The sequence below is a fragment of the Rattus rattus genome, chromosome 1 (genome assembly GCF_011064425.1).
Source record: "Rattus rattus isolate New Zealand chromosome 1, Rrattus_CSIRO_v1, whole genome shotgun sequence".
NCBI classification, from domain to species: Eukaryota; Metazoa; Chordata; class Mammalia; order Rodentia; family Muridae; genus Rattus; species Rattus rattus.
In genome coordinates, this window is record NC_046154.1 from 189,057,003 (window position 1) to 189,201,181 (window position 144,179).

Consider the following 144,179-nt stretch of genomic DNA (forward strand, 5'->3'; position numbering starts at 1 on the left):
CTAGGGGATGATTCAGGGATCTGTATGTTATCCTTGCACAGGTCCCATGCTAACCATTTCTCTATCCTTCCAGTTGTGGTATAGGAAACTTGTTTTGTCCTCAGCCTCCCTCTGGTTATACTAGACCATGATGGGATCAGCCTATTTCCAGACCAGGAACCCAAGAGGCTCACATCATTACAGCTCAGGATCTGATCATGCGCTAGCTAGCGTTACAGGAGTCCAACAATTGGGAGAGACACTTTAGAGTTAGTCTCGCAAATTTGGCAGGAAACTGGATCTATAAGCAAATGCATACACCCATCAAGGCATAGAAGATGGCCTATGAGCTGTTTTAATAAGAGATAAAACTTGAAATAAGACATGATGGGTGCAATTGCTTACTGAAACGTGAAGATGCAGCCAGAATCCTGGAGAAGTGTCAAGCAAAATTACAAAAAGTAAATAAGCTCAAGTAAGAAATAACATTTCATCTAGAATTCAAAGGAGAAATTTCACCATACATTCTGATATTAACTGAAATCGAACTGACCATATCCCATGGAGACACTTGACCCTAAAATCAATCCCTCACAAGGAAAAAAAAAATGATCACAGAAATAAACTTCATTTGTCAGGATACGTGGACAGTTACGAAGGAAAAGTGGTGTCACTCAAAATGACCCTTTATGAGACCTGATCTCAAGTTGTCCCATTCGATCTTTCGAATTCTACTTTATGATTTCTTTCTCATAATTAACAAATGTTACCCAGCAACCTCTATGTGCCGCATGGTGTGATAGCTGTAGTTGTTTCCAATGTGAAGAATAGAAGTCCCGCCTTTCAGGAGCTCCCAGCTGCCTTCTGTTTTACCCGCCTGTTTTGCCAGGAGAGAACTACTAGGAACTTCTGTGGCCTAACAGGCCCCATTCCCTGCTAAAATGTCTCCCCTAGAAGGGCGGATTTGATCAGTCTTATTCACCTTTGTATTTGTGAAACACAGGTCTACTGATTAAATGTAAGTTTGAAAACAACCTAGAGGTTGACACGAAGGAGAAAATCTAAACGAGGAGTGAGCTAACACCATGAACTATTAAGCAGCGATAGAAGAATTAACAGTTAAGAAGGTCTATCAGACTGACTAGCATATCCTGGAGTTGGGCTTCTCTCCGTCTTCATACTAAGCATTCTCTCCAATTGGGATGCACCTTCCTCCCTTCACTAGCGATGTCCCTATCACATTAAAGCTCACTTGCAGCAGTTCATCATCTAAGCAGTGACAAGATGTCTATGTCCCCCTGCAATCGATCTCTTTCAGAAGCGTGCCTGGGAAATTCCCACGCCTAAGCCGCCATCTTTGCTCTCAGGGCTCCCTGAGATGGCAAACAGCAGCCATCTGTCCTAGGCTGAAGACATTTTCCCGAAGCTGGGGAGGACCAGGCAGGCAGCAGGCAGGTGTGCTAGCTTTCCCCAGAACAGAGCCAGACCCAAAGCTGGTAGGGGTTAGTGAATAAACACCAGTTTCTTTACTCCTTGGGCAAAGTAGCTCTCCCACTGCGTCCATATCACTTCCTGGCTTCCTAAGGGATTAAACTCACAGTTACGGAAATGGCTTCTCAATGGCTCTACTGGCCGCTCACTTTTGGATAATGTTACCTTCCCACACTCTGCAAACCAAACAGTTTATCTGGGCAACCTTTCCCCTGCTGTGACAAACCTCAAACTCTACACCATGGTCTTCTGTGACTGTCTTGGCTCTCCTAAATAAACTACACACTCCTAAGGAGAGAGAACACTTAACGGCTACGTTTCTCAGAGCCAAAAAACCGACTCTCTTATACAACAAGTACTTGGAAAAGACTAGATTTGGGTGGTCAAGGTGGCTGAGGGGGTAAAAGTGCTTGCTATGCAATCCCGGAGAATCAAGTTTGGTCCCAGAACCAAAGTAAAACAGACCACTGACACCACGCAGTTGACTTCTGACCACTACATGTGCTTGGTGGTGTGGACACTCCCTCACTAATAATAATAATGAGAATCAATAACGTTTCAAAAGAGAGAAAAAAACAAAACAAAACAAAACAAAACAAAAAAACCCCTAGATTCAACCAAATTGAGAATCCTTAAAAGAAAAACAACTTTTACTCCTCACACCCAAATAAACAGCTGTGTTTCCTGTGGCCCTGAGTAAATCAAATTATCGAAGCAAGGTTTTATGAATTTTAATTATATACAAGCTCAGAAAATTCATAAGCTGCTCTCCCAAGTTTAAATTGAGGCTTAAAGTTGAAACAATATGCCAAACACATTTTAGCACTTTCTGGTTAGAAAGATAATTCGACATCTACTTAGGAAACTAAAGGGACCAATGCTGGCTCATATCTCACACCCTTAGCATGGTATCAAGGACTCCCTTTGCAGCTTCATCGTTCACTGTGTTTCTCCTTTGCTGTGAACAGGGTAGTGCAAACTTCCTGTAAATCATACGCCATTCAAATTAACCACACTCGTTTAAAACAGAAACACAATGTCACAGATTTTTTTTTTATTTCATTAGATAAATTGGCATGCTTCTATATGAGCAGTAAGAGAAATATTACAAGTCAATTCTACACCTTAAACTTCCCTCCCTCTCCAATATTACTCTATTAGCTCAGAATCATCGTTAAGAAAATGTACTCAAACACGGCACACGGCATGAGTTGGAATAACGGTCTTAAATGCTCTTCAAATTTGTTTTCAACAACTAATCCTGTGCCTTATGTCTTAAAGACAGTCTACAAAGCTCAAAAGCAGGGTATTGACTTTATGCTACATAAAATCCTAGGTAGGTGAATCCCAGGCATTACTCATTTATGAAATTATGCAAGTGCTATTTTTCAATATTTTAGATGTGTCTGTGTGAATGAGCATTTTACCTGCATGCATGTATGTGCACCAGGTGCGTGCCCGGTACCCACAGAGAACAGAAGAGAAGGTTCTAGAACTTGAGTTACAGATGCTTGTGAACCAGCGTATGGGTGCTGAGGGAACTGTGTCCTCCGCAAGGCAGCCAACACTCTGAACTCCAGAGCCAATGCTCCAGCACCAAACAGTATTTATTTCTGGTAAAAAAAAAAAAAAAAAAAAAAAAAGCAGCCAATGCTGAGAAGCAGCAGGAAAACTAAAACACCCAAAGTGTTCTAATTAAGGGAAAAGCATTACTAAAATTAAAAAAAAAAATCAGACATTTTGTACTTCTTAAATTGCAGGTTTGCAAGTTGAATATGGAACCTTAATCATGAAGGCAAGTGATCTACCCTGGCATGCATATGTATGTATGTATATATATAATCATTGGTCGCATAACAATGTTTATTTCTTTCATTTAACGATGCACCACATATACAATGATGAATGATGCTCTAATAAACTTACCTGATGACATTGTAGCTGTCATACTTTGCTCTTTACCATGTGCATGCAATGAAATTCCCAACTATGTACTCCTCCAAGTATGACCTAACCATTAAATAAAACATGTCTTATCTATCTACAATGTACATGCTTCTTCTTTTTTGGCATTGCACACATGCTTTCTTAGCATCCATTCCCTCTTTAAACACAACTTCTATACTCCAAGACTAGATGGAAAGGCAAACATTTTTCAAGATTCCCTTGAAGCCTAAGTTCCGTATGTAACCTGTTCTCATCTAGGCCTACTCTGATATAAGCTTAGAGGGCAAGTGAGAGCATAAAGAGTTGATTATGATCAGAGACAGTAGGTCACCAGTAGCTAAAGTGGAAGACCCATTGTCTAGATCTGGCAGAATAGATAATGACAGTCTGGCATGCACAGCAGTATCATCCTGGGGCTGGGCACTGACGGCTTTCTTCACCTCCCAGTGTAGCCCTGACTGGTCTAGAACTTGCTATGTAGACCAGGCTGACCTAGAACTCACACAGATCTGCATGCTTCTGCTTCTCAAGTACTGGGATTAAGTGTGTGTGCCACCCTGCCCGAACCACCATTTGCTTTCTTATTTACAGTAATTCCATGATTTACAACCTTGGTAGATTCATGTAAGTATATGTCCTTATCTAAAAACACATGAACAATATATATATATATATATATATATATATATATATATTTGGTACTAGTAGTTGAACTATAGAATTTAAAAGCCAAGTAGAACTTTAGCAATAAACTATTTAAATTAATCTCAAACCAAGTCGATAAATTTCCGAAACTTCCATAAATAAAGGCAGAGGCCAAACAACATATGGTCCTCTAATTCTGGCTCTACATAAAGAATTTATAGCATCCTTATGCCCAAAGAGGAGGCGAGACAAATATGGCCAGCCAGCTATGCTCCCAATTACACTTGGGCATTTTTTGTGTTAGCCTAATGCGTTCATCTGTTGCCTTGCTGGCTTTAGTCAGAGACGGACAGAATTTGATTCTTTTATAATGAGTTTACATCCATGGTATCCTCTGCCCCCACAGTAGAGGCCCTATTTCCCTGTCTGATGCCTACCTAGCCTGCTGCCTGGTTCCTCTGCTAAGAAGCCTTCATTGCTAAATAGCACAACATACAGAGGTCTCTGAAGGATGTAGGTCTAATGCTCCAGTTTCTAGAAGACAGGTTTGCAAGAAGGCAGAGCTCTAGTTCTCTGAGCTAAGAGGAACCTAGCTTTTTTCTTTTTTTAAAGTTCTTCCCGTTTGACATTAAAGAACCATTGTTGAAAGGATTTAATAGTGGAAAGAATGTGGTACTGGATCCAAACTGGGCTTAAATCCCTGCCCTGCCCTTTATTTACTATGTGAGCTCAGAGAACTTATTCAATATCTCACCTTTTTACATAAAATTATAAACTTGCAAGACCATGCAAAGGACCATGAAAAATATCCCTACAATGCTGGACATGCAAAACAACATTTAAAGAATCATTATGGCAATTTTGTTGAAATATTGTTGGCTTGAGGCACAGCCAATGGTGAGTTTCTCATTATGATTTTACAGCTGATGGAGTAGGTCATAAAAAGGTTCCAAGATAGCCCAACACTCTCTCACAGAAGACCCAACTGGCTTGGGATGTGTTGGATGTTGTAAGGAGGGTTCCAGGGACCCAGGGAGTTATAAAAGAGATAATTACTGAAGGTTTGTTTTTGTCATTCATGTTACTCTCTTGGGAGTGTGTTAGTTATTAGAAGATTAGGTTCCTGATTTAAAAAAAAAAAAATGAGCCCAGGTTTGGACACCCTCCTCCCAACTTCTCTCTCACCTTCTCTTGCCCTCAGCCCTCTGCAGAAGGGCCCTTTACCTTGGAATCCCAGCCTCCAGACCTATGTCTTGTTTGTTGTTGTTTATAAATTGCTATGCCTTGGACATCCTGCTACAAAATCAGAGAATGGACAAAGCCAATTCCACCCTTGGGATCCAGTGTGTTGGTCTCCCTAAAGGGCTTCAAACTATGTAAATGAAGTGAAAGTATGAACAGGAAATAAAAAAAATAAATAAAAAAAACATATAACATTAAGAATTGGCAATAGTGCCCCGGTGGTGGCGGCATCACCAATCCCAGCACTCGGGAGCCAAAGGCAGGGGAATCTATGAGCTCGAGGTCAGCCTGGTCTACAGAGTGAGTTCTAGGACAGCCAGGGGTACACAGAGAATTCCTATTTCAAAAAAACAAAAAACAACAGCAACAGAACTAACCAACAAAAAAAAAAAAAAAAAAAAAAAAAAAAAAAAAAAAAAAAAAAAAAAGAAAAGAAAAATCCCCATAAAAAGAATTGGGAATGGGACTGACATCATCCTACACCAGCAGTTCTCAGTCTGAAGGTAGCAACCCCAGGGAGGGGAGTGTCACACATCAGATATTATTTACATTACAATTCATAACAGTAGCAGAATTACAGTTATAAATGAGCAATGGAATAATTTTATGGTTAGGGGTCAGTCAGCAAAACAGGAAGAATCGTATTAAAAGGTTCCAGCATTAGGAAAGTTGAGAACTACTGCCCCACTCTTCGTCTAGTAACATTTGAAGTAAACTCTAAGTCTGTAGTTTTTTTGATCACATAATTACACAATTTATAGGAGGCCGGTTTTTTTAAGCATTAAATTTTCCTTATGATGTGAGGGCTGCGGAGATATGACAGATTTTATGTTATTTTAACAGGAAAGGTTCGTTTTACAAATGACTTTTAATCCCATGCGTGAAAATTGTACAAAAATCCCTGAGGGCATATGCCCTAGACAATACAGTATCTATTAGTTACATAATTCATTATTGTTTCTAAAATTGAGTCAGCTTTCCCTATCTCTTTTCCCACAGAAACCACACACACACACACCACACACACACACACACACACACACACACACACACACACACACACTTTTCAGTGACCCCAGATATATGGAAAAATCTCATTACTTACATTTAAAATGAAACATATACCTATAAGTTAATTTTAAAATCCGGAGTTACAATGATTCTTCTAGCATTTTCCTGAGTGGGGAAAAATACTTTTTGTGATAAGACCTACTGCATAGCCTAAAAGATTTTTTTCTTAAAAATTAGTATAAATGAATGCTTTTATTTAATCTTAGCATAAACAAAAAATGTAGTATAAAAGAAAATAAAGAGATTTTCTTTTCCTCTGGCTATTTGGGGCTGGACAGATGACTCAGAGAAAATTACTGGCTACTGTTCTAGAGAACCTGCCTCTGATTTCTAGAAGCCACATGGTGACTCTCAAACATCTGTAACTCCAGTTCCAGAGTACCCAACACTCTCCTCTTGGCCTCTGGAGGTATCAGGTATGCATGTGATACAAAGATATTCATGCAGCCCAAACACCCATAAAATAAGTAAAATAAAATAGTTAAAATACTCCTGGCGTTTCTAGTAATAAGTAAGATAATAATTATTTGCTATGGTTTCTAATGTCCTCGATCCCTCACAGCACAAATCTTTTAGGGGAAGGCATACATTTCCCAGTGGTTGGAATTTATTCCCATGTCTCATTAGAACAATATTTAAAGACAGATGTTAACACGTGTGTGAAACTTCAGAAGAGTGTGTACATTCAATCATATTTACTCATTGTTGTTAAAGAGCAAGAGAGTCGAGTAGAGGAAAGATTGAAAAACCACAATTAGTTTGGTAGCTAGGAACTCTGATGGCCACAACAAGGGGCCCAAGGTCTCCCCCAAGGTCACTGAAGCATTAACCAGGGATTAAATCATTTTGTTTATCAGGACTGTCGGATCTTCCAAGCTCAGTCTTCTTTGGTGACTAAGGACTTTCACTTCTCAGCCCCCATTAGTCAGGGGTCTCTGTTCCTCACTATGTGAACCTTCCTTAAGATACCTGAGTGTCTTCCTAACATGGACAGTCATCTCCTCTATAGTACATGTAAGAAGCATGGTCAATCACTAAGCAAGGCAAGGCATGATGAACCACCAAGTTCTGTGTTCACCCATTAGTACCCTTCCTTCTTTTTAATTAAAACATTTCTGGGGGGACAACTGGCCATGCCCAAAGGTATTTCTGTCTACCATGATGGTATGAAAATCGAGTGTGTTCAGATGTGTTTCTGTCAGCCATCTTTATGATGCAGGCTGACCATGCCCAAGAGTCTTCTTGTCTGACATTTAACCTTCTGAATATGTGTTCCATGCCAGTCGGCTAAGCATACCCCAAAATGTGTCTTTCCTGTTTAAACTTCCTTAAACTGAGCAAGCTCAGGAGTGTGCCTACCCTATGGCATGTTTCCATGTGAGTGTATATAGGTTATCTGAATAAAATCCCCACCCTTCCTCTATTGAGAAGTGGTGTTTGGAATGAGATGATTCCCTCATAGGTTCATATATTTGCATGTCTAGACCTTAGTTGATGAGCTTTTAAGGGAAGGATTAAGATGTTTGGCCTTGTTGGAGAGGGTGTGGCCTTTTGGGGGGAGGTGTGTGATAATGAGTTTGAGGTTTGACTCCAGGCCCCTCCCCTCTCTCCCTGCTGCCTGCAGACTGTGATGCAAAGCTCTGAGCTACTACTCCAGCACCATGCCTTCATGCCTGTGAGCATGCTCTGCACCATGATGACAATGGACTAAGCCTCTGGAACTATAAGCAAGCCCCAAGGAAATGCTTTTTTTTACAAGAGCTGCCATTACCCTGGTGTCTCTTCACAGCACTAGAACACTATGACAAAGAGACAGGGAGACTGTTCTGCAACTAATTTGCATGCTCTGCTCTATTGGCTTATTATAGGCGTTAAATCTTTTTCTCCCCTTTTATTTCACGGACGGCCTTTTGTTCACCAAGATACAAACCCAATGGATTCAGTTACACAATAGGGAGGAGAACTCTTTTGCTTCTTGTTTATCTTGAGGTCGCATCTCGCACATCCAAGCTGCCTTGAAATGCATGTATCTGAAGATGACTTTGAACTGATCCTCCTGCCTCTACTCCCCAGGCTTGTCCACCGTGTCTAGCTATGAAGCACATTATTTATTTATTTATTTATCTCAGAACTACATACCTTATTTTCTAGAAGCAAGTTATAAGAGTATGGGAATATTAAGTCTTACTTTTTAAAGGCAATGGTGTTGATGATGGATGTGGTTTCCAGCCACCACCATAAGTTAGTAAGGAACCATTGCTTGAAGTCTCAGAAAACCCATGACGAAAGGGACTAACTGACAAGAACTCATTGGCTGCCCTGATGAAGAGATACTGAAGGTAGGTAAACTTTTCGAGGAGTTGTTCTGAGCTCCATTCCTCTGTCTTCTGTGTAGACTCATTCTTGGGCTGGGTTTCTAGAGTTACGGCTCCCTAGCAAGCCATAACAGCTCTAGATTCCTTTACGCAACCAATACTTTCCAGGGAGCTTGGAGATCCCCTTTGCTCTCCATCCTCATCTAAACCAATGGCCAGGTTGCACTGGTTGGTGGCACTGCTCCACCCTAAATGAGGTCTGTGGAATCATTTCCCTGAAACCATTCAGACCCTCAGTGGGTTGAGGGGAGTGGATATAGAGAAGAGACCCCAAATACCTAACATTTAGACTATAAGATAGACAGCATTTTTGCTGCCCTGAAAAGAAACCCCAGACACAGAAGTTGACAAGAAAGGAGACAGGGTTAAAGAATGCAAAATAAGCCAGGCATGATGGGAGATACCTGTTGTCCCGGCATTTGGTGAAATTGAGGCAGGAGGACCACTTAAGCCCAGAAATTTGCTACCACTCTGTATACTACAACAAGACATGTCTCAAAACCAAACCAAATCAGACAATAGCAGACGACAAACCCTCAAACAATCCAAGGAGCATTTATGAAGTGGCAAAGCCACCCATCCTCCCAAGCCCAAGGATGGTAAACATCAATTCTCAAGAGAACATAGGCAGACATTTTGAGATGAAGTGGATGAAGACTGAGGTAATGTTGTCAGGTGACTAGGAATGTCAATGAAGAAGCCAATGCTGCCAATCGAAAAGACGAGAAAGTGACTCAAAATTCGAGGGGCTGAAACACAGGTGAAATGAGTTGCCTTCTCACATGTGTGGAGTTAGAAGAACTTAATTACAACAGCAACAATAACAAACTATGCAAAGAGATGGGAAAGCCAGGGAACTCTTGTCTAATAGAAGGCATTAAAAAACCTGGTAAGAGACGATAATGACAAGAAAGGAGATTTGTGGTTGGGGATTTGGCTCAGTGGCAGAGCGCTCGATCCCCAGCTCCAAAAAAAAAAAAAAAAAAAAAAGGAGATTTGTACCACTGAGGAAGGCAAGTTAGAAAAGAAATCATGGATGAGGAAACAGGAGTCTGTGACAGATTTAAAAACACAGGACCACGACGAGTAACAAGAATGAGATTCTCTGCTCTCAGAATTTAAACATGGGGAGCATGTTTTCTGTCAGAAAAACACCTCAGCGAGCATCATGGCTTGCGAGAACCTGTTCAAACCTCCACCATTGCTACTTGCCTTAAGCCAAAGAGGGGCTGTGCTTGTTTGTTTGTTTGTTTGCTTGTTTGTTTTCTGTGCTGTCCATTAGCAAAATGAGAACTTCCCGCTTTGTTTAGTATGGATAAAAAACAAACAAACAACAACAACAAAAACCCTCCTTTCCATCTACTCTAACTGGAAAGAAGGCTTAGCCTTAAAATAAAGACGCTTTGAGTTTCTGTTCACAGCCGTTTGATTGACAGCTTTTGAGGAAAGGTGCTAAGAAATGGAAACAATGCGACTATTTGAAAACTCTAAGCTTCAAGCACAAGGTTATAAAGAAACTCAGCCTTGGTTCAAGTTGCCTCAGGACACTGACCTTGACAGAGAATTTTGACTGAAAATTGGTTCCAGATATTGAAGGATCTGTTACAAAGGCACTGTGTGTTTTGAGTGGGAAACTCCTGAATGAAAACTCCTTCTAGACATTTTTTAACTTTCCGTTTTGCCTTCAAGGTTGAAGGGGTCAAACAGACAAGGACTATGTGGCAGAAAGGAGGACTCATTCTTGGTCCACAAAGGCAAATTTTTCCAACTAGCCCTTCTCCAGGCACATAAATCTCTTTCTATTAAATTCTCCTAGTTGTTTTAGAGAACACTGAATACATTTCTACTTCAAAACCTTTAAGAAGGCATCATGACTGGTTAGCAGAAAACAACTTCTGTTTCTTCCTTAAACATCAAAAAAAAAAAAAAAAGGATTTTATGATAACCCTTCCTAATATAGCAATTATTTAGCGAGTATTTACCTTGGGCCAGGAGCTGTGCTTGGTATTTTACATTTTACATACAGCAAATCATTTGTTCTCCTGCAAGCTGCATAGTATTGTCTTACAGATGTGATGATTTGAATAAGACTGGCCTCCATAAACTCATATGTTCCAGTGTTTGGTGGTGAGGAAGAGGCACTGTTTGAGAAGGATTAGGAGATGTGGCCTTGGTGGAAAAAGTATGTCACTGGGGCTGATTTCATGGTTAGGAATCATCATAATATGAGGAACTGTATTAAAGGGTTGCAGCATTAGGAATGTTGAGAACCACTGCCTGTGAGGCTGTAAAGCTGGCACACTTCAGAGCTGAAGGTTGAAACCACATGTTCTACTAAAAAACCACGCCTTTCCTTACCACCATTTCTATTTTAAATCTAAAAGTATGTATCATGTTCACAACTGAAACTCAAGTTTAAACATTTAAGTAAGTAAACGACATTTTAAAATACTGATAGTTAAATACAAATACATTTTATTAAAAAAAAAAATCAATGTACACCAGTCCCAGATTTACTGAAATATATACAGAGACAACGGCAGTACTTTTGTCTTAGGGTTTCTATTTCGGTGAAAAGACATCCTAACTCTTATAAAGAAAATTATTTCATCGGAGCTGGCTTACAGTTTAGAGGTTTAGTCCATCATCATCATGGCAGAAAGCATGGCAGCATGCAGGCAGATGTAAGGCTGGAGAGGCAGCTGAGAGTTTTACATCTAAGCGGGCAGGCAACCAGAAGAAAGAGACACCACTGGACTTGTAGCTTCTGAAACCTCAAAGTCCACCCAGAAAGACACACTTCCTCTAACGAGGCCACGCCCACTCCAACAAGGCCACACCTGTTGGTATTCTAAGCTCCACCCCCACAGCTACCCCGCAACAGGCAGGTATGCTCCGCCCCACAGTTGCCTGGCAACAGCCAGCTGTGCCTGACTATTTAAGGAGCTGTTTGCCTCCTCCTTTCTCTTGCTCTTTGCTCTCCTCTCTTTCCTGCTCTCCCCCTCTTCCCCTTTGCCCCTTCTCCCCCCATTCTCCTCCCCTTCCCTCCGCGTGCTCATGGTCGGCCTCTACTTCTCCCCTCTTCTACTCTTCTTCTCTCATTAAACCTCTCCACGTGGCACCTTGTTGGTTTGATGTGTTCTGTCTGTACGGGAGCCGAGTTTTAAACCCCAACAAAGCCTACTAATAGTGCCACTCCCTGAGCCTATGGGGGCCATTTTCCTTCCAACCCACCACAACATTCCTAAATAGCTTTGCTTCACTTGAAAGGTTTTGATCTTACAATATAGGGACAGAGAGTTTAGCAGAAAGGCAACAGGTCGGATCCTGAGGCCCCTTCCACAAAGAGACTCTAGTTGACCTCAGGAGTTGCAGAAAAAGGACAATCGTTTGCTGGAAAACGTACCGGGAACTACCCTACTTCCTTCTGTGAAAACAAACCAGAAACTCCTCTGGAAAGCACAGCAAGTTGCGGAGGTAAAGCCAACAGATTGGAATGGTGAATGTAAGAATTGCTGGTATTTAGAAAAGCTCACAGCAATCTGGGGAGATGTCAATCACTACTTGCCGTGTTTTCACACAGTACTTGGTGGACAGAGAATCTGGCTGCAATTACGAGCTTATTCTGGATTAAGCCCAGCATACAACATAAAACAGTATCATAAGCTAGGCCTGTACTTTGTCACCAAACATACACCCCAGAAGAGCGTTCCTTAATTCTGCCTACCCGCACCCACCCCAACAGGGCCTTTGACAACATAAGCGGGACATTTTCTTTTATTGTAGCAACGTGAGGGTACTGGCATCTAGTAGGTAAAGTCCTCCTAACCCCCACCAAAGAATCAACTAGCCTGTTAATAGCATGATGTTGCACCAGGATAAAAGGGGTGATTGATTTGTGACAGAGGGGAGTAGTTTTAGTCGCTGCCTATTGGTGGTGGTGGTGGTGGGGAAGCATTCTTCAATACTAAATCTTAGGCCAACCCACTACTGATGACAGAGAAGTGGATCACCAGATGTCCTAGAATACAAACCAGATAGAGATGACATTATTTTTCTTTTTGTCCAGAACAATATGTCACCTCGAGCCCCGATTTTAGGTCCTTTCTGCTGTCATCGCAGGCGAGACCTCCCTGGGCTTTTCTGACAACTGAAAACAATTGCAAACTGAAACCCGAAGCCTTTTGGCGCCAGGGTTTCTGAGTGGGCTGTGGGTTTCTTCCCCCTCAGCAATGAGTGGTGGGGAAAGCAAAACACTTGGGGAATGAGGTGTTTTCATAACGTCATTTGTTTAGTCTAGATGTGGAATGTGGCTCTTTCACGACAGGAAAGCTGTGGATTCCAGAAGCTGGGATTCTAACCAGAGACTATCCTGCATCGGGGAATCCTGCACCCCTGGAGGCTAATAGATGACGTTTGCGCCGTAGAGGGTGGCGGGAACCCCGTGGGGCGACACCGGGCCGGCCCTGATTGCTCGGGAAGCCCCGGGGCCGGAGAGTGGGAGCAGCCGGGGATGGTAGGAGACTCCGACGCGCGGGAAGCCGCAGGAAGAGGCGGGATTCCGGTCTTTTGTCTCGGGGCCAGAGCTCAGAACCCGCAGCGGGAGCCTAGCTCAGCGCGCCGGGCGGAGACCTTCGGAGACCCGAGGGGCGTGCCAAGCGATAGGCGTGGCTAATAAGGCCACGCCCAACACAGGTCTTTAAAACCAGGCGCGCGCGGTCCCGCCAGTCTCCGGATCCGCCCGCGGCTTTCCTCTGTCTAGACCTCGCTAGCTCCGCCCGCCGCGTGCTCCCGCCTCCCACTCGGGTGAGTCCTAGGAAGCCTGCCGCCCCGGGGTCCCTGTCATCTCCATCCCTGCTCCTGACTGTGCTCCCACCCATCCTCCCACTTCTGCCCCATTGCGGGGTCCACTAGCACACCAGCTGACGCCCCCAGGCCATCCCTGCCCTGGGACCTGGTGTCCTTGGGGCAGGTAAATCATCCCCCGTGACCTTTATTTTCCGATCATGTTCTCTGGGGGAGAGGCGAGCTGGGAGTTTCTCGTGGCCACCAGTCCCTCTTTTTGTAGCCCCAGGCTCCCTCCCAGGGCTGATTCTCGCCTTCGGGTAGGAGGGGGTTAGAGGCTTCGGGGCTCCTCTACCCCAAGGGTGTGCATGCTCAGCCCTGCGGACCTTCTCGGGAATTGGGTGGGTGCTCTGTGGTGGGCGTCTCCGTAACCCGCCGAGCTCCAATTCTTCTCCTGGCGAAACGGAGCTCCTGGCCATCGCCTTTGTTCGGTGGTCTCTACCCACCCGGCACAGACTCTTAAATACAGAAGAAACCGTAGTGAAATTCCAGTTGAATATTCCCAGCTTTTCCTGCTACTTTCTATGTTTAAGGTACAAATAAGGATGAAACATTGCTTGGTTCTGAAATTCTGCAACAGGTCAAAAAGTCACAGTCTGGGTTCAGAGCTGAATTCTGGTATAGGCATGGGGGGTTGTAGGGGGAAGTGCTCTCGAAACTTCTGCCCCCTTGGAAGCCAGGACTTTGAACTTTATTTGTTTACATGATTACTCAAAAGTTTGACCTGTTTTGTTTGGGCTGCATACATTTTTACTTTATAAGTGCGTTTCGGTACAGAGGCGGGGGAGGGGCATACTGGATGTAGTAATTTTTTAACTTGAGCAGCAAAAATAGTTAAATTATTGACTTTCCCAATGTGTGTTAATCTCTACTTAGATTAAAAAGGGGGAAAAAAAGGAATTAAGAAAGGACAAGAGTCTTGTACCTAGATTCTTCAAGAACGAGTTAAATGGTAGATTTCAAAAGAAAGACTCATACAGTCTCAACACTTCATTTGCACACACGTGATATTTGGGACCCTGTTCTCTGACGTTCCCTTGTAATTATTGCTGATAATTCTTTCACTACTTCTCAAGGCTTTTTGATCCAGGTATTCTTTGGATAGCCAGGTGGCCATAGGCGTATACATCCCATGAGTCTCTGGAACATTGTTTGCTTAGTTTTATCTTGAATATGTTTGGAGCATACCTCAGTACTTGTTAACTGAATAAAGAAGGAGGGAACAGATGAGGTGCAGTTGCTAGGAGCCGTAGATTAATTACCAATTAACAGATTTTAGCCAACACAGTTTTTTTTTTAACACCATAAATTGCTAACAGATTCCTCCCAATTTTGTTTCGAAAATTTTGGCTGATATAGAATATGTCAAGACCATGCACAAGTCAGCACTGATTGGAGGACCATCCTAGTGAAGTTACACAGTCTTGGACTTGGGAGAAACTGTTATCTTTATTAAAAGATAGCATAAATGTTCGTATCAAGTAGGGGGACAGGATACTAGGTCCAGGCATAACCCTGTCAATACATAGCTATGGAGAGCCCAAGCCCTTTCCTTTCCTTTCTGTCACAAATGAGGTGGATGAATGAAATGGAGAGAGGGAGCCCTCTAAGGGAGAGGAGGCATAGTGTGGAGAGGGCAGAAATTGAAGTGTGACTCCCAAGTCAGTACCTGTTGGTTCGGTGCCCCTAACAAGTTAATACTGTCTGGTCTCAGGTACTTCCTCTTATGAAATAGGTCTAATAGCATCTTTGCTGGGGGCTGGGGGGAGGGAAAGGGTGTGTGTGTGTGTGTGTGTGTGTGTGTGTGTGTGTGTGTGTGTGTAATGTGTAAGTACAAGGTTCAGCCTTAGGGATATGTATGTGGATACCTTGTGATTTTAGACCACCTTCTGTGCTTTCTGAAACTTGAAGGGAAATAGTTCTTGGTGGGAGTCTCCTCAGAGAGAGATGACTTCCACTTGAACACCATCTCCCAGTCCTTCCCTCCATCTTCAGACCTTCAGAGGCTTCCTCAGGACTCCCTCACTGCCCACACTGGCAATTTGCTTGCCACCTCCTGGGTTCTGTCAGGTGGGAAAAACCTGCGCTTTTTGTCGTGTGTTGTTTGTAGTACTTGGGGGCTGAACCCAGGACCGTGTAAACATGAAGCAAGGACTTGGAATGGAGTCACAATCAGCCCTTTTCATTTCGAGACAAAGTTTTGCAGTTTCCGAGGCTGGCCTTGGACTTTACTTAGATCGTCCCGTCAGAGTCTTCCCAACGAGCTGGGATTACAGATCCGTGCCTGGTCCAAAACGTTTTTCAATTTACAAGATACAGCACGTGTGACTGAGTTTATCAGTCCCCAGATTTAAAGGAGTTGAATTCCTTCCATTGAAAATCATGATCTAGGGGACTGCTCCTCATTCCTCAGTCTAGGGAAGCAAGGCACAATCTCTGGCTGTTACACTGTACTGTTGTAAGCTGTCCAGGAGGAACCATAGCGTATTGTGAGTCATTTGCAGAGACTGCTGGGTCCTTGCGCTTTTGGGAGCTCCTTGTGTCAACAGAACTAATTGCTTTTGACTAGTAATAAACATTCAGACAGATTACGATACGTCAGGGTAAAGGGCCTTGACAGTTAACTGTAGGAGAGGTTTCCTGGTGGCTTCACAAAAGATGGAGAGACTTGAACCCAGTGTAGCAAGTACTCCAAATCTTTGGCAATAACCATAGATGGTAGTGCCACTGTCTCTGTGGCTGGCGGTGAGCTATTGGTGTTCTAAGTCAGATTGGCCATCTCGTTGTCATAGTTAATATTTACCAGCTTTTCTAGCCATAAAAATGGGAATCATGGTAATGCCTACTGCAGCTGTGAGGACTGAATAAATGACTTAACGTAAATGAGTATGGCAAACATTACAGGAGTACTGGTGATTATGGCTACCTGCTATGTAACAGACACTATGGTAGGAGTGTTTTGCAAATATTGTTTAATCTCAGAACAGCTCTATGATATAAATAAGTGTTATTTTCATTTTTAAAATAAGAGAACCAGCGGGTAAAATGCTACCAATCTTTATCATTTGCCAAAGAAGCAGGAATCTTGGCATCTTAATCTAGGTTCGCACTCCATGTAAAGAGGGTGAAGATGTTGAATTGTTTGAATAGTCTGGTATCTCTGGTCATAATCACAGATTCAGGATTGCTCTGGGGTATGTTGGGTCCAGAGATTACCAAACTTACAGCATAGCTGCGTTTAATTACAGAATGTGACTGGGCAGGTACCGCCCACATCTCTGTCAAGAATTTTGCTGTCCTCCCGTGGAAGGCATTGTGGTGAGGACATGCATATTAGTTAACACAAAGAGGCCAAGGTCACTGGGTTGAAGGGAGGTTTCTTTCCGTGGTGAAATTAGACTTTGGTGAGCAGAGAGGACAAGAAGGAACTTCTTGTTGAAAAGTCACAGTTTCAAGGCATTGACTGCCCTCACTGGACGGAGGAGACCTGGATGGGCAGGAATCATTTATTCCTGTGCATGGAATATGGGAACTCAGAGACGGAGAACTCTTGGTGACTTGAATGGTCTTGACCTTTAAAGTCCTTGTTAGGGGGAACAAATCAGAGGAGTTTTAGGGATGGCTTCGGAACATCAGTCTGAATTGCTACTTTGGAGGTCAGTGACCTCAGCAGGCATGCACGGTTGAACTTGGTGCCATATCTAGGCCAAGTGGTGTTCCTGAAGAGGTGGCCTTAGTGGAGTCACTGGCCCTTTCCCAGGTACTTACACTTGCTATCTCAGCTCAGGGGGTCGCAGCTTAGAGGTTATGGACTTTGCTAGGTTCGCACGAGTGGGAACTGGCTTTCAGACCTAAGTACTTCAAGTTCTAACTTCCACACTCATTGTGTCGGACTGGGAGTGTCAGTAGTCTCGTGGTAGTGTGTATTTCAGCATTCACAGCAGACATTGTCACAGTGATCTTTCGTGTACAACTGGCACTGAGGTTAGGCTTCCTCAAGGGATGTGCTGTCGTGGATATGCAAGATAAAGACATCTCAGTAAAACTAAAACCGTGATACAATTGTTTACGTAGTTTATGTGTGTCTCTGCGTACGAGTGCATGTGTGTGCGTGCATGTGTGATGTAAACACTCTTGTATGGGTGTGGCATATTCAGGTGGAGGTCAGGTCAGTGTTGGTGTCTTCCTTGATCCCTGTCTATTTTATTTATTGTTTGCTTGCTTGTTTACCTATTCATTTTGGTTTTTCCGAGGAAGGGTTTCTCTGTAGCTCTGGCTGTCTGTCCTGGAACTCAGAGATCAATAGACCAGGCTGACCTGAACCCAGAGATCTGCCTGCCTGTGCCTCCCAAGTGCTGGTGGGCCACCACTGTCAGGTTTATTTATTTTGGATAAACTATGGCCTGACCCTGCGGCTCTGATGGCTAGTCACACGAATTAGGGAGATCTGCCTGTCTGTTTCTTCAGTGTTCGGACTGTATGCACACTGCTGCTATGGCCAAGTTTTGTGTCCGTACGGGGATCTGAAGTCAGATCCTCATGAGCTAGTGCTGCCAGGCACTGTGCAGACTGAGCTGCCTCAGTCCTGTCTGAAGTTACTTCATGTGTATGGATGAATGATATGATATGTATGATATGTACCACGGGAGTGCTTGGTTCCTGAGAAGTCCAGGAGATGGTGTAGGCTCCCTGTAAGTGGAATTACAGAAGGTCAGGAGTGGCTGTTTGGGCGCTAGGAACTGAACCCAGGTCCTTTGAAAGAGCAGCAAGTGCTTTTAGCCACGGAGTCACTTCTCCAGCCTGTTTACATATCCTTACCACCAAAGATCAAGTCCCTACGAAACTGACACTCTTCCTTATAACTCTGTGTGTCTGTGTGTCTATATGTGAGTCTGTATGTGAGTGTCTGTGAGTGTCTGTGTATGTGTCTGTATGTGAGTGTTTGTGTGTGAGTGTCTGTGTGTGTATACGTGTGGGAGGGTGTGTTTGCCCATGGCTGACAATGTCTTTAAGCTGTCCATTTCATAATTTTTGAGACAAGGTCTCACCTGGCATGGAGCTCAGTGCTCTTTGGTTGGTTGGTTTGGGTTTTGGCTGGACTGGTTGGCTAGAGAGCCCCTGGGATGCTCCTGTTTCCTACCACCCCTAGCTCTGGGACTACAATGCATGCCATCCCTCTTCTGTGGACGCTGGAGATGTGAACTCAGGGCCTTCCTCATGCTTGTGCAGAAACTCTGGCTAATTGAAGCATCTCTCTAACCCCTAACTCCTTATCTTCGGCTCCCAAGCCAGAGTTTGGTATTCAGCTTATAATGTGGTTTGGTGCTTTGGTTGGAGTCCAGATCATCAGACCCGACTGTGTGAGACATGTGCTCACCGAGGTTCGCCTTCAGCCCCTAGGATACAGTGTGGAATTATCTTTATATTGAGCTCTTCATAAACTGCAGTTATACAGTGCTTATAATCCACCTCTCCCCCGGAGGAACCTAGGAGCAGAAATGAATTTAGAAGTTAGACACTGGATGAAGGAGGGAGTGAAGTCAGATGTCATCATAGGCGAGGGCTAGGAGGATAAAGAGAGAGAGAGGAATATTTGTAATGAAGTTTATGGATTCCTCTGGGCTTCGTGGCATATGGCCTGTAATCCCAGCTACTTGAGAGGCTGTTAGGATCTCAGTTCATGGCCTCACAGAGCTAAGAGCAGGTTCATGGCTAAAAGAAGCAACAGCTTAGCATCTCAACATTTTTAAAAGTAAAAACTAGGCCCGGGGCTGTCACAATGGTTGAACACTTGCCTTGCGTGTGTAAGGCCTGGAGTTCAGTTCTCAATAGCACACACAGCAGCTGAATATTGTGAAACGTGGAGAGCCGCTGTCATGGGATTGTCTGCTATCCCAAGCCTGTCCCAGCAGATTCTGGGAGCTCTGTAAAGAAGATACTGCTGTCTCCATTTCCGGCAGACACTATGTAACACTTTGTTACAACTGTGTTACACTGTGTTCGCTACATGGTTACTCAGGGCCAGGGTGAAGGTCCGGCTTTCTTAGAAGGGCGGTGATAGAAGTGGTAACAGTTTACCAAGACAGGATGACTCCTTTCTTGGCACCACTGTGTTTACTAGCTGAGAATTAGGCTGCATAAGTAGCTGGAGCAACAGAAGGAAAATCCCCAGGCTAGCAGAGCTGCAACCTAGTTTCCAGGAGCCATTGTATTAGGGACAGTATCGCTAATGAGCATCCTTTAACAAGCCACTCTTCCCCAAGTGTGGCTCAGATGAGGCTGGTGTATACAAATTCCCCCCTTTTGAGAGAGTAGACAAGTTTCTCGGGTAACAATGAAGCCTTTGATGTGGAAGTATCGAAGCTGGAAGCGTTTAGATTTTAAATCTGGATGTGTTCACAGAGACACCCGAACTCTTAGTATGAGACCAGGTGACTTAAACTCCTAAACGGGGGCGTGTACACTTAAACACAGAGTTCATGCCTTTTAGGTGCCAAAAACAGAACCAGCAGGACAAGAATGACTTGGCCTATGGCGCTGGAGAGATGGCTCAGTGGTTAAGAGCACTTGCTAATCTTGCAGAGGGCTGCGATTTAGTTTCCAGGACCCACATGATAGCTCAAAACCAGCTGAAATACCAGTTCCACAAGTCTGTTGACCTCTCTGGCCTCTATAGGCATTGTACCCAATACGTAGATATGTGCCAAAAAAAACCCACTCAAATATAGAAAATAAAAGTAGATCTAATGTGTGCACGCATGCACACACACACACACACACACACACACACACAGAGAGAGAGAGAGAGAGAGAGAGAGAGAGAGAGAGAGAGAGAGATGGCTTGACCCTTGTGATCACTTTGCAGGTCTTAACGTCACCCCAGGTGAGTCAGATTTAGCCTCCAGTCATGTCGTCTCAGAAGGGTGGGTCTCTTGTATTTGGATTGGTGTTTTAGCCTGAGGAGAAGCAGGAAGGGAAGGAAAGGTTCCACCTATGTATTGACATGTACACCAAGCAGTTCAGTCCAGTGCAGTGGGTAAATTCTAGTTCTGGAAGTTACATTGAAAACCCAAGAACAAGATTAAAAGCAGAAAAAGTCCACGTTTGGCCTATGCCGCAAGATGTGTGGAAAGTGGGAATTTCTCTGCGCTCTTAACATTCTGTAAGTGAGGGCATGGGCTTGGGGAAAGGCACGCAGCGCAGATTGCTCCGTGCAGATCGGTCTGTTCTGATTAAGGGCAGCTGTTGTAGAGGAGCCGAGCCAAAGACTTGGAGGAAAACGAAGCCTTGCATTTCTTAAAAATATGCACGGCAATGCCAAGAGTGACAGAAGTGGAAGGTTATCGTGTGTTCTCCTGCCAAATTCAGGTCTCGTCCATAGGGGTTCAGGCTAAATGTGTGAAGTTGAACTTCATTTCTTTAGACAGCCAGTGCCGTAAGTGGGACCATTGTTGTACGTTTTAATGTTCAGGAAAGATGATTATGAGTGACTAATCAGCAAAGCCTTTTATTTTTTTTTTAAACACTGGGGCTCTGCAGCTATGCTGTTTGAAGGTTGTTCTCTGGGTTTTCTTAGGGACAGACGCAGGATTTTATCTTATCTTTACAGCACCCCTGTCGTGGTACCCTGCTAGGATTATAAGACGAGCGCAACACTGGAAAAAAAAAAAAAAGCCCAAGCCAGTCAGTCTCTCTGCCTTCCCCCCACCCCCATCATGGAATGCAAAACATATAGCAATTGACTATAACTACCCATCAGAACATAAGTCTGACTGAGGCTTTCTGAAGGATGTGGGGGGTGGGGTGTTGTTGTTTGTTTGTTTTCTTTGCCTATAGCAAAGAAGAGGTTCTTCAAAAATCCTTACAAAAGCCCTTAAGATGGATGGGACCTTAATGTCTATGTCTAGATCCAGGCAACAGGGACTGGAAGCAAGTGAGAGAAAACCGAGATGCAGTAGAAGCAGAAAAGCTAAGAACATAGTAAGCAAGATGCTATAGAAGGCCAGGGCGTTTCCTGAAAGCAGGCATGCTCGCACCTGGGCCGCAGTGATGCACACCTGCGTAAGAGCAGACTTACAAGTGAATGTCTGGTAACTGCCACCACATACAGAAAGGGGGGGACACACTAACCCCTTAAACGAGAATCAGACGGTTTTCCACTGGAAAGAGCAACCTAAATAAATGGTCTGTTAAATATGTCTGAGCGTCATTCAAGGACAAGTTGCTCTAACCTTGGTCTTGATGGAGCTCTGTTTCCTCATTGACATTGCTCCAAAGACAGGTACCAGGGTCAAAAAAAAAGCTGGCTACTAGGACGATATCAAATTGCCCATGCTTAATATGATGGGGCACAGCTCAATAAGAGTAGTGCCTCAATAGCCAACTGATTACTTACAAGTCTGGTCTTATATGACCTCTAGTCTCATGAGGGACCCTCCAGCAGATGTCACTTACCTCCATGAACACTGCAGAACACAGGTAGGTAACCTTAGAGGCCAGCACAGTCGCTAGCAATCACTAATTGTACTGCAAACTCAAGCCGGTGCAGGCTGTTGGAGCTAGGACTCTGTGTCTTGGGTTTATGGTCAGGCTTAAGTTTCAATCAGAGTTTAAACAATAAAGCACCTGTTTTCACAGAAGGGCATAAAGGACAGACACAACATCAAAAGGGGAAGCGGGAGCGGACGGCTTCATGGTAAGCCTTGTAACACTTGTAGACCCTTGGATTCCTTTTATGCCTGTCTAGGCAGAAGTGGTTTCTTTTTGCAAATTGATACCAGGACTTAGTGCTAGTTAGTGATATCAGTCAGGTCTTTGTGTGGAAAATTGTTAATACTGTTTATTTCAAGGAGCAGGCTCTGGTCTCACATAGTTGGAAGCTCAGATTCAGTGGCTCATGTAACGAAGGGGTTCGGAAGAAGCTGAGTATCACCAAATCAGGAGCTCCAAGGTTCAGCACGTCTCTCTTCCTAGCTCTGGCACCGTGGGGCCTTGGGTCTTTGTTTACAGTAGCCAGGGCTACTCTTTAATCACCCCATTCTAAAGCACTGCTCTGGGTTTACCTTTCACTGAGCTGGACTGGCCTCCTGAGGTCTGTATTCATACCTGGTTGAGGGTTGCCATGGTGTGAGTGGTCGGTTTGGTCCAGAATGACTGCTGAAACCCAACCCCGGGGAGGCAGGGCAGGGCAAAGCAAGATGAGGACTAAATGGATTGATGCCACTCTAAAAAGGCTTGTGGGAGTGGGTTTCCTTTCTTGCTCTTCTGCCTTGTGTCTCTGTGTTGAAGACAGTTCTTTGAAGCAGGGACCAGGGTTCCTCAGACAGACACCAAGCCTTGGTCTTGCATGTTACTATCTTGATAACTCCAAGAAATGCACTTCTGTCCTTTACAGACCATCCAGCCTGAATCTGTTAGAGCAGCACAAAACAGGCTAAGACCGGCAGAGTCAGTGCCCCGGAAATCAGTGCTCTCAAGCTGTACTCGGTGGAGCTCTGTGCAGGGATCCCGCTGATATGACCTGTTTTGCTCACCAAATGACCTGGCACGAGCCCAAACTCCCACAGCAGAAACAAGACACTGGTGCCCGGATTGTTTCTTAGCAGGCATTGCAGATATCCGGGCTCTTGAGAAACTCCAGATAGTCTCTGGTTGGCCAGAGCCTGTCTTTGTCTAGCTCAGCATGTAAGCCCCTTCCTCCTGCCTCGGGGGATGTGGGGTTCATCCTTTCTTGCTATATTGCCAAAACCAGGCTTCTGTCCATACGCCTACATCGAACAATGCTGGGTCTGCCTGCCTGGCCTGTCTCCTGGCCCCTTTGTTGACGACATGTTATTGTGTATCAGGATTAGGGTTTCCTGAAGCAGACGATGACCACCACACTCATTGTCATCGTGGTGTAGCATTCAATCTTTGGTGTCTTTGCTTTTGCTATAGCATACCTGAAGCTGGGTTCCATTATAAGGGAGTTTGTTTCGGCTAATAGTTCTGCTGTCCCACGTGTGGTAGTAAACTGGAAGGGTACATTGGTGCCTTTATACGATGAGGATGGAGAAGTGCCTTCGAACAGGTCTCTACTGTGAGAATTCACCCCCTCTGGTCATGGAACCCCCAGGAGACAGATGCTACCACTAGGCCCCCACGCCTAGTGCTGCCACATAGAGAAATTAAATTCCGGCAGTTGTCATGAACACTAGTGACACTCGAACTCAAGTTTCTAATCCCTTGCCTGAATTTTGACTTGATCATTTCAAACCTATGTGAACTAAGAGAGATGCTCCCTCCACACTATGCTGGATAAAAGTCTAGGGGCGGTAACCAGAAGAGGGACAAAACACCTTGTATTAACCGTATAAATATTTAATAAAGGTCTCGTCAGGAAACCTAATTAGGTCTGGACCCACTTAAATGGTTGTGTGGGAAATCGCCCTCTTTTAAAGATGGAAGCTTTCCCCTGCCTACCAGGACCTCCGTGTGTTTAATTAAGTTTGCATTTGTAAATGAAATGTCAGCTTTTATAACCAGCCATTTTTCTAAAGAGGCAAGGGCCACATCCAGAAACTTAGCAGGCAAAGACTGCAGGTAGCCCTCACAGAAATGTTGCCCTACATCACAGACGGTCTGGGATTCCACATCACACCAGACCACATTTGGAGGCTGTCCCCACATACTTGGACAGTCACTGCCGAGGAGGGTCTGGATAGCCTTTTCTGTAGACCTGACAAACCTGCCAGAGTGGGAAAACCAACTGTTGGCTGGACTAAGGGCTTTCGGGGTTAGTGAAGCGCACAGCAACTTACTTGGCAGCCATCTGGACATGTTTGTTGTGGTGACCGTAGGGCTTCCATTGCTACTGTTGTAGCCACAGAAAGCTATGTGAGCTCTAATTGGACTGAACACCATCGGGTCCACATAAGTATGTTCATTGCTTGTGTACAGCAAATGTCTTTGCAGTGAATTAAACATGTAGCAAAGGACCATACCTAAATGTAAGCCGAGTTTTTAAAAGGTTCGTTAAGAACTGGGTGTGGGAGAGGACAGACAGACAGTGTCTGCCTCTCCATGCCCGTATTAATTCCTGTGGATTCTAGGGGCTTATTCTGCATTGTACTTTGGTGACCTGTCTCTTCCACTGGATGCAAGGATTCCTTTGTCTTCTAGAAAAAAAGAAAAAAGAAAAAAAAAAAGCGGCTGTCTGAGCCAGTTTCCTAATGAGAGCTATAATTTGGGAGTGGAGATGAAGCTATTTTGGAGGAACGCAGGCCTCTGAAAGATGTGGTTTGGGTGGTTCACGGAGAAGCTCGAACTGCACCGTCTCCTGGGCTAAAACACCCCGTAGGGAACTCGTAAAACAAGCCTCCTAATGCATCCTTTGTTCCGCAGAATGCCTGTCTGGGGCGGTGGAAATAAGTGCGGGGCCTGCGGGAGAACCGTGTACCACGCTGAAGAGGTGCAGTGTGATGGGCGGAGCTTCCACCGCTGCTGCTTTCTGTGCAGTGAGTACCGCCCCTCCCCCTTCAAAACTCGTCTGCGAACAGCTCCAGTTCACCTCCCAAGGAAAAATAACACTAGCTAAGAGTAATCGTTTTAGAGTGACAAGCTTTTCTTCTTCTTTTTTTTTAACCGCTGAGTCATTTTAACCGCTGAGTCGTCTCTCCAGCCCGATAGGTGATTTTTATGTCTTTGATCTTAAGGCACTGAATACTGAGCCTGACCCCTCAGTTCTGGCCATTTGGCCTTTGCTTCTGTCACTTCTGTGTCCCCCGGACCGGACAGTCTGGCACCTACCAAAAGTTTCTGGCGCACTCTGTGCGTTTGGCTTGGTTTGGTGGGTCTCAACCTTCCAAATGCTGGGACTTTAACACAGTTCCTCACGTTGTGTTGACCCCCCCCCCAGCCATACAGTTATTTAAGTTGCTGCTTCATTACTGTAAGTTTGCTACTATTATCGATCGTAATGTGAATATCTGACATGGGAAATCTGATGGGGTTGAGACCCACAGGTTGAGAATCTCTGCTCTACAGTATTGCTTGTTAGTTGCTCATGGCAACACTTAATTTGGAAGAAGAGTATGGGATACCTAGGTCCCTATGGGCACACTGCGATTATCATTTATTAGGTGTGTGGTGTAGAAGGAAGTAGGGCATAAAACAGCATGTATATGTGTGTTCTGAGAATAAACACACCCCATGAGAGAAACAAGAAGAGAAAAAACCCTTCAGAAGACACATAAGCCATTTCAAAAGCCATGGATAGCCTCGTGGCCTGAGAAAGTCATGAGTCAAACGATAGGATTTTCTTTAATGAAGGATCCATGCATGCAGAAATCTGCCTTATTTACAGATTATACAGCACAAAGTACTGTAAACAGCTACATTTCAAACCTAAATTTGCTGGGCCTGTGCATGGTGGTGCACGCCTTTAAACCCAGCACTTGGGAGGCAGAGGCAGGCGGATCTGAACCTGAGGCCAGCCTGGTCTACAGAGGGCGTTCCAAGCCAGTTAGGCGACAGCGAGAAGATACTGAGACCCTGTCTCCAAAAGTTGCCTACACTAAGAATTAAACTTGAGGGAAGAAACTTTCAAATGTGGCTTGTCTTCTTTCCATAGGAGGCAGCATTCATGTTCTCTGGGCTCATGTACAGCGTGTGTTTCACAGACAGTAGAAACTAACAGAAAGCCGTGGTTATGAAAAGTAAAACTGGGGGCTGGAGAGATGGCTCAGTGGTTAAGAGCATTGACTGTTCTTCCAGAGGTCCTGAGTTCAAATCCCAGCAGCCACATGGTGGCTCACAATCATCTGTAGTGGGATTCAATGCCCTCTTCTGGTGTGTCTGAGGACAGCTACAGTATACTCAGATAAATGAATAAATCTTTAAAAAGAAGAAAAGTAAAATTATTACATGTGCTTTTGGGGGTGGGGTGGGGGGTAACTTCATAATGGCTACTATCCCTCAGATTTGGTTGAATTGTTTCCCAAGGTAGCGGATTTTTTTTCTCTGATGTTTTTTGTTTAAGAGAATGTGGATTTCAGCAGGCATGTAACTGAGCAAAATGTTGGAAATCTTGAAAGGCAAATACTTTAGAAATCGTTCTCAGTTTCTTCTAGGGTAAGCCCCCGATGGTTGTCCCATAACAAAACCAGTATTTATTTACTGTCAGGTTTTTACTGTCAGCTCTATTCTTTCCTAACACTTGTCCCCGACGGCCGAAGCCTTAACAAGGTAACTCGGGGTCACGCACAGATCCTGAGAACTTGCTGCAGAGGGACGGGGGATGGCTATGCAGCAGGTCGTGGTTTTAAGCCTGCCATGGTATCTCACATCAGTTCTATCAGTGAGCGATATCCTGAGCCCTGGTTTTTAAGAACAGATGTTGTGTACATTTGCTATGTTAAGACTGTTTGGCCTTAAGGACAGGCAGTTACTATTTTTTAAGCAACTGCATTTCAGTATTGAACCTCATGTTGAGTCCACGGTGGCTACCATTTGTTCTTCTAGAGAACACTTTAAGGTGGTAGAAGCCTGGCATATAAGCGCCAGCTCTTTGTCTGCCTCCCCTCCCTCTTTTCAAGGGGGCAAACCCCTTCTCTCTACTCTACTAAGGTTTGATTTCCTGCTGCCCGATTTGTCACCAGTGAGTTCCCTCACCATGTCTTTTTTTTTTTTTCTCAAGCCAGTTTGAAGTTTTAGAAAGTGAAATAATGTCTGGATATAGCATGATGACATTTGGCAGTTTTATGAAGTAGGGTCTGTAGAAATGTCTTGTGGTAAGAAATCCATCAAGAAAGAATGCAGCCTTCTAAGAGACAGGGAACACAAATGCTGGCCCAAACCACTCGATGAGTTTCAGACCCACTTATCACTGCCGGGAAAGCCGGTGGGGAGGTGGAAGGATGATTTTTCTGTTCTTCATTCTAGACTAGGGCTGAGAGCTAGAATTCTGGATTTAGATGGTTTTTCTTTTTTAAATCCAGAGGATGCTCTTAGGGGTGAGCAGCAGAGGCAACTGCCGGGCATTCACAGCTCTTTGGTTCTTACCAGGCTGTGATGTAGTTAATTTTTTAGTGTGACGGGGCAGGAAGGATGAGTGTTAAAAGCTGAGAGGAAGGGCTTGCAAGTGAGGCATTATTGATTCACTCTTTTAATGGGCACTTCTAAAACTCCCTTCCCTCCCACCAATCGGGAAAGTTTGAATCTCTGACGTTGAAATTTTGACATTCTTATGAAGCTGCTACCATACACACCACTGAATCTTCAGGTGAAGTGGGCTGTGCAGACAGGGCTGTTGGGAAACCTAGGATAAACTGGAACGAGACAGCTTTTGTCATTTGGAGGCACCACTGTTTTAAGTTAAATACACACACACACACACACACACACACACACACACACACACACATTGGAACAATGTTTAAAATCCTTCTTCCCCTGGGCTTAGTGGTTTGCAGGAAAAATTTAGACAGCACAACAGTGGCAATTCATGATGAAGAGATCTACTGCAAATCATGCTACGGAAAGAAGTATGGACCAAAAGGCTATGGTTATGGCCAGGGCGCTGGCACGCTCAACATGGACCGTGGCGAGAGGCTGGGCATCAAGCCAGAGAGGTGAGAGAATGTTTGTTACTCTTGTAAAAGTTGGTAGAGCACTTACTGTCGCTCAGGCGCCAGGAGCCTGCATATTCTGCTTAAACTAAGAAAGCAAGATGTAGCGTACCCTCTACTAAACACTAATGTAAACACTGTGACGTTCTCCAATGTCAAAATATTGACAGTTTTGTATTTAAAATCTCAGTAATTATTGCAGGGACTTCTAGCCCTGGGTTTATAGCATTTTAACTGCTATCACGAAAACGTGAGTCTCAAGGAAGGTGAGCTAAAGTAACATTCCACAGCACTTTGGAGATCAAATATCTTAAAAAATAGTGTCTGAACTATGAGATGCTTCTCGCATGCAATTAAGCCGTCCACGGAAAGTCCTTAGTCACTGTTTCCTCGGGAAATTATGATCCTTCAACTTCGAAATTAAAGCAATTTCCTGCTTCTGATGATTTGAGGGCCAGATTTGAAGCATGTCTTCAGTACCAATACCAGAGGACCCGAGCCTTAATCCCTTCTTCAGATTACCTAAAGCTTTGTTCCCATGCTCGGAATTCATTTGTAATGTCCTCTTCCTATTTCCTCCCTTCTTTCCTCTCTCCGTTTGTGAAATAGGCTCTCCCTGTATGGTCCAGACACAGCCAATAAAGCCCCAGTGAACACTGTTGAAATGTTCTGTACTTTTGTGTTCGCCCATTAAATGTGTCCCTGATTCCAAGGGTTCAATTTGACATTTTTCAAAATACACATTACCCTAAATCTTCCCAAAAATGAAAACTAAATTCACAAGACCTTCTGTTTGTAGCCAGAAGTGGAAAATCACGATGATGAGGAAGCTGCTCTTTCCGCCCCGTCTCCACCTTTTCCAATAATAAGCAAGCTCCATGTGCACGCCTACGTGCAGCGGCAGTCCTGTGTTCCTTCTGGCTGGGCCCTGCTCTGTTCTTCCTCTGGGATCAGGTCTAAGGGATTCCTTCTCCCAGAGAGAAGGAATTATGACTCAACACCATGGCCTGCCTTGGTTTAATACACAGATTAAAGAGCTTCACAGGGGCTCCTTGAGAGGTAGCTCTGAGGGGGAGAACACTGTCATTAAGGCTCACAACTCACTAATCTATCCCATCAGCAAGATATTTAACATCATGAAGACACACACCCTATGAAGTTGTTTAAAAGCCAGGGGGAGATGATCTGTTTAAAGTTCTTAATGACATACCGGGAATTTTTTTCCCTAGGACTCTAATCTTCCAAGTGTTAGATGTCATTTTTAGCAAGTTTTTAAAGATCACTTTAAAAATAATAGTATCAGTAGGTTTGGAAATGATTTGAACATATACCAGTGTTAGGCACAACTGAAGAAACACACTGTGAATCCATACTTTGAATCAGCCACACACACACACGTGACTCCAAGACAGCGTTCTAGCTAACAAACCACGGAGAAAACGCCTGCATGATTCAAACACGGAGTGGTGAGAGGTGAGGGGGCAGCGAAGTCTTCGAAAAATTATTTAACTAAAAAACCCAGCACTGCTGTATTAAGATTTTGACATGACTTCTAGGATCTGTGTACTTCAACGCTGCTGTGCAGCCAGCGAACCTCTTGACTCCAGGCTCTAGTGTGACTGCTTATTAGTGGGGGAATCAATCCTGTTAAATATGATTCACCCTCATAGCCATGAAGAGCGATAAAAATACCACCCTGACACAAGGAGCCATAAAGCAAAGAGCAGACTAACAAGCAGACTCCCAAAAGTGTCCCCACGAAGAAACAGCCGAGTCACACTTCACCTGCTAAAGATCAAATACAGCAAACAATCAGGGAAACATGCCTACCTTCCCCGGCTGTGAAAGTCTGCCAATGTGTCTGCAGGTATTTTAATGCCAGAATTGTTAATCTGAGCCTGCAGTGTCCTGTGACTCACAAAGCTAGGATCAGGTTATATTGCTATGCCTATGGGGGAGAGGTAACCGTGTAGGTAAGGCCAATGCTAGGGACACAATAAACTCTTCACACTCAGAGGGGAAGATACGTATGCAAGTTTTGGGTTCTGCCTGACTTTCTCTAGTACTAATGATTCCAGACCCAGGTAAAGTTAGTCCAGCCATGAGTACTTGGGGCCTTTATTTTCCGAAAATTCTGGCACTGTCCCTGGATGGCAGTGAAGTTCCCAAGTTCCTGTTAGCTTATATTTGGAGAAATATTGCCTCATCTGTTTTCTCCTTCCCCTTAGTGCTCAACCTCACAGGCCTACAACAAATCCAAACACTTCTAAATTTGCCCAGAAATATGGAGGTGCTGAGAAGTGCTCCAGGTGTGGGGATTCTGTGTATGCTGCTGAGAAGATCATTGGAGCTGGAAAGGTAGAGTGCTGTCGCTAACTGGTAACTGTAAGACACACACACGTATGCATACAAACACATACACATACACACACACGCATACACATACGCATGCATACACACATGCATAGACACACGCATACACACATGCATAGACACACGCATACATACACATACACATGCATACACACGCATGCATGCAGACACACACAGACACATACATACACATGCATACACACATAGACACACACGTGTATAGACACATGCATACACACACACAGACAGACACACATACGTGCATACACACACATACACACTTCCATTTCCCACTTAGGCAATGTGTTCTGGTTTAAGATTAAGCATTTCCAGCAAAATTTCCATTGGAATCATTAATTTCTGGAAGTGGGAGCCTTACTTAACCATCATATTTAAAGGAACCTGTTTTCTCTTAAAAGGCCAAACTGCGACAATCTGCTGTGTACAGGTTCTGTAGTTTAATCAGGGCCAGGACACCAGAGGATTGTTAGATACCAAAATTTACCGCTTAATTCTTTCGAGCTGCTAAATTTTAAGCCAGGAAGGTGGCAACTTTGAGGAGCAGAGTCTGCTCCCAGGCAAACAGCCCTTTGTGGGTAGCTAGGATGTGGGCAGAAAGGAGGGCCAGCTTTCCAGCTGAGCCAACCGTAGCATGAGGTTGCTTGAGCAATGGTTTTCCCAAGCCACTTGCAGCATCTAAATCATACCTCTTAGACAGGCCTCTTAAAAGTCCTAATACAGCTGTCTCTTCCAGCCCTGGCACAAAAACTGTTTCCGATGTGCCAAGTGTGGGAAGAGTCTGGAGTCTACAACTCTGACTGAGAAGGAAGGTGAAATCTACTGTAAAGGTAGGAACTCATCTCTGCTGTCCTTTAGTAGCGAACTACCTGCTTCATGAGGCACCTAGTATAAAGCCCGCTGGAAACAGAAAAGGAGTAGACTCTATTGATGTACTGATACCTTTTTGAAAATCAGACCCAGATATGTTAGGATGGTGATTACGCCCTTCCATTCCTACGTGTGCGTAACTCACACGGGGCTGGGAATCTGGCAGAACGGTATGCTTCTGTGGCATTCACAAGGCTGAGCCCCATGCTCGGCACTGCGTCCACGTCTTTTGACTTCCTGCTTTAAGCCCAGCATCTGAGCATATGAAGGTAACACACACAAGTTAGCTGGAACTCACGCAGCTCAGCAGGATCGTCACTAAACTGCAGTGGGAATTCCTGGACCTGATTCAAACAGGGATGCTCAGAGCCATGCACATTTTATATCCTAAACTGACCTCTGGCAGAGCCTCCAGTGTGCTTTTAAATTCATGGGCATTTGTTAATGAACTCTGACTAACTCTCCCTTTCCTTTGTAGGGTGCTACGCAAAGAACTTTGGGCCCAAGGGATTCGGCTATGGTCAAGGAGCAGGGGCCCTTGTTCATGCTCAGTAGTGGTGTAAACCCAGTAAGAATGGCAAAGAATCTCCATTACCAAAATGTGGATGGCCTTACCGCACTCAGGCTGTGCATCGGCCAGCACTCAGCACTGTGTAGCACACACACGCTATGTGCACAATCGGGTTGTACAGGAAGCATTGCACTCTCCTGTCCATCCGCTAACGTTTAAGAACGTTCTTTTACATTTGGAATAAAATTTTGGTTTGATTTGGATAGCGTCTCTTAATTAACCTTTCAGAGGAGCTGTTGCTATTTTAGATGGTGGAAAGTTATCTGGTCCCCTCCTCCAGTGAAAAGCAGTCTCCTGATTTAAAACAAAAAACAACAAACCATCAAGTTGTTAAAAAAGACAGTTCCTTTATGCAGTAGGTGAACATTTACACTTTGCAAGTTGGACATGGTTTTTAAAAAAAACATTTTTACTTTTTAAATTTTCATGCATATACATACAACAAAACAATCTTGTTTGAAGGCACGTTCACTAGCAGTTTCCCAGGCTTCTGCTCCCATGAACAGACAGGCAGATTTAGCTGTCGAGATGCCGTGACTCATGGTTATCGAGCTACAACCACCACTTCAGCTGCCTGGGGCCAGCATTAGCACTCGGCACCGCTTTCCCTTCTGTCCCAGTCAAGCCTGCGGTGGTGACTCTTCATTGTCAGGACAGCTCCTCAGAGTGTAGATGGAGACTACCTACGTCTGTGACACCTGGATGTGAGTGGTGGGCTGGGGAGGTGGCTTGGAGAACGTTGGGGAGGACCCTGCCTCAAAGGTGATCAAGTGAAACACCTGACGTCAGCCTCTGCTACTCGCATGGGGTAGCGAGGTCCCCAGTCCCCACAGGCAGGGGTGTAAGTAAAGCATTACTGGGGCTTGGGCTAGTGCACTTTACACGGAGGGTTTTACTACTAAACTGAGCACGATCTAGCCTTGCCTAACAGATTTTTAAATCTAAACCAAAAAGATAAAGTTTGTCTAAGAATTATGGAACTAAGTTCAAAATGTTTACAAAAATATCTAGGAGTGATGAAAACAAATGTCTAGGTATGAAAAGAAGAGGGAAACCCATTAAGAGCATTCCATCTACAATGCTGGGAACTATCAACAGCCACTAAAACTGACAAAGTATGGGGGAAAATAGGGCAGGGAGCTATGGAAACACTTACCCTGCAGGGAAAAGTAGTCAGGAAGTGCTAGAAACCGTTCGCACAGAAAGCAACAGTGGAAGTCCTACAAACAGGACTTGCTACCTTGCTGCCCACGAGTAGCCGGAACAGCCTAACTAGATTTCTTGGGAGGGGTTGGGGGCAGAAAAATATCTGAAGGATGACTGAGAAATTTCCAAATTTGGTAAATTTGGAAAATCTATAGAACCCTTTTGAGGCTATAAATGCAAATGACTAAGTTCTAAAATAGGCCACCTTTTAAAACTCCATCAAGGCAGGAGTGGGGATACACATTTATAATCACTGCTATAACCCTGGGAGGCAGAGGCAGGCAGACCCGTGGTCAATGTATGGTGACAGCTGACCAATGTCAGTGAAGCTTACTCAGCAAAGCACACGTCCAGGTCAGAGGCAAGGGCTAGAGAGTCAGGGCTAGCCTCCCTGCGTTTGTGACTTAGACCAACGCTGCATGTACTGCTTGCAAATACAGATTTTTCTCCTTTAGAAGCCACATGTATGAAACAAACGTATAAGCACTTTGTGAAGCTGAAGGCCGATTTCCTAACAAGCCCTGTCCCCAGATGCACCACTTTTCCCGATATTCCTATAAACCAGAACCCGACATCTGATGGGAAAGACCTACCGATCTGGCAGGGACAGACTCGTGAATAATGGAGAGAGTGCATCGCACAGGCATGGAGTTCAAACCATTGTCACAAGTTCTAGGCAGTTCTGGAGCCTTTCTATCCCATACCACAGTTAATTATGAACTGAATGTTAGTGCAGCCTGACACCCTATTGACAGCCCCAGCCTCACAGACCTCGGGAAATGAGACTGAGGACAGGAGAGTCTCATTGTAATTCTGCCTTAGGACAGGAGAGTCTCCTCGGAATTCTGCCTTTCAAATTTGCAAAAGAAAATGCGTTTGTTTGCCACGCCTGGCATTTGAAGGACCCAGGATCAAAGTTCGGTAGGAGTCATTTTGTAAAAATAATTCTTTAGACATACTTACATTCAAAATTCAGATTTCTATTCTTCCTGAGGTCCAGATTAACTCCATGATATTCAAACTATACTACGGAAAAAGGTTGTCTTTCTATTGAAAAAGATTTAGACACACTCAGCCAGAAGTTTTAGAATGCCAACAGTCTTACTTTTGCAAATCCCTATAAATCCTGCAATTGATTTCAATCTGATCAAAACAGAAATATAGAATCTTCATATCACATTTTATCAATTTCTTCTAAGTGAATTGAGCAGACACCACATTTAAGAGTCAATATTTATTTTGATTAATATTTTACAAAATTTTGACAGGTTTAAATTATATAAGGAGGACTGGTTTATTAAACACTTTACAAGTTTTTCTTTCCACAGAGTAACACAGTAAGTAGCAGAATAATACTTGGCACAGTTATAAATAAAGAAAATATAAAACAAAAACATTCATAGCTTAAGTAGGATGCTTCTTTATGCCTAGTATTTAAATAAACTCCTACAAACAACAAAAATATGAATGAAAAAACTCCAAAGAACTTAGTCCCTCCTTCCTAAAGGAATCCAACTGACCAGTAAGAATGCCCCTGAAAGGGAACCCTTCAAACACAGCCTGAGAACTGGATTCAACTGGCCCTACACACAAGCCCTCCAGAGTCTCGTCTGAGACCATGTGACAACCTGTTTCGGATGGCGGTGAGACTGAATACTCAGTCCGGCAAGCATCCCCTCCCAAATACTGTCCATGGAGTCACACATCTACGGGGTTTGTCTGCTGTGCTGAGAAGCAGCTCCTGACTGAAAGAATACTGTACCACAAAGAAAGAACATGGTAACAACATTCTTACTCAAACTGAGGAAACCACCACAGTCTTTAACTGTTGATAAAAATGTATCTGATAAAAACTGCAACTGAGTCTTCATGTGAAGTGACTCGAAATATAAAATTAAAACAAATCCTAGCATTTTATAAACTTTGAATTTAAAAATTACCTAAAATTTCCCCCCATTAATAGCCAAAACTAGCAGACATTTGTACAGTTGACCAATTTTTTACATTCTATGACAAAATGGTACAATGCTATTACCACCCCACACCCATCTCTTCCCTTTTCAAAAATAAAGTACATATGCCAATTCTAATATTAAAACCCTCGAGTACAATAAGGGTATTTTCTGGGGGTGACTTAGGGCCACAGAAATTACTATAAAATGGTAGTACCTGGAAATGCTGAGCATCACTATGTACATGTCCGCTGCTCCTCTTAGAGAGGCAGGCGGCGCGCCACTAGACTGCTGTAATACCTGTGAGCAGCATGGTACAGGTATACTAACTTTACCTAGCACTGGACATGCAGTGAACTTGCAGGGTATAGTGCTTATTAACAGCAATATCGAACATCACTAGAAGCTCTTACTATCTCCCTTTTCTTTTGGTTGGATAAAATGAAATGAGCAGCTTTAAAAACACTAACACATATAGACACAAAGAGAAAACTATTTGATAAATTATTTATATACAGATACACAATCTTTACACTGGTCTAGGATGTCAGTCTGACCCTGCCCCTAGCCCCTCCCACAGGTTTCGAACCACAGTTTGCTACAGCATGTCTGAGGGCTAACCCGAGTCTCCCTGTAAACAATATTCATGGAAGCAGTGACAACTCAATCCTGAGGGTGTGGAAACGCTGCAACAGAACTTGATCAGTGCGTCACACTTAACAGTAAGGTCTGAGAAGGCTTCAGAGAGTGTTCCCAACTTCAAAACATATTCAAAAATTAAAACAACCCTGGGGTTTAAATTTCACCTTCTGATAGGTCATTTAAAGAAAAAGAATATCCCTAGCTTTTCATTTATTCGCATGTGCTATGTACAGAGATCATGCTCCATTTTTAGCCTAGACTCCATTATTTTGTCTACAACTTATTTTTCAGCTCAGAATTTAAAAAGCATATCCACTTATCTCTATTAATAAAAAATTTTGCATTAGCTTATTTGTTTTGCTTCTTGTTGAAAATCCACCTTAACTCTTTAAAAAATTGGGCTGTTTTGCACATGAAATTCAATCCTAATCTATGCTTCTCTGGACAGCATCTGCTAGTATACATTCTATGCGGTGTATCATGCATGCAGTAGGGCTTCAAATTTCAACAAAATATTATGACTTAGTATACTCATGCAAGTGCTTTATTATCAGACTATGGGACCTCAGAGCACAGTCACTAGAAATTATTTCGCTGAACTAGAAATAAGCCAGCATCCCAAGAGCTGGAGGCAACAGAAGAGCAAGCCTGTTTCCATGAACATTATTTTCCCGTGCCTTGGGGACACAGTACAGCAGACCTCTAATAAAACCACATGATTTTCATCACAGTATTTACATGTACATCTAAAATGCACATAATACTAGTCATCGAGTTAAGACAATTTTCTTGGATTAAATGCAATACTCTTAAGTACTGCACAGTACAATTTAGCTGTATAACATAAATTTAGTTTGAGTTATAACAACATTTATCCTCAGTATGCCATCTCTAGTAACAGAATAAGTTCAGATTTTCATGAAAAATGTTATGAGAACAAAACCAAAAAGTAGAGTATGATGTGAATTCAAACATTAAGAACTGTGAAAATTCCTCTTATGATCTTTTCTTCCTAGACGTGGCAGTGTGTTCTGTCCATGTTTGCTTTTGTTAATAAAGTACTGAACGAAGGCTGTCAAGTTCACGGTTAGCCCTACATATAGCATGCTATTTGTTCCAAGGATATGGATCCCAGGGAGAGAGACAGGGACAGACAATCTTCAGGCCCCACTCAGCAGCAATGTTTCCTGGCATACGGATGCTGCTACACCAGCTGGTACCCAGATCCTGATATTTGGTCATACTCTATTGTGTACTGCCTGGTCCAGTCCACGATAACAGGACGAAAGAGGCCACAGCATCGAAATTCAAAGAAGTCTATAATATTCCTTACACATCCATGGCTAAAATCAGACCCCAAAAGAAAGGAGAATTCAGTTAGTATGAATGCCTTAGTGATGTCTATACACTTCTTATGCTAACATTTTTTTCTAAGCTTAAAAACTCAGGCTGCTTGCAAGAAAGAAGTAATTTATTACTGCAAAATGAATATCCATATCTGTACCAGCATTTGTTTTATTCTTTTTAAGATAATACACAATAATCCTTTATAGTGACCCAACTGTCCACTTCAGTGCCGTACATATTATCTGTTTCTAAAACACACACAACAACAACAACAATAACAACAACAACAACCACCACCACCATGGTTCAAAGATTACTGGCACTTTGCCAATAAACCAAACTAGGTTCAAAATTGAGAAAAGATGAAAACAATTGATTATACAGTCTAAATTTGACAATGGCCTTTAATAAAATTAACAATCTATATAAAGAATGTCAGGTGAGCTCAGGGACTTAAAACACTTGAAAAGCAGCCCACTTTACACCTCCATATTATAGTCATGCCTCTACGACGAGTCTTCCTTTTATGTAAAAGTTTGTTTCCCTTCAGAAGTATACAATAACTAATCATACTACAGATGTTTGAGGGACAGTAGTAGTCTTACAAAAACCCTGAACTTTAAGTATTTCGTGTAATTAGTGCACAATTACTTGTAAGCATCGGGTAAGAGGTTAACTTTACAGTATATATTAAGAGTAAAACTGTATATTGAGTTAATGTGACAGATTCTACGTCATAGTTATGATGAACTGACTAATGTCACTTCTACGAAACCTTAAACTCAGTAATAATTAAATCAAGTATAAAACACAGCTAAAAGAAATGCCCCTGCCTCAGATGTTGTTGATAAAAAACACACACACCTATAGAAAATACATCCCTTTGATGAGTTACTAGACATTTTCAAGTTTGCCTTCTAAGGAAGCATGTAACAAAGGGAAATACTACATTTATAAACACATACATACTTGAATGGGCTCTCTATAGATGTTGTTGTAACTTTAAAGTGCTTGTATCTCCTGGCATTCATTCTTTCATTTGTAGTAATACCTAAACATGTTATCTAAGAAGGAAAGAAGCAGTCCGTTAGCATTTATGAACACTTAATAGAAACCAAACTCTAGCACAGAAAACTGCTTTTCCATAGGTCATCAAGCTATTTCCCTCAGTATCACTTTAACTGTGAAAGTAGCCAATTAACTATGGAAGTTCTGTACAACCAGGCTGCTGCACACAGCACCCACCAACAGACACTGTGAGCACAGTCGGCCCAGTCTCTGAAAGTAAGTGCCCAATGCCTGCAACCCTAGCATTCAGAGAGCTTAGGCAGGAAGACCAAAGAGTCAGCCTGGTCTACAAAGGGATACTGTCTCAAAAACCAACGAGAAAGAGAAGATCCACAAAAGACCTGAATAAATACTGTTATAAACAAGAACTCAGTGTCATTAAAATAAACACAAAATTAAGTCTCTCAATGTAAGCTCATGTATGTCCCACTGCAAATACCCCCAATAAAGAGTAAAAAATCTTCTGAAACCAGAGTACAAAAGAGAAAGGAGGCGGGAAGAAAAGCAAATAGAAAATAAAACATCCTTCAAGCCAGAGGGGCTGGAAAGGTTCACCGTTGACACACACCTGGTACATCTGGCACATGAGCAGCACGGCCACCCACATGAAGTGAAACACACTGTTGAGAAACATCCAAAACATCCAAGGGGAGCACGTGGCAATCTGAGTAATGTACGTCCAGAAGCCGTCCTTCGTGTACGTGGTCTCACAGTGAAGCCCCCAGTCTAAGATCGGAACAAGCGACACATTTACTCTCCCAGTCTCCTCGGTGTTCACTGACTACAGTCTAGACTTAACTCATGACACAAACAGCAATTGTTTCTATAATCTTAGTAATCCTATAATACAACAACAACATTACAAAGCAAAAACTGAGAAAAATGGCTGCTAAACTTAAAAACCATTCCTGTCTGTTAAGAACAAACAGTATGAAATTGCTATTTCATGTTCCCAGTACTGGAGGAAGGGTTTCTGTGAACAAGGTAAGTGATACGAGGCAACTCGTACGGAGGGATTTTTCTCACAAAGCTGGCAGAAGAAGGAGTAATGCCTTGCGGCAGGAAGTGCCCCTTGTTAGGTGTGCTGACCTAAAAATCAGGTAAAGTTCCTGGGCCAGACCTTTTCTCTTCTCTTTGGGGTCTGTATTTATTATTGACCTTTCATTTACTGCTATCCCTACTTTTCCATGTGCAGAATCACAGGAACCAGCATCTTCTTCTACACTCTTAGGGCATTAAGCCCATTGATAAACAGTAACTTCTGAAACCTGCTACCACTGCCCAGCAGGCAGTACATTACACCATATCTGCGAACTATTTTAAATTTATGCAAACTTAAATGTAAGTTTGTTTTCTCAACTGTCTGGTGGGAAAGAGGAGCTAGCACAGTCACTAGAGCAAGCATGTGACTGTGAGATATTAGTGTATCTGACCCAGAAACCTTTCAAAGCTTATTAAACCAGCAAAGGGGGCTCACTGACCACTGTCTGCCTGTACTAGACACCGGATACATCTGATAAACAGGTTACCTTACTGTTTCCTTTACATTTCATTAGATGCTCCAACAATAAATTTTTTGTTAAAAGATTTTTTTTTTGTAATTACATTAATTTGTCAACACAATAAATGCTAAGTATATAAACACTTATGTTTTAGGAAGGCAGAAACTAATTGTACTCACAAGAAACACAACCATAAATCATCCAGCAGATCATAAAAAGCAAGAAGAATAGGTAGCCCATAAAGTATCTATGGTTGCCTGCACCTAAAACAACACAGAAGCAAGTGTTTTCAGCTAAGAGAAAAGCAACTGATCACACCTCACCAGGAATGCACGAGGGCTGTGGTATAACTTGGACGGTAATCACACATATTATTTATTTTGTAGAACAGTTCAAGAAAATTGTTGTAATAACAGTTTTAAAATAAGAATACATTTGTGATGAGAGCTATGATGTTCATTCTGAAGGCAAGGGAGTCCCCAAAAGAACACAAAACGTAACTGTGACTTTCAAGCCTCTCTCTAGCTCTGAGGGTCCCATTAAACCTTTCCATCTTCCTTTTACGACACTTGCAATGGCCATTTCTAAGAGCTCCTCCCCTGCAGCCATGCAGTCTCTGTAGGCATCTCCTCTGTACCAGCTCGCCCGCCTGAAGCTATTTCCGGATTCGGTGTAACCTCTCCGACTGCACTAGCACTGAGGTGTGGGCCTCCGCTGCTGCTGCTCTCCCTGCCTCTGCACACGCCTTCTCAAGTCCCACTACTGCTGTCCTCTCTCCAGTGTAATCCTTAAATACTCATCCTTTGCCTCATCAGGTGAATTCCCTTCTTAGTGGACAAAGGAGGACAAAGTTAACATCAGAAGAGTGTACAGTAAACAATTACTCTTCAGAATGACTTCCACACACACCCCATATACATACATGCACTCAGTGAGTTGCTATACAGACAAGCAGAAGTGAATTTAGAAAGCTGTGGGGTGTAAGGATGAACTATGTACTTAAACACTGCACTTCCTTAGTCCCTGAGGTGATCTAAGCTAACGTAACTTACCCACACAGTTCCCCACCCATGGGCAATGGTGATCAAACTTCGCTATACAGCGGTTACACACACCACAGTGTTTGGACCTCACCGGCTTCCGAATCTAATAAGAGACAGTGAAGGATTATGGAAGACACTGTATGTAAGAAAGGAAAAGCTGAACATTTGTATTGAGAAAATACAACTGAAAGACAGTACTGTAGTTGAGAGTCATATCAACATTTCCAAACCAAGAAAACCCAACAAAATTACTGCTGATTCATTCAAAACAAAAACTATAGCAACAAAGAAGGTAAGTATTCTGTAATATGAAATCTTAAAACAATCTGTTAACAAGAAAGAAAAGAGAAGAAGAAAAAGAAGAAGAAAAGAATGGTAAGAGGAGAACTGAGCGCTGAGCACTTGTTTCTTCAGACCGAATAGTATTGTGTTCTAGAAGTGTTCTATAGCCATACAAACTCCCCCATAAAAGAATTAAAGATACATTTGTGGCAATAAATGATTACAGACTTAATTCTTAGGTTACACAGTATCCTGAGGTAGCCAGGAAAAGTAGACTGTAGCTCTTAAACCAACAAGAATGATCTGTGAACTAAAGAAAACATGAGTTCTTCTTTCTCGTAGATTTGACTATTAGGAAGGTGCAGGACTCATCAAAACCTACCCCAACTCTAGCATGTCTAGCACTATATTTTCCTTTAGGTAACAAACACCACTTAAAAATAAAATCTGAGCAACTTGTTGAAAAAAGAAAGAAAAAAAAAAAAAAGCCTAGTTTAAGAAGAACATGGAAGTTGTCTTCTGTCAGGTGGGAATGCCCTTTTCTAACAGGAAATGAAAAGGTCAGGCACAAACATATTCCAATCATAAATGGTAAGCTGAGCTGTCTAAACGTTCCCACAATCCTAAGTTACAATTATTTTATTTATTTACTATTATGTACCAATAACAAGACATTAGTTTGCCTGCAGTATATAATTTAAATGTCTTCTTCAATTTAATGTATGATTTGGGGAATTTTAACATTGTGGCAATGCTTATAGTATTTTCACAAATATCTAAAAATTAAGGTTAAAATGTCTGACATAAGGTAACTAGTCATTTTAATAAACACTACTTTCAAGTTTTAATGTATGACTTGATTGAAAAGAACCACTCTTCAGTTTAATAACGATATAGTACTCCAAGTTGCACAGACACTTCCAGACAAATATTCAAAATATATTTAAGACTATCTGTCTGAAAATAATCTATTGAATTTTTGTACTGTGACTTTTAAACTCAAGAAAAAACTTTAAACTGTTTGCTGTTCAGTAGCTGTGGGTTTTCACCAAGCCACGTTTTGAAGGATAAAGAGGGTAAGAACAGATAGGAACGGGACTCTGAAGTGCAGCCAGGGTCTGCCTCTGGGAACAGGCATATCCTAGACATAGCTTCCCTCCCCTTCATCCGCTATCACAGACTACAGGATATGTGGAGTGCTCTACCGATACTCCCTCTGTGCTATGAGACCGTCAGCAGAAGAGGAGAGAAAGGAGAGAAAATAATGAATTACCAAGCAGGTGCTGCAGAATATACTGAGGTCCAGACTGCCGGTCTCTGCAAGTTCAACTATTGTCTGTGGATTTAAAACCAAAAAACAGTTTTTACTCAAAGCTGAATAATGCTCACCAATCTTTGGTTTTTACTAGGAAACAATAAACATGCCATTCTTCTCAACCTTTGTAAGTTCAAGTAAGATCTCCTGGCTGACCCGTCTTTGCTATTTCATTCCTGTATAAGAACTGAAGACCATCAGCACAGTGTTCTCTATGCAGTCTACCCAAAAAGGGAAGCAGACCACACAACTGTTGACGTCAGTTAATTGTGGACAGAAATGATTCACTAAGATTTGCTTCCTTTTTAAAAGAGCTTTCTGGTTTTGTTTTCTGATGGTTTCTTGAGACAGGGTCTCCCATAGCCTGGGTCTACTTCCTGGTCCTTCTGCTACTGTCTCCCGAGGGCCAAGATTACATGTGGTTTTTCAGCTAAAACAGTTCTTAAAAAAATCTGAAATGCCTTATCCAGTCCCCTGCTGACAGAAAACGTCACATACATTTAGCCTCAAGCCTGTGTGACAAAGGAAAGTGCTGCCCTTCACCAGTCATATATAGTATTTTGGCTACTGGAGTGGGGCATCTGTATGTCAGCTGCCTGGGTTTCTAGTTTAAGGGGTAACTTAACAACCAAGTTCTTGGGGTGGGTGTTAAAAAGATGTCTCAGATATAACATCACCTCTGAAAGTCACCAGAGCATCTTTGGTAAAGGAAAGGGAAACTGAATGAAAAGCGTGGCATCACAAGGCACCAGGCTGAACACCACATAACATATGGATGAGCGCACAATTCTGCTTGGACTGTCAGCAATCTAAGAGTGTCTGCCCCTCCATCTGATTCTCTGCTGTAAACATTAGTAAACTGGCAGCTAAGCAGGTACATCACCACCTTCTTCTTTTGTTCTTCTGTAGCTTTAATGATCCCTGGATCTGATTTCCAAGACTTCCCAAAATTGTAGAAAAGAGCAACACTGTTGGCGAGGAAGGGCAGGTGGATGGATAAGAAGCTGAGATGTATCCAAGCTAAGGATCTAAGGCAGCAAGGGTGAATACGCTTTTAGAGAGCTTTACACTCCATACGCCCTTACCACACAAGAATACCTATCAACCAAAAGGGTAAGTTTTCTAAACCCAATTATACTTTCCCTTAATATTCATACCTAAGAACAAAAGGAAAAAGTACGACTTCCTATTAATTCACAACACCTTATATGATACTTTAAATTTTATATATTATATAAGTGTGTACAGATATCAAACTCCTCAGATATCTCCTTGATTATCTCTAACTGTCCACTTGACATTACCTAGACTCACCGGGGAGGCGTCTCAATGGGGAATATGGTTCGGCCTAGCTCAGTCTGAGAAGCACCCCCCAGCAGGGCCTCAACCGTGTGCAGAAGTGAGACTTTGAAGTTGAGTACAGGCAAGTTAGCAGGTAAACAAGTTAACTTTAGAAAACACTTTAAACTTTCCTACGATAGCAAGGTTTACAACAAATATACCAGGTATCTACGAATATAAAAGAACGAGAAACTATAAAATGCACTGCTAAACACAGCCCTGAATACAGACTATCTGGCTTATTCAGCAGCATTTTAAGATGTGGCGTAGATGACTATTATACAAGAATGCTAAAGAATGACACGAACTAACGTGCTTGTATTTTCCGTGAAGGATAGTTATAGAAAATACAACTGAATGAGAGAATCCTCCATGTGTTTGATGCTATCTGAACATGAACAAGCACATCCAACATAAGAGAAGCAAAAGGAGACTCATCATCAGACCTGCTGAGCAATGCCAGCACGGCCCCTTAGGGACACACACACACACACACACACACACACGGAAACAAAACCATAACAGATGGTGAAGTGGTATTAAGACACCAAAACCTACAGGAAAACACAACAATTACTCTAAAGCCGTCAGAGAAACATCAAAGTCTGAGTAAATTCACTTCAGCTAATCATAGAAAAGATCAAAGATGAACAGCAATGGCAGAACAATTACACTAGCACTCGCAAGAAAAATCAAAGGAGAAAAGTTTGCAGAAGCCACAAGGCACAGAATGTCATGTTGAAGACGACCAAACCTAAGGACAAAAGCAAACGCACTGAAATGTTCCAGAATTGGTTAAAATGAGAGGGCCAGTGAGATGACGGCTCAGTGGGTAAAGGTAAAAGCCTGAGTCCAACCCACATAACCTGCATGGAAGAGAACCAACTCCCAATGTGCTCCTCTGTGCCGTGGCAGGAACATCCCACATCACACACAACAGTAATAATCAAAAGTAAAATGTAAACCTTACCAAGTAAGAATTTAAGGCTCAGGCAGTAAGACAGAAAAATGGTGCTTCTAGAAATAAGAAAACAAACTGAGAAACCAGTACCTAATGATAAACTAAGGAAAATTAAACAGACAGAGCCTGAAATATCTGAGGCTGTGCTTGAACTCTTGGCCTCCCGAGTGCTGTGATGACAGCTGTGTGCCACCACTTCCACTTTAGTGCCTTCTTTCCTTGTCTGTTTGTCTGTCTTCTGAGAGCACTTCTGAGTTCAGCAGAACCAGAGAGCTCACTCACAAGTGCTGAGTCCAAGGCTGGAGGTGAACCACTCCCTAAGCTGGCGTCTCTCCCTTGAGTGTGCACTTGCACCTGCATGATCACAAGATTCCTTCCTAAAGGTCAAGCTTACCAAGGGTAGAAGAAAATGACCTTAAAAAAAAAAAAGGAAAATAAAAATAAAGTACTGATGTAAAAAAAAAGTATTATTGCTTTTGACTTACAATCATTACACTGATGCTAGGGTTCAATGGATTCAAAAGAAACCCATACCAAAGTACACACAGCAATGCCTGTAGACTGTCAAGGGATGACTGACTACATACAAGAACACACTGGGGACCTAACACAATTCTCCCCATTTGCGTTTCCATAATGACAGAATGACCTGAAGAACCAGAACACTTGGTCTTATGCACTGAAATGTGCTGAGAAGGAGTATTTATTACTTTTTAACTTGTTGCTATTACAAAGAGTAAAGGAACCAAAGAACGAATTAAGTTAAAAAAGAACACAGTAGCACTGGCCTTTAGCCCAAGGAACTTGGAAGCTGAGGCAGAACTCTCCTGATGACAGAATTCCACAACAGACTAGACTACAAGATAAAAACCTCTCAAAACCAAACGAGCCAGAGGATGTGGTGAATAGGGTTGTGTGGGTTTGTAACAAGTATTTTATGCTGGGTGTGGTGGCACACACCTTTAAGCCCAGCATTTGGCACGCACAGACAGGTAAATTTCTATGGGTTTGAGGCCAACTGGGTCCTCACAGTGCGTTCCAGGACAGCCAAGGTTATTTAGAGAGACCCTGTTTCAAAAACCCAAGAGAAAAATAGGATTTTGTGTTGATAATTTGGTAATGTATGAAGGGTAAGCTTGATACATTAATTGTACTTGTTTTTAATGAAGCAAACATATTCAGTAAAGACTAAGTAAAAAAAAATTAATAAAGTCCCTAACACTTGGGAAGCTGAGGCAGGAGGATTATTGTGAATTCAAGGTAAGTTTGTAATACACACACACACACACACACACACACACACACACACACACACACACACACACACACACACTCACTCACTCACTCACATATAAAACAAGAGCCCATTGCAAATGAGAGAGTGAGGAGCAGGGTGGAGATACAGGACTTTAGAAGAATTGGATACTAAAAACATGATCATCATTTTCTGATAATGTCAGAACACTTCAACAGCTTTCAATCCTACCTTTACCAAAGACCAGCTATATTATATAGCCTAAGGCCTAAATTTTCCAATCAATAAAATGAAATAACCACTAGCTTATAAGATATAGGTGAATTTTTAAAATTGAGTTAATATTGGCTGAATTAGTTTGTGACTGTTATGGTTTTTAAAAACTACACTAAGTATAATACAAACATCTCTATTAGCTCACATGTTCCTAGGAGCACAAGCTCACTCCTAACGTCCCATCACCAGACATCTGAGTCAGACTGCACTAAACACATTTTCACAACAAAGGATATCATTCCAAAACCAGAAGAACCATGTCACATACATCCAGAATTTGGTTGCCAAATATATCCCAAGGGGCAATGCGCTGTGCATTGAATGATCAAAAAAGGACCTGTAAAACACAGATTTTATAAAATGTAAGTGGTGTATTTCATTATAAAATGAATATTGAGGTTAGAATCACAAAAGTTGAAGGTATTTAAATACCAAAGTTCTTTTCACAGTACTGAGTTCATCAAGATTCTGTTAGCCTACCAAGAACATAACTATATCCTACATACTTTGCAACTTTAGAATTTCAGTGTATTCCAACTTGTTGAAATCAGTAATTCACTTCACACACCACACCTCATCAGCTAACACATCGTTCAAGGACATTACAGTTCTGGTAAGTGAGATCAAGGCCATGTGCATCTCTCCTAACCTGCCCAGTCCAGGTAAGGCACAGGCGGGCACATATTTTCAAGTGAAGTGAACTAGCTGACTCAGCACAGCTGAAGGCTTGTGTGTGTAACAGTCAACTGAGGAAGAAACACCAATGAATACCCTGATACAAACAGGACCCTTTATCCATGGAGACCACGTAGTCTTGATGATTTCCTGTTTAATATTTAATAACATCCAGAGCTCCTAGAAATACTACAGAGATGAATTAACCAGCAGTCACACCTTCTCAGAACTAGCATTGGTGTATGACTAGTTATTCTTGTGTGAACTATTTCCAAAGTCTTTCTAAATTTCCAGTGAAAATAAGATGCTTAAAGAAGGCAAGTTAAGTAGGAAAATTTGGGTCATAGATACCTTCCTAGGATTGCTAAACCAAGCAACATATAGGGCAAAAAAGACTCAACCAGAAGGAAATGGTCAGTTTGAAGCAATGGAAAAGACTGCTTTGTGAGTGCAGAGCACAGGCCTCTGCTGATAGCCAGAACTGTTGGCCTCTAATGTCAACCACCTAAAGCAACACCTACAGAAAGGTAAGCAGAATAACATATCACATCTACAGTTCAACACACTCAGATTCACCTCTGAAGAAATATTTAGGGGGCTGGAGAGATGGCTCAGTAGTTAAAAACACTGTTCTTCCAAAGGCCCGGAGTTCAATTCCAAGCACCCACATGGTGGCTCACAACCATCTGTAATGGGATCTGATGCCCTCTTCTGGTGTCTGAAGACAGCACCAGTGAACTCACATTCATTAAATAAGTAAGTCTTAAAAAATTGTTTGTTAACTATTTTTAAGAATGTATTTTAGCTTCAAAAATCACATGCTAGACTTTTGTCATTAAGAAACTTTTTGAATAATTTTAATGTTTAAAAAACAATAATTTCACAAATTATCAAAACATAATATTCTAAACATATAAAACATTAATTTGACACAGCAGGGTACAAATTATGTTCTTTCATAAAATTAAAGTTAAAAAGAACACACTTACTTGGAAAGAAATTGTACTGTAGCCCAAACACCACCATACATTAACCCTTTAATGAGCCAAGAATCAATGTTCAGGTCTGCTATAAACCCAACTAGCCAAATCACTAGGAATGGAGTTCCTAGCATTACTTTCTGCCGAAATTCCTGTTTAAAAAAAAAAGGAAAAACCAAAATAAAACCCAAATGTTACAAAATGTCTGCATGTTTCAAATGATCACAATCTTAACCAGTGCTGTCTTTATGAAAACATGTAACCAGAGGTAAAACCCATTCATCCAAATCTGCCTGTGGTCTTCAGTCTACACAAAAACCAACTTTAAAAGGAGTTTGTTAAAGCAACGAAAAGTGAGAAGTTGAAATTATGGAGTGAGTTCTACACAGCCAGCCATTAAAACAGCAAACAGTAGAACAGGTTACCATGGGCTAGCTAGAGTGGTTCAGAGCTCAACATCCCATACTGCTAGAGGAGCTGCTAATAAGGACGATCATGACTCTATCACACAGGGGACATGGAGAAGACATGTATACAACAGTCTGTTACAACTATACAACACAATAAAGAATAAAAACCAAGGCCAATGAAGTGACTCAATGTGCCCAGAGCTTACCACTCAAAGCTACCCTTGAGTCTGACCCCTGAAACACAGGGAAGGACTCACTCCCCAAACTTGTCCTCTAACCTCTACATGTGTACCGTATCTGTAAAGATGTATGCAAATACATGTATGTACAACACACATGCAACAGAACAGACTCTGAACACATATCAAGCCAGTGCTGGGAACTCGAGACGCTCTGTACAGGTGGTGTACTGAGCTGCTTGTCAGACGTCCACACTTGTAAGAGACAAACCCACACGCCTCTCTGTAGCACCTACCACACCTGCCTACACAGCAGCAATAAGCAGTACCCATGGTCTTGTTCACAGACCTAATATCTTCCCCGAATCAGCTTAGGTGACAAAACTACATAAACGTACTTAGCTGTGGTTTTCTTTTTGTTTCCCTCTTTCTATGTTTTGTTTTGTTTAGGCAATCTCATGGTACAGCCCAGGCTGGCCTCAACTTCACAGAGATATGTGTGCCTCTATCTCCTGGGTACGGGGATTAAATGTATGCCACCACACACGGCTTCCACTTGATCTAACTTTCATGGTACAGCTACATTGCAGTCTGTTAACCATTTACCTATTAAGGAACATCCAAGTGTTTACAGTTTGGGATTATGAACAAAGATGCAGTAAATAGTGGCATAGAGCTCTCTATGAGCTCAGGTTATCATGCCTCTGAGATAAATGCAGTTCTGCACTGTACAGACCACAAGCTGTTTCCTGTAGTAGTGTGTTATTCTATAATCCTGCCAGCAATGTTGGAGCAATGCAGTCTCTGCACCGTTAGGTGTGTCTTCAGACTTCTTCTCTGTGTGCATACTTGAGATAGCCTCTCGCCATACAGCCGATGATGGCCTCGAAGACGAGATGCTTCTGCTTTAGTCTCCCGAGTCCTAGACTGCAGCCATATACCACCTAATTCATTTATCTCACTTTAAAAATTAGGGTTTTTTTGACAAACTTTCATTGATGGGTTTTACTAAGAGTTCTTTCTACAATCTTTTGTTTTACATATGACTTGTTAGCATTATCTTCCAGTTTGTAGCTTGTCTATAATTTTTATTTTCCTAACAGGTTTTTAATACAGTTCTTATAAACAATCCCAATAAACTCATTGGGTCACCAAACTAGCCTGGAATCTTTTCTGTGGCCTCCTGGGTTATCTGGGTTGAATCCAAATGTGTTCACATTCCCCCATAAAATGTTATATAGCATTTCAAAATAAGCAGAATATATTATTCTACCTTCATAGATATGAATTTTTAAAGGACTACTAAAGATTGTCCTCCAATTGATCATCATACAATTCACTTACTGCCTGCTTGAAATCCTCTATCTTCAGGGCCTGGGAAATGGCTCAGTTGGTAAAATGCCTGCTGGACAAGCCTGAGTACCTGAGTTCAATCATTAAGAAAAGCCAAGTGTGCTCAGATGAGTCTGTGCTGCTAGCCCCAGGGGAGTGAAAACAAGAGAGTCTGTGGGGCTGGCCGTCCACTACCCAGTCCATCCAAATCAGTGAGCTCCAAGTTCAAGGACAGACACTGGCTCAAAAGAATGATGATAATGATGATGATGATGATGATGATGATGATGATGATGATGATGATTGATGATGATGATGATGCAACTGAAGAAGGCGTCTGCTATCAATCTGGCGTCTCCATGCTGCACATGCCTTGATTATGTCTCTTCATGCAGTATGTGCATGAGCACACACACGCTGACAATTTTCTAACTTTCAAAATCTCAGTAGTTTTAAGATTGTTTCCAAGATCCCTGGGAATCTGTCTACTCACACTATGCAACTGTATCCTCCCTTGAGGTGACTTTCTAAAGTACAATGCTAGTGAAGCCTGTGTTGTGTGTCAGCATTGTCTTGTTTAGTTTTTCTCTCCACCTCAAAGATAGGCTAGCAAACAAAATCATGCTCATAATTTAAAAGTTGCTAATGTGCGGTGAAAAAAGAGTTCATTCATATAATTGTGGTGATTAATGTCACAAAGTGCTCGATTCTCGTGTCTTTCCCTCCAGTAGCCTTTTTCAAAAAAACAGGTTGACATCTGCCCTTAATCCTTGTGCTTGGAAGGCAGGTGTCTGTGAGTTCAAATGCCTGACATACATAAACAGTTCCACACTACAAAGAAACAAACCCTAACACGTTTAAAGCTACTGAAGGAAACCCAGAAACTCAGTCTTAGGCTGAAGTCTCTGTAACAGCACACTACACAATGAAGCTCTTCTTCGAATGCGTGTATGTGTGCATGGATACGTGCAGCATGGGGCTGACATCGGCTGTCCTCCCCTGCCCTTTACCTCCTGTGCTGAGTCGGGGTCTCTCTGCTGCTCTGACCAGCTAGCTCCACAGCTTCCCTATCTCGGGTGCACTGGGACTGTGGGGTGGTGGAACATCACCCACTCACCCAGCTTGCATGTGGATTCCAGAGAGCCAACCTCCAGTCCTCATGTTGGTGAGACAAATACTCTCTCTACTTGGTGTGCCATCTCTGCAGCCCCCAAAGCTCTTTCTCTCAGTTTTAGGATTTACTTTTAATTTTTAATTATTTGTACTGTTGGAGAAGAAGCAAATGACTGTGGTGTCTCTGGGGCTAGAGGGGCAAAATTACAGGGTGCTGAGTTGCTCTACATGGCTACTCAGGTACTCTGCAAGGACACCGTGTGTTCTTAACCACTGAGCCATCTCTCCAGTCCCTGAAGCTCTCTCTTTACATAGAAACAATACCCAAATATATAACCTCAAATATATTAATAAAGAAATTTATATATTAATATATTATCTTAAATTAAGAAACACTTTTCATCTGACTCTATAGGAAAAAGTTTGAATATTTACATTCAGCAAAGTCAAACTGTGGAACCTTGCAGAGAAAGTCAAATGTCCTTATCATAGACTAATTAGTCACTTTTCCGTGTGTGGAGCAGGCTGTTCTAACGTGTGGCCAACAGAGTGAAATCAAAATAAGTAAGTTTCTAGATCACAGCTATGAAATGACTGAAAGTATGAACATGGCACACAAAACAACTCATTGCCCTTATCTGTGAAGTTTCAGAACTCCTGTCTAAGCCAACAAACTTCGAATACAGCTGCTCTTGCATCACTGTGATGGGCCGGGGGCTCTCTGTCTGCAAGGAAGTCTGAATCCTTACAGTAGTGAGCTGCTGCTCTCAAGTATAACGCACTATTTATCTCTATATTAATGGATTAATATTAACTTCCGTGATTTTAGTATTGCCATTAGTAAAGCTTAAGTACTCAATTTCTCTATAAAAAGTTGATAAGAAAGAACAACTTACTGTCATTCAAGTTGTGATTACTTTAGAGCTAAAATATATACTATTATTGTTTATTTAAACATATGCATTTTTAATGCCAGTTAAGTAATAGCTTCCTTTTTAGTGAAAATAATATTTTCTAAAGAACATAGCCTCTGCATTTGTGAAATAGTTTTAAAATCCTATTATAAGTAGACAGTTAGGCTAACAGCCATAAACTGTAAAACTGAAGGTTCATGGGAGAAAATAGACTTTCTACAAAAGTCAAAAATGGAAACTTTCTCTCTGAAAGTCATAATACATCACAAAGAATAAAAAGTTTGATTAATTGGAGCTATAGTACTCCGTTTAGAAAAATTCACAATAAGACTAAGATGGTTCACAATTCATTATTATATCTACAAATGCACATGCACACAGAGTGCTTTTATCTACTGAAGACCAGTTAGATGGAACTGTTGTTGTTTACCAGTGGAGAGCTAAACCCACTTCCTTAAGTATCCCAGTGCAGACCACAAATAATTCTAAGGAACTGTGTTAAATACTCTCATCTTTCTTTGGATGAAAACATACTTTAAACACTCCAATGGAAAATGTAAAACTTAAAGGCATGTGGACATCTCTGCAGAGTGAACTACAGTCTGAAGGCCGCAAGCTCCCAGCCTCGGGTTACCTTGTCAGCCTTCAGCTTTCTGAGGAAGGACGGGTTGTCATAACCCTTCGCCTGCCTTGCCTCCTGCAAATGGTTGATCATCCACACGTTTTTTCTTTGCTTTGCCAAATCAAGTGCTGATTCGCCCTGAAAATGTAAATACAAGAAATTCACATTAAAAATAAAACTAATATTTTCACAAATAACTTTTAAAGAAATTCCATAAAAATAAACTGACTACATAAACTCATCAACAATCGTTTCTGACATTGGGTAAAATCAATTTAAAAACCTAAATTATTACATACCTGTTATCATTTCCCATCCAAAACACAAAAGAAAATATATTTTCTCATTTTATACTCTATATTCTATTTTTGCTTGCATTTTTGACAAATTAGAGAGCAAATCAAAAAGTAGGTATTTTAGTCCCTGCTGGATCAGAGGCTATCAATAAGTTTATCAGTTAGCGCACACCCCTAACACGGAGTGTGGTAAGATGTGTAACACTGTACCAAGCTGTGGGAACCTGTTTTATCTCAGGGATGGTGAGTGCCTTAACCAGAGCCTAGGGAAGAAAGAAGAAGCCAGTGTCTACCTCTTCCACTACACTGGCATTCACCTTGCCATACACTCATCCACCCACAGAAAGTCCCGACGTGACAAGAGATGGCTGAGAGAAGAGAATTTCATTCAGGTTAGAAGCTATGAGGTCCTTTAACACTAAACAAGAATGCAGGAATACAGTACACATCAAGCAACAAGAAAAACACAACTCACTCCTAGACGGTCCCTTGTTTGCTTTTACTAATTTAAGTCTTCTATTACTTTTGTAAATTAGACACCTACATTTCCAATCTATTTAATGTCCTCTATTTATCTGACTCTTTAAATAAAAAAGATAAAGCTGCCAAAATGTGAAGAATGATACTCAAATTACTTTTTAAAAATAACCACTGAAATTTAACTTCAAAATGCTGGATTAAAAAAAAATAAACAGAATCCCATTTTGGGGAGAGATAATAATTTATCAAGCATGGAATATACTTTTAAAAGCAAAAAAAAAATGAGGCATAACACTACTATATAACAACAAAGAATAATAAACAAACAAATAACAATAATAAAAACTTTCAAAAGCCCAAGCACATTGTTAATAGAAAAACCAATGGTATTTAATAAGGAATGGGCTAATCTAGGTGAGCCTTTAACAAATAGGGATATTTTATTTTAGATATTCCTTGCTTATTCCAGAATTCCATCACCTAAGTTTTCAGAATCAGCTAATTAATCCAAACTATAAATATTACCTGAATAATAGCCATCCCTTGGGTAACAACTCCCAGAATATCCTGCAGTTGCCTCGGTCCAGCTGAGCACCCCTTCCACTAGAGGGCCATGTGACACCTAAGGATTGCCTAGACAGAAAGATTGAGGGAGCTTTAAAAAACCTTTCAACTTCTCTAGTCACCTGACTGTATAGTTCTTTTATTCTGATGGCAAAATAAACAAACAATTCCAGAGTTAGATTAAAACCAGGGTTTGGAATCAAGTCTATATTGCTTACTCCATGTCACAGCCAAAGTAGTAAATATTACTAACGACAGTAACATCAGCAAGATCCACATGGAGTACTTATAGACTATGTCGCTGGTAGTAAATACAAGAAATTCTTCAGGGGTTTTGGTCATAACCATGGCTGAGGTGGAAGGTCCCTTGAAGCTGTGTCTCAGTGGGACTGAATCTTACTGTTAAACCAAGTTAGAGACCATCGAGGTCGGGTGTTCAAGACTGATCGACAACTTCGTCGCCAGCAATTCTCATCTCCTTCCAAGAAACTACAGTATTCTTCTGTCTACTGACACCCTTTGACAGTTTTAGGAAGAAAATTTTGGAAAATGCTTGGGTAACACATTAAATGTTCTTCCCAAATTAAATTTCTATCTCTACCTATGTAACTGTAACTACAAAATAAGATCCTTAAAAATTAACAAAACCACCATAGTAAAAAAAAAAAATGACATAAGCCATAATTTGTTTTTTATTCTTAGTAGAGAATTATTTTTTACCCTATGGTTGCTATTTAACTATAACCTAGGACTGTAAAATTCTTCTGACATTCATCTTATGAAAGACAATGATCTTCTTCCCCAAATTAAACAAGTCCATGCCATCCCAGATCCATCAGTGACCTAATCTGGAGTATTCAGCTACTTCTTACTCTTCCAAAAATAGACTTTAAATACTTTAAAGTTATTTATTTATTAAAATAGTCTTCAAAGTTGTCTTATTTTGATAAAAAATTTTATTTTATATATTAAAGGAATCTAATTTCTTTTTCAAACAAGCAATTTGCAGCAAAAGCAATTTCTAGTTAACATAAATTAACCATATTTTTGAAGTAATTACTTTAGACTAGGACCAAATAGCTAGGTAATTACATCAGAGAACGTCGGTTTTATCTTGTCTGAAGAGTAACTTTTTATAGCTTTGAAATCATACCTAGATTTGCAGCTACACCCTACACTGACAATTTATTTTTACTTAAATTTTAAAGACATATTTATTTTATTCAATGTGTATGAGTGTTTTGCCTGCATGTATGTATGTGCACCACATGCATGCATGGTGCCTGCCAGTCGGATGTTAGATCCCTTGAAACTGGAGTTATAAATGGTTGTGAACCACCCTGTGAGTGCTGGGAAATGAACTCAGGTCCTCTGCAAGACCAACAAGTGCTCCTAATTGCTAAGATATCATCTCTCCAGCCCCTACAATTCATTTTAATAAAATGATCTTTCCTAGTACTTAAAGTGAAAAATGAAATAATAAATGTCAAAATTATGGACAAAAAATCATGTTGGAGATTTTAAAATGAAATTTCCTTTTCAAAATCTGCAGTGGCCTAATTAGCTTTAAATGGTACACAGAGAAAAGGCATCACCTTCGTGCTAAATATTAGAATAAATTCCTATCATCTTCCCCTCAAAAGAGCACTTCCCGTCAGCATTCAGTCTCAACACGTGTGGAAAGACAAGTTAACTGAACAGATAACTGAACTGACAACCCATGCCATCAGTGACGCTTTCCTTCGCTCTCAAACCTAACCCATCTGACAATATTTAGATATTATCTCTAAGTCCTCTCAGCCAGCTCCATCTCTACTCCTTGGCTAAACTAACAAGGTCCTTCAAAAGCAACAACAGACCACCAGGCTGGCCTGACTACTTCCTAGTCTTTCTACTGTCCCCTCTCAACGACTCCATCACTTCTCCAATCAAAATAGCATCTAAATGAAAAGGCACATCCAACGACAGTCTACGCAAACCTGTCTGGACACTAGACTTCATACACAACTAAGCTTCCTGTCTCAGAGCCTTGCTGAGCTGGCACCTGTCTCTCAAGTCACTCCTCACTTGCTGTCCTAAGCCAGCCTCCAACCTGCACCCAAAACTCAGACTTTCGCTCCCGAGCCTTGTCAAGAGCAGATTTCTCTATAGGAAAATCTGTCTACCACTTATGTCCTCAGAGCCTCCAAGCAATGCACCACCTCAGAGGAATCTTCACAGCACTGTCACCTTCTCAGGTTCGTCACTCAGTTCAGATTGTCCGTTTATTTACTATTTTATTTCTTCAAGAAAACGTATGTTCTGAGACCAACAGAGACCTTAATCTGTCTTGAACATTCCGATAACCTACCAATGAACCAATATTTACTGAATGAATGAAGAAATGGTTTCTACTGAAAGTGGTGACCACACTTCAAGCATACAAAGAATGCTCGATCCCAAAAGAAACAGTATTTCATTCTTACTTTCTACTTTTAACTATATGAAAAGAACATTTAGGAACAAAAATCATTCTTAGCAAAGTAGACAGATATTTTCCCCTCAAAACTGTGGATGCTGCATAAGCAAATGAGTTTTAGACTTAATTTCCTTTAGCTATAATGTTACTCCAGGAAGAGCACTATACCCTAGTCGTTGTTTCACACTAGAGGATATGTCTACTCAGTGGTAGAATGTTTGCCTAGCACACACCGAGTCCTGGATTCAGTCTCTAATATGGGAATGGGACTTTTTTCTTTTTAACAGTCAACTTTGAATCTGTGTCAGATAAAATAAAGTTATCAACAAAAACCCTGTGAGTAGTTTTAGAAGGGCGTGAATTTAAATAAAATGTCTACAGGCACATTAGTAAGCTCAGTATCCGGCCCTGCAGACTCTTCGGGGTGTTCTGATCTTGGTACCACATCATAATATGCCTGAACCCAGAACAGACAAGGGGAAACTAATGTGAATACTCTCAAGCACCCCCACTCTTGCCATTACTTTTCTGCTGAAATTCGTTTTGGACTTTTATATCTTATCAACATTAAAGGTATATGCAATGGTATATGCAAGACCACAAATTTTGATTATTTGAAAAGATGTTAAGATTTTCAAACACACAGCAAATACTTAAAGATCATGACTAAAGAAAACTGTCCTAAGGTTTTATATGAATACAGCACTGGTTTCAAACTACAGAACTGTGCCATCTTGCTTGCATGATTGTTTGGTACATTGTAGTTCAAATATATTAATATAGCAATTAAGAAAAAGCAAACTGAAACTAATTCCTTGCTGTACTTTTTCTTTCGGTGATATAAGAAATATCTTGAAACATATTTCTAGTACATGACCCTTATGACTGGCACTCTGAAAGTCAAAAGAGAGTAAGATGGGAAGGAATGTAGGTGATAAAACTGAGGTCTCTTCTGCTACCTTTTCCTATAAAAACTCTGCTCAGTTTAGTTAAGCATCATCTGTATCCTTTTGTCCTGAGCAGCAGTTTACTAAAGCCAGTGTCAAGAATTTTCAGAGCATTCCCTTTAAATACTCTGCAAAGGCAAACATTACTCTATCATTTCTCAAGTAGCAGAATGGTACCCTGCCTATCATAATGCCAGCTTGGGTAAAACTAAAGACTGCACACCTTCTTCTTTTAGCCTGTAGGTAACTGTTAAACGCTCAACACATGCCAATCACTACAGTGGACAACTTTCCTTTTTCCAAGTGGGTTAGTGGACGTTTCTGACCACCCTGCATAGGAACATGACTTAAAAGTTAAAAAACTAAAAAGAAAACACACGATTTCTTAAATCAATTTTATAGTTTAAAATATTTAAACTAAACTCAAAATTTGTAATTAGGCTAGTTTCTAAAAATTCACTAAGCTATGAAATAAAAGTTCAAAACCAAACAAAACACAGCACAACCCATTTTTAAGTCTAACCTTCTCTTCTTAAAGTAACCAAAAAAGGGAAAATTTGTCATCAGAACATAAAGAGATGCCTTGATCCAGCAAGAGATACCTACTTTTTGATTGGCTATTTCAGGTTAGTATATAGCTTAAACTCCCTTTACATGTAATTAGCATATATCCTCTAGGCATTTATAAAACATGGCTCAGAAAATACTATAAATTACAGCTAATCCTTAAAAACGTTTGTCCCAAGACTGTGACTCCTGACAGTATCTGCAGTTGTTCAGCTCACTGCTAAAGGGCCCTAAGCCTTTAAAAATGCAAAAGATTAATCAGAAACTTAAGATTACCAACAGAACCATTTTTTGGCCACTTATGGTTGTGTTTGTGTGAGTGCACCAGTACCCTGGGACCCATGCGGCAGTCAGAGGACGACTTGAAAGGGTCAGTTCTCTCCTTCCACCATGGGAGTCCTGAGGTAGAACTCAGGTTGTCAGGCTTGGCAACCAGCGCCTTCTGTCCACTGAGTCACCCTGCCAGGTCCCCAGCACAGTCTTGTGTTTGTACATTTCATGATGTGTGCAAATTCTTAAAACTCAAAGTACACATATTAAATTGTACTTGGCACTTAGATTAATTCTGTATCCTTATCCGGGGTTAATTCACTGTTATTCTATAAATATCATAAAGTGTTTTATCAAAATTTAAAAGTCTTGTTCTTTAAAGATAAGCTACTAAAATGACCAAGTCAAAGCATGACTCCAATTTACTATGAATGTGTCTTCACTACTGCTGTCACTACCCCGTGAGAAGATATAAGGGACATGCGTGCTGCGCCATGGCACACACGTGGTCAGAGGACACGTAGAGAGCTGGCTCTCTCCCTCCGTATCTTTACACGGATGGGTTCAAAAGTCATCAGCCTTTATACACAGTGGTTTTACCAGCTGTGCTATTTTACTGATCGGATAGTGTATTTTGTAACTATAAACTTATACATAATGGTATTAAGAAACCAGAAAGCTACTGTCCTTCATTTGTGTAAGTTAGAAGCATGTAATTTCTAAAGTCTAGTTCAAATTCACTAATAAAAAGGCCATCTACAAACTATAAAAACTAACTTAATATCATAAGATGACATTAAATTACCTGTTTTAAAAACAAATTATTCTGAAGAAGCAAGGGACTAAACTAAATAATAAGTTTCTTCCAATTATCAGTCTTAAAAAAAACAAACATGTTTTCCAGAAGGATTCATGTTAGTGCCTTCCTTCTCCATCCACAGCAGGACATATTTACCTTGACATTCTGGGCATCCACGTTCCCTCCAGCTTCCAGAAGAAGACTAATGACTGTGGTGTTCCCTGCTAGGACTGCCCAGTGCAGAGCAGTGTTTTTGTGATACTTGTCACCAAGGTTAACTGAAACATTGAATGTTAAAAGCAATCTAGTTGGATCCACACTGAAAAGGAAAAAAACAAACAAACAACAACAACAACCCTAATTTCAATTATCGAAATCATTACAGAGACTACACTGACTGTGGCTGCATTCCCATTCATCTCACAACATCTACTCTAGCCTTGATACTGTTACAGTCAGTAATTAAGCCACATTCCAACATGAGCTGCCATGTACGCACAACCCTGGATAAGTGAATATGGTGCTGAGAGACAGCACACTTGGACCTGACTTTCCTATTTTTAATCTGAGAATTTGTGATATTAACACCTATATATTTGAAGAATAAAAAAAATATTGTATTTCAGTTTAGACTGATCCAAAAATGATTTCAGACAACTTACAAATGAATACATAAAACTTAAACAGAATCACATGAAAAGATAATTACTTTAAAAAAATAACCTCTTCTTCCATTTTCAGATTTAAGAAGATTACTGAGCCAAAGTACAGAGAGCAAAGCAGGCCAAGAGTAACTTGTGTTGTGCACTAGCTGCTGCACCAGCTTCCACAGCACTGGTGTAGCATCTGCTAATCCCACTCTCCACACTGTATTATGCTGAATGATCTGAGTAGTCCATAACGATTACATACCTATGTGTTCTATAAGCTGCCCACATTAAAGGTGTCATTCCGTTCTGATCCATCATATCTACATCCTGATAATAAACCAGACAGCAGAATTTTAAGGTCCTAACCAAAATTAGTTGGAAACATCTAATTTATACATTACACAATCTAATACATTACTACTCAGGTGGGAACGCTTTATGCAAGTCTGTCTCATAACTTATAACTAAAGCTAAGTACTGCCATTAACTAGCTAAGTGGTTTATAAATTAAGCCTTACCCTTCCCTTGTCACAGTTTACATTTAATGATCTTTGCAATTTTAGAATTGTCAGTAGTCTTCAAACACTATTATGACATAATCTTAATCTAGAACAAACGACAACTTTTACTAGTCTGTCCCAGAATGAAACTCGATGTATGACGTTGTTTTGCAATATTCACTTTCCAAAACACAACATATTCTGATTTTATACAATCAGTAAAAAAGAAGAAGAGAATCTAGATGGTATTTCTGTTAATAAAATATTTATTATAAAAGTGTGATATGTTGAATAGGTATATAATTAGTGAATAAGTATATAATTAGTGAATAGGTATATAATTAATGTGATTTTATGCTCACTGATGCACACTCAAAAGAAAAATAATCAACATCAAGAACTTAAATTCCATGTTTCCTGACAGAAACTGCATTATTTGATGCAGCAGAAAGATAAGACATGTTTTGTTATTTTTAAAATCATTCCCCTTAAAAGGTTATTAAAATAGAAAATTATCAGTAGATAAAATCAATTGAGATGGCAAGTTTCATTATTTGCGCTGCCTAGTTTTAGGGCAACATGACACAAATTAGGATCACTTCAGAACTGGGAACCTCAACTGAGATAATGTCCCCAGACTTGCCTGTGGTACATTTTCTTGAGGGTTGGTTTGAGAGGGCTCAGGTCACTGTGGGGGGTGCCATGCTGAGCTGGTGGCCTTGGGTGCTATAAGGAAGCAGTATGATCAAGCCATGAGGAGCAAGGCAGTAAGCAATGCTCCTCCATGGCCTTTGTGTCAATCGGCTCCTGCCTCCGGGTTCCCCCCAGGTCCCTGCCCTGACTCCCTTTGACCAGAGCTTGCTGCCTGGACGTGTGTGTAAGCAAGGTAAAGGCCTCCTCCCCAAGCTGCTTGTGGTCTTGATGTTTTATCATAGCAGTAGGAGCACTAACTAAAGCAGACGTTGTACCAGGTCATGGGTACTTGTGACAGACTTGACCATGTGTGTCGGGAAGACTGTGTGGTGATACTGTACTTGCTGGAATAGTTGTTGACTGCTCGAGAGCTCAGTGGGCTGTTCTGAGGGAGCTCGGAAGTAAGAATGTTCAAAGAAAGCACATGATGGAGGCCTGGCCCATGAAGTTTCAGAGAGAAATCCTCCCAGCCCCTTAAAGAACACACAGGACTGACTGTCCGAAGCCCTGTAGGAGCGGTTAAGGCTATCTACCGTCCTGGAGGTGGCCCCGGCTTTGGCGTGGTCTGCAATGGGTGAGTCTATGAAGCAAGGTCCCAAAGAGACTGCATCTCAGGGCTGCTTCTTGCAGCTCACATGCCTTCCTGTCATTATTAAATTAACATAGTAATCTCTGGGCATTAGCCTAACCTACTGATTAGATTTCATACAGAATAACATAACTTTTATGAATTGATGCTGTTTGAGTGAATTGATGATTTTATAGAACTCCTGATTTTATTCAAATAATCTTAGGAAGAAAATTTTAACAGATTATTTTAGTTGTTTGCTAGAAAGATATAATAAAGTTAGAATCAAGAATAGAATCTGCCCACTCCTCAGAATAGTAAGAACACAATGAGCTTTCATAATTACACTAGAGAGAGAGGCCTGGAACAAACTCATGTTCAGGAAAAGGCATTCAGGTCCCAGGATGAAGCACAGGTGTGCACATGATAAGACAACTGCTGTTTGAACTTATAATGAGCAGAGACTGAAATACTACTCTGAACTGAGTATCAGCATCCTCTGTAACTCCTACTTTGTGTCACATTTTATCTGTGAGGTAATTTTCTAAGAACTTTTGTCTTTAAAAAGGCCAGAGAAAAGAAATAAAGGTGGTGTGGTGTGGTGTGCTGTGGTGACTTGGGGAGCTCTGGCCCATCTATCTATCCATCCAAATGTATATGCTTGCTTGTTTGTATAAATGATGTAGGTATATGTGTATGCACGTAAGCATGCATGAACCCATGTGGAGTTGCCTGAGACAGCGAGTCCAGCCTGGCCAGAGAGAGACATATGAATGTATGTGTGTCTGTGCATATCTGCCTGTATAAAGTATCTTAATTCTTTGCCTTGCCTTCCTCTCTGGTTCACAAAGCTGGGCAGTGAAGGGTTTCTGGCTGCCTGGCCAGAAAAGAGAGTGCTAGCAATAAATCCTTTACCTAATTCCCTGTTGTTAAGCAAAAGGAGAAGCCATCAGCTTTTGGCCCCAATATAACCAAGAATCAAAGAGAGTATTATTAATACTAAGCAACGCTTACTTTTGCAAGACCAAGTCTTGCCCACACCAACACTCTGCTCAGTCACCTCCTTCCAGAGAGGACCCAGCCCAGGGCTTTCAGAAGCTGCAGGACTGGTCAACTGGAGCTAAAGAGTTGGCTGTGGTTAACAAGAGACTAGCACCACTGAAGTAAAATATGTCCTTTTCTAGACTGATTTACATTGGTTAGCTAGTTAGAGATTAGCAGTGATTAAGAAGAGACTAGCATCTGAGAATACAAAGTGTAGGAGTATTTCCTCAGGGTCAGCACACAGAAGCTGTGGTCCATTTGATGCTGACAGCTGAACTTGAGTCTAAGAGTCATCCAGCTGGTGCTGATGTTGACGGCATGAAGAGGTCACTGTGAGGTGGGACTGGAGTCTGGAAGTGGGGCCAGAGAGGTGTAGGCGCATCCCAACTGCATCGGAGACTGTAGTGTTTAGGGACGCCAGAACCATGGAACCAAGTCAGCACCCGACTGAGGTGAAGCCAGCCTGAACCTAGGAGACGAGCTGCCATGTGTCGGGACGCTGTGAAAAGCGTCTGAGGGAGCCCACAAGTTTGTGGGGAATCCCAGATGTGTGACACTGAGCTCTTCACACTGGCTTCCAGTTTGACTTTAAAAGTAGATTATACATTTCCCCTTACTCTCCACTACTTATTTCTATCACTCTTACACCTTAAAACCAACTTAACAAAGCATTATCTTAATTTGTTCAGGCTGCGACTTTATCGTGGTTCTTCCTTCTTGGACTTACAAAGATTTTAGTTTGACTTTTTTTTAATTTTGCAGAAGCCTATAGTTATGAGACCTATTATATTTTAGATAGACTCTGGTGTAGGCATAATGTTTTTGTACTCAAAAACAATGTTTTTGAGACATAAAACTTTGTCTCTCTGTGCAGTTATTGGGGAGTCTGCTGGCTAAGGAATAAACTGCTGCTGTACTAATTTTATGAAATCTATATTAATATAATAATTATTTTACACCCTACATATCTTAAAGACACCCAACTTTTAAAGTGTGAATTTTTTAAAGACTATGGGACTTTGAAGGTTTAGAATATGTTTTATATTGTGATAAGATTAGCATACCACCTTGGGGACAAATGGGAAAGGAAAGGTTCTGGTGGAACTGTAATGACTCTATGTCAAGCTGGCATGAGGTCAATTGTACAGGTCAGTTTCATGTGAACGTGACACAGATTACAGCCAGTTTAGAAGAGGGAACCTCAACTGAAAAACATGTGCCCCCAGACTGTGGCCCATGGGCAAGCTTGTGGTACATTTTCTTGATCAATGATTGATGTAGGAGGGCCTAGCTCACTGTGGGTGGTGCCATACCAGGTCCTCTCATAAAAAGAGGCTGAACAAAACATACAGAGTGAGCCAGTCAGCAGTGCTCCCTCCCTCTGCGTCAGCTCCTGTCCTGACAGCAGGACTGTGTGTGGTGTAAGATAAGTAAACAAACCGTCTCCTCTGCAAGCTGCTTTTACTCGTGGTGCTTTATCACAGCAATAGAAATCCTAATTGAGACAATATCTAAGGGAAATATTTAAAGGAAAAAATAGATTACATATCTTTCCCTTACTTTCCACTACTTATTTCTATCACACTTAAAATTTAAAAACCAATTTAACAGAGAATTATCTTAACTTGTGACTGTATTTGTTCTTATTTTAAGTACACTAAAACTCAGTATAAAAATAACTATATTTTTTACTCTTTTCATCATCAGAAACTACCACTTAAGTATTTTAAGGTATGAAAAATGTAATGCTACAAATATCAGGCATTTAAGCCATAAATAACATATGATTAGGACACACACTATTAAGACTTCTTTACCTGTCCTTTTGCTATAAGGTAAGCAACAATTGAGGTATGTCCAAACTGAGCAGCCAAGTGGATACAGCTGCACCCTTCCCCATCGATCAATGAGGGATCTGCACCATATTTCATTAGTTGTACAACCATGGATAAATGGCCTTGTCTACAAAATGGAAAGACAAACATTTAGACATTAAGTCATTTCAAAGACAGTCATCTGGAGAAGAGGATACTTGAGAAACGGTAATGCTGACAAGTCAAATCACATGCTTTATCAAGTTGCTTTAAAACAAGACACAGGAGTCTTAATTGGAACAACAGCTTTGAAAATGAAAACATAGTAATTACTAAGCGAGTACATTCCAATATGATCCTAAAACCCCCAAGAACTATCTAACCTGTTAGATTGTAAATGCATGCATGCTTCCAAAGTATCACATTTACAACTGGATTAGCCTGTTTCCCTAGGAACAGTGTGTAACTTTGTTTCCAGTGAAGACAACACTGGGCAGCAAGCAGTAAACCAATTTTGTAAAAAGTAAAGGACCCTAAGGGGAAGAGTGACATAGAAGTAAATGTACACCTTGTGGCCCAGTGCAATGGAGTTGAATTCAGGTCTCCTCCAAGTTGATCCACAATAGCACCTTTCGAAATATAGTATCTGTAAAATAAAATTTGTAGTAATTTAGTTTTCATCATCAGTATAAGAAATTATGTGAAAAATAAAACACCTTCCACTTGAGCTATCAACCTACTTTGTGCCTTTGAAGATAAACAGCGCTTTTGAAGTTTAAAAAGCATCTTTAGTACAATTTCATATTAAACACATCACTTTTTTGTTCTAGAAGAAAAAGGAAATGATTTTTAAAGCTGGGGGGCGCTAAGTAACACAAAGAGGGCTCATGGGCATGGAGGGAACACATGGATCTCACTGAGAAGGAGAAATAGAATTTTGCAAGTGGACTTGGGAGGATGAAAATGGGAGAAGGAGGGTTGTGGGGAGAGATGGATGGGACTGGGGAGGATGTAGGGGGCAAAGCAGAATTCTCGTGCAGTGGAAACTCCATATATCTATAAGAGTCTCCTACTAATGGGGAATAAAGAGTCCCAAATGGCCATCTTCTATAACCAAAGTTCCCAACAGTGGGAGTGGGACATCAACGCAGCCACAAAATCTTCAACCTACAATCTGTTCTGCCTGCAGGATGTGCTGGGGTAATGGTGGCACAGAACCTGTGAGAGTGGCCAACCAATGACTGGTACAGCTTGAGGCCTACACCACAAGAGGGAGCCCACACCTAACACTGTGTGGATGGCTAAGAACCAGAGGCTAGTAAGCCTAGAGACCTAGAATATGACCAAATATGACTGGAAAAAAAAAAAAAAAAAGTCAAAGAAATAATTTCTACTGGTATTGTTCTCTACTCATAGATCAGTGCCTAGCTCATCTATCATCAGAGACGAGTGAGCCAGCAAGTGATAGGAACAGCTGCGGAGAATCACAGCCAAACACTGGGAATGCAGGGGAACCCCAAAAAAGAAGGAAGGAAGGATTCTAGGAGCCAGAGGGGTTGAGGACATCACAGCCTGCAGTGTCAACTAAGCAGGCTCATAGGGGCTCACAGAGACTGAAATGACAATCACAAACCCTGAATGGGTCTGAGCTAGGGCCTCTACATATAACTTACAGTTTCATAATCGTTCTCGTGGGACCCCTAACAGTGGGAGAGGGAGGGGGTACCTGTAACTCTTTTGCCTACACTTGGGACCCTTCTCCTAACGAGTTGCCTCATTCAGCCTTGATGTGAGGGTTTGTGGCTAATCTTAGTGTAATTTGTTATGACATGTTCAATTTATATCCCTGGGAGGCCTTTTTTAAAAGGGAAACAGAAGAGTAGTAGATCTAGGGGAAGAGGGGAAGTGGGGGGAAGACTGGGAGGAGAGGAGGTTCGGGAAACTGTGGTTAGGATGCAACGCATGTAAAGAATGAAGACTAAAATATAAAAGGAAGAGTAAAAAAGCCAAATCATATAAAAAGATATTTAGGCAACCACAAAGATCTGAACAACATACAAATTCTGGAGTCAATTAGTTGAGCATAGAACAGCCAAAGCACAGTTTACTTTGAGTAGAGCAATGTTTTAAGCTCTACTTTCCTCAGAGGAGAGGTAAAGATTAAATCAAGCAGCAGACGCAAAAGAATGCTACCACTTATAAATGAGAGGTAAAGATCCTTTACTACGCCCTATTTGCTGTAAAAGACATTGTTTAAAAAGAAAAAGGCAACTTTGTTACCTAACACATTATTGACACAGCATTTTTATAGATTCCAAAATGAACAAGACTAGCTGCTTTGCTTGTTGGATGCTTAATTATGGACTAGTCATCGCAATGAATTTTAAACATAAATGCCTTTAAGGCATAAGGTATATAAGTCATATATAGATACATATGATTGGGACATAAAAGCCATTCTAAGCAATTTTTTAAATAATAAATGCATTCACTCTTAAGCCACACAGTTCTAAATTCTTAATATAGCCATACTTACATGTTTAATTCAGAAAACGCTCTTCATATAAATATGCATTCAACTGGCCTTGTAAAACATTATATAATATACAGACCAAGTTCTCCATCGTGCTACACAGTTAAAGAACGTAGCCTCCTATGAGATCTGGTGGGATCCCCTCTTCTGGCCTGCAGGCATATATGCAGGCAGAACACTACATGATAAATAAATCTTAAAACACACACACACACACACACACACACACACACACACACACACACACACACACAAATGTTTAAGTAGGTCTGAATTGGTCCTTTACATGTCTGATTGAAAATATTTTGAAAAGACTAAATCTAAAGCCAAAAAACTTCAAAACCTCAATTGGGATTTCTTTTTAAATAATTTAATTCTTTCCTTTAGAGATAGTTTATATCTTGTGACTCATTTTTACTTGGTGGATTTAATATGATTCAAGTCAGTGTCGGGTAGTTATTACATGATTGTCAAGAAGAGTGACTGATTTTTTATTACTTTTTTTCACTATGAACTCCTGGAAGAGAATACTATGTTTTTATAATATGGTATTTTTACCTCAGATGTAACATTTGAACTCAAAATGACAAACACTTAAACTCTTATTTTGCACAGATTTTATTTATATTTTTAATTTTGTATATGTGCGTGGTTTTATACACGAGTAAAGTGCCCAAGAGGCTACAAGAAGATGTGAGCTCCCTTGAAACCAGAGATACAGGCAGTAGTGAGCTACCAAGCTTAGGTTCTAGGACCTCCACAAGAGGGGTATATGTTCTTAAGTACTGAACCATCTCTCTACCTTCTAACTCACTCTTATTTTTATATTTATTTTTATATTCAAGTCCCTGTTCAATACTAAAAAAAAAAAAAAAAAAAAAAGGCTGCAGGGTACTGCTATATATTCAAATGCTAAATACTGACTCCCAAGGTCTGGTTGCCCCCTGATCCTCAATAAACTAAATGATGGTAGGTTATCCTGTTCCCAAAGTTCATTGGTCAATAAAGGGCTATATCTTGGGCAGGTTATAGAGGAAGGCAGGTTTTCAGATACCTGGCTGGAGGTCACAGGTAGAGAAAGGAGAGGAAAAGAAAGAAGACCACAGAGGAGGAGGAGGTCACCATGAGAGATGGGCCATGAGCATGTAGCCATGAGAAACATCAAGTAACAAGGAACGCATAGCTGGGATACAAGTTTGAAACCGGCCCAGTCTAGGCTTACAGCTTGTAAATAAAATACCTGGATGATGTCTCTTTTATACGAACTAGCAAGAATTTAAAGTTCATTTTATAGGGCATCACCAAACAATGTTCTTGCAGGCACTAATATTCTCAGGTTTTGCAGAGGGACCACCAATGAACAAGAACATTAACAAGTATTTAAAAGACAAAAGTCAATAGCTACAAGACACATTTCTCCAGAAGAGACACCTACTAGAATCAATCCAGAACATAAATTCTAGAAAGGCTAAGAAATTGGCGGTAACTTTTGCCACCAAAGCAATTATCAAATATTAGCTTGTAACAAAAATAATGGTTGATGGGCCACATAAATGTCACTTAAAAATTTGTGTTTTCTAACACAAAGTATAGTTAGCATCAAGTAAATACAAGCAGGTATTTCAGCAATGAGGAAGCAATTTTGCTCCTGGAAGTGCTAGTAAAGAAGTGTCTTTATGCTCTGCAACGGTGAACCTTAGAACATGAGTACAAACTGTAGCTGCAGTTATAATCCAAACTCTTCTTTTAATGTGTAGGGTCTTGTGTGTCCCTGGTCATCACTGTATAGTGTGATTCCAGACTCCACCTTGTGACTTTACCATGTGTCCATTCAGAATCCGCAGAATGTTTTCAGTGCATCTTTTCCAGAGAAGTTGGTACTTGGGGAACTAACATCAAGAACAGCATGAGGAACTGTACTAGAAATATAATTATTAAAACTTCACACATTAAACAAGATCCTCAACCTCTTTTGTAACCTAAGTGAGCAGACTCAGCTCTCCCCCAAAAAGGGACCAGAAGAATCTTTCTTAAGAGAATATTAAGAGCTCCAAAGAAAAAGCACAGAAACTAAAAAGCTTCTTCAGAGCAGCTAAACAAATAATCAAATGAACAGGAAGCCCCCAAGATGAACAGAATCTTTGCCAGATATATATCTGACACATGACAAATACCCTACATATATTAACAACTCAAAATACAAAGTTTAACAAAATCCATATAACTGATTTAAGAAACTGGCTTGAGATCTAAAGTTTTCAAAAGAAGAAATAAAACTGGCTAAGGCAAAGAAAAATGTAATTAAAAAAAAAATCCTTAAGGGGTTGGGGACTTAGCTCAGTGGTAGAGCACTTGCCTAGCAAGCGCAAGGCCCTGGGTTCGGTCCCCAGCTCCTAAAAAAAAGAAAGAAAAAAAAAAAATCCTTAGCTAAAAAGATTTTTTCCAGAACTAATAAAAATGCTAACCTATTGTCTGAGCTAGGGGTTCCAATTCTGTGAACAGACACCATGACCAAGGCAACTCTTTCTTATAAGGGTCAATATTTAATTGGAGCTGGCTTACAGGTTCAGAGGTCAGTTCACTATCATCAACGCAAGAAGCATGACAGCATCCAAGCAGGCAAGGTGCTGGAGGAGCTGAGAGTTCTCTATCTTGATTTGACTGCAGTCGGGAGAAAACTGGCTCCCACGTGGCTAAGAGGAGGGCTATGCCCACAGTGACACACTTCCAACAAGACCACACCTACTCCAACGAGGCCATACCTACTAGTGCCACTCCCTAGTCTAATAATATTCAAACAACCAAACCTAAAAAAAAAATTCAAATTCAAGATAAAAAAAATCCATACTTTACAGATATATGTCAAACTGCAGAAAGAAGAAATGGAAAACCTTAAAAGGAACCAAACAAAACCAAACTTCAAATGCACAATGCTCACATCGATTCCGCAACAGCTACAAAAGCCAGAAAGATGCACTGGCCTGTGGGATGGGCAGCACAGAAAAGCAGGCGCACACTGGACGTCCCCTTCGAGAGGAAATGAAGTGGCTCCCAACCAACTGAATCACACCTGAGAGTGGACCCAGGAGTCAAGAAACTGAGGGAGGGTGAAGGAGCAGACAGCACGCTCTACAGGACGCCACCCCTCGGGGACAACTCTAGGACTTCCTCCTTCCCCTGGCCTCCGTGTCTGCTGCTCTTCCCTCTCCTCTCTGTGCTGCACTTACCTGTCCCCGTGAAGCAGGGTGTTTTAGATGCGTATCCTTGTGTTCTAGATGTGCATCCTTGCTGAATTATCTTGCGACCCCTGTCACTCGGCTCCTAGCTCTTTCTTACAATGATAAAGACTTACGCCCTGCCTGGTGGCAATGTAAGAATGTCACCTGTTACTGTTTTCCTTGCTGCCTTTCCCTCCCAGAATCCATACTAAGAATAAGTTCCAGTCTCACTCTACCTTCCTTCACCCTTCCCTTTATTAGCCATGTGACATTGGGAAGCACAGCCAAGCTTCCTACTTGAGTTCCTCCCTCAATGGCTCCATCTCAAATGGGGTTATCTCAACAATTATGGCAAAAGGAAATATGTATGGAAAAGTACTCTATAGGACTCAATTCATGTAAATCTTCAATAAGTAAAACATGAGTTTTTGGGTTTTTTTGTTTTTCTTTTAAATATAAAGAATATACACCATGAAAGCTATTGATTTTAGAAATTATTAGTTCTTATGATAAGTCACTTCAGTAATGTTAAAGCAATCGAAAACCCAAAAGCCTATTAACGAGCAGCCCAGAACACGTACTTGACTAAATCTATTCTGTTATTGATGGCAGCCCAGTGAAGAAGTGTAACGTTCTCTTTGTCCGGTTGCCGTACGTCATAACCTGCTTCCACCAATTCTCGGCAGCGTTCATATATTCCGTATCTGGAAAAGAGAACAAGAGTGGTCTCAGTACTTACAGAATATTTAAAGACAAGCACAGTACTTTCAGAAGTACTGCTCTGGCAGTGGGACAGAACAGTCCAGGGTGGCCTCAGGTCCCGAGCGACCTCTTGCTCAGTTCCCACGTTGCTAGAATTACACTTGTGTGGCATCGCACTTGGCTTAGTGCTTCACTGTCATACTTAAATAATTAAAACCATTTTCAAACATACATTACTTAAAAAATAACAGCATTTCAACAGTTTTTACTCACCCTTTTTTACAACTCTAAAATATCTCATTTGTAACAATTTAAAATTTCATGAGGTACAAGATCTCAGAAAAAAAACATAAATCATCCAGTTTCTTTATAACTTAGTTCACAAAACTATGCAGATTTAAAAATTACACAGAAGCTAAAAAAATGTTAAATTTTAAGAAGTATCAGGGAATACATACAAAACATTAGAGAATGTCATGAACAAATGCTGTTTTATTTGTAACAAACACTGTTTAATATGAACCGTGGGATTCTCCATTTATAAATTTAGCTGATATTCCTGAAGGCAAATAAAACTTTTGTGTTGGGGTAGAGAGGGTGGTGGAAAGCTCTGTGATTTGGGCCAATCCATGAGAAGCTAGGAAAGATCCCTAGAGAGCTGCAGAGGAGGGCCACAGCTAACAAAAGGGAGGCAATGCACAGAGATCCTCATCAGTGTGCACCAAAACTCACTGTTTCAAAGGTTGATTTTTATTTTACCGGTGTTTGCCTGCATGAACATATGTGTACCAAGTGATCGCTGTGACCTTGGAAGCCAAGGAGAGCTTTGGACCCCTGGAACTGGAGCTAGACTTCTAACTATGAGCTGTCACGTGGGTCCCGGAAACTGAGCCTGGTTCCTCTGAAGGAACAAGAACATTTCCCCCAAGAAGATTTTTATTCATTAGTATTTTCTAGATATAAAGTTGATTTATTTAACTATTAGAAAAAGGTTTTGCGAAAAAAGAAAACCAAAAGTCATAATAAAAAATGTAAGCCAGGGTTGGGGATTTGGCTCAGTGGTAGAGCACTCGCCTAGCAAGCGCAAGGCCCTGGGTTCAGTCCCCAGCTCCGAAAAAAAGGAAAAAAAAAAAAATTAAGCCAAGCCAATAATCCATGAAAATGGAGTTACTAATTTTAATCTAACAGGAAAGGGTAGAAAATTATATTAATTTTAATTGCATAAAGAAAATATTTAAATTTCAATAACAGTGTTTTAGTTTTCTTCCTGTTACTGGGATTACATACTGACCAAAAGCGAGCTGAGAAGAGTACTTCAGCTTGCGGCTACACCACATCCATCACTACAAAGGAAGGAACTCAGGCAAGAGCCTGCAGGCAGCGACTGAAACACCGGCCATGGAGAACTGCTGCCCACTAGCTTGCTGAAGAACAAGAGAGTTTAACCAGCGAGCCACTTCTCCAGTCCCCAAAGTTAACAACTCTTAATTCATTTTTAAAAGTATACTGCATTCATCGTGTACACGTCTAAGTGTGCCACAGTGCAAGTCAGCACACAACTCCCAGGAGTCACTTCTCTCCTTACACTCTGAGTACCAGAGACCATCTAGGCAGCCCTGTAATGTCTTCTTTCATTAAAGACCTGGTGTTACTAACTCTGACTATATATGTGTGGTGGGTACATGCACGGGTAAGCGGGTACTGCAGAGGTCAGGGCAATCTGACCCCCTGGACCTGCAGCGCAAGCTATCCTAGAGACGGGTGCTAAGAACCAAAGTCTGGGTTCTCTGAAACAGCAGCCGTCTTGACCACCAAGTCCTCTCCTGCCATCAACCAACTCCCGCTGCCACTTAATTTAATTATGAAGAATTTCAAGTATAAACAAAAAATATGAAAAAAAAAACAGAAAATAAGTCACCAAAACTCTTGTCGAGAAGCCACATACCATATTCTTAGTCAAAATCTTAGATCTCTGAAATTATATAACACAAAAACAAACTTAAATAAATTTGATAAACTCTGTACTTGGATAATTTTTGTTTCTTTGGGGTTTTTTGTTTATTTGTTTGATTGATTGATTGATTGATTGATTGACTGACCGATTTTACTTTTTTCAGACTGTCTCTGACCTCAGAAAATCTTCCAGTGTCTCCCTCTGCAAAGAGCACTAGTGTAGCAGTAAAGGTGCGTGAGCGTTAAAAGTGTGTGAGCAAAGGGCTTGAGCACTAAAGGTAAGCGCCACAACCCAGATAGTTCCTTATTCTTCGCTTCACGTCCTGCTCATGGCCCCTCCAGTCACCCCTCCCCCAATCCTTCCCCTGGCGAGTTGGAAATAGGGAAGATCTTCCATAGGGAAGGTTACAGAAGGAATGAGCAACAAGGAGTCACTGACGGCCAACAATAGAGCTTCTGCTTGTATTTATAATGTACCCAAGAGAGAAGTAAGCGGTATACACAGTCAGAGAGGCCTCGTATTGTTGCCATCCCTGGCTCCATCATGCCTGCCCACACGCACACACACCATTATGTATAATTAGTATATATTAGTATAAAAGGTATAGTCTAATAAAAACACTCAATTGGAAGAGAAGGATCAAGAGTAATCATGTTCATCTGATATTTTCTGTTTGTCTCTAACTTGAATTAGTCAATATGCAAGAAAAGCAGATTTTTTAAGTACCATGATCTTAATGTTTTATTTCCCACATAGGAAACTGCTCTGGAAGTTCGATACATTAAAATATGATTTTTCAGGTAGTGTATGGTGGTACACGCCTTTAATTTCAGTACTCAGGAGGCAAAGGCATGCAGTTCTCTGAGTTGGAGACCAGCTTGGTCTCCACAGTGACTCCAGGCCAGACAAGGATATATATATATATATATATATATATATATATATATATATATATGTATGTATATGTATGTATGTATGTATGTATGTATGTATGTATGTATGTATGTATGTATATGTCCCTGTCTCAAAAATAAAACAAAAACCTTTTTCACAATATCATCACATTCACAATATCTAGACTTTTAAAAAAGAAAATAGAAGGGAAACACACCAGGAAGAAGACCAGAGGGAGGAAGACGGATAATAAAGGGAGCCAATATAGGGTTAAAGTACATTATATGGATGCATGGATATATCATAATGGAATCTATTATCTTATAAAATTAATATATGCTACCATGCTCTCTTTTGAACATAGATATACGAATGATCAAAGTATACTATGACATTAACTGTGATATACACATCTAACTTCAACAATTCTAAAATATTGAAGGACTCAATTCACGTTTCTCTTGTCTGCAGATAAAAATGTCGTTGTATTTCAACTTCCAAATGATTTGAATTATAACATTCTTAGATTCATCCATCATTTCCTTGTCCAATCTCAAAGATCAACATAATCTGACATTTTGAAGACCATATTTTGAACATTTTTGTGATATTCCTTAGTATAGTAAATATATATGCAAATATAACATTAACTATGTTATATTTGTGTACTGGTTGAGGGATAGGGAATATGGAATATAATCCCATGTTTTAAACTCAAAGGTACTTTTAAAGTTGGAAATGTTTTCTAGTTGTTAATTCCATATTCGTAATGTAAAATAATAAATTTCCACAAAATGGCAATTCCATAAATTACCAAAAACTAAGAGCTGGTGGGAGTTACAATAATTTAATGGAGATACTGACATTTCCCCTGAGGTATTCGAGTATGTAACTCAGATTTAGAAGAAGAACGACCAAGAAAGAAAGCACGGTAAGAGAAGCTTACTGTGTAGCCTTGACGACGTCCCATGTGCTATAGTCATCGACATGGGTCTTCCGCCCAAGAGGCTCACCATACCCATGGTTATAATGGCTCTGTGGTTTGATCTCCTGTTAAAGAGAGAAGGCACATAAACAAGAAATGAAAAGGTACAGAAAATATTTTAGCACTTTAATTTTTGTGCTATTTGACAAATACTCATTATTAAAGTAATTATGCTTAGAATCCACATTCTAAAGAAAAAGCATGTTGAAATGATAAATCTACCCCTTGTATACAAGCCCCAAACTATAAAGCTCTATGATTAGAAATTAGTGAGAAATTAGAAACTGTCCCTCATACCATTCAACTCTAGGTTTTGTGAAAGTCTCACTCTTTAGTGCCAACTCTTTGCTCTTCTAAACTCTAGAACAGCCTGAGCTCCAACACTGTGTCCCAGACCAACCCTAAGACACTAATAGAGGAAAGAACCCACATGGTCTCTCAGAGGAAAACAACATGCAAGAACATCCCTCTTTAAGCGTGGTGTAACACACCTTTAATCCCAGGCGGTCGGATCTTCATGAGCTCAAGGCCAGATGGCCTACAGAGTAAGTTCTAAAACGGCCAGACCTACAGAGTGAGCTTGAGCTCTCTTCTATTCTCAGGTACTAGCTTTTCCTAACTGTTCTAGGTACACAAGCAACGCTAACAGAAGATCTAACTGCCTGAATCCAGTCATGCATCCCATAACACTTCAGTCAACAACAGACCACCACACAAAGCTGTAGCTGCACTAAACTATCCTGATAATTTCTTATCACCTGGTATTCGCACGATAGCTTCTAGGTACTCCATACACTGACGTATTGCAGCACATTGCAGCATCCCCTCCCTGATGGCTGAATTCTCAGCCTAGTCCTGCCAATCTCTTATGTCCTGTGTGAGCTCCTTTTCCACACACCCTCTAAAGTTCTCCTCAGCACTAGACTGAAACTACAATAGGGTAGATACAGGTGCCATCGCATATCTATAGCACAGCAGAGCCTTGCAGGATACTAGTGCCCTCTTTTTAAGACAAGAGTCTCACTGGGTACCCCAGACTGACCTCAAACTCATAATGCTCCTGCCTCAACCTCCCAAGTACTATCACTAAACATGCACCACAATAAATAAATAAATAAATAAATAAATAAATAAATAAATAAAAGAATGGATGTGATTTTTTTTCTCATATTGAAAAATGTTTTAATCCCAACACTAAGAAAGCAAAGGCCATGGATCTCTGTGAGTGTGAGACCAGCCTGGTTTTATATAACAAGTTCCAGGACAACCGGAGTTACACACTAGAGAGACCTTGCCTCAAAAAACAAAAAACAAAACAAAAACAAAAACAAAAAAACAAAACAACAACAACAAAACAAAAAAAAACCCTTTAACTTGGTTAACATTTCTTCATTCCTTAAAAAGGATGTTGAGTAGTATTGTCTAGCTACAAGACAATATTTGTAATATATTAACTATTTTCCCATGGCAATGGACATTATTTTAAAATTCTCCCTTTTTAAAATAACATTTCTGATGGTTGCAGTAGCACACACATTTAATCCCAGCACTCTAAGGCAGAGGCAGGTGGATCTCTGTGAGTCTGAGGGGAGTCTAGTTTACATAGTCAGTTTTAGAACAGCAAGGACTACATAATAATTAATTAATTAAAAGTAAGTATTCTCATTATTTTTGAAAATTTCCTGTTCATAAACTTTGGAACAGAAGTTTACTGGAGTCCTGAGATTCATTTAACATGGTGGAATCAGACTTGTATATGCAAGATTAGATATTACCCATTTTCTTACTTAAAGATATATGTCCCATTTCTAATATTACTGATTTATGACTTCAGTGTATTTCTGACATTCTACAACTAATAGTCACAGACAGTAATCTTTTCCTTTGGGCTGGAGAGATGGCTTAGCAGTTAAGAACACTGACTCCTCTTCCAGAGGTCCTGAGTTCAATTCCCAGCAACCATAAGGTCTCTCACAACCATCTGTAATGGGATCTGATACCCTCTTCTGGTGTATTTGAAGACAGCTACAGTGTACTCACATACAATAAATAAATCTTTAAAAAAAAATTCTTTTCCTTGGGCTTCTCTGGTTTTGGTTTTTATATTTAAATACAACTACAATCATTAGAGCTATTGACCAAAATTATTTTCCTTGGGCTTCTCTGGTTTTGGTTTTTATATTTAAATACAACTACAATCATTAGAGCTATTGGCCAAATCTTCCCACTTGGCAAGCATATAGAAAGATGCTACAACCCTGGCCGTCTGAAGTGGTATGTATGGGTGATAAGTTGTTATTTTTAACTATAAATATATGCCTCACTCTCACCTTCTCTGGGTCACAGACACTAGCAATCCTTCTAAAGAGTAAAACAGTAATTCTGGGTCCAAAAGTAGCCCCTGCTTACCCTAAACCATATATGTAGTTACACTGAAGCTGCTAACATTTCAGGGTTGAGATCTCAGCAGAACCTGTTTATCCTAAGTAATATAATCATGAGAGCTACACAAATAGATCTCTAGAAATCATCTTTATTTTAAAAATCACCTTTATTTAAAAAAGATGGTTATAACTACTATATGGTTTTGCTAATTTATGTTCACAGATTTCTCATGAGCAATTATTTCTTACATATATGAGTACACATGGATATAAGAACATCTCTTTGAATAGTCTAAAAACAATCTAATTTCCTAAAAACAGGTGGGACTATTTTCTCATTTTCATGCCCAAGCATTAGCAAAAAGTATCAAATTACCTATACTAAACATTTTACAAGACTGATTCTAATCAATGATTATGTTAAATTGCTTGCTGCAGGTCCTGAGACAGATTATTGTAGGCTTGCTTAGCTCCCTAAATGGCTCCTTTTAGCCTACCTTTCTACCTGTGCCAACACCTTGTAACTTTTTTTTTAATTACCTTTTAACTTTTCATTAGGTAAATACTTTTGGAATGTATGACTAGAGCCCTGGTTTCTCTCATCAAGCCCAAACTAAGACTGACATTAGATAGTACCTGAGGCCTATGGGAAAGATATCCCTGCTGTGCTGAATCCATTTTCTTGATGCTTCACAAGTTAATTAAAAGGTGTCTTGATTTTTGATTCTCTTCATTCTATTCCTATAAAAGCTTGGTGAGGTTTCTTATGACCTTAGAAAATGGTACCTAGGGTGATCTCAATCTCTGTTTCCGGGCCATACTCACATTAAAAATTAAATTAGGTCTTAATTTGGTGAAAACTATGTTTTTGGCTTTTGACAATAATTATCAGCTTTTTCATCCAACTCAAGATTCTAAACAAGCATCCTTTTAATATATCTACTAAATGAACTGAAATCACCTTGGAAGTCTCTTTTCCTTCCTCTTTTTTTTTCTTTTCTTTTTTTCGGAGCTGGGGACTGAACCCAGGGCCTTGCGCTTGCTAGCAAGCGCTCTACCACTGAGCTAAATCCCCAACCCCTCTTTTCCTTCCTCTTGACCAACAGCACTTACCAGCGTCCCAAACTCAAGTCCTCAACACATTTCCAATAGGTCCCAAAACACTGAGTCAGATACAAAATGGTTCTGAGAGATTCTGAAACAATATCTTTTAAACATTTTAATCCCAGCATTCCTAGGCAAAGGCAGGTAGATCTCTGAGTTCAAGGCCAGCCTGATCTACAGAGTTCTAGGACAGCCAGGGCTATACAGAGAAACTGTGTGTCAAAAAACAAAACAGACAAACGAAATGAAACAAGAAAGTAACAGCTAGACTCAAGAACGCTTTTCTCTAGAGAATCCCTACTGGCCTTGCTTTCTACCCTTACAAACACCTCTCAGTCCATCCATGCCTCTGCCTCTACTGCCCTCTTCCAATGTCTATCATCAGGTTTAGCAAGTAAATGAGCACATTCAGCACTCTGACAGAATCTTCCATGGACCTGCCCCAGTGTACTTTTTTTCTTCAGCTGTATTATCACCATTCTCCTCTACCCACCCTACACATCTTCAAGCTGTGTACTCTAAAAATCGTGCTATCTTATACCTTAGCTCGTCTTAGTCATCCTACTTAGAAGATGTACTCGGCCTTAGGCCATCTTTTAAATCCTTCAGCTCCCTCAAACACCCAGCTAGCCACCCTATTACCTGAGCTCCCATTACTATGCAAACAAATTGTTAGGCATTGTGTGAAGGAATTGTGTTTGCTATCTCTCTTGTAACAAACCTAGTGGCTTAAAGCAACACAAATTTACTATCTCAGGCTTCTGGATCAGAAATCCAAAACCACTGTTCCTGTTTGCAAGAACAACTTCCTACCACACAGCCTTAATCATCTCTGCAGACTTCCCTTCACGGTCTAAGCTGCAGAGTTGGCACTGTGTGTAGTTTTCTCTCAGTTATTAGCACCTATGGAGATATTCAAATGCTTGCTTTCTCAACCGGGGCATCTTGAGAGTTCTGAGGTCTACTCTGACCTCCTTGAGAAAACTTAGTTAAGCTCTTTTGAACACTGAGACAAGGTCTCACTATCTAGCCCAACCTGGCTTCAAACCTGTGAACCCAGAGCTGCTTCCCACATGCTGGTGGTATTACAGGCATGAGCCACCATGTTCAACTGAGCCCTTTCTTGACCTTGACTCCTGTCCTTGTTTGGTTGCACAGCCTAATTTTAGCAAGAATACTATTAGGTCAGTTGAGATAGAATTGCCTTAAGTTCTTCAAAGAATCTTCTCCCGTTAAACGATCTCTATTTGGACAGGGTGGAGGTGATGGAGTTGTGGGGCAGATAATATACTTCCGGCGACTTCAACCTCGGTCTTTCAAATGCAGGAAGCCTTGTTGATCCATTCTTTGCAGCATGCTCTAAGAGGGAAAAGGCTGAGAGGACGAGCGAAGCTGTACCAAATACCCTCCTGTACGCACGTGTGTCAGCGTTCATCTCACATGCCACAAGTAAGCACTGTTGTTCTAAGATTAATCAGCACTGATACACAGAGCGCTCCTTCTCTCAATGCTAAATGGTATTTCACTGCACCAATAAATCACACACAAATACTGCCCCTGATTATTCTGTTCGATACTGTGCTGGTTAGATCTCGTCAACTTAGGTAAGCTGCTACTCACAGATAAAATGGCTATGTTCTGGCCTTCACCGTTACACTGCCTCCAGGTGGCAGTACCACTTTATCCCTCACTAACAACATAGCCTGCTTCCTCTCACTGCTTAGATTCATCAGACTTCTCTTTTCCCAGAGACCAGAGAAACACCAAACCTTTCCACTTCAAACAAAGAAAGCTAGTCAAACTGGCCTAGGGACTTAGCAGCGTGAGGTCAGACTATTTTGACAAGGTGAGGGCATGTGCTTAACTGGAGACGGTTTAAGAAAAGATGGACAGAACTCCGACTACCTACAACTCTTTTAGGGAAGTTTTGTTACCAATAAAAGCGAAAGTCAGAACAGAAATGAGACTTAAGGAAAATAACAGTGTTTAGTTTTGTTTCGAAAATGGAGAATTTTTTCTTCACTGGTAGAAATGGTGTGGTGGAGCCAAGAGTTGGTGGTGCATAAGAGAAAAGAAATGTCAGCAAATAAGGGGCACAAGTCAGCATAGCCATCATCTGCAGCATCGTATGTCAAATACTAATGAAAGAAATCAAAATCTGGGTAAGCTGACATGTATACTATACTTATGAAAGAATATTCATCATAAAGATGCCATTCTCCTCAAACTTATATAGGTTTAATGCAATTTCTATCAAAATCTCTTAAGATTCTTTGTAGCTACAGACAAGGTTATCCTAAATTTATATAGGAAGACACCTGCTATTTTCTCAAAGTCAATTTTAAGAACTATTAAAAGCAAAAGTTACCAACATCACACAGGACTGCCTTAGTTTTAGACACAAAAAGACTTGAGAAACAGAAAAACAAAAACAAACAAAACCTAGAAATTAAAACCCATGTATTTGCTCAGCTATTTTTTAAATAATATAAAAGCATTTCAGAAAAGTTTTCAGAAATAAATAGGAATCCATAGGCAAAAGTAAGATTAAAAAAAAGATCAACCAAAATTTTAAAACTCAAATTATATAGAAATTAACTCAAAACTTACTACAAAACTAAATGTTAAAAAGTATAGCTTTAAAAAAGGCAGTGAGACCACAGACATCTAAACACTAAAGCACACGTCAACAACTTAATCTGGACCTTTGTTTTCTAGCCTCCAAAACTGGGGAGGGGGCTCTCCAAGTGTAAACCATCTGGTCTGTGTTATTCTGTAACAGCAGCCCCAGTAAACTGGTATGGACAAGAGATTCTTTATCAAAGATACAAGAAAGAAAATATACAGGAGAAAGGATATTAAATATCATCAGCCATTTGGGAAGTGGCTAACAGGCAATGGTGCTATATCACAAACATTAGGGTGGGTTAACCATTTCCAAGGGTGTGGCTGCCCTTAGGACACTGGGGGAGGAGCATTACAAGTTCCTGGCTAGCATGGGCTGGCTACTTAGGAAGATGTTATCTAAGAAAGAAAGGGGGTATGCAACAGGCTGAGAAGATGGTTCCTTAGATAAAGTGATTACTTAAAGCCATATGGGTATGGTAAATTTGTCTTTATTCCCCAACCCTTGAGAAACAAGGGGCAGGTTCTCCAGCAAGCTAGCTAGACTAAGCTAGCTGAAGAGTGAGTTCAGCAAGAGACTACCTCAGACTGTAAGGTGGAGAGCAAGCAAAAAACTAGTATACACACATACCACATACACACACACCACACACTACACACACACACACCCCCCACACACACACACACACCCACACACAACACAAACATACACAACACACACACACAACACAAACACACACACACACACACACACCCCCCCACACACACAAACGAGGGGGGTGGAGGAAGGACAGACAGACAGAGTGAGCGGGTCAGTCATAATTTAATAGAATTGTTGTCTCCACATCTATATTTAGGCTTGACATAAAATATCTGAAACCAAATGCCTTGTCATCTTTGGCCTAGTTAAAACTTCCCTACTTGTGTGACTGCAATATAGCTAGTTTGTTCCTTATTTCCTAATCCCAAATCAAACAGCTGTTAACCATGATAAAACCTAATGGTCCGTTATCAGTGCCCTTGTAAATAAGCTCTTCATGCATGTGTGTTTTGGGGACTAATTAATAGTCAGCTTGGCAGATAAATGTGCTTGCTGGGTTAGCCTGGGAACTTCAGTTCAATCCCTGGAACCTACACAAGGGTAGGGAGACTCAACTCCATTAAACTATCCTCTGAACACATGTGCTATGACACATGCAAATCATGTGACACACACATGCACTCATCGCACATGTGCATTCAATAATTTTAAAATTTTTGGCTAGCAAATCTACAACCCTTCCCTTCCCCAGCAAGAAGTCAACACTATCATACTCATGATCCTTAACAGAGGCCCATCAAAAGTTGTCTCCTTTCTTTCCCTACTTCTCCAGTTCACCTTAACCCCTCACACTTAATACAAAGTTCTTGTTTCATGCACACGTCTCACCTTTTAACACAAACACCCAATCCTAATTCCATACTCCAGTCTGTACCCCTGCCAGCGCTCTCCTACAGAGTGGCAACTTAACTGAATCACAAAAGCAATTTGAAAATCAGATTGGAGAGAAGCCAGAACAATGAAATAATAAAGCAACATCATCAAATACCAATGAGGATGCGGAAATTATATCATACATACTCAGCTGGTGGGAATGCAAAATGCATAGCCACTCTGGAAAACATTAATATACAGCCATGTGATCCAGTAAACTGCATTTCCTCTGAGAATTAAATTTTTGCTTACATAAATATCTGCACACAAATACTTATAACTAAATATAACAAGTATGTTCTGTATATTGTAACAAATATAATAACTAGAAGCTGGGAACCCAGGTAATTTACAGTGTATGTATAAAATGGTCTACTCATACTATGGAACAGTAGTCAGCAACAAGAGGGAACGAACCACTACGAGCACCTGACAAATCTCCAAGAATTACACTGAATGGGCAATCAATCCTGTATGGCTACATTCTAAATGATTCCACTCATGTACTACGAGTTTGTGTATATGTATACGTGTGTCTGTGCATGGAGATGTGTGCATGGGTTTTGGAGCCTAAAGTTGACATGGAATGTCTGCCTCAAGGCTTTCCATCTTTTTTTCTTTTTTCATAAACTTATTATCTTTATGTATGGCATTCTTAAAAGCCAAAAGAGGGTGCCAAATCCGCTGGAACTAGAGTTACATGCACTTGTGAGCTGCCCAATGCAGGTGGTGGGGAGTGAACTCTGGCCCTCTGGAAGAGTAGTAAATGACCTTAACCACACTGCTTTTTCACACAATCTCTCACTGAACCTGGAGCTCGACATTTGGATAGGCAGGCTGGCTGGCAAGCTCTGAGAACCTTTTGTTTCTGCGTCTCCAGCTCCAGGATTACACTTGCATACTGTTCAGCCCAACTTTTACATGGGTTCTAGGGTCAAACCCAGGTCTTCATCCTTGCACACACAAGCTTTTACCAACTAAGCAATTTCTCCAAAAGACGTCTGTGGAAGATGTAGAAAACCTACACAAATGGTTGCTGTCCAATAGAGCTCATGTAATATGAAGAGAGTCTTATTTTATGTATGTGAGTATACATAACACTAATACACACTCAAGATTTCAGTTTTATGACTGAAATGTGAATTTTTATTTTTATCAATTTTACTTATTTCAAACAGCCTCATATCATGGGGGGATACTGCATGGGAAAATACAGTTTAAACACCATAAAGGTAAGATTATTACGCTCTGAAATAGAATTATATACCCAAACAAGGTTCAGGAAAACATGACAATTTCTAAAACATATTATACCACTTACATGTTGACAAGAAAATCATTTTATGTAAGTGTGTGCTTGAAATATTTCTATTTGGCCAAAAACCTTCTCAGCAAATGCCCCAGTGGTAGGGGCATCACGTCCAGAGCAGAGGTCTTCTGGGGACATGGTGCTGCAGGACTCTCTCTTCCACATACCCTTCTGTAGTTGTTAAAATTTGACAATAATTATGTCACTGATTCTTTTTTTTTTTTTTTTTTTGGTTCTTTTTTTTTTTCGGAGCTGGGGACGAACCCAGGGCCTTGCGCTTCCCTAGGCAAGCGCTCTACCACTGAGCTAAATCCCCAACCCCTATGTCACTAATTCTTAAGGCTTAAAAAATTCTGTGGCTTAAATTTCTCATATTAAAACTTTTTTTAATTTTAAGAATTATTTCTTTTATGTATGTGAGTATGCCATAGCTGCCTTCAGACAAACCAGAAGAGGCCATCAGATCTCATTAAAGATGGTTGTGAGCCACCATGTGGTTGCTGGGAATTGAACTCAGGACCTCTGGAAGAGCAATCAGTGCTCTTAACTGCTGAGCCATCTCTCCTGCCCTAAATTTCTCATACCTTCAAAAAATTCTTATGCCATCCAATTAAAAAAATAAAAAAGAACACACACTAGAGTAATAGATCATTCAGAAAGTGTTAAGTTTTTATTTAGCCCGCTATGTTATAATGCTAGGTCCAAGCCTATTTCATTTTTCTCCAAACTATGTTCCTTTTCTTGTACTAGACTACATTTAATTACACACACACACACACACACACACACACACACACACACACACACACACACACACACACGCCGACTGGGCTGTAGCTCAGTTAGTAAGAGTGTTTGCCTGACATAAGCATGAAGCCTTGGGTTCAATCCCCAATAAATCATGGGTGGTTGGGCACCTATAATCTGAGCACTTTAAGACAAAAGGCTCAAAAGTTCAAGGTCACAAATTCAAAACCTAAAATAAACTAAATGGGGCTTTGTTTCACATGCACACAAACAGAGAGAAAAGCAAGATTAACAAAGCAGCCTTGTGCGGTCATCTTGAAATGCACAGGAAAAACAATCTCAGGGGACAAAAGGGGTTCAGCAGGTAAGAGCAGCATAGCTCTTTCAGAGAACATCTATCCCCAGTGTCTCACTAAGACGACTCACAAGTCCAGGAGCTCTGGCTCCAGGGGTCTGACACAGCTGCAATCATCCCAACACACAACCCCCATCCCAACACACAATATACACACATAATTTTAAAAATAAGTAAAGCTTTTAAAAATTAAAAAATAAAATTAGTAAGAATCACTAATTTTACTTCCTAGGTACTGTTCTGAACTTTCCTGGAGACTATAAACTGACAAGACTGCTCCAAGGTATGGCTGAGGGAAGGTTTCTATTATAGACAGAAGATGGAGGTTGGAGGGAGGCCAGCCGGAGGCATCGGAAGAGCCCAGAACAGAGAGACAAAGTAGTACACTAAATGTGACCAGCAGACGAGACTGGGGGTCAGGAACATGGGGAACAACAAGACCAAGAACGAGGACAGCCAATACAGCTGGGTTACAGGCAAAGTACACAGCTGGGAGAGTGAGCTCTTGAGCTGAAGGAGGGTCTGGTATAGGAGGAGGTGATGTGGACAAAGCCAGGAGGCCACGGACAGCCATCTGTCCATTCGATCAGTGAGAAGGAAACTGACTGCCTTTTAAGAGGAGGAATGGCATCAGGTTCCTGAGGAATGCTGGCTTTTGTCTAACTACCAGAACTTTGAGGAGTGGAGTTTCCTTTAGAACTGACATTGACAAAGTTTCAAACAAAGATGTGACTGGAAACCACACCATTACTATCATGTATCACAGAGAGAACTGCCAGTGGAACCACTTACAACCTTTTTATCATTTGTATTGGAGGGTTATAGTACTTACAAGATCTTCTACAGTGTTGGAGATAAGATTTTCATGGTCAGAGCTGGTCTCCCTACATGTCTAACCTACACACACACACACACACACACACACACACACACACACCACACACACCACACACACCACACACACCACAATACCACCCAGAAACCCCACAACAATGGAGTCTCCTTCCAAGCTACATGTCATGCGTTCCAGTGCTATAAGCCTGCAAGTGTACAGTTACACCTTGAGGAACAATCACAGATACTCGTTTACTACTACTACTACCACCTCCACCTCCTCCTCCACCACCTCCTCCACCACCACCTCCTCCACCACCACCTCCTCCCACCACCACCTCCACCACCATCACCTCTACCCCTCCTCCTCCACCACCACCACCTCCACCACCTCCACCACCTCCTCCACCACCTCCACCACCTCCTCCACCTCCCACCTCCATCACCACCTCCTCCACTACCTCCTCCACCTCCACCTCCATCACCACCTCCAACACCACCTCCTCCACCACCTCCTCCACCTCCCACCTCCATCACCCACCTCCCCACCACCTCCTCCTCCTCCACCACCTCCCCACCACCTCCTCCCACCTCCTCCTCCACCTCCTCCACCACACCTCCTCCACCCCCACCTCCTCCACCACCACCTCCACCCACCTCCTCAGGTAGGGCTGGGAAATGCTCAGTCAATAAAATTCATGCCATGCAGTCTTGACCACCTGAGTTCAGATCCTCAGACCCACATAACAAAGAAGCATGAGTGCACTTATAAGCCTAGCACTGGGGAGACGCGATCAGCGAATCCTGGGGTATTGCTCTGACCAGCCTAGCCTAACCACTGAGCTTCATGCCAATGAAACCCTTTCAAAACACAAGGACAGTTCCTGACACCACTTGCTGTTCCTCTGGTCTCCACATACAACACACGCATACACACATACACATCTGTATATATACACACACACACACACACACACACACACACACACACACACACACACACACACACACACACACACACACACACACATCTTTATCAATCTGACCAAACTGGTTGCTTTTTAAAGAATTTTATAAAGTTTATTGTAAAAAACTTGGCAAATGCAAAAAACATCACAAGCTAGCTGGGCATAGTAGTGAATGCCTTTAATTAATCCCAGTTCTTGGGAGGCAGAGGCAGGTAGATCTCTATGAATTCGAGGCTACCCTGGTCTACACAGTAAGTGCCAGGATAGCGGCTACATAGTAAGACCTATCTCAGGAAACAAACATGCGCAAACACACACACACACATACACACATATCACACACCAAATTAACTAAACTCAGTCTATAAATTTCAATGAACTTCTATACACGTCATTCTATGAAAACTGCACTGTTTACACTGGATTTCATGTTTTCACTATATTCTCATGCCGTTATCAACCATCAAAAACAAAAGAATCCAGACAGACTTCAAAACCAGAGGATTAGCTGTCCTCTGTCATAACGCATGTCCGTTCCTGCGCTCAGCCCTTCCTAATCCCTAATATTTAGCCCTTCTTGTTCTCATTTCTACATGTTCTACTGTACCCACATGTACCATTTGTTTACATATACACCTACACTGTTGGTTAGATCCTACATATGAGAGAGAACATACGGGTTTTTTCTGAGATAGTATAAACTCTCTTAATATTCTGTTTGAAGTCTAGCAATTTTCCTACAAATTTTATGACTGGATTTTTCTTTTGAGCTCAATAGTATTCCATTTTTTAAGAACAGAGACAGGATCTTATATAACCCAAGCTGGCTTGGAACACACTATAACTCAGGCTGGCTTCGAACTTCCAATAACCACTTGCCATACCCTCCCGAGTTCTGTGCTCATAGCACATGTGAGCGTCATCATGCCCAGCCTGAGTCCTGACCATCTGCCCTGATGGCTGCACGGATGACTGGGTTCATAGCTATAAAGAGCATCACAGACACTGGATACTGCTGCCCAAGAATAAAATGTGAAGTATGGTTTCTAGTTAATGTATGTTCCATAGTAAGCAAAAAAGAAATTTTAGGGAGTCTTCAATAATGGTAAACATACATCAGTTAAGAGCCAAAGGCTGTACAAGCCCTGGAATGAGCCTTAAATATAAAGTACAGATTGAATGGCACTGGCACACTAATAGAAGCTGAACTGTTGTCAGATGTACCTCTCTGTTGCTGTATGCTGATGACAGGGAAAAATTACAAAGTAGAGGAAAGGGGCATGGGAATTCACTGTACTTCCTATTCAATTTTATAGGATATAACTTAGCCAAACCTAAGATAACTTAAAAAAAAAAACTGTACATGATTAAAAACAGCATAGATGGGCTGGAGAGATGGCTCAGCGGCTAAAAGCACTGACTGCTCTTCCAGAGGTCCTGAGTTCAAATCCCAGCAACCACATGGTGGCTCACAACCATCTATGATGATGTCTGATGCCCTCTTCTGGTGTGTGAAGACAGCTACAGCATACTTACATATAAATAAATAAATAAATCTTTAAAAAAAAAAACAGCATAGATGAAAAAATTTGCAACCACAGGTGTCTGGTGTCAACCAAACAATGATAAACTTTGTAACTCCATCATTTCTATCACAGGGGCAACCTGGGTTTCTACGTAGTTCTTCTGCTCACCAGCAAATCTGACTTTCACATCCATCAATTATCTCATTTGTAAAATAGGCACACAAAGCAGTGAAAATTAAAGAATACGTAGGTAAAAGTGTGTGGAATGCTGAGTTAGTTAGTGTTGAGGTTTGGTCTATTGCAATGTATTATAATTATTTTGTACTAGAAGGTCTAGACCTAAGAGTGAATTCTCACATTTACAAGCTTTTGTTGTATAAACCTTGTTCCTCAATTTAAAACTATTGGTTAAATAAAACTGGCTTCAGCCAATTATTGGAAGAATTAAAGGTAGGTGGGTTTGGAGTTTCCTGGTTGGTGTGGGAAAGCAATCCGTGAGAGGAGAGAAGGCGGCTCTGAGAGGAGATGGACCATAAGCACATGGCTAGGAGAAACAAGTATTTTGGGGTATACCACTAGGGAGTAGCCAGTCCAGCAGTTAGAAAAGTAGATTAGGGGTTACCCACAGTAATTGTCAAAGACAAATAAAATAAGCATAGTCAGAGTCTCATTTATCTGTAAGCTATGTGGGAATATGCTTAAATTGGTTGTGCTAATACACTTATCTCATTGTTACAGGTCAGTGTTAACAATTATTGCTATTATGTATCACACTGAGGCAATAACATTAACTTGGCACAATGCCTCATACATTAAATGCCAAATTAGTACCCTTCCTTCTTCTGTATATAACTTTGCCCAAGTATCAAAACAAGGTTTGAAAGGTGGAGAATGAAATGAAGGGGCACTTATAAGAATCCCCTTGAAACTCTTTTAAAACAAATATAACACAAACCCATACAGTAAAGAATTCTGTAGGGAAGCATGTTTATTGAAGGAAAGTTCCCTTTCAGACTTGAGAATACACATGTATTCTTCATCTAATTCATGTCCCCCATGAACACAGTTCTGATGAAGTTGAGATATGAGAGATAAAGAGCTTTCAATGGGTTGAAATGTTCTTTAACATAAATTTCTTGGAGTTTCTATGCATCTTCTTCTGAATCAGAGGTTGGTAAGGTACAGCCCCATCATCTGAGTTTACAATTAGCTGCTACAGGAACCCAGAATGCAGACTGCTTACAGCTGCTTTATACAGCAGCACAGTCCAGCAATTGTTATGGTAACTGTACAGCCTGACATTCTGAAAAAATATTATAACTATGTGGCATTGCACAAAATGGTTTACAAATTCCCAGTCCAGGTTATTCATAACAATGCCCCCCAGTAGTTCATTAGAAACTGTATTATGTAGTTAGCCTGACTAAGTTACCCTAACACCTCTCAGAGTATGATTGTAAAAGATAAATGACAGCTGGACATAAAGAGATCACAACAGTGGTAAGTCACTTGTTTGCCCAGACATTCCTCCCCAGCTCCAGTCACCTCGTCCTGACCAGCAACTGGTGGTCTAAAGCAGGCCCAGAAACTAAATCTGAGCCTCGCCTCCCTATTGAGATGGTCTGAGCAGTTTGGCCAAAAAGTAAAAATAACTAAACCTGGCTTCCATGTCTATATCACATAGACTAAAGAAGGTTGCTCCCCAGCAGGAGAGGACACAGCTGAAAGGAAGAGTGGTGAGAGTCTCAGCCCAGGCTGTGGCTCTCCTTCAGGGCAACTGTGCCCTGACAGGACCTCATGGGGTATCTGAGACAGCAAATTAAATCCTCCCTTTACCCAACTAATTTTTAAGTTGTTGACACTTGCAATCAGAAGTTTCTAATAAGAGCAACTCCATAATCAGTGAAAAACGAGATTTTTCCCCTATGAAAACAGGGATAATCCCATTAGTTTTGTTCATCTCTCGTCAAATCCTTCATTAACTGGAAAGTGGCCACAATCAGAAAAATCATTCACTTGTTTTTTTTTCCCCTAGAATGTGACAACAATTAAAAACATAAGCCATTTGGCATTCTGAAGCCTTCAGCTCCACTCAGCCCTCCACATCAACTCCACATCAACACATGAGGGATACTCAAAGTCCGCTGGGGAGTACTCTGACTTACCAAAGAAACACTCTATTTGGCATGGGTAACTCTAAAGAAAGCAGAATTCATTTGGTAAGGTTGTTTTTTTTCTCTTAATTTTTACTTTTGGGTGGTACTAATTTTGGCAATTAGTGCACCAATTTTTCTGCACAGAAAAACATATGGTTTAACCCTTTGCAATTCAAGGCATTGCCTTCCTTGCAGTTACTTCCTTTCTCAGAAGGCTACAGGTTCACTGACCTTCCTTCCAGCTCACTCACTAATAACTCTTTTAACAGAACCCTCAAAGAAGATATTGTCCCAGAACTGGATAAATAAAGTCACTGAGTGAGATTCTTATTCGTATGTTTATAAATATCATCCTCAAAACTCAAAATTAAGATACTTGATTTATTTACCCTTAAACTTTGCACCTGCAACATTTAAATTAGTAATCCATTTACACTAGTAATACAATGGCAAGATGCCTTTAACAATAACTTATGCATCTTAACAGTAAAACACCTTTGTGACTGACAATGAGATCGTTTGGAGGTCTGTGTAATGCACATTACATTTAAAATACCTTTAAATTTTTTTGCTACATTCATTCAGTTATTTTGGAAGGGGGTGCCACAGCCCTCATGTGGGGGACAATTTCAGGGGTTAGCTCTTTCCTCCACCATGTGGGCCCCTGGGATTGAACCCAGATTGTCTGCGTGCCTTTACTCGTTCAGCCTTCTTATATTTCTAACATACCTTAGCTGTCCCCACCACAGCATCCGCAACAAACCCTAACAGCCTACAATCCATTCCTTTAACGCACGCACGCACACACACATCTCACTCAGTCTTCTGTTTCACAATGTGTTACTTCATACACTTCATCACCCTGTGGCTTCAAGTCTGTGACAAAGTCATACCCAGATGTTCTACAAACACTGTTTGAGAACATAGAGTAAAGCAAAAGGGTTTATCATAAAAGTCCTCCACCTATCTTCGAGACTATTCCTTACTGTGGTCATTCAGTCAGTTACCTCTAGGCTAGTGCCTGCATGCGCACGCGCACGTGCGCGCAAACACACACACACAATTGCTCAATTTGAGATGCTGTCTATTATTACATTAATGGCTAAGATCTACTCTGTTTATCAATGGCGAAACACAGAACTCTGCATAAATTAGAGCTCATTTAGTTATTACAATAATCTCAAAATATTATAACTTGGTGTTGGCGTAGACAGCTGGAACACAAGAGTTCAGAAGTTTGCCCAGGTCACTGGGATTTGGATACAAGCATCCTAAAATCATTCATTGCTCACACTTACAGTTTTCTATCTATGTACTCCAGAGTTCACTCATAATACTTTTAAAATAATCCCCACGAGTCATTATGATGAAAATTTGGGTATTCTAGTTTCGTTTCTGTTACTTTGATAAAATGCCCTAACAAGAAGACAACTTAGGGGAGAAAAGGGTTTACAGTAGCTTGTGATTCAAGGCTACAATCAGCTGTAAGAGGGAAGTCAAGAAATCCAAACTTGAAGCCACTAGTGGCATGCACGTCAGAGCCAAGAGAATGGATGCACACCTGCCTGCCTAGTGCTCAGCTTATTTTTAGGTCAAGGACCCAAACCCTTAGGTACACTGCCGCCCACTTTCAGGCTGGGTCTTCCTACATCAATTAATTTAGTCAAAACAATCCAGCAAAGCCAGTCTAACCTGGACAGTTCCTCAGTAAGACTCTCTTTTCGGGGAACTCTACATTGTGTCAAGTTGACAATTTCAATAAACCACACCTTGAGCCTGGGGCCCATACCTGTAACCCAGGTACTTCAGGAGAGGCAGAAGAATCTACAACTCAAGGTCATCCAACAGGACACAGTGAGAGACCAGCCTGGACGATGTGAGACCCTATCTTAACAACAAATAACATTAAGATTGAAAAAAAAAAAAAATACAGGATAGAAAAATGACATTTTCCCCCGCAAAGTAAAAAATTCAGTTCTGCTAGTTTTTAACTTTGGATTTATTACACTCCATAAAGTCAATAATCCTATTTTTCATTTTATATAGACTCAGTCATTATTATGTCTTTAAAATCTAAAAAGTACAATTATGATTTACAGCATTTTTGTTTCAATTTTAAAAAAGGAGCTTGGAAAACTAGCTCAGTTGAGAATACCTGCTGGTCTGCCAGAGGCCCCATGATCAGTTCTGAGCACTGACGTGTGACAGCTCACAACCGCCCAGCAAGAGGGAGCTCTGTTCCCTTCCTCTGACCTCCACAAGCATGTTCACACACTCACACAAACAATAAAAATAAAGCTTTTTTTGGTTTGTTTTTTGAACCAGTGTCTCTCTGTGTAGCTCTGGCTGTGCTGGAACTCTATAGAGGCTGGCCTCAAACTCAAGAGATCCATCTGCCTATACTTCCAAGTGCTGGATTTAAAGGTGTGTTCTACCACACCCAATTAAAAAAAATCCTAAAAAGAAAAAAGACACCCTAAGGCATACTATCTAATGTCTGCAAAAAAGAGTGTGATGACAGAGTTGCCAGCCAGTAACCTAACAGGAAAAAATCCTGTCTGCAGACATTAGTTTATACACATAAACAAATCTACCTCTAAATACTTAATAGGATGAAAAGTACAAATGGAAAAAAGATATCACTACTGGAGCCTGAAAAAGGAGACTAGGAAGCAAGCCTGTGAGATGGCAGGTATAGTTTCACTGTAGCATTCAACAGAGCCAAATCATGAGAAAATAAAATGGATAAAGACAATGTAAAATAAAGTGGCACCAATTAAAAGACATGTGCACATGCATACACACACACACACACACACACACACACACACACACACACACACACACACACACACACAGTGGTAGCTAGTGGTTGGTTGAGGATGGGGGAAGTGGGAAGATGCTGTACCAGGTTTTGAAAACAAAGGAGTAAGTGGAGAGAAAAGTGAGAGCCCAGGTAATTCAGGCATTCCAATCCAGTGCTGTCAGATTCCTGACACATGGGGGAAGTGGGAAGATGCTGTACCAGGTTTTGAAAACAAAGGAGGAAGTGAAGAGAAAATGAGAGCCCAGGTAATTCAGGCATTCCAATCCAGTGCTGTCAGATTCCTGACACATGGCGCCCTACCAATAGGCTGGCAGAAGGGGGTTTGTGATTTCCTTCTATTGAAGTACTGAGCTGATCTGCTGAAGTCCAGCTACTAAAAAACAAGCGGCTGCTGGACTGCAAACCAACATATGGTCTGTATCCCTCCTCCCAGTCTCCTAACTGGTTATTCTGAGTGACTAGAACCTGACACTGCTAGCAGGCTACTGCTCCGTTCAGCACTAACTTGGATTCCGTCCAGTTACTCAAACAGTCTGAAATATTTTGTGTATAGCGGTTAGATGTTCAAGTTGATTATCCTACTGCTTCCCAAAACAAAAACTAAATCACAACTTCAATCAAAACATCAGAGTTCAAAGAAATCTTGGAGATCATCTAATCTAGCCTCTTTATCTAAAAAGCAAAGAAACTAAGAATAGCTAAGCATCTGCTAACTTGGGGTTACAGAGCCAGAACCAGCATCCTGATCCCCTCCTGGCCAGTTTATCTATTTCCAAATAGCCTTAATTCTTTCTCCATGATAAAATGAATTAATACCTATTTCAACAGAGCAACAGTAATATCAACTTCCCTTTCAGTATTCACTACGATAGGCCATGGCCTATCAGTCCCAAAGTGATAGCTGATTTTCAAACAGTAGCTTGTAGCTTATCTAACACTAACATTAACAATGACTACAAGGTTAGTAAATAGCAATCCAACTTTACAATGAGGAAAATATAATTCTACCTCAACGACAGTAAACAGCAGAGCACATTTAAAAGTATCCTATAGTGCTTCTCCTTGACCCTACACACATACACACACACACACACACACACACACACTCACTTCTGAGTTCAGTACCACACATGGTCCAAATCTGATAAACACGTATTCATATAATGGCATTTCATTTAGAAAGTAAGCTTTTTCTTACCAAAAATACCTCTAAAAATGTTCCACTGTCCATGCAACGGCATATCTGTCTTAAAAGGGTTTTAGTAGTGGACACTTTGCATACAAATTGGTGATTTTGCAATAGCGGATTCTAACCTCCTGTCTAGACTCTGTCTAACCCGAGGGACGCAGTCTGGCTGTGTAGCTTTCCTCTGGCTGGGAGCTTGGAATCCTCTTGTTTCCGTTCCTCGCCTATGTGTATTATAGCTGTGTTCTGCCATGTTTGCTCACCTACTCTCTATCCCACAAATAATTTATCCATTTAACAAATACTTAGAAACTTTTGTGACAGCATTAAATCCAAAGAAAAAAGTAAAATGAAACATTTCTACAAAATGTAAATCCTATAAATTAAAAACACGTAAATTGGGTGGTGGTGGCATTTGCCTTTAATCCCAGCCCTTGGGAGGAAAAGGCAGGCAGATCTCTGTGAGTTCAAGGCCAGCCCGGTCTACAAAGTGAGTTCCCTGACAGCTAAGGCTACACAGAGAAAACCTGTCTCACCACACCCCACCCCCAAAAAAACCTCAACACAAATAAATCTCTATATCACTCAAAAAGAAACCATCATGTCTAGTAGTGAAAGTGGAAAGATGACCTTACCAGAGTGCCTAAAATGTGTTCATTCGTGAATTCTGACTTACATTCCCATATGGTTAAACACAGTCTGGAAATATTGATATTGTCTGAAGAACAAACAGAAACTTTAAGACGTTTTTTCTTCATTTAATTACTGAGGATTCCAAATTAGAATCCAGCACTAGGGATGAGGTGCTAGCAACACGGTTTGCCTAGTATGCACGAAGCTTTGGGTTCACTCCCCAGCACTGCATAGACAGGAAGTTACGGCACATAGCTGATCCACCGTATGAGAATTAGAAAGTCAAGGTCATTTTTGGATACAAAGGGAGTTGAAGGCTACAAGACACCATGCCTGGAAGAGGAAAAAGGAAAAAAGCAGGAAGAGATTGAGATCAAACAGAAGTAGCATCAGAATGGTAATCCCTGTCAGTCGGACACAAAAGCCTATGTGCTCCATTAGCTCCTTAATGGACCATTAGTTAAGTATCACCACCATCACCACCCCAATTTCACAAAACTCTAGACAAACAGCCTGTCCTGTTCTGCTCCTAACACATTGTAAGGAATGAAGCACTACCACATCTACAGCAGGTGCAAGAAACTAACCACAGAAAGTAATAACAATTTCAGTCAGTCCCCAAAGTTACAGAACTTAAAACTTACTAGACCTAGTGCTTACTTGGTAAAAGAAATCTATATCTTATCAATTTCATCTGAGAACAATGGGGAAGCTGATTTTCTAATAACATACCATCTGTTAAACAACAAACTCATGGTACCTAAACTTCGAGCTCTCTATTACACCAAGCAATCTCTAGATTATTATTAGGTTAAAAAATGTTTTGAGACACAGTGTCACTATGCAGTCCTGGCTGGCCTGGAACTTGCTAAGTGGATTAGTCTGACTTCGAACTTAGAGACATTCCTGACTCCCAAATACTGGATGTGAATTACCACACCCTGCAAAATTATGTTTAGGGTAACGACATATACTTTTACAAAGAGGAAAGGAAAGGGTTTTGTGTGTGTGTGTGTGTGTGTGTGTGTGTGTGTGTGTGTGTGTGTGTGTATAGTTTGGTCTCATTGAGCCCCAAGCTGGCCTCCAATTCATACTATCAAAGACAGCTTTGAACTCCTAATCCGACTGCCACTGAATGTCACAGTACATTAAAATACATAAAACACTTTAAGTGCTTGAAATATACCCACAGAACAGATGAACAGAAATATCCCTTAACCACAAATACAACATAACATCAGAAAAGTTCCTGGACCTATTTCTAGGGACTAGGTGTAAACCAAAAGAAATCTCTAATGCCAATTCTACGTTTGTTACCACTTTAATTTTTCAAAAAGTTTCGTCTTACTACATAGCTGTGTCAGAAACCCAAAATATCCTTTTCTAACAAGACTTGTCCTGGCATATATTTCTAAGAAACTGTCTCATTTTGTGTAAGTATAGATAATGTGTATATGTGTATATATTTATGTGTGTAGTATATTTGTATGTATGTATCTATGTGTCTATGTATGTATATATGTATGTATGTGTGTGTGTATATATATATGATCAAGTTATGAAATAACGGAGTATTAATACGAAAGTGGTCCTTGTTATTCACAATTATATAAAAAGAAAAATAAAGGAAGATGCAAAAGCCATAAAGAAATAAAACCAATCTAACGCAAAGTAACCACGTTTGTTCACCCTGTAGTGAACACCACGGGTCTGTACACAACCCTCAACCTCAAAACAAGACCAGAGTTCTGCAGGAAACTGCGCTACTCTTTCCTGCCCTCCCCGCACCTCACATAGAACCGTACGGTTAAAAAACCTGGATGCACAAAGAATTGCTTCCAGGCCTTAACTAAACACAAACTCAGCTACAAGCTGGGAGGTAAACAACTGCAGAACGTGACTGATCCCACACAGAAAACTGCTCACTTTCATGAGAAGATACAAAAGAAACGGTGGGAAACGTGTTGCGCTGTCTACCCTTCCCAATAGTCCCAAAACAGCGTTACTTTGTGACACGCTAATGTGTGCGTGGGTTTATTCCCGAAAGTTCTGACCCTCTCTCTTTTCTTATGGCTTAAGGGCAAACACTCAAACATCAAAATTCGCCGTCACCAGCGGCGAGCTGGTTGCTATGCCATATTCTGGAAGGACATCACTTTGCCCAAGAAACTACTATCCCCCAGGTACGGGTGAACTAATGGAAAGGGTAGTGTCATTCACCACCATGAAAGAGGGGAAGAGGGGAAGAAAATCAAAAGCAGATAGTCTTCTTCTTCTCCCTGGAGAGGCTTGGAGCAAGACCAGGGGCTTCAGCCGAGGTTCCAAAGTGTCAGGAGGCCTCCGTCGTCTCTGCACCCGCAGGCAACGCAGCAACAAAACAGGACCATTGCCATCCCCACCTCTGTCCTCCAGGCACCGCCAGGGACGGCGTCCCAGAGCCCGCCCCGGCCGGGCCCGCCCCGCTATCTCCTCCCCCGTTATCCGCTCGCCGCCGCGCTCGGGCCTGGACTCGCTTCTTCAGCCTCCCCGGGTCCCGCACAGGTCACCGCGCGGACGCATCAGCCACCGCCCCGGGCGAGGCTGGGGAAGCGAAGCCGCTGGGCCGCAGGGCCCGGAAGGCGCTCGGCGCGGTCCCTCACCTCCGGGTGGAGAAGGGGCACACAGCCCGTTTCGGTATCGTACTCATCCGGGCCGTCCGCCATCTTGGTGTTAAATCCCTCCTCCCGCTGCATGCTGGGAGAAAGCGTTTCAGCCTCGCGGGGCTCGGCAAGGCGGAGGGCGAGCGCTAGGGCGAGCGCGAGCCCGGATGAGGGCGACGCGGCCCGCCGCCTCCTCCTCCCCCGAACCCCGGGACGCCCCCTTAGCCCCTCCCGCCGCGGAGGGCGCGGGTCTCGATGCGCGTGCGCCGAGCGGGAGTGTGCTCTCTGCTGCACTGCGCCCGGGCAGCGGACCGCGCTGGGCGTGGGCGCCGCTGCCCGGGGGCGGGTCCCGGTCGGAAGCCGATGCTGCTCCGCTCGGGCTACCAGGGCAAGGCTGCGTTCGGGTCAGCACCGAGATCCGGAGCCGCATAGGGCAGGGTCCGGACCCCGCCGAGGGCTTAGGGTGTGACCCCGGAGACCAAGGATGCGTTCTCGCCTCGGTGCCTGTGCCTTGGGGATACCCGGAGAAGCAAGGACAAAAAGTGGCTTCCTGGAAAAGCTTTTGTTATGTGATGCCCTCTTGCAGTTGAGCTAGGACATTTTTAAATCATCGTTTTGACAAGGTCAAAGCCCCACACGGTTCCATCTGCTACATTTTAATAGAACTCTGGAATTCTAAAGTGAAACCTTTTAAAATGAAAGCTCTAGAGTGTGACCTAGATAAAAATGATTAAAGCCGTCTTTAAGAGGATTTTAGGGTTGGGAGGGGGCTGATAGAACAATTGTAGAAAGGATTTTCTGGTTTTGGCTACTAGGGATTGTAAATCTCGACAGAGCCAGTGCACATTTAGCAGAGAGCGATTGTCACACAGGACTGATTAGAGATTCTGATAGTAACCCTGTCAAAGCCAAATCAGCCAAAGATCACCGGCGTGGGGGGGTGGGGGGGACGGGGGTAACCTGCAGTCGGACGAAACCAGATTTGATAGTAAATCGGAAGACATAACAAGGGAAAAAAGAATAGGGGGATGGAAGATGAAACCCCTTTGTAAGGTTTGTGTTCCCGCCAAAAGAATCTGAGGAGGGTCTAGGGAAAGCTGAGATCCGTTCTGGATTGGACATCATCGATTCTAAAGAGGTGAGGAAAAACCGGGAGTAACAAGGCATTGGACAAGATCATGAGGCTAGGACAATTCAGTACTGGGCTCTCCCAGTAACGAATGAAAATGGCAAAGTAGACCTAGTAATCGTCGGTAAAAAGGCAGTAGTCACTCGGAAAAGGATGAATATGCTATTTTATAGCTGCTTCCTTCTGGTGGGGGGAAAAAAAGCGATCTCTGTTCTCTTTGGAGCTGGCTGTTATCTGTGTGTATCCTCTCAGCACAGCTTTTCCTTCCGGCACGGACCGATTTTCTTCTCTTTTTCTTTCTTTTTTCTTTTTTCGTCCTGGCAGAAACCAGAAACCATGCAAACCTAAACAGAATTTCTAGTTCTCCATTTACAGCACCAAAACTGTTTTCAGTCACGTGTCAGCATGAACAGAATCCTTTTTACTGAAGATATTACAGGCGCAATCGCCTAACCTTTAGTCTTTTTACTTAAATCTAGAAAAAAGGGGGAAATAAACAGTTGAGAAGTTGTGGCATTAAAACAAACAGGAAGTGAACAACAAAACTAGGCATGGGGAACAAAAACAAACAAAAATGTTATGAGTGCCCATGGATTAGAAGTATTCGTGCAGGTATATGGTGGGAATATTCATAAAATATCATAAAATATTCCAGTTCAACCTGGAAACTCTGGGTTCAGAGAGGGCTTTCTTTGGTAGAAAGGTCCAAGTCAATTGAATCAACATAATCTACCCTTTAGCTCACATGGTAGGTTGATAATTTAAAAGATGTACTTTAACTAGATAACAAAATTAGGTAAATCAAGAGATTTCAATTTTCAATATATGTTATATATTAAAATATGAGGAAAAGGGGTTGGGGATTTAGCTCAGTGGTAGTGGCAAGCGCAAGGCCCTGGGTTCGGTCCCCAGCTCCGAAAAAAAAAAAAAAAAAAGAGCAGTCAAAAATATGAGGAAAAGCTCATATTATTATATATACAGGCTCCTTCTTTCGGTCCACTATGAGTCAACCAGCATTCTCCATAATGCTCCCACTATCTGCTTGGCTTCACTAAGGCCAAGAATCGATGAAACAAAGGTGACTGACAGAAACCTCCAAAATCATAGATCAAAATTAATCCTTCCTCATCTGGAAAAAAAAAGTCTAAGTCTCTATGTGGAAAACCTGGGACACCTGAGCCTGCTTGCTCAACCACTGCCAGACATAGACTTCTTACTGATTGTCATTATCCGACTGGCTGTTGGAGACATTTGTGTTTGTAACTTCCGAGAAACCTACAGCTTCTAAAGGAAAAAAACATTACTATTAAAAGTGGCTGCAGGGAAAGCAACACAGAGAATGAAAAACCCACGCCTTCCTTCCTCATTGCAGCACAGCTGAAATAAATAATTACTGAAGGAACAACCCCGCAATCCGAGAGCAAACGCATCCATTTTCATTTTCATGAACAGAGGCGCGCGCTCAAGAGGTGGCATTTACAAGCCAGCCTGGACCTTGTCCCCTGACTGTCTCAAAACAATTAAAGAACGAAAAAGGACAGCAGGTCTTGGGAAAGTGCATCAAACTGAACTAGGTTTAGTTGGGACCAAAACGAAGCAGCTGGTTCTCTTCAGACTCTGCCTTGTGAATCACAGGGTTCTTATCTACACAGCCTGAATCTGATAATGTTTTCCAGAGTCGGTAGGTACTGCAGGTGATATACCAACTGCGGGGTTGACGAAAGAAAGGCCTTCGTAGATAAAAAAAAAAAAAGGGACAAAGTTCAAAGAAAGCCATCCATGTGTTAAGAACAGGGAAGTGGATTTAGATTGAAGAATTGAAGAATTGGAAGGCTGCGGGTGGTGTAGATGTGGCTTCATAGAGAACCTGAGAGACAACTCAAGCTAACGCAACTTTACCCACCGTCTAGTACATCTCCAGTTTTACCACCCCACAGCGGGCAAATGATGGGGAATTTGGAAACCCGCTGAAAGTCACAGAACCAGGCTATAACAGAAACACATCAGGGAGCCGCCTGAACTTCCTGGTTGGCGCCTTCACCGCCATCCCGTATGTCTTCTGTTATAATTATCTGCAATGAAATATTTGATTTGAAAAAAGTGTGTAGGTACGTGTGTCTGCGTGTGGATATGTGCATGTGAGTGTAGTTGTCCATGAAGGCCAGAGGCATTGGGACCCCTGGAGCTGGAATTACAGACAGTTCGCCAGATGTCAGTGCTAGGAACTAAACTCCAGTCCTCGGCAAGAGCAGCAAATGCTCTTAACCATCGAGCTATTTCTCTAGCCCCTATTCAGTGTTTTGTTTTGTTTTTAAGTCATGGTAAGAGCATTCAACACGAGATCTGAACTTTGACTGCATGGCACAGCACTGGTAACTGTAGCACAAAGTTGTGCAAGGGATCAGTTGATACACTTTATACACACTGAGCAGCAGCTCACCTCTGCACCCTACCCTAGCCCCTGCCAATCTCCTGCTGTGCTTCTAGCAGTTTGACTACCTTTATAAGCAGAAGCAGGTGGCATTCCTTCTATGACTGGCTTATTTTACATAACACAATGTAAATCCAAGGCTTATCTATGCCACTATATGTGTTCCTTTTTTATCTATGAACGCCCCTCAAAGAGTGCTTACATGCTCTCCATATCTTGGCTACTGTGAGGCACGTTGGTTGAAATGCAAAATGGTGCATATGGCGTTTATTAGGATGGCTTGCAGGCTGTGGCCCAGCTGGTCCAATAATGACTGCCTCCCTATGGTGGAAGGTTCAAGAGTCTACTAGTTGTTCAGTCCACACTGGATGTCTCAGCTGGACTTCAGTGAATGCCAGTGAATGAACGGACTTGCCAGCAAGAGCGAGAGCAAGCAGGCAAAGAGAGCAAGCTTCCTTCTCCCATGTCTCTTAGGCTGCCCACAGAAGGTGTGATCCTTCCCATCTCAAAAGATCCAGATGAAAAGTGGGTCTTCTCACATCAAATGATTTTATTTTTAATCCCTCACAAGTGTTCCCATCAGCTTGAACTTTTGTTAATTCCAGAGGTAATCAAATTGACAACCAAGACCTGCCACCCGCAACGGTTCTCATTTCTCCATATCCTTGCAAACACATTCCCATTTCTCCATATCCTTGCAAACACATTCCCATTTCTCCATATCCTTGCAAACACCTCTTCCTTTTTTCAGTTTCTGTGTCTGGTAGGTTGTTTGGTTTTAAGGGGTTTTAGTGTTTTATTTATTTCTTTATCAGGTTACAAAGTAGCAGGTTTTTTTCTAGCGTTTCCCACCCACGCTCTTCCTGTCCCCCTTCTCCTTGTTCTCGCCTCTCTGATGAACCCTTCCTCTCCTTCCATTTTCATACCGTATGGGCTGCATAGCTTTCTCCACCTCCCTCCCTTAAAGCCTCCTTCACCCCATCTTCTAGTCTCCTGGCCTCCATCCACATTCACTCCCACATATTCATATTTAACAATGAGAAGCTGTTACAGGATCCACATATGGTAGAGAACTTCTGTTACTTGTCTTTCTGATCCTAGATTACCTTAATAAAATACTTTCAGGTTCCTTCCTTATTCTTGCAAACTTCGCAATTTCCAGTTCCTGAGTGGCTACATTTAAATTTCACTGTGTCTAAACTCACTGTGTTCATTACTCATTCATCTATTTTGTAGATCTAAGCTGTCTCCCTTCCCTAGCTGTTGTGAATAGAGCAGCAATAAACGTGGACGTGCAGGTGCCTGTGGTAGGATATGGAGCGTTTTGAGTACAGGCTCGGATAGAGTAATGGGGTCACGTGGTAGTTTTATTTTGAGTGTTTTGAGAAGTGTCCACACTGATAGTGACTTCACCTACTTACAATCGTTTTTCTGTTTTGAGGCAGAGTCTAATGTAGCCAAGGGTGTCCTCAGTCTCCTTGTGAAACTGAGGAAGACTTAAAGCACGATCTACTTCTCAAGTACAGGGATTACAGGAGAATGCTACTGTGCCCGACCACCTTGTGGTGTTCCGTAGTGTCCACACTAACCGGTGTGTAGTTTTCATCTGAATAACCCTAATAATTAGCAACTTGGGGCACCTTTCATAAAACCATTGTCCATTTGCATATATTTAGAGAAATGTTTATTCCTTGGTCCATTTTTACTGGATTGTCTGGGATTTCTCCATGAGTTTTAGGGATTCACTGTCTGTTTTGGATACCGGCTCCATATTATTTACAATGTTTCTGCTCCATATTATTTACAATGTTTCTTCCTCTTCGGAAGGTAGGTTTTCCGCTTTGTCCATTGACAGCTTCTCTGAGTGGATGGCATTCAGCGCAGTGCGATCCTGCTGGTCTAGCTTTGCCTTTATTGCTTGCTGCTGTGTGTTAGATCTGAGGAGTCGTTGCCACGTCCAAGATTGGGAAGATTTCACATGCTTTCTTCTAGAAGTTTGTGCAATTTGAGTTATTGCATGTCCGTCTCATTCTGAATTGATTTTTGTGCAAACTACTAATCTAATTGCATTCTTTTTGAATGTGGGATACACTTTTCCCAGAATCGTCATTGTTCTCTCTCTCTCTCTCTCTCTCTCTCTCTCTCTCTCTCTCTCTCTCTCTCTCTGTATCTTTTGACTATGTAGGGATTTTGTGGTCCCATATAAATTATGAGTTTTAGGATTTTTGTGTATCTTCTTTATAAGGAAAGCCGCTTGGGCTTTTAAGGAATGCATTAAAGCTATACATCATTTTCAGTAGTATAGATATTTTTAGCAGCAGTAATTTTTTCAAAATAAACACATAAATGTCTTTCAATTCAATTGTCTTTCTTGATTTCTTTCATAAATTTTTTAGAGTTTTTTTAGTGTACCAGAATTCCTTTCCTTAGTGTTCCCATTTTCTTCCTTTTTTTTTGATGGCCGTCATAAATGGTACTGTTTTCTTAAATTTCCTTCTCAGATAGTTTACTGTCATGCACATAAACACACTGATGTTTGTTTGTTTTAAGACAGGGTCTTATTCAGCTGGCCTGGAACTCAGAGCAATTCTGCTGCCTCAGTTTCCAGAGTCTGTAGAGTTACAGGTGAGAGCCACTACACCCAGCTTGACAAGTGATTTTTCATATGCTGATTTTGTTTGTACCATATGGTTTAATTTTTTAATTCTAACATATGACAAATAAACATTTTTGCACTCATGTTGGAAATAGTAACCGTAACAGAGGTACTTTTAATCTTAAAATTCTTGAATTCTAGTCCTTAGATTATTTGGACTGGCTAAGTTCTGTCATGTAATCACAGTACTTTTAATCCTATCAAGTATATTGATGGTAAAATTTCTACATAAACCGTTATGCACATTTCTGTGTGTCATTGGAACTGCTAGCATTAGAACTAAAAAATACTGCTACTGAGAACCAGGCAGAGGCAAAGACCCACATGGGCCAACACTGTACAACCCTGCTTTAGGTGAAATGTGAACCATTTCTTCTCTTATAGTCAGAGTATGGCTGAAGATAAGCTCCTAAGAAGGCTATTTAAGAAGAAACAAAATATACATTATAACTAAACTTTTAGGAAAAAGCAGCAACATGGTCTCAAGTATTCCCCACTCCCTTCTCTATCTAGTACCCTGCTCTTGCTTTTGCCACGTAGTTAGTCACTGGCGTTCCTCACAATGACTACTGGTTTACAGAACGAATGATGGTGTGCCGTCACTGAGCCAGAAAGCTCTTACTTTTGGCCACTTTGAAGGAACTGGCCCAAGCTACCTGACATTCACTCTCTTCACTTAGTCACTGTCTTAGTCACTGTGAAGAGACAGCATAATCAAGGCAACTCTTATAGAAATGGGGCATTTAGTTGGGGACTGGCTTATAGTTCCAGTGCCTTAGTCCATGCTCATCATGGTGGGGAGCAGAGAAGTATCCGAGAGCTACATCCTGACCCATAGGCAGACAGACAGACAGACAGACAGACAGACAGACAGACAGACTCTGGGCTTGGCATGGTCTTTTGAACCCTCAAAGCCCACTCCCTCCAGCGAGACCCACACCCCCTAATCCTTCCAATCCTTTCAAATAGTGCCACTCCCCAGTAACTAAGCATTCAAATATATGAACCTATCGGGGGTACTTTTTATTCAAACTACCACACCATTCCTAAATCTAGAGCAGGAGGGGCCTGACTATAGGCGTGTGTATTTAATTAGGAGTGGAAGGAGCTGCGGTGGCTAGATTTGGCCATGCCGGACCTCTGCTGGTGTTCATGTTCAGAGCTTCATTAGGACAGCATGGATATTCCGGAAGGGTTGCAGGTTGTCGGCTGATCTCGGGCCATCGCTAGAAAGTTCTCCAGCACTGCCCCTTCTCCACACTTCTGTTATTAGAGGAGCATATTATATCAGGAACCTCGGGCTCTTCTTAGATTAACCTCTTTACCTGAGGGTAAACTGGAATCAGAAAGCAGGGATTTTTATTTTTATTTTTTAACTGTTATTTCAGTCAGTGTCTCAGTGTGCCCTCCTGACTGGCTTGGAGTTTGATTTGTAGGCCAGGCTGCCCATGGTCTCAGAGTTTGGCCTGCCTCTGCCTCCTCAGTGGTAGGATCAGAGTTTCAGGACGGCTAGAACTATTACATAGAGAAACCCTCTCAAAAAGAAAAGAGAAAAAGAAAAAAGAAAGAAGAGGGGGAAAATAGAAAGCCTGCGTTCTGAGGTTATGTGCTCTACCTAGCTGAAGTTTCTATGTCCTTTCCATAGAAAAATATCCCCAGACAGCCACTTGCTCCCCAATTTCAGTGAGTATCCCTCCAGCCTCCACTCGTATCAGAGTCAGCACTCCAGTGAGTGTTCCCAAACTCAAGCCTTTCTTGAGATCTTTTCTAATATTATAGAATAAGAGAATGAAACACACAGAAGCATTGGGTGTTTTTTTTTCCCCTCGGACACTTGAGGGTATTCACGTGAGTTCCAGCGATGAAGCTCAGGTCCTTTACCCTGCTGAGCCATCTCGGCCCCTCCCCCAAGTGACGTCTTATAATTTTAGCTCTTGACTAATGCACTTAACCTGGACTCTAGCAAGTCATCTCCCCTGTTGTCTTCAGACAAGTAATCCTCAGCAAATGGGATGAAGAAGACAGACTATCACAAGACGCTGGCTCTGGCTGACCCTCCATCATTTGACCTGCCTTCTCAGCATGTTTTGCCAGCCGTAAAATAAAGGGCTTGGGGGGCTGGAGAGATGGCTCAGCGGTTAAGAGCACTGACTGCTCTTCCAGAGGTCATGAGTTCAATTCCCAGCAACCACATGGTGGCTCACAACCATCTGTGATGAGATCTGGTGCCCTCTTCTGGCCTGCAGTCACATATGCAGGCAGAATGCTGTACATAAAATAAATAAATCTTTTTACAAAATAAATAAATAAATAAATAAAGGGCTTGAGAAAGATGCTCTCCGGAGTCCCTTCCCAGCCTGGGGGTTTAACGGTTGGAAGAAGCGACCTAGATTGTTCTCTTGCAAACATCCATAACAAAATGCCCACGGTTCCTGCAACTAACTTTTATTCTTCTGTGGGTTTTGTTCTCAGAAAAGTGTCCCCTGCCCCCCCCCTTTTAAGATTTATTTACTTTTGTGTGCGTTGGTGTTTGGCCTGCATGTGTGTCTGTGTGAAGGTGTCCAATCCCCTGGCACTGGAGTTACCGACAGTTGTGAGCTTCGAAGTGGTTACTGAGAATTGAACCCAAGTCCCCTGGAAGAACAGCCGGTGTTTTTAACCAATGAGCCATCTCTCCAGCCCTCTTCTTTCTATCTTAAATTCCTCATTCTGTGCGACTTTTTTTAAGTCAGTCCTTTTTAATATTCTTCTCAAACCTTCCCCTTCTTTTTGAGACAAGATCTTACTAAGGTGGCCAGGTTGTCATTGAACTCATTCTGAAGCCCAGACTATCCGTGAACCTGCAATCCCCTGACTCCGCCTGCCAGGCGTCTGGATTATAGGCCTTTGCCACCAAGCCCAGTTTTACCTTTTTTACCTAAGTCTTTCTAAAACAGGCTTAGTTTTTATAATAACTACCGGACTGCCATTGGTAAAAATTTGTTTTTCCTCATTTCTAAATAAGCACTCACATGTCACATGAGAAGTATCGATACTAATGCCCAAAGGCTTCCGGTTAGATATTCTGTCTCTGGGGGAGATAAGAGAACCTTAAGTATTGTGGGGTCTATCATTCAGTCTCCCCATTTTCCTAGGCTGGATTATACGCATCCATGATACATTCACAGAGTAGGTAGAGTGGCTGAAGGTACCATATTAAGAGAATAAACTGAAACCAAGTGTACTGGCTGGTTCTGTGTGTCAACTTGACCCAAGATGGCGTTATCACAGAGAAAGGAGCCTCTCTTGAGGAAATGCCTCCATGAGATCCAACTGTAAGGCATTTTCTTAATTAGTGATCAAGGGTGAGAGGGCCCTGCCCATTATGAGTGGTGCCATCCTTGGGCTTGTGGTCTTGGGTTCTATAAGAGAGCAAGCTGAGCAAGCCAGGGGAAGCAAGCCAGTGAGTAACATCCCTCCATGGCCTCTGCATCAGCTCCTGCTTCCTGACCTGCTTGTGAGTTCCAGTCCTGACTTCCTTTGGTGATGAACAGCAATGTGGAAGTGTAAGCTGACTAAACCCTTTCCTCCCCTACTTGCTTCTTGGTCATGATGTTTGTGCAGGACTAGAAACCCTGACTAAGACACCAGGTATGGTGGTGCATGCCTATAATCCCAGCCCTCAGGAATGGAGGCACAAAGATGTTGAAGGCTAGCCTAGGCTGTCTAAGTTAATCGACCAGTGAATCCATTAATCCCTAGATTCCCACAGAATCCAATTCAAACTGGTGACCCAAGTCAACGATTCTGCCTCTTAATTTTTGTAAATTGGTTCTTTTTCTATGAATCTCTTAAAATATGTTTTCTGTGTCGTATACGCCATGTGTATACAGGTGACCAGAGAAGGTAGAAGAGGGAATGCAGACTAGAGTTCCAGGTGGCTGTGAGTCACCTGCTCTGGGTGCTGAGAACCAAACGAGGGCCGCTGGAAGAACAGTAATGCTATTAGGCAATAAGTAATCTCTCCAGCCCCAGGCAACCAATATTTAAAGTCTAGAATGCTTGCATGTACATTAATTTTTTTAAATAATAAATGAGAAAAAAATAAACTTTAGTCTCTTTTGCCTCCTTGCCTATTCAACAACAGTTCCCAGAGTTCATTATGGTTAATCACAATCTTCCTAAAACCTTAAGTCTATATAACCTTGCAACACATAAAGAGGTGTTGGTCAGAGGAGATATATATATATATATATATATATATATATATATATATATATATGTGCGTGTGCATGTGTGTGTGTGTACATATATATAATTGTGGCTCCATCAGATCCCAAGGGAGCTGAACATTTTCTCTCCTCTACTGGCACTGTGGACATTGTATGGTTTCAATCCACTGCATCACCGGTGTGGGTGTACAGGGATGAACCATGCTGCCAGTTCTATGACAGTACTAACACCATGATGTCCTTAATACTGAATAATGATGAGAGGTTACTATGTTGCTGGTTTATTAATGTACCTTACCATACAAGCTTATTTTATAATGTACCCTTAAAAAACCTGCTTCTTCTTTGTTTTTTAAAGTGTGTGTGTAATTCTGTCTCTCTGTGTATCTGTGTGTCCGTGTGTCTGTGTATCTGTGTGTCTGTGTGTCTGTGTATATGAGGGCATAGGACACTGGAAACTCTGGAGCCGAGTTACAGGTGGTTGTTAACTGCCCAACATGGGTGCTGAAAGACAAACTTGCGTGTTGTGGAAGAGAGATGTGGGCTCTTAACCACTGAGCCGTGTCTCTAACTCCATAGGATGTACTCCTAGCACTTTAAGGAGAAGGATTATACTAAAATAGCAGGCCAAGTCACACCAGCAGCTGTCTTGTGCATCGCCCATATGCCACACGTGATGGTTTAATTTCTCCTGAGTAGTTTACTCTCCCTTCTTACCCATTGTGACATAGGAGCTATAAGCTATACCGTATAGCCTACTTATGTAATAAGCCGTACCATCTAGGTTTGTATAAGTCCCCTTTGATGTTCACACAATGATGAAATTGCTCCACACATTTCCAGCCTGAGACGTACATATATATCGCTGCATATGTATCCTGAAAATATGGTATCTTAGCCGTGTAAAATATGCCACAGTTTTATCCATCCTAAGATACTATTCAAATTCAGTGTTTATGATGACTCACATAGTATTGCCTTAGGTCTTTGACATCATTTATCAATAGACGAGTATATTGATTATATGCAACTGAAAATGTGATTGGGGTTGCTTATATAGTAGGAACCTTTATTATTTCCGACAAGCAGAGTCAATGTGGTTCAACAGTCGGATGACATTTGAAGATCCAAGTATTTTTCAGGTTAGTTCAACAGCTCAGTACCGTCGTGAAGATTCTACCAGATTCCTCTCTCTGCTTAGTTCTTCTCGGATGGAAGTGAGAAATTTCATGCTCTCAACACGACTCTAGCAGCTGTAGCTATTACTCCGCACACAGCAGCATAGACAGACAAGAAAAAGACTGCGCCTTCTCACATGCCTCCTTCTTGAGCCAGATCTCGTTCCTCAAGATTTAAATACACATGTATACTAAACCGCTTTGGCAAAGGAACCAAGTCCACACTGAATGAACGGGAGACAGGCTTCTGGGATGTCTATATCTGTCTCTGTTTGTTCACATAGCCCATGCACTATGGGTGTTGTATTTTTATTTTTAACACTTTTTAATTTCTTGTGTGTATGTGTACATAAGTATTTTGCCTGCCTATATATGTAAGAGCACTGAATGTATGCCTGGTACCCAGGGAGGCCTGGAGTTTTCGGTGGTTGTAAACAACCATGTGGGAGCCTGGAACTGAAACTAGGTCCTCGGAAAGAGCTGCCAGGGCTCTTAACTGCGAGTTCTTTCTCCAGCCCCAGGTACTATATGTTAAATGAGGGAGAGAATGAGAAATAGTCCGTTTTACATATGTGCTCTTTTGGTTTTGTTTGTTGAGACAGAGTTTCTCTCTGTTGTTCTAGATGTCCTGTAATTCTCTATGTAGAGTAGGTTGGCCTCAAACTCGTAGGAATCTGCCTGCCTCTACTTCCTGAGTCCTGGGACTTCAGTTGTGTGACCCCCACACAGGTCCTTGTCTTTAGGTTCTACATCTGTGGAATAAACTAACTCAGGACCGGAAATATTTACCAAGGAAAAAATCATATCTGTGTTAAACTTGCCCACCCTTGTCTTGCTATCCCTTAAGGAGTCTGTAGAATTTACATTGTATTGTGCATTGCAAGCAACTTAGAGATGGCAGAGTTTATTAGAGGATGTCTTCAGGTTACATGCAAGTTCTGGGCCATTTTACTTGAGTAAAATGGATTTTTTAATTTAATTAAAACTTATGGGGTGGGGACAAAAAAAAGGGGGGTGGGGACAAAAAAAACTTATATCCATCGGAGTCTTCGAGGTACCATTGTAATGTGCTGTACCAGGAAAATGATACAAAACGCAAGTTCAGTATCTATGGGTAATGCATGAGTGTTGTCATATTGTAGTATCAGAGCTGAAAAATTACAGCGGGAAACCACAGGGCTCACAATCCTAAATCTAATCACTAATCAGGTTACTTACAGGAAATGTGTACTCAGCCCTAGGTCACACAGTATCAACCAGGGATGCAGAGTGTTCCTGTACCAGGCTGTATGGGTCAGTGAGGACAAACAAAAGTGAGCTCTTCCCAGCAAGGCTGGAAAGAGGGGACCTAAATGGATCTGATGACAGTCAGCAACGTCTGCATATTTTGCCACACATTTTCTCTAAAACTTTTGATAGGCGGGGAGAGCAAATTCGGCTTAAAATGTCTCCCTGCTGGGAAGAAAGTTAGCGCCCATTGCTGCAGTCTCAGGACAAGGTGTGCTACAATGACAAAAATATCTATTAACATTAGGATAATGGCAAGAACATGCAAGAGAAAGTCCCTAATGGTGTCCTATGCCACATGCTTAGTCTTTTGCACCTGATCCCGGCTTATTTCTTTGCCATCCCCTGACATCTCAGCCAGGCACTCAACAATGCTTCTTCTCCTGTGGAATGTTCTCCTGTGGAATGTTCACAAATCTCCAATGTCACCAAGACTTTCCCTAACCTCTGTTCATGTTGCTGCATCTACCTGGGACACACCTCCCTAACGCCTACCTGGCCAGCTTCTTAGATGAACCTTTAAGGCCTAACACATGTTGCTGCCTTTGAAGAACCGTACTTTGTTATCTTCGAAAGGTTTCCCGGTGGGGCTTGGGGGAGGAAGCCAGAGATAAGATCTTCCTCATATTTATTTGCTTTGTGATATGATTGCAAGGAACAAGAATTGGGGACGAGAGATCAAAAGTTAAAAACCAGTAGAAAGAAAATGAAAACGGATAGCACGTTACAGAACCCATTTACCGTTACTGGCAAAGAGACTATATCCTACTGGAGAGATTCCAGGCATCCAGAATTCAGAAAGGTTTCTCAAAGAAGAAGGGATACTTTTGCACTCTCCTTTGTCTAAGCGCTCACCCTTTTATGTTTGCATAGAAAAGGAAGCCTTAGGGTTGGCAACAAAATAGACCCACTGCAGTGATCATGTGTCATCTTGGCTCAACCGGTAACTATGGATACAAAGTGACTATGAGGTATCTGGTCCATTCCACAGTGTGTTTTACTCAGTCTGCTTGGAGCCTTCCTGTGTCTGTGAAGGCGCTTTGGTGGATGAACACATCGGTGAGAGAGCAAGTCTGGTAGCCCTGGAGGAATAGGCACAACCTTTGACTGTTTTCACTCGAGGCTTGTTTTTTTTTTTTTTTTTTAATCCCTTTCACCACTGTCTTGCTAGGTTGCTCTTTGTCTCAGAGGTTGTGGAGCAATTAGCCTAATTGTTGCCTTTTCCCATTTACAGTTATCATTCAGCCTGGTGGCACTGAGAATCCCGGTTAGCATCCTGTTGTTGTCACAAGGTAATCTACCAAATCTCATGTTGCTCCAAGCCCTGTGAACTATTTATATTGTGCCAGAGAACAGGAGCGCTAGCCTACTTTAGTGGCAATAAAGTGCGTGTAGTCTGCTCTGCCTCCTACATGAAAGGCGGCTTTTGTCCCACTTTATTGGCAGGACTGAGAAGAATCTATTCCCAAGGGCATTAACCACATGCCAGGCAACTTCTTTTTTTTTTTTTTTTTTTTTTTTTTGGTTCTTTTTTTCGGAGCTGGGGATCGAACCCAGGGCCTTGCGCTTCCTAGGCAAGCGCTCTACCACTGAGCTAAATCCCCAACCCCAACTTCTTTTATAGTAAGGAGCACACACCCAGCATAGCAGCAGAGCTTGGAGCTGTGCCTAGATGAAATTTCCAGTACTCTGCCACGGTTTTCTCGGATGGATCTCGCTTTCTGCAGTGACCAAACAGGCTCGATAACTAGCCAGGGGGTGCTAGTGCACCCCTTTAATCCCAGCACTCAGGAGGAGAGCCAGGAACATCTCGAGTTCGAGGCTAGTCTGGTCTACAGAGCAAATTCCAGGACAGCCAGGACTACACAGAGAAACTTTGTCTTAAACAAAACAAATATGATGAATACCAACAAATCGACATGCTAGTCTTTTACAGAGATATGAATCTCTATGTCTCCCTCCAGGCTGCTATGTTTCCAGTCATTCTGACTTACTGTTTTGCGCAGAGAAGGTATGCGGTTTCAGGGTTTTCCACTGTTTCTTTTTTTTTTTCTTTTTTTCCTCCATCATAATAATTCTTTGCTACACAATAGGGAAACCAATACAAGAATTCTGCCAGTTGCTACTTACACATATACATTTCACCTTGGCACTTAGGAGTATAGATGTAGGCTGAATCTCTGACCTCCCTAAGGTGAGCCTGGGCTAGCTGGCCTCCATGATGCCCTCTCTACCTGCAGCTATGATGGTACTTCTTTGTCTCCAGTGTGATGTCAGCTCAGAACTGTATCCCACAGGCCTTGGAATGCCTACGTGCTTTTCTTTTCTCAATGTAGTGTGTCTATAAATAGATACATTTGGAGATTGTGAGAAGAATATTCAGGATACATATTTGTGCTAGAACTGTAAGCTATTTAATCACCTTCCCCTTCCCAAAACGAGCTCTGGGTCTAGAGCTTGCTTTGCCGTGTAATAGGTAAGGGGCTGTGATTTTCCACAGAGACAGCTAGCACTGGGCCTTCTGCTCACATCACCAGCTGTCCACTTTTTAAGTGACATATGTAGGTCAGATAGCACTCCAGTGGATGCTCATTTAACTTTCCCCAAGGAGCACCGCTCTGGTGGCCATTATCTCAGAAGCCTCTGGGCGAGGTCCTCGGGTTGCTGCTCTGGCTTTACAGCTCATTATTGTAATTATGTCGACTTTCTGTCTGTCTGACAAGGGCTACTGCCATCTGGCCTCTGCTATTTTGGATGCTTATTGATTGACTGAATGAAGAAATCCAGTCCTGTGGCAGAACCTCTCACTGTGTCTTTAGTTAGGTTTTCATTGCTGGGAAGAAATATCACGACCAGGCAATTCTTACAGGGGCAAGCCTTTAATTGAAGCTGGCTTACAGTTTCGGAGACTCAGTCCATTATCATCTTAGTGGGAAGAACTGCTGGAGGAGCGGAGAGAGTTCTACATCTCAATCCAAAGGCAGCCAGGAGGAGACTGGAATCCACACTGGGTGGAGCTTAAACATAGAGACGTTAAAGCCTGTGACACACTTCCTCCAACAAGGCCACACCTACTCCAACAAGGCCAAGCCTCCTAATAGTGCCATTCCCTGTGGGCCAAGCATTCAAACACGTGAGTCTGTAGGGGACAAACCTATCCAAACGACCACACACTGTCAAATGCGTAGATAGCCACCATCGAATAACCCGAAGAAGCCAAAGGCACCCTCATCACAAAATTTCTGTCTTAGGGATTAATATGGCCTCTGGGCTCTTAGGAGAAACACAGTTAGGCAGCGAGTCTTAGACCTTATATTCTGCTTTTCCCTGTCATTCTTATGTCTTCTAGATGCCGTCCTTAAATCGAGGAACTGTCATGTGCCCTTCATTCCCCTCACCTGTGCTCCAGGCACCCTTCCCCACAGTATATTAAAATGGATTCAGGTGGCCTTGCTTCACCATAAAAACCTATGCCGTCAGTGGTAATTTTGTCCACTTTTATATCCTGCCCTCCTTAGCTTATTACTATCAAGATCCACCCCCATACCTTTGTTCAGACAAGTAATACTGTTTCTCACTTCATCAGCGGTAAATGCAGAACCCCCAGGCAAGAGGAGGCTGCTCTCTCTAGGCCAGTGGTTCTCAACCTGTGGGTTACGAACCCTGTGGGGGTCGAATGACTCCTTCACAGGGGTCACTTAAGACCTTCAGAAAACACAGATATCTATATTACAATCATAACTAGCAAAACTACAGTTATGAAGTAACAACAAAAACAATTATGGTTGGGGGTCCACCTCAACATGAGGAACTGTGTGAAAGGGGTGCAGAGTTAGGAAGATTGAGAACCACTGCTTTAGGTAAAGCAGGGAGAACTGCTTATCCCAACAGAACATGTATGTTGGAATGTGTAAATAGAAATGTCTCAGGCTGAATGCTATCGAGCTGGTTCTCAGGCTGCCATTCTTTCTCTGTCACGAACTCTGCCATAATTGCCTTGTCTGGGCTGTCCATTTTGTCTCCTTGGTAGTGCCATTACTGTGTTGTTCAGTCTTGGGTCTGCCTGCCAGCATAGTTTGCTCTATAGGAACAGAAAGCAAGCATCTCTTTAAATCCTGCCCAGAGACTGTAATGGTTAGCTTTATATTTTTTTCTAAAGATTTATTTATTTATTTTATGTATATGAGTACACTGTAGCTGTCTTCAGACACACCAGAAGAGGGCATTAGACCCCATTACAGATGGTTGTGAGCCACCATATAGTTACTGGGAATTGAACTCAGGACCTCTGGAAGAACAGTCAGTGCTCCCAACCACTGAGCCATCTCATCAGCCCCCAGTGGTTAGCTTTAAATGCTAACTTTACACGACTTACAATCTCCCGGGAAGAAAGTCTCAATGACCAATTGTCTACATTGGTTTGGCCTGTGGACAAATAGGTTGGGGAATATTTCAAGCTGATTTATCTGAGGAGACCCAGCCCATTGTGGGCAGCACCATTCTCTAGGCAGGGGGCCCCCAAATTGTCTAAGAGTAGGAAATCAAGCTTGCACAAGCAAGCAAGTAGCATGAGTGCATGTATTGCTCCCTGCTCTACTATAGAAATGTTATAGCCACCTGCTTCAAGTTCCTACCCACGGTGATTTCCCAGTGACGACAGACTATAACCTGGAACTGTAAGATGAACAGCAGACTCTTTACTCTCCCAAGGTGCTTCTTAGCAAGATATTTTGTAACAAATAAAACTAAAACAGAGGTTTTCTGTGGTTTTTTTCATGACCTGCCCAGAACTGAAAATTATTTACTTGAGCCCATTTTTTTTAATCTAAATGCTCCTTTGTCCAAAGTGAGCCATTCCATAGGTCTCATAATTACCTGTACCTTCAAAAGTTCAAAGACATCCCTATTTGTCTTAGTCACTGTTCTGTTGCAGTGAAGAGACACCATGACCAAGACCTCTCAAAGAAAGCATTTATTTAATTGGGGGCTGGCTTACAGTTTCAGAGGTTTAGTCCATTATCATCATGGCGGGGAGCATGGCGGTGTACAGACAGGTGCTAGGACAGTAAGTAAAAGCTGCATCCAGATCATAGGGAGAGAGAGAGAGAGGGAGGTAGAGAGAGAGAGAGAGACAGAGAGGGGGGGAGGGAGAGAGAGAGTCAGACAGAGACAGAGAGACAGAGACAGAGACAGAGACAGAGACAGAGACTCTGGGTTTGTAATGGGTTTTTGAACCCTTAAGGCCTACCTGCCCAGAGACATTGCTCCTTCAACAAGGCCACACCTCCTAATCCTTTTAACCCATTTAAATAGCACCACTCCTGATGACTAGGAATTAAAATATATCAGCCTATGAGGGCCATTCTGATTCAAACACTTGGGAATCTATACCATATCCCAATCATTTATCAATGAAAGTCTTAGTGATGTGACTGAGACAGGGTTACCTACAGATGCTTTCTACCAGTAGTGGAAGGAGTTCTGACCCATGAGACATTACCAGAATCCTTCTTGAGTAGGGTAGATCTGCCTTCAAGTCTACTTTTACTATCAAATGCTTTAGTTCCTCCAAAAGCCAGATTCTGATACATGGGTTTTCATACAATTGGTTCTCTTTGGGAAATGATTGAAAAGAACAATAGGAGAGAAAGGTAAATAGAAAGAACTCCAACAGATGTGTCTCACTGGGCACCTGGTCCTGTTGGGAACCTCTGAACACCTGTATAAATTGTGCCTCAGAAGTGTCAGAATAAAGCAGGTAGCACAGAAGAGGAGACACTGGATGACCAACTCCATGGTGCAGTTGTGAGAGGTGGTACAGTGGACACTCCCCCACCCTCTGGATGCCTGCGCTGAAACAAAGTAGACAGATTTATCCAGGCATTTCCTGTTCTGTCAAAGAAGACACAGTGTAACATGCAAAAGATACTCCATACACTGGAGGCAAAACAATGTCAGAGCACAGTTGCTATGGCATCAAAGGCACAGCAAAGGGCGGGGAGGAGGGCACAAAATATGAGGAAGAAATCAAAGAAGTGGACATACGCATGCCTCCCTTACTGTATTAACAGGCTACACCCTAGTTGTCACCCTCTGTGGCTGCCACCTAGCGTAGATGCTAGATACATTAAAAATAGGAACAGGGGATAGACTGGCATTGTGAGCCCCGAGATGACAGCACTTCCGTGGTGCTCCTGCCAAAAGCCAGATCCCAAATCTATGCAGGAAGAAATGTCTGGCAAACAAATTAAGGAACAAAATTTATACCTTCTACTTCTGCTCCTCCTCCTCCAAATGTGACTGTTCTGAAAGACAAAATGGGGGAATTAGCTAAATAAAACATCTGTGATATTGAGCCTACATTTTGTTTTGCTAAAGCAAACATTATTGGGACAATTAGCAACGTCTGTGTTTAACCTATAGGTTAAACGATATATTTTGAATTGATGTTTATTTCCTAATTTGTTCTATTATATTGCGGGTAGTTTGAGAAAGTCCTTGTCCTTGTTTTTATGAAAATATATCATGGTCCGTTAGGCCTAAATAGCATCATCTCTGAAATTCCCCTACAGAGAGTGACAGTAAAACTTTTAGAATTTGAGAAAACTACAAAAAATTAAGAAAGATATGGAGGATATATTATAGTTATTTTGTATGGATAGTGTGAAAGTATGTCCAAATGAAACTTAAATCCTTAACATATATATTCATGTGGATATGTATACAAATATGAATATATATGTATGCATATATTGCTCTTTGTATATCTATCTTAAGCACCATAATAAAGCTTTTTGTCACATAGAAGACTGTATATGTAGGTCTGAGAGGGGAAGAAAACAAGGGCAGGTTTTGAGCTGTATAGTACTGTCTTTTCCTTTAATGATAATTTAGGATACCCTGCTTAGAAGAGTTCTTCCACCCTGAGGCGTGTATTTTCCTAAAGAACATTATACTTTGATCATGGATGCTGGTTGACTTCATAGATATAGGTAGGCATTAGTTTTGTATGGTTTGGTTTTATTGTTGAAAATTCTACATATCCTGGAATTTACTGTAGTGTTCCCATTTGGAAAGAGGCCAAACAGTCACCAAGAAAGTCATTTAGGTGTAAGTTTCTTGAGCTGAGAGTCTCAATTCCACGTGGGATCTTGTGACTGAATGTGGTGGTTGGGAATAATGTGGTAAGAGTCAAAGGTTTCCGAATGCACAGTGACCAAATACTAACTCAAAGTCAAGTGTTATGAATCTCAACACACGAGCTGTGCCCTGTTCATTCCTTTAGTACACAGTGTCAGTGAGTACTGCTCAGAGCAGCTTAGCCCAGATTCAGGATACCTGTGTTATCGGTTGCCATATGGGCCAAGTAAGTGTCCTGTGCTTATAGACATAGAATGCTCTAGTGATAAAAGCAAAGGAGCTATTCCCCTAACATGGGTGGGAGAAAAATTTGAAGGAAGAGGAGGAGACTGGAACGGAAAGAGGAAGAAGAGACAGGAAGGACAGGGAGGGCAGTCACGGCAGAGAGAAATTGGAAACTGATGTTACGACTCTGCTCTGTGTATTTACAGGTTGTTATTAATGTTCTTAAGGGATGGATGGTACTGGGCTCTGTATGTTTAGGTGGGCAATTATATCTTATCAGTTGGTCAAAGGTTATTGTGTTGTGTGTTCTTTCATGTGTAGATTTAAGTGTAATGGAGTGTGGGGTGGCTGGTCTGGGCCACCACGGAGTTGGGATGTGTGTTTCTGGCATGGAAACCTGCCTTGGGAACTAGATGGGTAGAGAGATTGCTGATGGCTCAGAGAGAGGCCTTCAGCAGTGTGATGGGGGATGGAGCAAAGCGGGTGAGAGGCTTTGCTGACTGAGAATTAAGATATCTAGCAGATATCTTGGGGCACCACGGTACCAGACCTAGAGGGGATAAAAGACAACCATACATTTTTTATTTTTTTATTTTTTGGAGCTGAGGACCGAACCCAGGGCCTTGCACTTGCTAGGCAAGTGCTCTGCCACTGAGCTAAACCCCAACCCCCATTTTTTTACTTTTTATATTTTTACAACAACAATTCTGTTAGACAAACACTGCCATGCCATTAGAATGGAAACTTTCTTTCATCTCTAAGGAATGAGATTACATTGCCGAAGAACAGAGTTCGTTGTTTCTCAACACAGGGTTTCTCTGTGTAGCCCTGGCTGTCCTGAAACTCATTCTGTAGACCAGGCTAGCCTCAAACTCACATAGATCTGCCTGTCTCTTGCCTCCCAGATGTTGAGATGAAGGGCATGCACCACCACAGCTGGCACAGAATTGCTTCAGAGTAAATTCCTTTACGATTTATTATCAACAGTGCTTGACTTGTGTACCTATTGTATGTAACTTTACATCCAGAGTTCCGTTACTATTTCCCAGGAGCACAGCGGGATAACACGTGGCAAAAGTGAAGGAACCCCTGGAATAAGTAAAGGCAACAGTTTTAATTCTCTGGAAATAAACTTAATCATACATTTTTATTAAATAAAGAATACAGACAGTATGTGCTGTTGTTTTTTGTTTTTTTTTTAAACTGTACGATCAAAGTCTTAATGCTGTCATGTAGTTTCCGCTGAGAGGGAAACAAACTCACAGTCAGAAAGCGGCAGTTGAAGACACAAGCGAGCTCTAAGGAGCCAGCCCCAGTCACTGATGCTGGAACATGGCTAGTCCCCTAACTTCCTTTTACATAATCCCGAGAATCCTTTTTTTAGCCACAGCTAGTTTGAGTCAGGCTCCTCTAAGATCCCTACAGAACCTGTCACCACCAACACACACGAAAACTGAAACCGGTGGTTTGTCACACTCACAGACTTCACCACGTCGGAGATGTATTCATCGTGGTTTTAAAGAAGCCTTAAATAGGACCTTCTTTTGATCCTCACGCGGGCGCTGCAGCGTTCAGGCTCCCCCAACCCACCCTCACCCCGACTCCTGGAGATTTTCCTCTTGGCTGTTTCTCTGTTGAGCTCAAGATCTGGACCAACTCCAGCTTTTAAGTTTGACACACGTGGCAACACATTTTGAGTCTTCTTTCTTACATAACCTCTCACAAGCTGTTGTATGTCATTGGAATCCGGCCAACCCATTCGCTATAATTCTCATACTTTCTGAGTCTCAAGGCTACGATAAACCATATTGTTATATAGTATTTTTGGAGAGGTGGTAAATTTTAAAAGAATGTGAATCTGGAACTGTGGTTCCTGGATATTAAGAACAACAATGAAGAGGCAAGTAGATTACAGCTTTGCATTGTGGGAAAGAGAAGACTCCCTGGGGACCATTGTGAACTGAGTATATTTTTTTGTATGAAAAATCCATTATATATGACCTTGCTGCCAATTTAATTCCAAATTCAACTTGGTATGAAATTCAAAAACATGTATATTATTCCTTGGAAGTGATCTGCAATATATATATCTCCAGCCATAAAAGTATAGTTCAGAGAAAAAGAAATAAGAACAGTTTATACATAAATGATTAAGTACTAAATCTCAACCAGGATTATGGAAATGTGTATTAAAACAACAATAGTATACTAATTATATCTTACTAACATCAGCAAAGGTTAAGAGCAGACCCTCTCAGACATATATTGCTGGTAAAAATTCAAATTAGCATAAGCTCTTTGGATGGCATTTTTGTAGTATTTATGTAAATTTCAAATACATCTGTTTCTTTGACCTAGAAATTCCATTTCTAGAAGTATACAGATTCATCACACAAGCACGAAGAGTTTATATTACAAAGTTATTTATTATGGCAGCTTGTCACAGTAAAAGTCTAAAATCACTCTAATGGTATTTCAGCAGGGAAACAGTTTAATATAGGAAATTTATGTTGTGAAAGAGGTGCGCGGCAGGGGCAGAGTGTTAGGTGGAGAAAGCTGCTGTGAGATTATGTGCAAGGGGGCAGATTCTGTATAGGATTAAACGTCAACGTGACAGGGAAATGCTGCTGACTTCTGAGAAGTGAGCTTCTTGTCACGTTTGCTTGCTTGCTCTTTTGTTTGAGATGGGGTTTCTGTGTACCCAGGACTGACCTGGAACTCAATATATGACCCATGCTGGTCCTCTTAGTGCTAGGGTTACAGGTGTTAGCCACCAAATCTATGTGAGGAATAGAGTTTAAATGAAAAGAAATAAAAGGATAATTTGTCTTCATTACCTTCTATTGCTGTGATAAAACAATATGACAAAAAAAAAAAAAGCTTAATTTGGCTATGGTTTCAAGAGGGTTAGAGTTTATCCTGGTGGAGTTAGGGAGCAGAGGCAGGTGGCTTAGAGCTCACATCTCAATCCACAAGCAGGAGGCAGAGAGCTCAGTAAGAATGGCACTAGTCTTTTGAGGTTCAAGCCCACCCCCCTACCCCATGCCCCTCCCATCCATGACACATCTCCTCCAGCAAGGCCACACCTCCTATTCCTTCCCAGTCAATTCCACTAACTAAGGCGCAAGTATTCAATCATGTGACCCTTTGGGGATCATTCTCATTCAATCCACCACATTCTACCCATTCCCTCAGAGGCTCATGTCCATGTTATAATGCAAAATGCATTTAGACCTACTTCAAAAGTCCACATAGTCTTTTTTCCTCAATATAGTTTAAAAGTCTAAACTCAGCCAGGCATGGTGGTATATGCCTTTAATCTCAGAACTCTGGAGGCAGAGACAAATAGACCTCTCAGTGCAAGTCCAGCCTGGTCTACAAAGTGAATAGGTTTCTCCACAGAAAAATCTTGGCTCATAAAACCAAAAAAAAAAAAAAAAGAAAAGAAAAGAAAAGAAAAAGAAAGAGAAGTCAAGAAGTCAATGTATCTTCTAAGACTCAAGTCACTCTCCTGTAAAATAAAAAAAATTATATACATCCAACATTGGCACAGCATGTACACTACCATTCCAAAGGGAGGAAATATAGAACCAAAGCAAGATCAAAACCTAGCAGGACAAACTCTAAATCCTGTTGCTCCATGTCTGATGTCAAAGGGCTGGCTCGGATTTTCCCTTCCAGTTTGGCTACTGGTAGCAATATTTACATAAATATATGCAACTTTTGTAACAAAATATATTTACAATTTGACCTCAATGTTGCAACTGAGGTCAATGATCCAACTCATACTACAATAAGAAACACCATTAATGCTAAGGAAATGTCTTTGCTACCCAAGCCTAAAGCCATGCATTTGGATCCCCAGATCCACATAAAAGCTGGGCACAGCTATGCACAGCTGTAGTCCCAGAACTAGGAAGGCAGAGACAGGTGAATCCTTAGAGATAACTGACCCGTCAACCTAGCCAAATCAGTCAGTCCCAGATTTACTATTTCAGAAAATAACAAGGAAAGTAATTGAAGAAGACATCTTACATTTGCCCCACACACACACACAGCAGAAAGGCATGTGTGTATGCATGCATAAACATATGCACACATATTATACCACATACATTAAAAAAGAAAAGAAAATACAATTGAAGTTTTTTGCTGTAAGTTAAGCCAGTAATAAAAATCTACAATCTACCCTTATAACAGGTGGTATTTTAGAATGCTAATACATTGGAGTAAAGAGCAATGTGCATAATAGGGTAATTTCAGTGTGAGATGTAAACCAGACTTGATGCCCCATGCCTATAATTCCAAAAATCAAGTGACTGAAGCAGGATCACTGTGAATTTGAGGCCATCTTGAACTACATAGGCAATCTAGCCCAACCCGGGCTACAGAGTGAGACTGTTTCAAGAAAAGAAAAAGTTAATCACTTTTGACTCTATATACACATATTATGAGTATTAAATAAATAACATCATCCTATTTTATGTTGGGTGGTCAAGTGAATTGTAAGGAGTTATAATTTTAGTAGTCCATAGCAAGGCTACATCTATATCTTGGCTTCAAGTCTTGATCTTCTAGCATTCCAGAAGAGTCTAGCAACTTCTAGAAGATGTCCTATTTCTCACTTTGTTTTAATTTTTTTCCCCCAGGGAATCCTCTGAGTGACTTGTTACCACTTAACCCTAGACCAGTCAAGAGGGTGGTGGTTTACTCTGATTGGCCCAGCCTACACTGTACCTCAATCCTTAGTCTAAGGGATTTGAGTCTGATGATTGACAACTCCATACAAACCCATATAGGGTGCAGAGTGGAGATGGTGCCCTTCCTGAAGGAAAAGGCTCATTTTACCAAAAGATAAGTGCTCTAGTGTCTACCAAAGAAGGACTGAAGACAGACAGACAGCAGACAGATAGACACAGAGGGGGTTCTCTCTGAATTGAGATAAAAGCTCCTATTGGAACAGAGGAGGAAACAAAAGCATGAGCTAAGATCTGGATGGTGTTAATGTGAGAAAAAGAAAAAGACCCATTCACAGAATCCAGGGAGTAAGAATGAGGTGGGGGTGGAGCCCCTCCCATCTGGAAATCAGGATTCCAGAACGGACAGGCCCTGCTAATCTCCCAGCTGAATTCACAATGATCCCATATACTCCTGGATCATTATGTGAAGTACCCTGTGGATTTTTCTTACCCTCAAGAGTTAGACCTTATTTTATATAATAGTTATCAATAGTTTTACTGATCAGAATATACTCTTTCCTTATACACATCACACACACACACACACACACACACACACACACATTCATGTATGAAATACATAAATGCATGTGATATATATGTAGGTATGAACTGAGTATTAAAAAGGTGTGTTGGTTCTCTTGGCCCTTTAAATTCCTAAATACGTTTGTCCACCTGTGAAAAAGTTCACTTCTTTTTACAATGAAGAATACCTTGGACCATCTCTTCTAATGCAGTGCAACTGCCAGCAAATTGTCTTACCACTTACCTATCTGAAAACTTCTTTCTTTTTGTATTGTTTTGTAAATAATTCTCTTAGAGCATTCAACTGTGGTTACATCATCCACCCCAAACCCCACCCAACTCCCCATGCTGCAGTGTGGCTGTAACAGGCACAGCATGTGCTTCATTAATTTTTATCTTGCCTACGGTTGCCCAAGCACCCATTGTCCTTCCTGGGCACCCTTTTGGGCCATGTTTCATGTTTTAGAGTATTTATATGGTCCCAAGGTCACTGCTGCTGGCAAGGTCTTTTTTAATTTTAATCTCTTTCTTCTTTGTGTTTCATTTGGTGATATCTTCAAATTTGATGATCTTTCCTCTGCCCTCTAAGTGATCCTTGGCAAAGCTACTTTTCAAAGCTTATAGTAAATTCTTTTTTTGTCCTTTAAACAACTTTCTAGTATTTTATCAGTTTCTTTCTCTCTGATTAACTTTTCCACTTCTTGTGTCATTAGTTACTCTTCTTGTTGCCTTGACGACAGGATTTCGTTTGGCTCACAGTTCAAAGGCTCAGTCCATAGCAAAAGCACGGGGCAGATGATCACATTATCCCCACAGTTTGGAAGCTGAGAACAGTGAACGTTGGTGGTGCTCAGCTCAACTTCTTTTCATCAGTCTAAGACCCCAACCCATGCATTATTCCAGTATGGAGTTAGGGTGAGTATTTCCACTTCAATTGACTACATCTAAAAACTCCCTTATAGAGAGGCCTAGAAGTCTCCTGGACGATCTAGATCCTGCCAAGTTGATAATATTAACCAACATACATATTGTCCATTTTCTCCATTTTATAGATAATTATAAAAATATATACATATACATGAATATTCTGTAGTCATATGCATCTGATAGAGATGTCTCTGATTATGTAATAAAGTTTAGATTTGGGCAAATTGGGGTTGAATCCTTACTTCTGCCACTTAAGATCTCTACAGTCCTGAAGTAAGTTTTATTTTCCTTTGAATTCCAGATTCTTATCTGTAAAGTTTGGATAATAATAATAAAAAACTCCCCTGCAGGTTTTCTGTGAGGTTGAAATGTGCTCACCCAGCATTGCAGTAATCAGCTCACACTTGCTCTCATCTGTGATCCCCAACCCCCTCTATCCTCTTCCTTCTAGGTCAAAACTCCATGAACACAGAAGCAGTTTTGCCTTGGTTCTTCATACATCCACCCCATCAGAAGAACTTAATAAAGAGTTATTAAAAGAAAAAAATGACAAAGTTCATCCCTAAATAAAGTAATCAGAAAGGTCACACGGCTGCATCTAATCTAGCATTTGATGAAAAGTGGTTGGTTGTACGGGACTTGAAATGAAAACAGACCAGACCTGTGAAGATCTCCCACTGTAGGTGAAAATTCCCTGAAAAAAATTCCTGTTGTTCTGAGTCCAGAACCGACTGTGGAAGTCTTGTTTGACTCAGAGTGATCTTTGACTCCAGAAAATAATTCTATACGGGCGGTTTGGATGCTAAGGTCCTATTCCCTATTGGCTCTTAATCTGTTAGTAAAGAAGCCATGGGACAATTGCTGGGAGGAAGGAATAAGTAGGGCTTCTGGGTCCCCGGAGGAAAAGAAACAGACACACGGGAGGATAGGAGAGTTCACCAGGCTTTGGAGATAAACCAAGCAGCTATGTGAGATCTTGGGAGGAGCGGAGGCCTGCAGGCGGAAGGTTGGAAATGTTTAGCAGGGGCTAGATGTATCTGAGTCACTAAAGTTCAGGGCAGGTGAGAGGTGCAGAGATAAGAACATTGATAAGGGACACTTTTCCAGGCGGGACATAGCAGCGCCCAGCAATTGTGCCCAAGAAAGCAAATTGAAAACGAGCAGCTTGTGTGTATCCTTTATCTGAGGAGTCAAGGGAACCTGGGTGGGGGTTGGTAGTGCAGCCCATTCTCTGAGCTTATGCAGGGTAGCGAAAGCTACATACAACAGTAATCTAGGCTGTACTCCAGTTGAAGATTCTGGGATCTTCAGGTCTTACCGAGGTCTCTCCTTCCTCTCTCTCTTTCTCTCCTTCTCTCGCCCTCTCTCTCCCTCTCTCTCCCTCCCTCTCCCCCTCTCTCCTCCCTCCCCCTTATACATATACATACCACAATTAGGCCTTTCAATAATCTTGACTTGCCTTGACCAATATTCTCATAGGTCATCCAGAAAAGGGAATATTTTTTATCAAATCTACTAGCCTCCAGAAGTCTCTAAAAATAACAGAACTTTATGCTACACACATAGAAAGCACAGAGGTGCAAGGCTCTGATTGGAAAAAGTAGTAGTAAATTTAGTTTTAAGGCTATGGTTGAAACAATGAAATAGGAAGTCCAATTTTTTTTTTAAACTATGTGGAAGCAGTTCTCCAAACACTTCCTTCAGCAGTGAGAAGGTGAATCACCATGAGGGATGTCTAACAGACACTAGAGCAACATTCGCTTGACGTTAATGGGAATGAGATGCCTCAAGGTGAAGGAAGTGTGCGTTGGTTTATTTTTGTGTGCAGCAAGGCTCTGCTTGTTTGAAAAGCCAGCTTGACACGATGAAACACTGCTCTTCTCTAAGACCAGCTTTGTGTCCCACAGTCTTCTAGGCAATGCTTGAGGAGATGCAGAGTACATGCTCACTGGGAAGGGGGGAGTTAGTCATTTTACAAAACGCTTAAAAAAGTCACTCTATTTTTAGAATGCTCTCTTTGGTCGTTGACATCTTAATGTACTGTAATTTGAAGTGTTTGCATGTTGAGTGAGCAGAGCACAGCACTTCGCAGCAGTGATGATCATTCTCCTCAGATGCGTTATAAATCGATACACAATGGAGGAACGCGCAAGCTCGGAGCACTACTGCACCTTAGCAATAATAAGAATGGTTTTTAAAAGCCCAGAAAGGTGCTAAGCAGAGTAGTCATTTTAAGTAAACTCTATGGTTCTTCATTGATGTCATAATTCAAACAGTGAAATCCATGAAAATTAGCAGTGTCCGTATTGGAAGTGAAATGAACATCTCGGGGGAGCTATAATTTAATGTGTGTAAGTGTCTTGGTTGGTTTCTGTACTGCTCTGATAAAACCAACTTTGGAAAGGAAGTCTTGTGTGCCTTACAGCCTGTGACTGGGGGACAGGAACTGAAGCAGAGGTCCTCAGACAGTACGAGCAGTCTTGTACCCTGTGCCTCACCTGCATCCCTTCACTAGCCAGGATCACCTGCTCCACAGTGGCAATGGGCACACTGGGCTGTGCCCCAGCATCAACCATTAATCAAGAAAATGCGTCACAGACATGCCCATGGGCCAACCTGATGGAGGTGATTTCTTATTTGAGGTTCCCTCTTTTAGGATGATTCTGGTTTCTGTTGTTGACAAAAGCTAATCAGCACACTAGCTATATGGCAGCTTTTGGACATCTAGATACCATAACAACATTAGATAGTACCTTATTCTTCCTCTACATATATATGCATGTGTATATAAACATATACATTTAAGTGTGTATATATACACATATATAAGAATATCTAAATCACAGAGGCTTGTCTTCTATTAGAGCATATGTGAACATAGATGCATAAGCATGTACATCTATACATGAACATATGTATATGTGATTAGGTGTGTGTATATCTGTGTATATGCATGTGGATGCCAGAGAACCATATCAGATATTTTTAATCAGGCACTGACCACATGTTTTTAAGACAGGATCTCTTACTAGCCTCAATCTCACTGGCTAGGCTGGCTGTCCAGCAAGCCCCAAGAATCTGCCTGTCTCCATCTCTTCAGAAAGAGAATAATCATCATGCAACCCCATGCATGGCTTATATAGACCCTTGTCCAATTGGTTCTGTTTCTCTGAAGAAGCAAGATTAATATTCCTGTGACTTGTAGTCTTACCTTAAGGGGACAAATGGGGTTTGCAGTTATAATTAAGTTAGTGGGAGAATTGTTTGGGATTTTATAACCGTGAGGATGCAACTATAAGAACCCTCATGCAGAAGTGTGAGAATCAGGGAAGACATGAGGAATAGGTCCATATCATGTGACAGCTTGTTGGGGGCAAGCCAGGAAAATATCCAGAAGAAGGCTCAGAGTGGCTACCATGTTGATTTTAGACTAGCAAGACTCTGATGATTAATCTCAGTTTAATTTGTCAGTTTGGTGAAACATAGAGTTACCCGGGAGATAAGCCTAGCATGCCTACTACGACAGATTATCTTTATTAGTTTGACCAAGGTGAGAAGACACACTTTAAAAGTGGGTGACGCCATTCCCTAGGCTTGGGTCCTGAATTGCATATAAAGGGGAACCTGAGCTGAGCATCACCATTCATGGCTCTCATCTCTTGACTGTGAACGCATTTTCATCGGCTTCTTCCAACTCCAGCTGCCTTGGCTTCTTAACTATGATGGACTGCACCTCGAATTGTAAGAAAACATAAACTCTACCTTTTTTGAGTTGCGTGAGACCTTGTCACCTCCACCATTCCTTCCCAGTACATTATATTACAAGAGAGTGTCACCTTAGCTAATTGGCAGCGTCTACTGACCCAGTGAACAAGAGTGGTTGGCCTGTGTCTAAGTTTTGGGTTTCCATTGCTGTAAAGAGACACCATGACCAAGGCAACTCTATTATAAAGGACATTTAATTGGGACTAACTTACAGGTTCAAAGGTCCAGTCCATTATCACCAACTCAGGAAGCATGGTAGCATCCAGACAGACATGGTGCTAGAGGAACAGAGAGTTCTACATCTTCTTCTGAAGGCAAACAGGAGAAGACTGACTCCCAGGCATCTAGGAGGAGGGTCTCAAAGACCACCCCCACAGGGATATACTTTCTCCAAGAAGGCCACAGCTCCTAATAGTGCCACTCCCTGGGCCAAGTATTCAAACCACCACAGAGACTATGGTGGGACATTCCTATTCAAACCACCACAGAATCCTTGAGTTTCTCCTCAATTCCTTCAGTACCCCTAAATACCAGTGACATGGAAAAAAAATGGTGTGCTTATCTCCACACACAGCTTTGAGGCAAGCTCCTGGCTGGCTATTCATGGTACAGAGGATGGCTGCCAACAGCCTTTCCCATGGAGAGCACTGGAGTAGTTCAACAGGACTTCACTGGTTGAGCCTTGCAGCACCTAGGTCACTCTTCGTGGACAGAGACAAACTGAATATAGAACATGCCTTCCTGGTCATATTCCTAGGTGTGTATTAGTCTAATCTTTTGGAAAAACACTCCTGCAATCAATTAGACCTTAGCCAGGGCCTTTACCAGATTTGTGACTTTCGGTTTTATTTTATTACAGTATGTGAGCATTGGTTTGGGACGGGCCATTGGAGCCTGGTGGGGTCACCAGCGGGTACACAGCTGAAGGGAACAACTTCCCCTTGTCCCGAATCTTACCAGTATGAAATAGTTCAGTGGTGAGGCATAAGGCTCCCCAGACCGTCTTTCAATGTTTCCTGGTTATTGATGAGGCTCATTCTGGGGCAGACCCAGTTCGGGCATCCATAATTGTTGAAAATTTATGTTTGCAATGTCTGCATATTGTCCAGAAGATGACATTTTGTATAGAGATAACTTTTTAAAGTTTTGTTTGTTTGTTTTGAAAATTTCATAGCCAGACATAGTGGCACAGGCCTTTAATCCCACCCTTGGGAGGCAGAAGCAGGCACATCTCTGTGAGTTTGAGGCCAGCCTGGTCTGCACAGAGTTCCAGGACAGCCAGGATACAGAGACCCTATCTTATTTCAGAGCTTTCATTGTCTTTCTGAGAGCCGATTTCCAATCTCCATCCCTCCTTTGCCCTGCTAGGTACTCCTATTATCAAACCTTTGCTGGCCTACGTCTTCTCTACTTCAGTACTGGACAGTGCTCCTTCTCTGTTGCAGCCCTCTTCATTCTGAATGCCAGCAGCAGCATCTGGATGTTTTCCCAGTTTCTTTCCTTCAAGCTCACTGTGCCAGCATCCAACCCACAACCACTTTACATTAACGGTCTATCCATACTTTTGTGTGTACATGGATGTGTATATCTAAATATGTTGCTGTCATCGTTGTCGTCGTTCTGCTACTTTATTGGGCCACTTGAATTTCTCAACAATTGCCTTTGGTGTCAGAATAAAGTTCGAACCCTAAGCAGTAGGATAAAACCTTCTAAAAGATTCTACTCCATTCAGGTCCTCCACGCTCTGGTCCCTAAACATCATTAACCTGATAGCAAGGAATACGATTTTTCTCTTTTTTAATCTTTATATTCTCGCTGCCATTTCAGTGCTTGGGAGACAGTAATTCATTTGCTGAGAAGCTTCCTGCCCAGCTCTGTGGACTAACCTTAAGCTCCCAATCTACTGGAGCCACTCGAGCTCCCTGCATTCTCCAGCAGCTCTTTTTTTTTTTTTTTTTTTTTTTTTTTTTTTTTTTTTTTTTTTTTTGGAGCTGGGGACCCGAACCCAGGGCCTTGCGGTTTGCTAGCAAGTGCTCTACCACTGAGCTAAATCCCAACCCCTTCTCCAGCAGCTCTTACCAGCTCTGTATGCACATTTCACTAGCACCTGACTTCTTGTACCATGATGAGTCCACAATGCTAGACCAACCATGGCCGAGGGTTACTTCCAAGAGTGCTAACTAAGGAAGCTCATCCCTGCCAGCTGCATGAAATAATACTCTCTTTAAGTTGAATTAGAAGGATTTCCTTGCAACTAAATGTATTTGACTAAACACTAAAACCCAGTATTGTTTTCTGGAGTCAGTATTCAAACAAACAAACAAACAACAACGAGATCATAATCTTGCTATGTGGGCTAGGTTGACCTTTGGCTTAAGTTCCTCTTGCCTGAGCCCCTCCAGTGTTGGGATATTATCATAAGCTACATATCCAGTTGAGAAATAGTATTACTTTTTTTGTTGTTCAGTTTCAGTTTTTTTGTGTGTGTGTGTGTGTGTGTGTGTGTGTGTGTGTGTGTGTGAGAGAGAGAGAGAGAGAGAGAGAGAGAGAGAGAGAGAGAGAGAACAGAACAGAAACAGAAAGAGAGGAGAAGGGGAGGGAGGGAGAGAGAAGGGGAGAGGAGAGGGAGGGAGGGAGAGATGGTAGGGGAGGAGAGTGATCTAGTGGTGCTTAATACCAGAGACACAAGAGTTCCCTGAGCTGAAGTTAAGGAGTCCTAGTGTAGGTGTTGGGAACTCTGAGAACAGTGCACACTTTCAACTGCTGAGCTGTCTCTCTGGCTACTGTTATTTTATTTTTTGAGACAGGATCTCATTAGGTAGCTCTGACTGGCCTGGGACTCTATGTAAATCAGGCTGACCTTGAATTTACAACAATTCTACCTCTGTCTCCCTAGTAGTGGGAATTACAGGCATATGTCACCACACTGAACAGAAATGGAATTTTAAACATACTTGAACCTCCAGAAAATTGCCTCAGTATTTAGTATCTATTAAAAATAAAGATGGATTTGAGAACGTTTTTAAATTTTTGGAACAAGCTTTCCTAGAGATTTTTGCTTTGGTCCTCAGCTGTTTAGTCATGCACCTAGCTCTCCCCGGAAGCACTTATCTTCCTGCTTCGTCAGGGAGTCCAACAAAATCCCCCTTGCAAACCTGGTACCCTTGGGAGACAAATCTCATTACTTATCCTTGTTTTTTGCTGGGTGAAAATTGGCACTAAATATATTTCAAATGATGGATTCATCATACTAAGTCATTAATGAGGATAGAGAGATTATATATTTATCATCTTTATATTTCCACTAAATGGTGATTACATATTAATAATTTATATATTAATCCATAATACTATCCCTCTAAATCAATTATTTTTGATTGAAAATTTTCCATGAGTCATTTTACAAATTACTTCTTTTTTTTTTTTTTTTTTTTTTTTTTTTGCTGTAAAGATCCAACTATTTAATAACAAAAGCTCCCCACCCTTACTCCTGGACAGCATCTTGAGCACAGGATGGGCACAGCTATGTAGGAGGCTTCGGAAAGCCAAGGAAAATGAGGCTATCAGACGGACTCCTGGATTAAGACTGGGTTGGGTACAGTCTTCTTGCCCAGACACTGGCATGAACCACACAGGAGGCTGGGGCTGGCCACACATCACCAAAAGTATGAGAGTCCTGGCTTATGTGTCTGTGTTTCACTAGCTGCTTCCGCCAAGTCCAAATCTCAGTGAAGGACGACTGGAGCTCACACAGGCCTCGTCCTCTTGGCCCTTTTCTCAGACCTCACAGCGTCATCACATGGGCTTTCCTCTTCTCTGCGAGCTTGTTGGCCTCTCGGATTTTGCACCGCTTGCCAAACATGATCTTTTGGTAAGAGTACTTCTCTCGCCTCTTCATCATCATGATGGCCAGGCGCTTGGCCTCACTTTCTTCCTCCTAGGCCAGCCGCTGCTTGTCTTCCAGGTTCACAGTGCCGGCCATAACCTGGGACTTCTTTCCGTCCAGCCTTTGCTGCTCCAATGCTGACAGATGCGCTTCCTTCTCCTTCTCTGATTCAGCTTCTACATCTTCCTTCTCGTTTTCCACTGCACCACCACCATCACCTTCATTGTCATCGTCTTCATCATCCACTTCCTCTTCCAAGTTTCCTGGGTCTTCTCCCCGCTGCAGACCCAGGAGCTTCAGCTTCTCAGGGGGAATGTAATCTTCCTTCTCAGATACGAAGGGTGAAAGGCATGGGGGCAGCTGCACCTCAGGGAAGTACTCTGCCACAGGGAGGAGGAACTGGGCATTCACATAGTCAAACACCCACTGGGGCTGTACGAGTATCTGTCAATGATGGGGGTTTGCTGCCCCCATCAACAATCCCCACCAAAACTCCTGATGATGAAGGCCAATGCTTCACGGGGCACCTCTCGGTTCAGGAAGAGCTTCAGGCCTTCAAAGAGTTTCTTGTGCTTTTCCTGTACCTCCAGCCCTTTCCTTCGATCTTCCTCCTGTCCTGTCGCCTCCCTGTCATTGGGAAACTCATCAGCCTTCTTTAGCAGGCACCACCACTCGGCCCAGGCTGGCACTGACGGCAGCCAGTTTCTCTGTAGAGCTCTCAGAGTTCAACGCATATGTGTCCTCAGTGACCTTTGTCCCTGCTTGGGCTTGACTTTCGATCTTGGGTAGGTAGTGGATGATCATGAGAGAAAGCATAGGGTGCAATCCATACGATGGGCTGTCCCAGCACCCCAGCCTGATAGTAAATACCTTTAATGGACAGGAAGACCTTGTGCAGGGCACGGGCAGCAATGACGTAGTGCAGGAACTCCACAGTGAGCAGGTGGCATAGCCGAGTGGTCTGCATATGGCACTTGCCCGTCCGAGGGAAGCTGGAGAAGAGGAAGCACATTGACAGGGCATCATCGAGGTCCCGCAACGCATCAGTAAATGCGGGGCACCGCTCCTTTACAATGTGGTCCAGTTTGTAGCTGGGTTTATTGTCCTTCAGGCGCTCTACAGCTTTTCACTCGCTCTTCCCATAGGCTTTGCGGAGCTTCCGGACAAACACTTCGTATTCTCGGAACTTGACGATGGGTTCGTGGAGGAGGAATTTAATATCTTTGATAAGGCAAAATGTTCGGGCTGCTGTGGAACCCTTGTTAACTTTCTTCTTATGCTTGGGTTCATGAGGATAAATGCCTTTCAGGATGCACAGCCGCCTGAAATCAGGCAGGCTCAGCTGTAGCCTCTTCCGGGCTTTTTTTCGAGTGATGTGATTGTGGCAGAGCCTCGCTCTTACTTCTTCTTCTCCAGACCTCCCATAGCTCCACGTTCGGAAAGTCCTGAAAGCAGAGCGGAAAGGCCCACAAATTACTTCTTGACCATGCTGTGTGCCAAGTTCCTTTCTGGGTGGTAGGAACGCAGGGCCGGATGCCCAGCAGGTGAGGTCTCTGTTTTGATGGAGTTTGTATTTGCTGGGCCAAGAGAGAGCGCGAATGAGGGGATGAAGTCTAAAATGATGTAAGCTCCAGAACTTTCTAACTCTAATAAAATACGTAAAAAAATGGCTAGACAGATGGAGGAGGGAACAGATTTTAACATGAGAAGGACCCATAGGGAGATCTAGACGGATAATCTAGACAAGGACGGCACATACAAGAGCCCTGATATGAGAATAAATGCGCAGCTTCTAGCAAAAGCAAAAAGACCAGTGCGGAATATCACAATGTGTAAGAGCTAATGATGGCTTGAGCTAGGGCTGGGATAGTGACCTACTAAGTTCTTGAATCTGGTCCTGCCAACCGGACCCAGCATAGCATGCAGGGGTGCAAGACCAGAGGGGGACTTAACTTAGCAGATAGTTTTACTTACCGAAATGGAGGATATAAGAGGGTTTTCTCTCTGGGGTTTGTTATGTGTTTTATTTGGAATTTGAAAAAATACACACCACATCCAAGAAGAGATGACAGGTAGCAGAATATTGGAGTACAGAGCCCAAATCAGGCTAGAAATGGTGCATTTCTCTGCTGCTGGCTACTTCCTTCTGTTCGTATGGTTTGTGAGAATGAACCCTGGTCACATGCATTGATGTGCTAGAACCACAGGATCTGAGAATGGACACAGCCTATGTCAATAAGACTTGGCCATTTGTTCCAGGAAATTTCACCCATAGAAGATAAGACGCAAAGCCAATAAATCGCCTCAATGCTTGCTCCAGGAAACCCCTGCAAATAAGATTATCTGAGACACAGTCGGATCATGCACTAAGTCCCCACCTCAGCTCACTTACCAAGACTTACTTTAAGACTTTTACTTCAGTATGCCAACCAACCCTAACCAATTACACCCAGAGTTTACCCAGCCAGTCTGCTCGCTACTCTGAGATGCCTATGATCAAACCTCTCCAACGCCAGTCTGCATGACTGCCGTATCTGCCGCCTTCTTAGAAAGAGTAAAGAATATTCTATTTTTTGTCATCTGTATTGGTAATAGGTATGCATATGTAAATAACCCCTTTCCCTACCTTCTCAGAAACTCACAACCTAATGAGGTACCTGAATTGGGGATGTTCTGAGGTATCTCTCTATTCTAATCAGTTTTATTTTACAAGGGGAAAAACTTACATAGAGGATTGGTAAACATCTTTAATATTTCAGTAGTGACTACATCATAAGACTTACCACTCTGGTACAGATCCCTTTTGGATGAATGCACAAGATTGTGCTAAGATGAAGTAAATTGTTTTTATCTATCTATCTATCTATCTATCTATCTATCTATCTATCTATCTATCATCTATCATCTATTTATCATCTATCTAGCATCTATCTAGCATCTATATCTACTTATATCTACATTTACCCATATATCTATCTCTGTATCTAATCTCTATCCAATCTCTATCATCTATCTAGCATCTATCTATCTATCTATCTATCTATCTATCTTTCATCTATCTTCGGATATGGTTTCTCTGTATAACTCACTTTGTAGGCCAGGCTACAGCAAACCTCAACCTCACAGAGATTCACCTGCCTCTGCCTTCCCAGTGCTGGGATTACCTACCATACCTAGCTTATTTTTTTGTATTATTATTATTAATTTATTATTAATATTTTATATTTTAAATTTATTATTACTTTATTATTTATTTTATCAGTATGCATACTAGCAGGGGAGAAAATGTTCTGGCTGCTTTTGGTTTTGCCAAGCTGGCTTAACTGGGGCGTAAATAAATTTCAATTTACATTTACCCAAAATTGGATGTTCATTAGTCAACAGATAGACACACAAACATCAACCACCAAGCCATATAATTGCTGTTGTAGGTGTGGTTCCCAAATGTAAGGAAAGGAACAGACAAGCCTCTATGGACCACCCGTCACTCCAAACGTTTCTTCTCCAGCCACAAGCTTTGCTCTGCAAACTACTGAAGAAGTTAGGCTCTCCAGGCTCTTTGAAAAAGCTGAGAGACCCTACATCTCCATTCTTTTTGGGTACATCTTCCAAATTTAACTCATATCCTGTAAGTATTTTAGAAAAAAATCACAAACACTTCCTGTGTGAATACCCGTCACAAGGATTCCAATGTCTTTCTGGGTTCCTCCCTTGTCTGTCACCTTCACTGACTTTGCCCTGTGATGACAGTGGGGTCTGCTCCAGTAATATTCCATGGCCCCATCTCCTATCGATAGTTGATTGGACCAGAGGGAGCCACATGGTTCATGTGAAACCAATGGGCCAGTGGGCTGAAAACAAGAGCTTAGTTAAGTTAGCCTTTCAGCTCCCGGATTATAAATATATAATAAAACCTTAAGGGCTCTTCAAGCCAATCCTCCCCAATCTCCCATGATTACAACAGCAATACTGGAGCCTTAAAAAGAATAAAAAGAAAAATGTGTAGGAAGTGTTACCAAAGACTGACCTATTCCCCTTCCCTGGAACCAAGTCGGCTGTTCTTCAGTAGCATAAACAACTGGCACAGGAGAGAAATCGGATTTTTTTCTTCCATCCCCCAAAACTTCAGACAGGCATGGGGATTGGGACTTCACCATGACATCATCAGAAAAGAAAGATCCCAGCATCCCAGCCTTAAACATCCCACCTCTCTGAGATTGACTTCATTTTGAGTATTGTCTTCTGGTCATTCTTGTCATCAAAAGCAGCAGTCTGTCTGGTTTAGTCTCCTGGCATTCCCTGCTCTACCACCAAGCCTGTTTGTAATATGTGGTGAGATTCCCTTGTTAAAACTGGACGGTGGCAGCAGTGGTGGAGGCAGCAGTGGCAGCATCAGCAAACGCCTAATCACACATAGTATCATGAGGACAAATGGCCAATATTCTGCCATGAGCTGCTTTGTTGAGCTACTGTTTCCAGTGTTGAGCGTATTCAAGTCATTCGATATGATATGTACACTTTGCATATGTTTATTGGGTTGTGATTCTACCCATACTTAAGGAACAGCCATGTATACTAAATGGCATATTAGCATAGAAGAAAGACCCTCAAGTTGAGTTGAAACAGAAATTTAGGCTTCCAGGAAGACCAGATGAGTCAGCATGAATGAGGAGGAATGAGCCAGGAAGAAATTATACATTGTAGGTAGAGCTTATACTGCCGAGCTGAGCATCATGGTGGGTCGTCTTACCTCTTGGTCGATGAGGAAGCAGAGAGCTGGAAACAGATCTGGGCCTGTGGCCCTCAAACACATGGGTGCCATGTCCCAAAGGTTCTACACAGTTCCAATAGTGTCACCATCTGGGATGAAATGCAAAGTGCTTAAAACAAACGTGGGGGACATTTCGCATTAAGACATAGCAGAAGCCAATCTGAGAGACTCCTTTGGCTTCATCTACAGTATTTATAAAGTTGGAGACAAGAGGACAGCAACGAAGGAAGACATACACGCAGAAAAGCAGCAAGCGTCCCAGTGGCTTGCAGAGGCAACCTGTCACTGGAGGTGCAAAAGCTTTTGAGTCAAACAGAAGGAAAATCAGTGGCTTCAACGCAAGTCTAGAAAAGAAAAAAGAAAGAGAGAGAACAAAACCCTCAGAACCTAAAAGGGAGTTCAATTTATTGGTTTTATTTTTTTATTCTGGTTTTCCTGCTTATTAAAACAACATGTTTTTATGTGGTTTTGCCTGTATGAGTGTCTACACGCCCCTGGAAGTCAAAAAAAAAAAGGACCCCAGACTTTCGAACTGAAGTTACAAACAGCTGTGAAATGTCACGTTGGTGCTGGAAACGGAATTCAGGGTCTCGGCTAGAGCAGCCAGTGCTCTTAACCACTGACCCATCTTCCCAGCCACTCAAAATAACACCGTTTTAGTACATAAAAAACACGGAAAAATTTAAAATGTAGAAAATTACAGAGAACAAACTAAAGTTCATACTGAACTTTAAATGTCACTGAAAATTTTCTGTATTCATCATTCCGTTGTCTTTGTATCATGTGTATGGTTTTTCCTTTATAATGTGAATATGGTGGCATATTGTGTGCATTATTCATCGTTAGTGCTTTGTGTATTGTTATATGCTGGTCTGTCTTGTAGCCTACAATTTTATTACAGAGGTTCCCATTAAGTGATTGCTTATAAAATGATTTTAATGGTTTAATATCATTTATTCTTTGTAATTATTTTATTCTTGGGCATTCAAGTTGGTTTCTAATTTAAAGTGATATGCTCTGATAAATGTTTTTGCTCAAAAGGTACTGCAAGGCTATTCACAGCATCAAGGAAGTAGAACCCGCTTATATGCTTACCCACCGATGGACGGGTAATGACAATACGGTTCATGTACATAGTGGCATTTTGTTCAGCTGCAAAGAAAAATGAAATTATAAAAATTGTAGGAAAAAGGATTAATCCGGAAATGACTGTCCGTGGTGATATAAATGGAAACTACCTCCATAGGCTCATATATTTGAATGTTTGGTCCCTAGCTGATGGGTCGATTAGGAAGGATTAGGGGGTGTGGCCTTGTTGGAGGAAGTGTGTCACTGGGGGTGGGCTTGGAGAAGTTTTCAAAACCTCTCACCAGACCCAGTCTCTCACTTTGTGTCCATCTTATGGAATAGAAGTATTTTCTCAGCTACTACTGTTCCAGCACCATGCCCGCCTTCCGCCTTCCTGTCATCATGTTCCCCATCATGAGGATCCTGGACTAATCCTCCAAAACTGTCTATAAACAAGCCCCCAACTAAACACCATCTTCTATAAGTGGCCTTGGTCATGGTGAATCTTCACAGCAATAGGACAGTAACCAAGTAAGGTAGTCTACACACAGAAGGACAGTTACATATTTTCTCTCTCATAGGTGGATCCTGGCTATATACAGATATGTGTGTGGGTGTGGTTATGAAACTTATGAGGGGACCGTAAGAGGGGAAAGAGGTATTGAGGAAGTAGGGCAGTATAACACACATGGCATGAAAATAGAAAGGAGATCCCTAGGGATGGATAGAGGCAAAAGGTGGAAGCAGGGATTAGGGGAGAAGAGGCAGAAAGAGAGAAGAAACAACAAAACAAATTCTGTTTGAAAATACCTGTTCTAACCTATTTTGTATGCTAAATTTTAAAACTAAATAAAATGGTTTGAATGTTCTCTTACAGTCATCTGCAATAAGTGGGATTATTGGAAGTAAGGAGTGTGGTGGTTTGAATAGGAATGGTCCCCATGGGCTCATAAAGTTGAACCCTTGGTCATTAAGAAGTAGTGATACTCGACAGGGATTAAGAGGTGTGGCCTTGTTGAAAGAAGTGTGTCCCTGAAAGTAGGTTTTCAGGTTTCAAATGCCAGGCCAGTGACTGTCTCTCTTCTTGCTACCTTTGTATCTGGATGTAAAATACTCATCTCTTTCTCCAGCACCATATCTGTGTGGGCTTCCCCAGGCTTCCCACAATGACAATAATGGACTAAACCTCTGAATTGTAAGCCAAGTAGATTTTTCTTTTATAAGAGCTACAATGGCTACGGCATCCCTTCACAGCAATGGAACGCTGACTAAGACAAGGTGTAAACTTCTGCAAGACTCTTCAGTCAGAGACATACAAAACAAGAATTCTAATTCAGTTCTGTCAGGATGCTTGTGTATTTCTCTGAACCGGAATAAATATTGATTGCTGTCAGTTATCAGTGACTTTATGAATTACATTGTTTTCGATGGTCAAACTAAGATAGACCTGAGAGTGATGGTGTATTTTCACTAATCCTCCTTGGTATGGGAGAAAACAGTGATGGCTAACAATGTGAACGAATGTGTTACATGTCTACATTTAAATTCATAGAAAAAGCTCTATTAATAAAAGTCGTGGCTTTAAAAAACTCAAATACAGAATAAAATACTGTATTAGTTTAAATGATACTCAAAGGAAAATACTTCACGAGAGACACTTGAACAATTTTTCTTAATTGTAAACATGTATCTTTAGAAAATGACATTGCATACATTGTTGCTATGGGTAATCAGATAGTAACTGTTTAATGTTACCATACTGCAATGCAGTACAAGAACAAAGAAAATACTTTTTATTGTGGTTTATTATTTGTGTTAGTGTTTCATGCTTGGTGATATCTGGCCCTCATAAGACTACGGTAAATGATCTTTCTAATTGTTGTAATAAGGCAATGACCTAAGAGGTAAGAGGTCAAAGACACTGGGTAAGAGGTTAGGCAGTATTTAAGCCCAGGACTGCCTGTGTCCAGGGATTTCCTTGATCTGTGCCCCAGAGATCTGCTGTGAGCTATAGTAAAGCTGAGTGAGAGAAAACGATGAAGACCTGGTCTCTAGGCTGCAGGCAGGCTGCACGCGTGTGACTGAGGATGGTCAGGCTACCTCTCTGGTAGCCTATAGTGGAGAGGAGACATTGTCGAGTTAACACTTTCATTATTTTTTAATTTCATATATCTAAATATGTAAAGTTAGTGTTTATATCTAAGTATGTAAAGTTTCCATTCGGCTACATTTGTTTACTAGACCATAGGGAGAGAATCAAAGAACAAAAAACAAAACAAAACAGAAAGTAGCTGGAGGCGGAAAGAAAGAGAGGCTAAGGAGGAAATGGGACCATATGGCTCTGAGGTTAAAATCCATCCCAAAGGAACACCCAGCGCTGACCCAGGGAAGCAATTCTAAGGGCGTGGCAGAGGATCCCAGGGTGACACAGAGGATTCTGGGAGAAGCAGAGGGGGGTGGTTTCACTACCAGACTGATGTCACCTACATGGTTTCATAGGGGTCACAGAGCCATCTCTCTTTTTCACTTTGTCACTCGTCTCTCTAACAGGCAGTTGTGCTTATAGGTCATGTGTCTCTGTATGACAGGCAATTGTTAAAGCATCTATACCTCCCTTCCACTCCCCACCACCTTCCTCTTACCATGACCTCCCACCCACCCCCATAAGCCCTGAGGCAACATGGCCTGGCCTCTCACACACAGAGTATATGTGCTCTTGATTGGACTGGCTTCACTCTGCCAAGTCCTGGTAGGAGCAAAGGCTGCCTGAGTTCAAACCCAGCCTCTGCTCACACAAACCACCTCATTGTTATTTGACACACCTCTGTAAAGCGGAAATCCATTCAAACGTACAAAAAAAAAGTCAGGCCCTGTGTGTACTGACACCTTTTTATCTTTGGGAGACAGAACAACTTTACAAAGAGCACAGACAGCCTACTTTCCGATGTTATCTTCAAATTTAACTTAATATGTTTATAAATGTAAGATTAGAATTGGGCTCGTTCTGTCTGCTCATCTGTAAGAAAAGGAAACAGAAAGAGGAAGAAAGTGAGTAGAAATAGCTAGGAAACTGGAAGAGAAAGGGCTCCATGGGACTCAAACAATCGAGAAACGTGCAGGATCTGAGGAGTGAGAGGGAAATTTTGAGGACCTGGCAGTATGTCTGGAGCTCAGGGAAGGTGGGTTTTAGCCAGACAGTGTTCACTGTGGGCGACATTAAATGTACTGAGGAAAACCAGAGCGGGGGAAAGGGACAAGGTTGCCAGGGGGAAACCTTGGCATCCAGTGGGTGCCTCAGCTACAACAAAGACTAGTTCTTAGACTGAATACAGATTCATACTTCTGGCTGGATCAGAAGAGCTTTGAAAATTTCTCTCTTCCCACGGAGCACCAGGAAAGCACAGGTTCGCCTGAGCTCAGTTTGTGGCGCTATCATCCCCAAAGACTTCCAAGAGACATTCCTTTTTTTTTTCTTTTTAAGATTTATTTATTTTATTTATATGAGTACACTTGCTGTCTTCAGACACACCAGAAAAGGGCGTCCGATTCCCATTAGAGATGGTTGTGAGACACTGTGTGGTTGCTGGGAATTGAACTCAGTCAGGACCTCTGGAAGAGCAGTCAGCACTCTTAATCACTAAGCCACCATCTCTCCAGCCCCCCAAGAGACAATTCTTGGAGATTCTACGATGGAGTCCAAAAAGAGGAAGACAAAGAAAGGGAGACCCCTTATAGGGAGGACCGCTTAGGTGGAAAAGTATTTTGCTTTTCCACATGATCTTGGTCACAACTGACTTAATTATTAAATACTCTATGGAGGCCTTGTCCTGTGACTCTTTCTATATCCTCTCTTTTACTCTTTACAATGAATTCCAAATTAGAGCTGTGACCCCCATTTAACAGACTGTGAACAGTAAGACAAGGAACTGAAATAACTTGCCCGAGGCATGCATGCACTCCCTACCTGCAGAGACTCAACCTCAGGCTCACAGACTCAAGACTGTGAGGTATTCAGTACGATTCTACCCACACTGCTACTTCCTTCGCTAAGACCTATATTGCTATTACAGATGAGCTACATGGCCTCCTTTGATGACAATGGGACATGCATTGAGTTCTGTGGAGGACCCTGAAGGAACTGTGTCATTTCAGTTGTCAGTAAGAAATGATGTGCATAGCAACACTAGCAGCTATAGCAATCCCCCAAAGTTTGACAGCTCAAATACAGTAAAAGAAAGGAAGGAAGGAAGGAAGGAGGGAGGGAGGGAGGGAGGGAGGGAGGGAGGAAGGAAGGAAGGAAGGAAGAAAGAAAGAAAGAAAGAAAGAAAGAAAGAAAGAAAGAAAGAAAGAAAGAAAGAAAATCAGGATCCAAGAGACTGCTCCAGGTTAAGAGTGGGTGTTGCTCTTCCAGAGAACCTTGTTTCAGTCTCTAGTACCTATTTCTAGGCAACAACTCCTTGTAATTTCAGCTTCTGAGATCTGATGCCCTCTTCTGGCTTCTGGGGGCAAAGAATGCTAGTGGCACACACGCGAGTGCGGACACACACACACACACACCAAACACACACACAAACCAAACACACACATACACACACACACCACAAACACAAACACAAAACAAAACACACACAACCAAAACCAACACCCACAAAAAAAAACACACACACACAAAAACACACACACAACACACACACACACACACACACACACACACACACACACAGACACACATACACACAGACCCACAAGAATACACATAAAAGAATAACCACAAAACACACATACACACACACACACACACACACAAAACACACACACACACACACACACACACACACACACACACACACCAAACACACACACACACCACACACACACACACCAAACACACATACACACACCAAACACACACACACACACACAACACACACACAAAACATACACACACACAACACACAACACACACACACCAAACACACACACACACACACAACACACACACACACACATACACACACACACCAAACACACACACACACACACACACCAAACAAACCTTTGGAAAAACACAGTAGGAAAGACTACAAGAATGTTCCTGGCGGAAGAAGCTCTCCTCTAACAGAAGGTGAGCGCACGCCATCCTATGGCTCCTTCATCCTCAGCACATGGCTTCCCGGGGTTCTGTGTTTATTTGTATCAAGCAAGAGAAAGGAAAAGAACGTAGAGGGGAGAGTTATGGACCAATCCTGGGGGTGTCACAGCTCACACCAACGTTGACTAGAACCCTGTTACCCAGCTATGTCCGATGGCGAAAGATGCTGGGGTAGCTCTAACTAAACGCCCAGAGAGCTCGTCTCTGCCACGATTGACCTCCCTTGTGCCATCCCCTGCAACTTTATTCCCCAAAGGAAGCTTGATCTTTAGAATAGACGTAGCATAGCTCTCCATTCTATGTAAAATTTACACTTAGTTTGCTCCTAAAAGGACAGTCTGTCTTCATCTCTTTTTTTTTTTCTTTTTCTTGGAGCTGGGGACTGAACCCAGGGCCTTGCGTTTGCTAGGCAAGCGCTCTACCACTGAGCTAAATCCCCAACCCCACACCCCCATCCCCCCAACCCCCCCTAACCCCCTCCACACACACACACCTGTCTTCATCTCTTAACACTTTGAGTAAGGCCCTCCTCTCTGATGTGGCCGTCCATAACCTTTTGAATTACTTGCTTTTCTACGACTGTAATAGAGTAGTGCTTACTGCAATGCCTTGCAGAGAGTTGTAAAAGCTTTCACGCTTGCAAAACCTCACTGAACTGATAAAGCATTTACAATCTTGTTATCCAACTCATTGACGCCTAACATTTTATGACCTAATGTAGGCGCCAACGTATATGACAATCTTATCTGTAGTGATTGATGTGTGTGCTACCAAGACAGTTACGAAGAAACAGGGAAATAACGATGTATCTTTCTAGAAAATGTATCAGTTTATTTTTAAAATGTTTTTTGAACGTTTCATTTATTTGCTCATTATTTTTATGAATATTAAATTCCTTCGTGTATGTCTATGCACTCTGTGCACGCACTGCCCACAGAGGCCTGAGGGTGGTGTCCAATCTCCTGAGACTGGACTTACAGATTGAGAGCTGTATGTAGGCCCTGGGAATTGAACCCTGGTCCTCTGGGAAAGACAGCCAGGTTCTCTTAACCACAGAGCCATCTCTCCAGCCCCCAGTCTCTCTTTTTTTTAACTTCAATTTTCAGCCATCTCTCTTTATCTTCTCTAAGTACCAAATAACTCCCATACATTTCAATTTTGCGTTTTACCTGTTACATTGGTTATAATAAGATATCGAAAAGGACACACTTGTCAAATAGCCTTTCCCTTTGACGCTCCAACTCCCAGCTCAGAACAGAAGTGGTCTTTCTCATTCGCCACCTAGTACACTGCCTGTGCTTCTCCTGACAAGCACATTCTTTCCCACCCTTCCCTGTGGTTATTTATTTACGTATCTTATCTCCCCTGCTACACTCTCACATTACCTTTAGGGAAAAGAATCAAGCCTTCTTTTGTTCTTGATGGGGCTTAATAAAGGAAAAAAATGGCTAATTTAATTTTTTCCTTTTTGCTTTGGTTTCAGATGTTTCCAAAAACATTCCACCACACAGAAACATTTTCTCTTAGTATTGCCAAAACTATCTGCTGATTCACAAACAATTAAAATCACAGTATAAAGCAACGCTCTGTGGTGGGGCAATGCTAAGCAAACCAGGGGTTGTTTCAGGTTGAGACTGAGAACATGCTGTGAATTAGGCAGGGAGGAAGGGTGAAGGAGTGTCCGGTTTTGTTGTAATGTGTCTTATCCTGCACTGATGTTGACCTATGCTTGGCCTCAAATTTGGGGTCCTCTTACTGTATGTAGCTCCTATCCTTTAACTCCAGTGCTGGGATTAATAAAAGTCCAAGTCAGCTGACGAGATGGCTTAGTAGGAAGAGCAGTTGTCACACAAGAGCGAGGACATAGGTTCAAGTCCCTAGAACCCAAGCAAAGCTGGAGTGTAGCATGTCTATAATCCTTGTGTTCCTACAGGCCAG

General features: G+C 41.7%; 2 protein-coding genes, 1 non-coding gene and 1 pseudogene across 3 annotated transcripts in view; 1 reads left to right on the forward strand and 3 right to left on the reverse strand.

Moving 5' to 3' along the window:
* LOC116890404 overlaps positions 1-100 on the reverse strand; it is a 104-nt gene extending 4 nt beyond the window's left edge. The window contains exon 1 of the small nuclear RNA XR_004386606.1: positions 1-100. This exon is cut by the window's left edge and continues 4 nt beyond it. This is a non-coding gene — a small nuclear RNA (U6 spliceosomal RNA).
* Positions 101-13,426: 13,326 nt separating this feature from the next.
* Csrp2 (cysteine and glycine rich protein 2) lies at positions 13,427-32,236 on the forward strand. Its single transcript, XM_032912286.1, has 6 exons — positions 13,427-13,556; positions 24,978-25,090; positions 28,036-28,204; positions 30,430-30,559; positions 31,329-31,422; positions 31,941-32,236. Exons 2-6 carry the CDS (start codon positions 24,979-24,981, stop codon positions 32,015-32,017), a joined length of 582 nt encoding a protein of 193 aa, XP_032768177.1. The 5' UTR covers positions 13,427-13,556; position 24,978; the 3' UTR covers positions 32,018-32,236.
* A 2,222-nt stretch (positions 32,237-34,458) lies between these two features.
* Positions 34,459-97,348, reverse strand: Zdhhc17 (zinc finger DHHC-type palmitoyltransferase 17). Its single transcript, XM_032912296.1, has 17 exons — positions 97,152-97,348; positions 74,346-74,449; positions 70,431-70,553; positions 64,667-64,744; positions 64,102-64,246; positions 59,742-59,806; positions 58,986-59,148; positions 52,461-52,586; positions 47,888-48,030; positions 46,460-46,560; positions 43,277-43,401; positions 42,349-42,411; positions 40,803-40,896; positions 39,930-40,013; positions 38,817-38,974; positions 38,150-38,244; positions 34,459-37,176 (listed from the first exon to the last, which is right to left on the reverse strand). The coding sequence occupies exons 1-17, from the start codon at positions 97,242-97,244 to the stop codon at positions 37,038-37,040; spliced, it is 1,899 nt and encodes a 632-aa protein (XP_032768187.1). The 5' UTR covers positions 97,245-97,348; the 3' UTR covers positions 34,459-37,037.
* A 33,762-nt stretch (positions 97,349-131,110) lies between these two features.
* On the reverse strand, positions 131,111-132,675 carry LOC116890010 (annotated as a pseudogene).
* Between the last annotated feature and the right edge of the window lie 11,504 nt (positions 132,676-144,179).

Excerpts from the sequence above, each read along its gene's own strand:
- Csrp2 (XM_032912286.1), top strand. The coding sequence starts at position 24,979 with ATGCCTGTCTGGGGCGGTGGAAATAAGTGCGGGGCCTGCGGGAGAACC. Across the intron at positions 30,560-31,328 it reads AGATCATTGGAGCTGGAAAG|CCCTGGCACAAAAACTGTTT; the intron begins GTAGAGTGCTGT and ends TGTCTCTTCCAG. Across the intron at positions 31,423-31,940 it reads AGGTGAAATCTACTGTAAAG|GGTGCTACGCAAAGAACTTT; the intron begins GTAGGAACTCAT and ends TTTCCTTTGTAG.
- Zdhhc17 (XM_032912296.1), bottom strand. The coding sequence starts at position 97,244 with ATGCAGCGGGAGGAGGGATTTAACACCAAGATGGCGGACGGCCCGGAT. Across the intron at positions 42,412-43,276 it reads CAGAAGAACAAAAGAAGAAG|ACAATAGTTGAACTTGCAGA; the intron begins GTGGTGATGTAC and ends TTAAATCCACAG. Across the intron at positions 40,897-42,348 it reads TATTCTGCAGCACCTGCTTG|ATTCGGAAGCCGGTGAGGTC; the intron begins GTAATTCATTAT and ends GTCTCTTATTAG.